This window comes from Muntiacus reevesi, chromosome 11, assembly GCF_963930625.1.
Source record: "Muntiacus reevesi chromosome 11, mMunRee1.1, whole genome shotgun sequence".
Lineage (NCBI taxonomy): Eukaryota > Metazoa > Chordata > Mammalia > Artiodactyla > Cervidae > Muntiacus > Muntiacus reevesi.
This window is the reverse complement of record NC_089259.1, coordinates 81,768,773-81,910,821: the sequence shown is the minus strand read 5'-3', so window position 1 is coordinate 81,910,821 and position 142,049 is coordinate 81,768,773. Positions and strand designations below refer to the sequence as shown.

At 55.4% G+C, this 142,049-nt stretch overlaps 2 protein-coding genes and 1 pseudogene across 4 annotated transcripts; 1 reads left to right on the top strand and 2 right to left on the bottom strand.

Annotated features, from left to right (window-relative positions):
• Positions 1–11,586: 11,586 nt before the first annotated feature.
• TEX29 (testis expressed 29) lies at positions 11,587–21,522 on the bottom strand. The gene is made up of 6 exons (XM_065902242.1): positions 21,400–21,522; positions 21,226–21,320; positions 19,887–19,997; positions 13,412–13,481; positions 12,519–12,682; positions 11,587–11,734 (listed from the first exon to the last, which is right to left on the bottom strand). The coding sequence occupies exons 2-6, from the start codon at positions 21,281–21,283 to the stop codon at positions 11,694–11,696; spliced, it is 444 nt and encodes a 147-aa protein (XP_065758314.1). The 5' UTR covers positions 21,284–21,320; positions 21,400–21,522; the 3' UTR covers positions 11,587–11,693.
• A 4,453-nt stretch (positions 21,523–25,975) lies between these two features.
• ARHGEF7 (Rho guanine nucleotide exchange factor 7) lies at positions 25,976–132,268 on the bottom strand. 3 transcript variants are annotated; one of them, XM_065902204.1, is made up of 21 exons: positions 131,887–132,268; positions 103,587–103,673; positions 88,114–88,198; positions 85,233–85,363; positions 81,120–81,321; positions 74,797–74,885; positions 62,912–63,006; positions 62,610–62,705; positions 54,411–54,533; positions 50,148–50,286; positions 49,415–49,474; positions 48,595–48,741; positions 47,803–47,889; positions 45,360–45,438; positions 45,023–45,162; positions 42,826–43,050; positions 41,020–41,113; positions 39,539–39,628; positions 29,518–29,617; positions 29,246–29,300; positions 25,976–28,205 (listed from the first exon to the last, which is right to left on the bottom strand). In XM_065902204.1, exons 1-21 carry the CDS (start codon positions 132,049–132,051, stop codon positions 28,083–28,085), a joined length of 2,412 nt encoding a protein of 803 aa, XP_065758276.1. In that variant the 5' UTR covers positions 132,052–132,268; the 3' UTR covers positions 25,976–28,082. The 3 variants fall into 3 exon arrangements, with proteins under 3 accessions (XP_065758276.1, XP_065758277.1, XP_065758278.1); XM_065902205.1 differs by lacking the exon at positions 103,587–103,673 and having other exon boundaries at positions 131,887–132,266; XM_065902206.1 differs by lacking the exons at positions 103,587–103,673; positions 131,887–132,268 and adding an exon at positions 89,920–90,063 and having other exon boundaries at positions 25,977–28,205.
• Positions 118,388–118,668, top strand: LOC136144041 (cAMP-dependent protein kinase inhibitor gamma pseudogene; annotated as a pseudogene).
• Positions 132,269–142,049: the final 9,781 nt, after the last annotated feature.

Sequence of the window (142,049 nt, the reverse complement as noted above, 5' to 3'; positions counted from 1 at the left end):
CTTGGCTTTTGAGCAGTCAAATGGACCCCACTTTCATTAACATTGTGATCATTGTTGGCTGTTTAAAAAGGCATAAATGAGTCTATCTTTCACACCATATACCAGAATAAAGACCAAACAGATCAGTGATCTGCATAGGAAAACTTCTAGAAGAAAATATGGGGAGATTCTTTTATAATGAAAGATGTGAAGGAAACTTTTAAAACTGTGACATAATTTATATGCAGTAAAAAGCAACAGCTGGACCACAAAGAAGGCTGAGCACTGAAGAACTGATCCTTTTGAATTCTGGTGCTAGTGGACAGCAAAGAGATCAAACCAGCCAATCCTAAAGGAAATCAATCCTGAATATTCATTGGAAGGACTGATGCTGAAGCTGACACTCCAATAGTTTAGCCACCTCATGCAAAGAGCCGACTCATTAGAAAAGACCCTGATGTTGGGAAAGATCGAAGGCAGGAGGAGAAGGGGATGACAGAGGATGAGATGGTTGGATGGCATCACCGACTCAATGGACATGGGTTTGGGTGGGCTCCCGGAGTTGGTGATGGACAGGGAGGTCTGGCGTGCTGTGGTTCATGGGGTCGCAAAGAGTTGGACACAACTGAACGGCTGAACTGAACTGAACTGAAAAGCTTAACATACTTCTTAAAAGTCAAATATGATAATAAATGTCATACCCTAAAATTGGAAACCCAAAGAAGCAAAGGAATTTAACGGCATATCAAACTGATAACACAACCTCACAGCAAGGAGAAGTAACACAGGCAAAGTTTTACCCCAGCTCTCTGACTATTCACACTTTGTGAGGTCTACCGTAACAACAGTTACTGCAGAGACATCTGGGATTTCTCTCCACAAACTTGTGTTCAGCACGGTGTTGACGTAGTGATTCTGAAGTGAACTTGTGCGTGGCGTGGTGGGGCAAAGAGGCAAGGTTTATTTAGCCTCGGGAGACCCAGAGTCTCAACACAAGAGACGATAAAGATGAACACGGAAAGAGGCACAACCTGTGGGTCTGGGCTTGAGCTAGAGCATCTGTGGAAATATAACTTCTAGCCCTGTCCACTCAATGGGCCAGGAGCAATGAGCCCTCCTACACCCCAAGTCTGTTTATACACTTCACTCCCCACAGAAAGTAACCAAGTCCCCTTAGAAAACTAGCTCATCCCACATCTCAGGTTGAGAAGGCACGGTGAGCAAGGAACACCTTTCATGTCAGAAGGCAGAGAACCCCTTAATGTCAAATGGGCCATGTCAAAAAGTGAGAGAACCTGATGTGAGGGGCTCAATGGTCAGCCTTCAAACAATCTGATCATGAAAAAGAATGCTAATTATAATAGGTTATAGCACATGGGATTGAAAAGAATAATTGAGTCCACAGTGAATTCGTTTTTAGAAAAGGCTAGAAAGATAAAGTCATTCTTTACAAAAGAAGTGGTTTGTAAGTGGTCAAACAGGAGACAGCAATAGTGAAGCAGTGAATCAGCGAACTAAGATAAACTGGAATTGGTGAATTTAACTCTGTTGACCATTATATCTACTACCATGGGCAAGAATCCCTTAGAAGAATGGAGTAGCCATCATAGTCAACAAGAGAGTCTGAAATGCAGTACTTGGATGCAATCTCAAAAAGAACAGAATGATCTCTGTTCATTTCCAAGGCAAACCATTCAATATCATCACAGTAATCCAAGTCTATGCCCTGACCAGTAATGCTGAAGAAGCTTAATTTGAATGGTCTATGAGGACCTACAAGACCTTCTAGAACTAACACCCAAAAAAGATGTCTTTTCCATTATAGGGGACTGGAATGCAAAGGTAGGAAGTCAGGAAACACCTGGAATAACAGGCAAATTTGGACTTGGAGTACAGAATGAAGCAGGGCAAAGGCTAATAGGGTTCTGCCAAGAGAATGCACTGGTCATAGCAAACACCCTCTTCCAACAACACAAGAGAAGACTCTACACATGGACACAACCAGATGGTCAATACCAAAATCAAATTGATTATATTCTTTGCAGCCAAAGATGGAGAAGCTCTATACAATCAGCAAGAACAAGAGCTGGAGCTGACTGTGGCTCAGATCATGAACTCCTTATTGCCAAATTCAGATTAAATTGAAGAAAGTAAGGAAAACCACTAGACCATTCAGGTATGACCTAAATCAAATCCCTTATGATTATACAGTGGAAGTGAGGAATAGATTTAAGGGACTAGATCTGATAGACAGAGTGCCTGAAGAACTATGGACAGAGGTTTGTGACTTTGTACAGGAGACAAGGATCAAGACCATCCCCAAGAAAAAGAAATGTGAAAAAGCAAAATGGCGTTACAAATAGCTGTGAAAAGAAGAGAAGCAAAAGGCAAAGGAGAAAAAGAAAGATATTTCCATTTGAATGCAGAGTTCCAAAGGAGAGATAACGCCTTCCTCAGTGATCAATGCAAAGAAACAGAGGAAAACAATAGAATGGGAAAGACTAGCGATCTCTTCAAGAAAATTAGAGAAACCAAGGTAACATTTCATGCAAAGATGGGCACAATAAAGGACAGAAATGGTATGGACCTAACAGAAGCAGAAGATATTAAGAAAAGGTGGCAAGAATACACAGAAGAACTGTACAAAAAAAGATCTTCGTGACCCAGATAATCATGATGGTGTGATCACTCCCTTAGAGTCAGACATCCTGGAATGTGAAGTCAAGCGGGCCTAGAAAGCATCACTACAAACAAAGCTAGTGGAAGTCATGGAATTCCAGTTGAGCTATTTCAAATCCTAAAAGATGATGCTTTGAAAGTTCTGCACTCAATATGTCAACAAATTTGGAAAACTCAACAGTGGCCACAAGACTGGAAAAGGTCAATTTTCATTTCAATCCCAAAGAAAGGCAATGCCAAAGAATCCTCAAACTACCGCACAGTTGTACTCATCTCACACACTAGCAAATACTCAAAATTCTCCAAGCAAGGCTTCAACAGTATGTGAACCGAGAACTTCCAGATGTTCAAGCTGCATTTAGAAAAGGCAGAGGAACCAAAGATCAAATTGCCAATATCTGCTAGATCACTGAAAAAGCAAGAGAGTTCCAGAAAAACATCCACTTCTGCTTTATTAACTATGCCAAAGCATTTGACTGTGTGGATCACAACAAACTGTGGAAAATTCTTAAAGAGATGGGAATACCAGACCACCTGACCCACCTCTTGAGAAATCTGTTTGCAGGTCAGTAAGCAATAGTTAGAACTGGACATGGAACAATAGACTGGTTCCAAATAGGAAAAGGAGTACGTCAAGGCTGTATATTGTCACCCTGCTTATTTAATTTATATGCAGAGTACTTCATGAGAAATACTTGGCTGGATGAAGCACAAGCTGGAATTAAGATTGCCAGGAGAAATATCAATAACCTCAGATATGCAGATGACACCACCCTTATGGCAGAAAGTGAAGAAGAACTAAACAGCCTCTTGATGAAAGTGAAAGAGAAGAGTGGAAAAGTTGGCTTAAAGCTCAACATTCAGATAACTAAGACCATGGCATCCGGTCCCATCACTTCATGGCAAATAGATGGCGAAACAGTGGAAACAGTGGCTGACTTTATTTTTCTGGGCTCCAAAATCACTGCAGATGGTGATAGCAGCCATGACATTAAAAGGCGCTTACTCCTTGGAAGGAAAGTTATGACTGACCTAGATAGCATATTAAAAAGCAGACATTACTTTGCCAATAAAGGTCTGTCTAGTCGAGGCTATGGTTTTTCCAGTAGTCATGTATGGATGTGAGAGTTGAACTATAAAGAAAGCTGAGTGCCAAAGAATTGATGCTTTTGAACTGTGATGTTGGAGAAGACTCTTGAGAGTCCCTTGGACTGCAAAGAGATCCAACCAGTCCATCCTAAAGGAAATCAGTCCTGGGTGTTCACTGGAAGGACTGATGTTGAAGCTGAAATTCCAATACTTTGGCCACCTGATGCAAAGAACTGACTCATTTGAAAAGACCCTGATGCTTGGAAAGATTGAAGGAGAAGGGGATGACAAAGGATGAGATGGTTGGATGGCATCACTGACTCAATGGACATGGGTTTGGGTGGACTCCAGGAGTTGGTGATGGACAGGGAGGCCTGGCGTGTTGCAGTCCATGGGGTTGCAAAGAATCGGAGATGACTGAGTGACTGAACTGAACTTACAAAAGAAAGACCATTATAAACAAAGGAGGAACAACACAATTAGAATATCTGCAACCACAGTTGAGGATGACAAAAATCATGGGGGGAAGGTTGTTGGGGGGCTGAATGTTCACACAGCTTCAGTGTCTCATCCCACAGATTTCTTATCATTTTCAGAAAGGGCCACACAGCTTACACTGGGCAAGCCTGAGAGTCATCTCAGCCAAATAATTAGAGCTAGCCAATGCAACGAGCCAGAAGGGACACAGATGACCTGTGCGGCCCTCCTGCCGAAATGGTCGACCTGAGCTGAATCCCGAGGAAAGCCACACACAGCCCAGGCCACGGACGCCGCACGAGACGCTTGGCTGGACTGTGTGCTGTCCACGCCGTGAGGGGGGGAACGCTGCTCGAGACCAAAGGAAGTGACAGAGATGCCCAAACAGACATAACGTGGTCCTCGGGGGTTCCTGGATTGAAAGCGTACGTGAAAGGCATCTTGGGGCTGACTGGGTGAATTGGAATACGGAGTGTTTCTGATGTGCGGGGGAGCCCAGAACAACATGGGCAAGTCGGGGCAGCCTCGTTCCTGGCAAGGACATGCTGAAACACCCCCCGTGAGTCAGGATGGTGCGAGAGAGAGGGGCAGAGGGCACAGGAGAACACAGGCATCAGTGATGCAGACGGTGCTAGAAGGAGGGGCGCAGAGGCTACGCGCGGGTAAGCCTGACCCTCCCGTGCGCAGGGGACATAGCTGACGCCCCAGCCACACGGCAGCCCCGGGTCGAGGGCCAGCTCTGCCGCTTTCTCGCTGTGTGTCGGCACCAACGCCTTAACCCCTCTGGGTCTGTTTCTTCAAGGGTCAACAGATAGTACCTGCCTTCCTGGGTTATTGAGAAAATCAGGAGTTAAAAGGCGAAAAGCGCGCTTCCAGGAGCTCCTGGTCCATAGTAAGTGCAGGTGCAACAGCTCCACAAGGAGACTGTTTCAAAACAGGCAGGAAACCCCCCTGGTCGGCACTGAAATGGTGAGCAGCGGCCTCCCCAGGGGAGAGGGTCTGGGGGTGGGCAGGAAGCTGATGTCCTTCCGAGGCACGTAGGACTTCGTGCGTGTTACACTCAGCTCCTGTGTGAATCTGATGGAGGGTCGTCACTGAGAAGGAAGCAGAGCAGGACTCAAGATGCAACTTTAACGCCGTGTGGCCAGAGACAAGCTCTGACACACACACCTCTGTGCTGGTCTCCTTCCTGGAAAAGGAAAAGGCCGAGGAACCCAGAAGCCAGTTCAAATGGTTCTTACTCTGAGGAAAAAAAAAAAAAAAAACAGCCTACCGCCCAAGAACACTTACATAAAACTCCTGAGGGCCAGTGGAAAGCAGCAACAAAGCAGGTTCCATTGTGTGATCTGCCCTGGGCCCTAGCTGGACACCCACTTAGCGGGACGGCCCGCCCTCCGTGGGCGCAGCACGTGGGCTTTGGAGCTCCAGGGCCCCTCTGCCCGCAGGGTCATCTTTCCCTGGGGCTCCAGGCTTCCTCCAGGCCCACCAGGAGCAGGGCACCCGTCTCCATCTCAACCTCCGCCTGGGACTGGGAATCAGCAATCAGTCACTCCCAAGAGCCACTAAGGTGTGTGCTGCAACCACCGACCCAAATAAACATATTTTCTCAAATTTGCAAGCATGCATGCACGCATATCACAGCGTGAGAACTCTTTCTCCTCCCAACATGCAGTCCTGTTTTGAGAGTTTCCTGAAATTGCGAGCCTGAAAACACACAGGCATGGGGAATGTGTTCTTCCCATCGCTGACTTCGCTAGGTTTAGTTGGAAAATGTTAATACCGAATGACCTTTCTCTGAAGGGTATTTTAAGGAGACAAAGCAATTTTCCATAATATGGTTACCATAGTGATTCGCCCTTGAAAAGGCCGGGGAAGAAATGATGTACGTCTCCAATCAACAGTCACTGCGGCAACAAATGGTTCGATAAAGCAACACGGGGGATTAATTTGGAGCAGAAGAGATAAGCAGGGTTTTTTAAGTCACCAGAAAAAAAGGAGCAGCAGTGTGGTGAGGCATAAGCAAGACCTTGGTAACGGGCAGGGACCTCTGCTCAGGTGGAGGGGAGGCCCCGGGCGGGTCCCCTGACCTCCTGGGAGCAAAGGTGGTCCACGGGGAGTGTGGGGGGCCCTGCTACAGCCTCCTGCTGGCGGTGGGGGAAGAGCCCCCTGCCCCCTCACGGCCGAGCGTGACTGCGGCTGGACCCTCAAGCTGAAGCATAAAGGAGGAACCACTACAGGAACCCAGTGTCCTGGGAGAGACGGCTGATCCCAGGTCTGGACTTGGACACCGTGTTGTGTCAGAGGGCAGGAAGCTTCTCCCGGAGCAGTGGGGACAGGCCAGGGGCATGAGCTACCTGCAGGGCTTCTCTGGCTGAACAGGGAATTCACACATCAAAGGAAGTGACGGTGGAAACAGAGCTGATGTTCAGTCGCTAAGTCATGGTCAGCTCTGACCCCATGGACCGCAGCATGCCAGGCCTCCCTGTCCATCACCAACTCCCGGGGCTTGCTCAGACTCTCCAGGAGTCCATTGAGTCAATTATGCCATCCAACCATCTCATCCTCTGTCGTCCCCTTCTCCTCCCGTCTTCAATTTTTCCCAGCATTAGGGTCTTTTCAAACGAGCTGGCTCTTTGCCTCAGGTGGCCAAAGTATTGGAGCTTCAGCCTCAGCATCAGTCGTTCCCATGAATATTCAGGACTGATTTCCCTTAGGATGGACTGGTTGGATCTCCTTGCAGTTCAAGGGACTCTCAAGAGTCTTCTCCAACACCACAGTTCAAAAGCATCAATTCTTCGATGCTCAGCCTTCTTTATGGTCCAGCTCTCACATCTGTACATGACCACTGGAAAAGCCACAGCTCTACCTATGGGGACGATACAGTGGCAGAGCATAGCCCTTTAAACAATCGCCCCGTGAGTTCATGTGGATATGAGTGAAGGAATGAATATATAAATGGGAAGTGTAACGAGGACACTTACCTAAATTCAGAGTACTTGTACACAGAATACTAAGAAGGAGAAGAGAGGAACATGCAACGGACATGCCTGGGAGGTGTCATCCTAAGCGGTTAATGATAACAGACAACAGCCACGGGGCTGCTCAAAGGAGAGGTGGGAGAGCTGGTGTGATGAGACCCGGCCCCCGCCCCACGCAGCCTGAATGTGGTCGTGAGGAATCACCAGATGAACACAGAGGAGACACACTCCTTAGTAGCTGGCTGTCACCTTCAAGACAGCCTCGCTCATGGCCCCAGGGAAGTCCGGGGAGCCTCACGGCTCGTGGGGAGACGAGCCGAGCCGGGTCCTGCTGGCTCCGCTCCTCCCTGCCCTGCTCGCCTGGCCCCGTGCAGGCAGGGCCTGCTCCGCTCTTAAACGCGCGCCCTGCTCGGCCCGGCTGGCGCCGACACAGGGGCCCGCGTCTCTAAGGGGCTCCCCAGCGGAGCACACAGGGCACCCAGGGTCCTCGACGGCGCGTTCGCAGGGGCCCCGTCTGCTCACAGGTCCTCTGGCGGTCCTGAGGCCTGAAGCCCTGCACGCGCCTCGCTGGGCCGAAGCACGGGTCTCTCGGGGCTGCCCCCGGGCGCCGGAAGGGGCGGGGCGGGGCGGGGCGGGGCGGGCCCTCCCGCTTCCGGCTTCCGGCTTCCGGCTTCCGGCTTCCGGAAGCACCGCGCCCGCTGGTTCACAGCCGCTCCACCTCGCATCGCACGGCTCGCTGCTCCTCCTCGAGGGGGCGTCGCCCTCTGACCCCGCCCGGCGAGCCCCCCACCTTCTCCGGACCCGCGTGGACACTCAGGACCATCAAGGCCCCTAACCGTCACCCCGTCCTCGACGTGGGCCCCTTGTTACCCACCTTGGGCTCGGTTGTGGGCGTCTGCGGGCCGTCTTCCTGCCCCTTCCCCGGCCTGCCTCCCCGCTGGGGACGGTGTTTCCCGCAGGGTTTAGCCGCTGCACCACCGCCTCCGTGTCCCGGGCGCCACCTCCCGCCCCGGCATCCCGGGTGGACTCTGGGTTCCCCTGCATTTCACCCAGAGCCTGGCACGTGCGGACGCTTGCTGGAAACCAAATCCTTCACTCAACAGCAAGGACTGATTTCCATGCTGCCCTCAGACAGGATGAAAAACACTCCGCCTGGGCTGTTAGATCAGACGAGGCTCCCCGCCCCAGCCCGGCATCTCCGAGGCCTCGCCTGCTGCCACTGTGATGCCCCAGACACCCCGGGCCAGCAGGCCCATGCTGGGCGTCCGAGCCTCAGCAGTTCACTCTGGTCCCTCTCCACGTCCAGATGCATCTGTGACCTGGGGACAGGACGCCTGCCCAGGGCATCAGCCAGGCTCCAGAAAGAAGAGGCCCCGCCTCCCAGGTAGCTCAGCCGGTAAAGAATCCGCCGGAATTGCAGGAGACCTGGGCTCAATCCTTGGGTCGGGAAGATTCCCCTGGAGAAAGGAATGGCTACCCACTCCAGTATTAGGGCTTCCCTGGTGGCTCAGATGGTAAAGAATCTGCCTACAATGCAAGAGACCTGGGTTCGAGCCTTGGGTCGGGAAAATCCCCTGAAGAAGGAAATGGCAGCCCACTCCAGTATTCTTGCCTGGAGAATTCCATGGACAGAGACGCCTGGTGGGCTACAGTCCATGGGGCTGCAAAGAGTCAGGCATGATCAAGCAGCTAACTTTCAGCTAACTTTCACGTTCACACTTTCAGCACGTGGAGGGGGGCACAAAGCCTTCTGCACTCAGAATGACCTTTGTCCTAAGTGTGTGCATGCGCTAAGTCGCTTCAGCCGTGTCTGACTCTGTGACCGCATGGACTGTAGTCCGCAAGGCTCCTCTGCCCATGGGATTCTCCCAGGCAAGAAGCCTGGAGTGGGCTGCTGTGCCCTCCTCCTCCACGGCATGTTTCCAACCCAGGGATCAAACCCGCGTCCCTTGTGTCTCCTGCATTGGGAGGCAGGTTCTTTACCTCTAGCAGCAGACCCCCCACTTAATTCCTAAAGCCACACTACGGAGACAAGAGATGAGGATTCATTTTTAAAACCCACTTTCTTGCAACCTAGAAACAAGCTCAAGAAAAGCCAGACTGAAAATCATCATGGGTGGGAAGAGAGAGTTTTGGCCAAAGAAAACTCTGACTTGAATCCTCTTCTTTCTGGAGAATCAACAGCAGCCTCTGTGTGGATCGGACCCGGAAAGCTGCCGCGTGCCGGCGGGTGGCACGGCCACGCCTGTGTGCTCGTGGAGAAGGGGGTGCAGGCTGACTGCGTCGGGCGCTTACAGACGCTGGAGCCAAATTAGGACTTATCAGCACGTTCATTATCTAAAAATAAACCAGCTTTTCTTTGCTTCATCAAAAAATCAGATTATAGAGTACGCCGCCTTACTTGCAGAATAAAGTGTTTTTATTCTTAGACAAGTGAGCACAATGAGAACTGTTACATAACGTGTCAGCGTGTGGATGGGCCGGTTACGGAAGCAGATTGTTCCCCGTGATGAGGGCGATCTGTTTTCCCCGCTGCAGAGGGTCAGTGGATGGCCACGGAGAACACACAGTGCCGAGATTCAGGATGCAAAACGAGGCGCATCTCTTGCCAGCCTTCTAGACCGGTGGCTCTCTGCAGGATGGCCGCTTTCCCTCAGACACCCCGAGACCAGGGCTGGTACCCCCTCCATGCAATCTGCAGTGAAGGCCCCACATTCCGTGCATTCACACTGTGGGCCTGACCCCCAACCCCAGGCGGGCGTCCTGCTGACCCCAGTGGGGAGCAGAGCTGAGCCCACTGCCCACCCAAGGAGGTCGCTGCGGTGAGGAAGGGGTGGCCACAGTGCACGGCCTGAGGGAGCACCGTCCCCTCCAACGCCGGCCATCCGCCCGGGGTCCCCGGAGCAGCTGCACTCCAGGCCGGCTGGCTGCACCCTCGGGGGGCTTCCCGAGCACCCTCGTGGCCCACAATCTGCTAGAACAAGTCACAGAGCTCAGGGCAGCGTGGTTCCCACGATCACAGGTTCGTGAAAACAAATGGATGCGTCTCTTCCTTTCCAGCCGAGGCAGGCACACGAAACGGGATGGGAGCATCCACGCATCCACAGCAGCGTGGCCCTGTCCTCAGGACACGTCACCCCCCGCCCCGTTGATGGGGTCCCTACCCGGGGCGCCAGGCTCAGCCGCAGCCTGCCAGCGTGTGCAGTGGCTTAATGGCAGGCGTGGCTGAGTTGCCGCCCAATCTCCAGCCCTCTGTCCCCCCAGGGGTCAGGCTGGCCTCTCTGCAGCCAGTCCCCCACCCGAGTCACCGTGTGGGTGTGACCTGCCCCCCGCCCCGTCACAAGACATGCCTGTACTTGGGACACTCCACAGCTCAGCAGGGACCTCCCAGGCACCCGGTCTCTCTCGGGGCTGAGGCCAAGCTCTCTGCTGCCTGGGTGGGTCCTGGTCAGGTTCCCCAGAGGAACAGAATCAGCCGGAGACCGACCGACTGACCAACTCACAGGAACTGGGGGCTGACACATCCCGAGACGGCAGGCAGCCCTGGCCCAGCAGACTCTGTGCTGACACACCCGAGGCTGCGTCAGTCAGGCCCGAGACCAGGGCGGAGCCACCTGCCTGAGGCTGCGTCCGTCAGGCCCGAGACCAGGGTCAGTGCCGCCCGCCCCAGGCTTCGTCCATCAGGCCCAAGACCAGGGGTGGAGCCGTCTCAGCTCAACTCCGAAGCAGAAGAAAGACAATTTCTCAGATCAAAGGTGGTCAGGGCAGGCACGAGGAATTCCTTTGATGGGAGGGTCAGCCTATTCCTTTTTCCTTCTGTTCAGAACGGATTGCAGAGGCCCACCCAGGGAAAGAATCTGCCCACCATGCTGGAGACCCGGGTCACATCCCTGAATCAGGAAGATCCCCTGGAGAAGGGAGTGGCACCACTCCAGTATTCTGGCCGGAGAATCCCATGGATAGAGGAGCAGTCCGCGGGATTGCAAAGGGTCGGACACGACTGAGAGACACTTTCACCCTCGCCCTCACTAGGGAGGGACTGTGGTCCCCAGTTCACCCAGCCCCCCACCCAGCAACCTCGTCCAGAAACATCCAGAATAACATATGACCGCCTCCCGACACCCAGCGGCGCCTCAAGCTGACACGTAAAGTGGGCCGGGCCTGACCTCCCCGCGGTCTGAGTGACCCCCGCCCCGAGCCTGCAGCCCACCCTGGGTGGGGAGAGTCGCACCGGGGGCTGCCTGGTCTGGGTTGGAGCAAGCTGAGCATCGAGAACGCAAGCTCCTGGGGCCCGGTCTCAGCTCAGGGGCTGCTCCCTCCTGAGCAGGAAAACAAGCTGCGGGGACCCAACACGGAGCACAAGCATTTCAAAATACCTTTACTTCCTCTCACCGGGTGGTCACTCCACAAAATATTTCGACAGCCGCTCCCCGGCCGCCCCACCACAGTCAGACTTTTCCTCCCGTCGTCACCCAGCCTCTGCCTCGCGCCTCAGTCCTCTGTTTCCTCCTCCTCTGTCACTAACAGACTCGCTGGATTTAGGGTAAAACAGAGAGAAGTGGGTTTTGAGTGGGACTCTTGGCCACCCCGGGGGAGACCCTCCAGGGCCTGTGGGTGCGGCTTCAGGGACGCGATTCACTCAGAAACGCGCCTGGCAGCTGGGTCTCTGCCCACCCCCCTGCACCGGGGTCTCCCCGCTGGGTCCTGGGGCCGGAGCCTCTGCAGCCCCCCAGGTAGCACCCCCGCGGGAGGCGGGTGCCAGGCCTGCAGGCCTCCCGGGGCCGCGTCCAGGTCCCAGAGGACAGCCGGGCAGGCCGCTCACTGCCCCTTGGGATGGTGAGAGCCTGACGCTGGCTCCCACCACCCGCGGCCGCGCCTCCTCGAACCTGCCGGGGGCTCCGGCCAAAGCCACCCGCCTGTGAGGCCAAGGGGGCTTCCTGGGAACCAGCGTGGGCGGGACAGGTCCTGGGCAGTGGGCGCTGCAGGAGGCAGCGACACTCTGAGCCTGCCTGCTTCCAGCCCGTGCCCAAGGGAGCGCAGCCCGCCGCCCCGCGCCCCCCACCTACCACCTGTCCAGCCCGGGGGCTGGGGGCACAGGCGGGGCCAGGAAAGGGAGGGACGCTGTGGACGGAAGCCGGGCCAACACGCCACGGGCAGAGCCCGCTTTGGAAGCCCACCCTCCGGGTTGGAGAAGACAGATGGCGCTTCTGGCCAGACTAGCAGGCCAGCACCGCACGCGGGGGCCGGGGTGGAGGCCGAGCGTCTCCAGCAGAGCCGCTCTCGGTGGCAGTGAAGCCGGCCGGCCTGCCGCCTTACCGTCCTCCCCGCCGCTCTCCTGGGACTGCGGGGCCTCCATGCTTGGGGCCTTTGAGCCCGCCCCCACGCTGCTGGGCGGGTGCGTCTCCACCTGGATGCTGGACTTGGCTGACAGAGGCGCCTCCGTGGGCGCTTCCTTGCCTCTCCTGCTCTCCTGGATGACTCTGATGGGCAGAGAGAGAAGGATGGGGACCCCCAGGGGCCGCCCGGCCTTCCACCGGGACGCACCCGCAGCATCACAGTGTTCGCGACCCTGCCGGCGGGTTTGAAGGAGAAACACTCTGTCATCTCAGCTTTGTTTTCACAGGAGCTCCAGACTCCCCGGGCACATGGCACCCGGGCTCCCACACACACCAGGGAGCAGGCCGCGTGTGCGTGGCCCACGGTCATGGCCAGGCCGGGCCACAGAGGTGCCACCCAGCTCCACTCGGAGGAGGAACAGGCTTTTTCCTCACCGTTGGACAGAGTGGTTCAAGCAGCCTCACTGACTTCCATTCACGGGACAGGGGCCAGGGCCCCGAGTGCAGGCTGCAACCCGGCGCTGCCTGTGGACCGCGGGCATCTGCGGGGCCTGGCGGCCGTGTCCTGACCACTAACATGCACCCGGACTCGGGCCTGAGCACACGACCGCTGAAGGCCAAGGGATGAGCCACTGGGTGGGGCCTGGCGGCCTGCAGACCGGCGCCCGCTGGCCGTGAGGCTGAGACGCCAGGAGCCAGGTTGGCATCGGCCCCAAGGGTTCGGGGCAGGAACACGCGCACCCTGGCCAGCTCGTGCCCGCAGACAGCCCTCCTCGTCGCCACACTGCAGCAAGGCGGGGGGCCACCCGCCCACAGCACCCTGCTCCTGTCCCCTCGGGCCCACAGTGAGGTTCAGGGAAGGAAAGCGCTGACCTGTAAATGATGGTGATGACAAAGGCTCCGGCAATGATCACGATCAGAGCAGAGAACACCTGCACGTAAGCTGGAAAACAGTTCCTGGGCGTCACTGCGGGCCAGCGTCTCCCCAGAGCCGCCTGCCTCCCCACGGTGGCCACAGCCCCCACCGGCCTGCCCTCCACACCACCCGCCTGGCTCAGCCCCGGGCTCCGGCCTCTGCACCTTCCTCCCCCAGAAACATGGCCATGGACCCGAGCGGGGGCCTCCGAGGACCGTCCCCTGAGGACAGTGATGGGGAGGGTCGTTCATCTGTCCAGACACTCTGTCCATCTGTCCCAGAGTCAGCAGTACCCAGCTTCCTGGGACCTGGGCCACCCCCTGCCCTGGCCTCCCTGGAAATGGTCCCTCAATACACAGGTCAGTTGTCCCAAGACATTAGGAGGCGCTTTCAGGTGACAAATTCCACAGGTCTGACTGCAACTTTCGTGAACCGAGCACTCCTTTATCCGCGAGGGGCGGCCGCTGCACCCGGCAGGTCCCACCTTCTCTGGACGAGCCCCCAAAAGAAGGCCCAGCGCCTCTCAAGGTGACTCAGGGCAGCCCCTCATGGGTATGAATTCTCAGCCCTTCCCCACTCCTGGGGAGAGAGAGGGGGCAGTTGGGTGACCCCCAGGCCTTACGGGGGGGTCCTCCACCTCGGGGGACCTCGCGGTGCCCAGGCTCACACGCGGGGTCAGGGGGCCAGCCTTCCCTACGAACTGACGCTGGGCCTCCGTCTGCCAGCCGGCTCGGGACTCGGGCCTCGGGCGACTGAAGGGCAGGACCCACATCCCCCGGGCCCAGGAGCTCTGCGTGGGCAGCGCTCCGTGGAGGCACTCAGACCACCCCCCGGTTCTGTCCCCACGGTCTCCTCGTGAGGCTCAGGCCAGGATGCAAAGCAGCGAGGCGGGCCGGCGGGCCTGCACGGTGCCCCACGCGAGGCTGGCCCATCCGCGAGCTCCGCGGGCCTCCGCGCCGACTGTCTTTCCCGCTTTCTCCAAGCGAGGGAGCGGCCGGCTGGCGAACCGACCCGGCTTGTGACGTGACCTCTTCAGTCCCCTTGCTCCTCCTCCCTCGAGCCGTCTGCCCCTGACCCAGGGGCAGCATCATCAGGCGTCCTCACTGGTGGGTCCCAGATGTGGGGCTCGAGTCAGGAAACGGAAGGGGGTGACGCCACACAGCTCAGCAAGCAGGGGCTGAGTATCCCGCCGGCTCTCACAAGTGCGTTCACAGGCAGGGGGTGGATGCAGTGCTGGGGGCAGCCACAGCCCCAGGACCATGACTGGCTGGGAGCTTCTTGCTGGAGGCGCGTCCTGGCAGCTGGCTTCTTTCTGTCCCCGGTGCCTTGGCCGTGGAAAGGCGTTCACCTGGGCTCACCTCCTCGCCTCCAGGACTGTGATAACCTGCTCCAGTGTTTCTCACCCCCTGGTATGAACGCAGTGGTGTGGACGCTCCTGTGCTGACCTCTGAACCGGGCACTGCAGGGGGATGCGACTTCCAAGGTCAGGGTCACCGCGGCTGCAGCCCCGCTCGCGCTCCAGCCGCTGGCCCCGGGGAAGAGCGTCTCACAGCTGCGAGCCAACCTGTGACATGAAGCAGACGTCTATGCACACGCAGGGCTGACCCGCAGCGAAGTGGGAGCCTCGAAGCAGCCCGTCCAGCCCTGGGCTGGCCACAGACGACCACCGCCTCCTGCAATCTTGACTGTGGTCTCATGAGCCACCTGAGCCCAAACCACCCAGCCAAGCCTCTGAGTTGCTGCTTAGAGCCAGTAAGCTTGGGAAATGTATCACCTGGTGATAGGTAACTAATACAGGGCAGTTCCTAGACCTTGGTGCAGTCAACGCGCTTCAGTGTTGAGCGAATGGAATGGAAACCAAGTCTGAGTGAATTAGGTCAGTGACAAGAGGAAGCCCCCGGTGGCTCAGATGGTAAAGAATCCGCCTGCCCTGCGTGAGACCCAGGTTCAACCCCTGGGTCAGAAAGATCCCCTGGAGAAGGGAATGGCAACACACACTCCAGTGTTCTTGCCTGGAGAATCCCGTGAACAGAGGAGCCTGGCGGGCTGCAGTCCGCAGGGTCATGAAAGAGTCGGACACGACCTAGGGACTGAGCCACCGTCACCCAGCTAGGAGCGGGCAGCCCACACATCCCTGCATTCCAAGCAGCGGCTGTTCCTTACTGTGATTTGCGTCCCATCTCATGAAAGAAATTCAGAATCTATTCGTGCCCTGGTTTATGAAAGAAATTCAGAATCTAAATGCAAGTGGATCCCTGTTAAGAGAGACACACAGATTTAGTCAGTGATTTACTTTTCCATTGTCGGTTATATCTTCTATATCTTGATGTGCGCAAGTACTTTTCTTTCTTGAGGTCGAGCTCCTGAAGGCAGAGACTGAATCTCAGTGATTCTCTCTGCACAATCTCTAGCCAGCATCTATTAGTGGCAAGCAATATGTACAATTTATCATATAACACATATTATGATTGATCACTCAGAAACAGCAGCAATTGAAAGAATATCTTGGCAAAGCCTCCCCCAGATAGTTGAACAAAAGTTTTGAAATTGTCTCAGCAAGTCCCACAAAGAAACTGAAGTCAAACACTTAGGGGAAAAAAATGACAGGTTAAATAGTGTACCCTAAACTCAAGACTGAAGACTGAAAGCAAGTCATTCTCTCTGAATTCCCATTTCTTCTCAAAGATCTAATGCTAATTCCCCAAGTTCATGTTCTTAATAATACAGATTATGCCATAACACAAAGTGCACTTCAAACCAGCCAATTTAAGAAGTTGGTGAAAGGTTTTCATAACATGGAATTATGAGCACAAAGAACTCATAATACGCTGTCACGGAACACTACAACTTACAGCACAAAGGTTTGCACGCTGTCTTGAACGAGAAAATGTCAAAGAAACGAAAAATGCCGAGGGCACAGTGAGAGCCCAGTGCAGGGCTCTCTGCCCACGGACGGGCCACGCTCGCAAACGCGAGAGGAGTCGGAAGAAAAGGCCCAGCCCACACGACTCGTGTGTTATAACTGAAAGGGTGGAAAAAGGCTCAATCCTCGCCTCCAGGCGAAAAATGACATGCCCACTTGTGGAACAATGAGCCCTCTTCAAGGACAGAAAATTCCTGGGTTTGTGTTCTTTTCTGTTCCTTAGGGACACTAATAATTTAGGTGCTAAAAAGAATAAGGCTTATTTTTTTAAATAAGTGGTAGGCATAAGGTGATGGTACTAATTTACATGATGTCTGAAACACAAACATTTACAAATGGCCAGCTCCCACCATAAAACTCTGATGAGAAGATGCTCAGGGATGGAACAGACGAAAGAAGAAAAAGCATCAGCTTGAGTTTCTGTTCTCTCACTGGCTGCATTCTCCTTTGAATGGTCCATGTCACTGCTTCATGCTCTTAGGGCTCCATTTCATTAGGATGTGAGCAAACAGGGATAATTAACGGCCAAAACTATGACCTGACTGATGCTGGGAGAGATTGGAGGCGGGAGGAGAAGGGGACAGCAAAGATTGAGATGGCTGGATGGCATCACCAACTCAACAGACATGAGTTTGAGCAAGCTCTGGGAGTTGGTGAAGGACAAGGAAGCCTGGCGTGCTGCAGTCCATGGGGTCGCAAAGAGTCAGACAGGACTGAGCAACTGAAAAACAGCAGCGACCTGTCCTGTGACTTCACCTGGGAATTTAACGTCTTTTGCATCTTTTTATGTGGAAGATTGAAGAGCACACCCACTACCCTTTGGGTGTTAAAGTTTCCTGCTTTTAGGAGCTTCCCACACTAAATGTCTCAGAAAAACCGAGCTGCATATCTGCTTAGGACACCAAAGTCTTCTGGGAAGAAAAACTCCATGATGGAGATGAAGTGAACTAGACTGGCTGCTCTCTACATAGTGAGATGTGTCCAACCATTAAAACTGCAAAATGAAAACAAAAGGATGAAAAATGCAAAAAGCAGCAAATTACAGTCGGCTGGAAACAATCAAGAGGCGACTGTTGAAATCACGGCGGCTGAAGGGGCCAAGAGCAGCTCGGGGCAAACAACAGGCTGATCAGAGAGCTTCTCGGGAAACCCTGGGGAGTGACCGTTGCCAGGGAGACGTGGAGACCTTGACACAGCCCATGGAAAGCAGAAAGCCTGGGGAGTGACCGTCGCCAGGCAGACGTGGAGACGGGGACACGGCCCGTGGAAGGCACGGAGCATCCCTAGGAGGGCAGAGGCGGTCCCAGGCTCACCCTGCTGGCTGACTTCCAGGTTCTGTGAAAGCAGGAAGTGGGGAGCACCTGGCTGACGCTGGGTCCCAGCCCACACACAGGGCCCTTGGCAGAGACCGGGAGATGATTATTTCCGGGCGCCTGTGGAGGTGTCTGTCCAGACGCTAGTTGACCGCTAGACTGACCAAGCAGAGCCTTCAGTGAGCGCACACTGCGAAGAAGAGACGCTACAGAATCCACTCAGAAAAGTCATCGTTAGACAATGACCCAGCCACAGCGAGAGGTTTAGAAGGCAGGAGAACCTGGTTTTCAGGGTTGCCACATTACATGATTTAAATGTCTGGTTTTCAACAACAACAAAAAGATATGACGCATGCAAAGAAACAAGAAAATATGGCCATGTAGATGATAAGTGAAAGGCCATCAATAGAAATGGTCCCTTAGGAAGCCCAGATGTTAGACTGACTGGGCGGAGACTTTATTGTAAACAGGCTCAGAGAACTAAAGGAAGCCATATCTGAAGAACAGAGCATGAGAACGATATCTCACCAATAAAAAGATAGAAATGATTTAATTAAAAAAAGAACCAAATAGAAATTCTGAAGTTGAAAGTATAATCCTGGAAATGAAAGCCTCACCAGAGGAGCAAACTGGTGGATTTGAGCCACAAAAGAAAAGAATCAGCAAAGCCAAAGCCAAGTCCACCGAGAGCGTGCCGTCCGAGTGTCAGAGAGAAACAGTCAGGAAGCATCAACCTCAGATCTGGGGGACGCCACCGCTGCAGCTCAGCCGCCCGGCCGTGTCCAGCGCCGTGCGGCCCCAGGGACTGCAGCACGCCAGGCCTCCCGTCCATCACCAACTCCCGGAGCTCACTCAGGCTCATTCATGTCCATCACGTCGGTGATGCCGTTCAACCATCTCAGCCTCTGTCGCCCCCTTCTCCTCCCTCCTTCAATCTTTCCCAGCATCGGGGTCTTTTCCAATGGAGTGTCCCAAATGTACAGCCTCTTTTCTGCCTCTTTTTGAGCCAAACTGACTCCTCTTTTCCCCTAAATACCAAATCTTCACCCCAAGGGAAGGCACTGCTCCCCGTTTGGATAAATCCAGATCTCGCCGATGCTTTAGCTTCTTGAACTGTTTTGCCCAGAACATCAGGCACTGGAGGGACTGGAGGGACGTTTTCAGTGGGATCGGCTGCCCCCCGGGGCAGTGTGTCTGACTTCCCAGCTCCAGGAACGAGAAGGCAGCTCTTGGGGGTGGGGGGCTGAGACCCCTGGGGCCACAGAGGAGACCTGGCGGGCCACAGCGCGCAGCATGCCCCCTGGGGGGTGAGGGTGGGGTGGGGGCAGGGACGGGGGCCCGGGACACATTTCCCAAAGCATCCGAGCTGGTGAGTGTCCGCGGCCAGCGCCAGGGGCTCTTTCCTGCGTCCGGTGAGGCCTCCTGCAGACTGCCCGTTCCCGAGACCATGCGCCCCTCCCCAACGTCCTCAAGCTCTCTCGCCGGTTTCCAAAAGGGAGGCATACGGGCCAGGAAAATGCATCTACGACCAAGTGGAGCTTGAGGGCTTGGAGACACTAATCCAGATGAGCCCAGAGGCAGGAAATCCAGGGAGCACTGTCAGAGCGGCCCCTGTGTGCCAGGCGTTGTGGCTCGCCTCCTCCTCCCCACCCCGCTTCAGGCCGCCCCCGAGTTCTGCTTCCCTGGGTGCCCCTGTGCCGCCTGACCTGGGGGTGTGGCCACTCCGCGGCTCGGCCCCTGCCCTCCCGGCGTCCCTGCCAGGCCTAGCCCAACCCCAGGTTCGTCCCCAGGCTCAGGATGGGAAGCAGAACTCAGTGCCGGGTTGACATCTTATTCCGACTCCTGAAGGCGGCCCCTGCAGGGTTGGGGCATCCTTGCGCACGGTGCAAGGGCTCCAGCCCGAGCCAGCTCTTTCTGCAGACCTGGCAGCCCCAGCTCAGCCTTCTACGCCCCCAGAATGGACGGAGCTCAAAGAAGCCTCTCCAATAGCTCGGAGGCCCGCTGGGCAGTGAACGTCCCCTGGCAGCAGAAGGCCCACAGCCAGCCCCTCCAAGGCCTCTTTTCCGGGCCAACCCGAGCAGGGCGACGTGGCAGAGGACGTGGAAGGAGGCCCATCCAACAAGGGGGACCCGGGTGAGGGGAGCTGTCCCAGGCCCACGGGGCTCTGCCGGCCCGGCCGCCCGGTCGCGTACTCACTGGGCAGGGCCTTCTCGTAGCAGATGCCTTTGTAGAAGCAGCAGCCAAGCTCCTTGCAGCGATCCCGGCTGACGTTGTAGTCACATATGTCGTACAGAGGGATGTCGCACACTGCAAGGCAGACGCACGGAGGGCGTCATCCCGCGGCCGCGGCCCCGCCGGCTCGGAGGAGTCTCACTCTGAGAGTCCCACTGGAAAGATGTGATTTCTGAACGAATTAGTGTCACGTTAATTACACAGGATAACGCAGGTCCTCCAGTGACCAAGCAACTAATGATCTCAGCAAGAGCTCGCCAGGCTCCACGCTCCACAGAGAGACCGGGAAACGGAGGTCTGACACCGTGGGCGCCCGGGAGCTGGGGCAGGAAGTGTTACCAAGGCACGTTTAAGCACGGGGTGCGTGAAAACGGTGATGCCGTGGGTCATTTCAGAACTCAGACGTCCACGGAGAAGGACAGCTCAGGGCCCGGGTCTGTGGGCTGCACGGGAGGGCGGGGCCCTCAGGGGCCGCAGCCGCCCCACTGGTCCCCTCCCCGCCCTCTGCTTGTCTGGCTCCTGCAGTTGGGAGGCCGGCCTCCTAGTTCCCAGAGGTGAAACCCAGGCTTAGAATGAGTCCAGAACAGGACGTGTGCCTCGGATGTAAGACCGCTCACGTCCTGCAGGCCTGCGCCAGGGCTCCCCAGACAGAAGGTGGGGGTCAGGCTCCCCAGACAGACCCGGGTTGGGGGGGCCGGCTCCCCAGACAGATGGGACAGCAGGCTCCCCAGACAGAAGGTGGGGGTCAGGTTGCCCAGACAGATGGGGGGCGGGGGGAGGGCGAGGGTCAGCCTCCCCAGACAGACCCGGGTTGGGGGGCCGGCTCCCCAGACAGACTTGGGGGGACCGGATCCCGGACAGCCTAGGTGCAGGAGGGTATCAGGGAACCCGGGTCCCAGGCAGAGAGCCTCCTGCGGGGAGAAGCCCCCTCGGCACATCCCTGGGAAACCACCTGTAAGCCACCTTAGGGGTCTCCTTTATGCCCAGTCGCCACGGCGGTGAAGCGAGCGCTCGGGGATGGGCCCGGCCCACCGGCGCTGCGGCCTTCCTGCCGTGGGAGCCCCTCCGGCCCCACCTAGCCCGCCCTCCGGCTCAGGAGCAGCCCGCCCTCCCGGCGCTGAGTCCGGTCCCGGGTCCCTGGGCGCGCTGCGGCGAGTCCTCCGAGGGGCGCCTGGACGGGGCACCCGACGGAGAGAGGCGCGAGGCGCGGGCAGGGCTGCAGAGGCCGGCCCGCGCGCCCCTCGCCGCCCGCGCGCCCCCCGGCGTCGGGGACGCCCGCCGCCCCTGCAGCCTGGCCGGTCACCTGCGAACTTCTTCAGGAGGTGCGAGGGGGACTTCTTGAACTCAGGCGCGTATCTCATCGCAGCAGCTGAAGGAGGACCGCGGCGTCACGGGGACCTGGGGAGAGGGCGGGTCAGCGCGGGCCCAGGCGCGGCCGGCGCGGGGACGGGGGCCGCCGGCGGGGGCCCGGCCCCACCTGGCACGCATGTCCCGGCCGAGCCGCGGCCACGCGCCTCTCGTGCACAACAGCGCTCGGACCAAGCGAGGGACCGGCCAGCGCCGCACCCGCCTCGGCTCCCGGCCAGGGCAGGCCCGCCCCGGCTGTGACGTCACACAGGCCCCGTGACGTCACACAGGCCCCGTGACGTCACACAGAGGCCTGCGGGCCGGAAGCCGCCTGCGGACCCCGCCCCCAGCCCCTGCCTGCACGCCGCCCGCCCCGCTGCCCAGCCAGTCTCTGCAGAACTGGGTCCCGCAAGGCTGAGGCCCCGAGGCCCAGGGGTGAGGCAGGCCTGGTGAAGCTGAGAGCCCTGGAGGACCCGGCTTGCCTGTGGACGGCACGCAGTTCAGTTCAGTTCAGCCGCTCAGCCGTGTCCAGCTCTTTGCAACCCCAGGAACTGCAGCACGCCAGGCCTCCCTGCCCGTCACCAACTCTCGGAGTTTACTCAAACTCGTGTCCGTTGAGTTGGTGACGCCATCCAACCATCTCATCCTCTGTCATCCTCTTCTCCTGCCTTCAATCTTTCCCAGCATCAGGGTCTTTTCCAATGAGTTGGCTCCTCATATCAGGTGGCCAAAGTATTGGAGTTTCGGCTTCGGCATCAGTCCTTCCAGTGAACACCCAGGACTGATCTCCTTCTCCTTTAGGATGGACTGGTTGGATCTCCCTGCAGTGCAAGGACGGCAGGCAAGGAGAGGCGGGAGACCAAGCGGGAGCCGGCGAGCAGGTCACTGCGGGGGCTTCAGCCTTCACACTACGCGAAGTCAGGCGACAGAACGGGGTCTGTGCGGGGCAGAGAGTGAGCGCTCTCTTCACAGCGTCGTCCTGGAGGACGGTCAGCAGGCAAGAGTCAGCCTGGGATAACACGACCACCCGAGAGAAAATTAAAGGAGGATTGTGACTGAACGCGTTTCCTGTTGTTTTAATTACAGTTGGTGACTCGCAGCCGGACTGGACTTGGCGGGAGGGGAAACCAGGCTGGAGGGGCGGGCCCTGGGCTCCGAGTGGACAGGCAGGCCAGCACAGGTGCCCTCCCGCCGGGGCTGCGGTCCCTGTGAGGCTGCAGGGCAGCCCTGGACGGAGCGGCCTCAGTGTGTGGGGACAGGGGGGTTTGTGGGGGGTGGGGTGTCAGTGTCCAGGGGAGGAGGGGACGGAGGGGACAGAGTCGCTCTGGCCCAGCGGGTGAGGACAGGAGGGAGCAGGAAGGCAGGCCGAGGGTGGACAGGGGCTCACTCTGGGAGCCACGGCCCGCGGGGAGCAGGTGCCAAGTCCAAGGAAGCTGGGGTCACTGGAGGTCAGGGCCGGTTGTGAGGCGGAGCGGGGAGCCCGGGGGAGGGGAGTGGGCAGATGGTCGGCTGGGGCCAGCTCAGGGCCTCCGGGGCGGGGCCGCCTTGACCAGCGCCTGGCGGAGCACCGGGCTCGCGAGCCGCCCCTCCCCTGAGAAGCGGCTTTGCTCCCCCCCCCCCCCCCCCACCGCCCTGACCACATGACCCAGCCTCTCTCACCCCGGTTCCCTCACCTGAAAGCAGGGTGATGATATACACACAGGCACGTGACTGGCCCGTGCTGGGTGCCCAGTAACAAGCCCACGTCCAGGGGCTCAGGGTCAGGCGGGGTGTCCGGCAGCGCCCGGGGCCGCGCTGCCGTAGCTCAGCCGTCTGGACTGTGTGATCCAGGGTCCACAGCATGCCATCAGCCCAGGGAGCCCCCAGCACCGTGAGCAGACACCCCCACCCCTCAGAGGGATCTCTAGTCCACCCGAGCCTGAATTCGCCTCTGGACACGTCCTGTCCATGGGATCTCACAACACGTGGACTTGGGTCTGGTGTCTCCCAGCTGCTGCGTTCAGGATGCATCCAGGGGGCGGGGGTGCCAGACCGCCCCCCTTCATGGCTCCAGGACAGATGTCCATGTGGCAGACGTCTGCTGATCCGTCTGTCCGCTGATGGACGTCTGGGCTGTCCCACTTCTTCGGCCGCTACGTGTAATGCCACTGTGGATGTCCATGTACAGGTTTCGTGTGCACGTGGGTTCCCACCTCCCTCGGACACAGCCTGGCCACGGCCTCCCTGGGTCAGGCAGTGGCTCCTGGCTCAGCTTCTGAGGAGCGGCCAGACTGTCCCCAGAGCAGCCACTCCAGTTCACGTTGCCACCAGGAGTGCCGGCAGCCAGGCCCACTCCGGGGAACTGACTTCACACCACCGTGCAGTGGGTTCAAGCTTCCCGGGGAGCAGTGGGAAAGGTCACGTGCTGCCGTGCAGGGGCTGGGTCAGCACAGGGAAGCCGGGGAGGTGAGGGCGCTTGGGACAGACTCCCCGGGCAGGGCCCAAGTGTCGGCTCAGGCGGGTGGGGCGGGGCGCCCGGGTCACCGCAGTGCTGGCAGGACCCAAAAGGAGCAGACAGACCATCGCCCCCTCTGCCCGGGGACCCCAGGGTCTATTGCCCCCTTTCCTGACTGGCCAGGCCCGGCCTGCAGGGGACCATGGGGAGCTCAGGGGGGCCTGGGCCAGCATCTCCTGTTATTGGCCGAGCCCTTTCCCTTGTGACATGATTTTAGCCGAGGAGAAGACCCAGTCTGTCCTGGACCGAGAGGCCTTCCCGTGGGAACCATGGGAGCCGCCCTGGCTTTTCTCAAACAGAAGATGCTCCTCCGAGACCCTCCCATGACCCCTCCCCGGTCAGTGCCGGCCAGGGAGGGGAGGGTGGTTAGCTGGGAACCTAGAGCCACACGCAGGTGGCCTCTGCGAGGGCAGGTGCCCCAGGCCAGCGGGGGGACGGGCCAGCGCTGGAGCTGAGTCCACATCCCCCCGGGGACAGGTGGAACAGTATCTCCTGGAAAGTTCGTTCCAGTCCTGAACCCAAGTACCCGTGCACGTGATCCTGACTGAAGCTGGGCCTTTGCAGACGCCATCAGTTTGAGGTCTAACCCGATGTGACAGGTGTCCCTCCAGGGAGAGGCAACAGAACCACAGGGTGGAGGGCGCAGGGCGGACAGATGGACACGCGCCAACAGAGGCTGAGCCCGAGACCCTGGATCGTGCCACCACGGGGGCTGGAAGGGGACCCCCGCCAGGGCCTCCAGAAGGACAGGCCGCCGACACGCGGGCTCCAGACTTCAGGCCTCAGGACCCTGAGATGAGGCTCTGCCATCAGAACCCACCCAGCTCACCGCCCTGCTAGAGCGGCCTCGGGAAACCAGTGCTCCGTCACCCATTTTGCTGAACAGTAACCGGGGAAGGGAGCCTCACACCCTGGCAGGCTCTAACCCAGCTCTTATGGGAGAAGACAAACCCAAGGGCAGTGGGTTAGAGGTGGGGGGCCTGGGTCCCACCGTGTACCCCACCCTCCCAGCCCAGGACAGCAGTCGGACACAGCTGACCGCAGGGACCCCCAGCGTCCCCTCCTGCAGGGCCGCCACGCTCAGGGGCGTCCCACCTTCACCCCCTTCCACTTCTGTGCCGATCACATTTGTTCACAAGTAAAATCGAGTTGAACACTGCATCTTAGAAATTAAAATGGGGTGACTGCAGCCCCGACGGAGCCCAGGGGACCGGCACCCAGCAGTGTGTGAGGAAAGGCGTCTCAGTCGTCCCTGGAGGCCCTGCGGCCAAGACCCCACGCGCCCAACATGCAGGGGGAGGGGTTCGATCCCTGGTCAGGGAGCTCAGCAGCCGCACACAGCATGGCGTGACCAGAGAGAAAAAACTTAAACCTGAGCCAGAGGCCTGTTGTTACCACCTGCACTTGAGGAAGCCTCCCGAAGGGCAGACGTCCCGCCACGTGTCTCCCTGAGGTCTGACCCAGAGCTGACGACAGGGGCACCTGGGGCGTCTGACGGAACACGTCCTCCAACGCGGAGCCCCGGGCCGTGACCCTGACCGCGCCGTCAGCTCCGTCCTCTGGGGGCGGACGTCCTGGGAACTCTGTCCCCCCACCAGCCTGGCTGCTCCCCAAACACCTGCCTCCTCCAGCAGGATGGAGGGAAGGGCGAGGCCACCTGCTCCTGCCTCGCGACGCTGAAGGGCCCACGGGATCCAGGGAGAGGCGTCTGCCCTCCACCAAGCCCCACCCAGCGTCTGCCCGGACTTCCAGGGGTGAGAGCCTTCGGCCCCCGGACGGCAGCCTTTCCTTTCCACTTCCTTCCCCCAGACTTGTTCTCATTCTTCATGTGTGCTAAATCACTTCAGTCATATCTGAGTCTGTGACCCCACAGACCACAGCCCGCCAGGCTCCTCTGTCCACGGGATTCTCCAGGCAAGAACACTGGAGTGGGTTGCCATGCCCTCCTCCAGGGGGTCTTCCCGACCCGGGGATGGACCCTGCATCTCATGTCTCCTGCATTGGCAGGTGGGTTCTTTACCCCAAGTGCCACCTGGGAAGCCCTTCTCCAAGACTTTGTTTTCTAACTTATCTTCAAATATTCCCAAACTCGATTTTAAAGATAAATGTGATATTTTCCAGCATCAAAAGTTCACACCAGAATTTTAAAATTAAAAAAAAATTCAAAAGAAACGATAAAGGTACACACATGCAGAAAAAAAAATCGCAGACAATAAAGTGACATGTTTATAACATAAGAAAAATAGTCAGTTTAATAATTACAGCAACAGAGCGTGAGTAGTCAAGACCAGGCCACCGGGGTGCGGGGGGGTTGGCGTCCGTGGAGGACCCCACGGCTGTGAACGGGGCCTGCGCATCCTACGGGAGCCCGCAGGAGTCCCTGATGGGGGGTCAACCTGCCGCAGAGCAGGCCTCCCGGCCGCGGATAGCTCCGGTACGTCCCCTCCCACCCGGGCGAGGACGTCGCTCATCTCCTCGTCCGTGGAAGGTGGGGCAGAGGCGACTCCAGCAGGCAGACAGGAGCCCGAGCCCCTCGAGAGTCCCCCGGAGACACGGGGGCAGTCCACCGACAGCAGGGCAGGTCTGCAGGAAGAACCGCTCAGGTGCATCGTCTCTGCCCCCGAGAAAGTTTAGTGAAAACCCTGGGACCCGGGAAGGACGCGTCACACAAGCATGTCGATGGCCGCCCCTGGGGCGGAGCGGCGGTGAGAAGACAGGATGTGCGCCCCCTCGACGCGCAAGTCAACAGTTAAGGCAGGCTCCGCGGGCGCCCCGTTGGGGTGTGGGCGGCAAGGCCGCCCGCCACAAAGTGCTGGAGAGTCAGGCGATGACGAGTTCCTGAGTTAGAACTTGCTCAAGACAGCAAGCTTCAGTGCACGGATTGGATTGTTTCCCACTGCGAAGCCTCACGCGTCACCAAAGGGCCTGCTGCGAAAACAGGGCTCACCAGACACTGCGAGGCCATCGTTTCCAGCCCCCCCAGCAACGAAGAAAACAAAACGCTGAGCACAGGGAGCCGGCAGCTCCTGTCACAAGGTCAGGCATCCTCACGGTCGTCAAGGCCGGGACACCCCCGGAGCGCGGGAGGCTGAGGGCGCCCAGACCGGCTGCTCCAGCTCAGGGGCGTCCGGCCGATGCAGACAAGAGCGCAGGCCACAGTCGCGTCTGAGGCCACGCGGGCATTTCCGAGATGCCCCTGATTCAGGGGCTGGGGTCTGGGCTTTCAAAGACATGACGCTTGTCCTCTACGAGCTCATCTCACTTTACAAACGCCCTCTCCAGAACAGCGGGGCGCAGGGGCAGGTCCCGTGAGCCAGGGGGACCCCAGGCGCCCTCCTCCGGGCCCTGGCCATCTGGACTTGGGGTGCGGCGGGGGGCCGGGTCTTGACCCCCACTCCTTGGGGAGTCTCAGGCGTGTTCTATTGCTTGATTCGTGCAGACACTGCCTTCTCAGCGAGCACGGAAGGCCTGCCCGCGCCCGCAGGACGGCAGGGTTTGGAGCCAGAGCAGCCTCAGGCAGAGAGCCCGCCTGCGCCCGGCAGCACGTCCTCACGGGCTGCAGTGACGTGCAATAAATAACACACTCTATTTACAGGCTTCAGGGAGCTCACGCCTTCGGGGAGGATGGGACGGTGCACCTGGCCAAGTTCCCAGGCCAGCCCCAGCCAGGCACCCTCCGCCACGCACGTGCTCACACAAGGCGGGCGTGCGCACACCCGTCATGGGGCCCGCTGGCAGCAGACGCGGCTCCCGGGTTCAGCCCGAGAGCTGCACGTGGCCTGCGACTCCGCCCGACCAGGAGACTGGGGGGTGGGGCCGGGGAGACGGGCCCCTGCAGGTCTAAGCAGGTGAGCCGCAGGCAGACACGCGGGAGGTGTTTCTGGAGCGCGGCGGTAGAGCAGGCACCCCCAGAAACAGCTGTGGGTCTGCAGCCTCCGGCCCCCACAAGCGGTGAGCACACACCCCAGGGCGCGGCAGCACGGAGGTGAGCGTGAGGGGGACTGCAGCCCAGCAGTCAGCCCAGATAGAATCTCCGCCGTGTGCGTCCAGAACGGGGCATTTACAGGGAACGTACATGTAACATTGACACGTATTCACTCGGAGCCCGCGAGTCCAGACGCCATCACCGCACTTACTGCGGAACGAGGTACTGGGTGTCGGGGGGCACGCGGTCTGGGCTCGGCCTGGAGCTCACGGCCGCCCGGCTGCAGTCTCCACGCACAGCCCCGCCGGCAGCCTGAGCGTCAGGGGCGGGGGTCGTGGGGCTCCGGCTCAGGCTCAGTCTCGGAAGCGGTCTTGACAGAGCACCAGGACGCCCCTCAGAGGTTCGTCTCATCCCAAGCAGGGTCGTTCATGTTCTTGAGCACCTTCCTCACCAGCTTCTCCAGGTCTTTGCGGGCTCTCTGCTCCTCCTCCAGAGACTTCTTCATCTTCTTGTTGTCCTGTGGGAGAAGCAGACCGCAGGGGTTAACCGCCATTGGCACCAAAAGGGCCCCCTCCCCGAGGAGACGGGGCCGCACTGAAGGGGCCCGCCCTGCACGGCGGCCAGGGGCGCGGCTGACGGGACCCCCGAGGGTCTCAGACACAGGGCGGCTCCTGGCGCCGGGACAACCCACAGACGAGCAGGCCCGGCACGCCACTTACGACTGTGAACCAGAGAATCTACAAAACACAGCGTGAGAGTGACCGAGAGGAACGGGCCAGGGCTCACGTCCCTCCTGCTCTCCCACACCTGCGACAGTCTCCACAGCGCTAAGAATGGGCACGGAGACGGGGAGTCAGGGGCCCGGGACCCCCCACCGTGGTCGATGCCAGCGCGGCCCCTGGACGGGCAGAGCGGCAGTGAGTCAGGGGCTCCGTCACCCCCCACCGCGGTCGATGCCAGCATGGCAGTGAGTCAGGGGCCCGTGACCCCCCACCGCGGTCGATGCCAGCGCGGCCCCTGGACGGGCAGAGCAGCAGGTGGCCGGCCGGGGGCAGCTGTGGGTGCGTGGCCGGTCCCCTGCCGTCCGTCCAGCGCAGGCCAGCCGCGAGCTGCGTCTCACACACGGAAGCCACTGACACAAAGGATGCAGCTCACAATTCTGCTCGGCGAGGCAGCCCAGTCTAACTGGCTTTTTGATGGGTCTTCTCAAGAACCAGGACCACACGCTACACCGGAGTGACAGAGAACAGTCCCTGTTGGCACCTAATGAGACGTCTGACCAGAAGCAACTTCAGGTGTTTTCACAATTGTTCTGGGAAAATCTGAGATGTCTGATGACACCCAGACAGGGCAGTGGAGAGAACACTTGCAAGTCGCCTTAAAGACGCACTTACTGTCTCACACTCACAGACCCACTGCTGATCTGCTGTTGATCCAGACCCCGAGCGAAGGCTCCTATTCTGGCCTCATGGTGCTCGTGGACAGCTGGCTTCAGGCCTAACACCATGGTTTCCTCATCGGCCCCATTCAAACGATTACAGACAGGTGACAACTCACCTGTCGTAACTCCTGGACTTCATCTTTTAGCGCATACACGGTGTCGACGAGACTCCTAGACAGAGAGGGGGGCACCCTGAACGAGGATCGCGAGCACCCCACTTCATCCCACGCCCGCTGCCCGCCCTGCCTGCCCCGCCCCGGCCCGTGCCCACCCGCCCCACGCACCCAGGCCCAGCTCCGGGAAGGCCCGATTCCATGCACGGGGTGTGGACCTCAGCCAGGAAGCCCTCCCCGCCACAGACACTTAAAAACACTGAAACACGGCTTACTTTTCTTCTATCACTGTCTGACCGTTACTTTTAGTCTCTTCAACTATAATTTTCTCTTCTTCTGGAAGCAAAACTTGCGGAGCAGATTCTTTGCGTGAACCTGTCATCATTAAAAGAAAAAAAAGAAACCCACAGGTAAATACCACGGCAGAACTAAAAGAAGTCGACTATACAAAACTACTTAATTATTAATATTAAATTCCAGGTGTTAATTCCAGTATGTTAAGAAATACATCCTCTAGGTAAAATGGGGATGGGTAACCTTTACCAACTTCCTCTCCCTCTGCAGACTGAAGCCAAGTCTTCTTCAAGCCCATAGCATGACAGGGGAAAGGAAATGCTAGCCTTTTTTTTTTTTTTTTTTTGGCAATTTATTGAGCTTCAGCTTATGAATCTGGATTATTGACTTTTTAAAGATTTTCAACACGCAGTAAGTTGAAGATTCTGACCATATTGACTTGGGTATTTTGGGAGGAAATAATCAAACTTCTGGGGGATATTCAAATCAACCAAATTTTGTGCCATTTTATTCCAGGAATCTTAGAACAGAACCATCAGATCACGCAGAAGATATATTCCAATATTTATCACGTCAGTGAACTGGTCCTTAAAACATTTAACTCCAGAGCAACAGCTAAAAGTGTTACAGCACATGGTTATGATAAAGTTTATTACTGACCCTCTTATGAAAATAGTTATCTACATTCCCTGGAATATAAACATTTTTCCAAAAGGAGGAACATGTTTACAATATTAGAGGAATATTTATGGCATTTAACCAAGACCCAGCACAAACGCTTACCCAGGACAGTGGCCAGAGAACCGTTACTGCAGATCAGGTCTTCAGAAATTAACAAGAACCAAATCTCATTTAAGGGTGCAAGGAAGAAAATCACCTTTTTAAAGAGTTACACAGCACTAACGCGTATCATTCCTAGTTTTGAAAAATGACATCAGATGCACATCTGAGGAGGGACGTGGCCCGCCGCAGAGCCCCTGCTAGTGGTTACTGCGATAAACGCAGCTTTTTCTCCGATACAATCCACACACTCTAACCACAGAGACGGCGCTTCGGCTCGCCCGACCTCGTCTTCTCTGCTTCACCCTTGGTTCACCTTCCCAAAGGTCCGTCACACTGGACGCGGGCCCCGGGCATCCTCACGTGGCAGGAGCATTTGGTACGACATACACTTTCAGGACGGGACTTAACGGTTCCACCAGCATCTCACTGCAAGCTCACCCTCCTCTGAACAGAACAGGGCTCGTGGTGGCTGTCGACGCTGCTGACGTGGGGCTCCCATGACGCTCCTGACGTGGGGACCGAGCGCCCCCTTCACTCCCAGGGACAGGGAGGAGGGTCTGGTTCACCGGGCCGGGTCCCCCTTCTGGCCGCCGTGCGGGCGCCTGCGAAGCCCCGCTCCAGCCCCGTCCCGCAGGCGGGAAGGCCGTGCTACACCCCAGCGTTGGGCCTGAGAGGGAGGAGGCCGCCCGGCCCGGAGAGGGACAGCGCCAGTGTCTGCACAGACGAGCTTCCTATAGCAGCCAAGGCACCGCGTCTATGTGTCCTAGGACGTAGGTGTTACGACCACGGGGACCGCTCAGAACCCTGCCACGGCCGGGAGGAGCTGCTATGCCAGAGCACGTCTATACGTGAACTTGTCAGCTGCTGTTCCACGGACGACCTTCCACTAGTGACTTGGTGCTCACACCGAGATGCGGGTCCTGGGGTGACAGCTCCAAGGCTGGAGGGTGCAGGGGGCAGGCAGCGCCCAGCTCGCACCCTGCCCCGCGTGGTGACCGACCTGCAGGCTTTTCAGACAGAAGGCGATGTCCTCCAAGCCCTGGGCCCGGGGAGGGACACGTCCTGAAAGGTTTCGCCCTGCCGATGGTGATGACCGGCTCCAGGGGCCATGTGCAGGGCCGCGGCCATGCCGTCTTCCGAGCCTTTCTCAGCACACGCTTCTGGGAGGTCTGGGCCACGTGGGGAAGCACCGCTTAGGGAGGAAACACGCGTGGGCAACACGACTGGGAGGCACAGGGGCCGCTAGGTTAAGAATCTGGAGGTCCAGGAAGCGCCCGGACTTCTGACACCAACACTAGCGTTGGCCATGTTCCTACTGGGAGGAGGGAGTGCGTGCTCTTTTCCCTGAAAACAGACAAGCATTCCTAAGGACTCTGCTGTGCGGACCACACGTCAGGGAGTGAAGGGCTCTCTTTCCCTGTAAGGAGAAGCATGCGGGTGACTCGGGACCCCGGCGCCCCCGGGGGTCCCCACTGTTACCTGCTCTGCCCTGGAAGCTAAGCTGGGTGCCACAGGCAGGCAAGGGCCACCAGGGTGGGCAGGTCATGCGCGGCTTGTAACACGACGTTTCTTCACCCCAACTAATAAGCTAATGAGACCACAGGCTGAATGTGTTTTTTCATGAAAGTGCTTTAGGAAGATTAAATTCTATGTTTATTTCTCCTCAGTTAATTTTGCATCTTCTAGATTCCTAGGCAACCTATTTACATTGCGCTTGCAGCAATGAATTCTTCAAATAATACACAGAACAGAATCGCGGTGGGAAGGGGCGGTGGTGTCCAGCCTGGGAGCAGGGGTGTGCAGGGACTGGGGCTGCAGGTCTTGGTAAACTCAGGCCTGACACCAAAGCTCAGAGCCTCAAGTCCATGTGCCGTAAAAAGAGAACAAGACCAACCGCCTCTGCAGAGCTGTTCTGGGTGTTAACTCAGAGGTCACTTTGATCAGTATCTTCTGCCAGATGAACTCGTAACTATACACCCCACGGTGAGACCCGATCCAAGAGCTGCACGTGCAAAAAGGACACCGTTCTCATCTCGGCAAATACGCTGAAAGCGGCGAGAGCAGAAGGCTACATGACGGACAGGAAGTGCCAACTGCTGGATTCCGGAACACGCCGACGTGAAAAATGCCACTGAGGATGTGCTGGTGAGCCAGGAGGCTTATCGGTGAAGACTCTTCATCGGCCTGCACAGAACTCCACAGGCTGCCTAGTTTCAGCGTACTTTTGTGAAACAACAAAAAAACCTGCAAGTCTTTTAGCAAAACAACAAAGGAATATTCTCCTGCCAGTTTTATAAGTCAGTCGACTATTTCTATAAGAACAAAGTTCTAGAAAGTAGGTAGATTTAACAAGCTCTCTCCAAGATCAGTTAAGTACTTTTAAAGGCATCACAGCAAATCTTCTCTGAATTAGTTAAGCTGGAAAAAGAATTCAATAGCAGAACCTCCAAAGACCGCTGTCACTTTGAAATCCTCTACTGAGAGGGGCCAAGACACAGTGTGTGTGTTCATGAGGCACCAGCACACAAAGGATCTGTGTCTCCCCAGCTCTGCTCAACACGAAGCTCCGTGTTTCCAGGAGACCACTGGGATTCTGCACCACGTCACTGTGGAAAACGCTGAGAGCTCCAGCCACTTCCTGGACGTTCACAGTGCTGAAGATTTCCAGCAAAAACACCCATTTAACCTGAATCCAGCACCTAAATCTGAGTGCTGAACACTTTCTCCATCATCAAGAGGAACATTTTGCAGCTTTCTTGCAAATGATCTGAGGAGTGCGAGCCAGCACACGACCCCGCACGTGTCTGTGAACACACACACAAGCGCTGCGCGGCTGTTGTCTTTCCTCAGGGCGAACCCAGCCCACGCCGGCTGACAAGCAGTGCGGCCAGCAGGGGTCGCTCTGCGCCCTCAGCTGGGGATGGAGCAGGCGCTGGGGACCCGTGGGGCTCAGTGTGGGAACACGGATAGGTGCAAGGAGACGGCCTCGACCCAGGGCGCTGTCACAGCTGGCAGGCCACCCCCTGGGGGCACCTCCGGCGGCCTGCAGCTCCCAACCCAGGGGATGCGCGGTGTGTGTGGGTCGGGGATGGGGGTTGGCCTGCCTGGAGACCCCGAAGACCATGTAGGTTCTTTCAGAAGGGAACGTCCGCTTCTCTGGCCAGCGGTGGAGCACCTTGACAGTACAATTCACATGACCTTAACTCACAGAAACTGAAGTAACTTTCAGCATGAGACAAAATGTTATCATTTTAAAAATTCTACTTAGTAAGATCTCTCCAGTAGGCCACTCTGTTATTTCTGGCTATTGTAGGATTTCAATTCATTTTTCTTAGGAAAAAACAAAACAAAAACACAGGCCCCTCTGCAGAGGAGGATGTACACCCGGTCGTCATCTGCACCCTGCCCTGGTCCCATACTTCCACAGGCACTTCTTTTCCTCCCATTCTGCTTTTTCGAGTCAGCTAGACATGCACCCTACAAATAAAAACTAAAACCTGAGACCTCAGGCTACGGAAAATAAACACTGAATGGCGGGCTTTTTTTCCATTTATGCACGCCCCGACTCCACCAAAAGAGGAAAGAGAGAGCTCTTCGTTCTGAAGACAAACCTCCCAATGAGTGAAAACTTCTTTAAAAAAAGAATTAGAGGGAAACAGATGAAATAATATGTGCAGAGTCGTCTTGCATCATCTAGAACGTATTTAACCTAAGAAAGTGCGGGCTTTGCCGTCGAGGCAGGTACAGGGTGCCCCACTGCCCCGCCGTCCTGCGGAAGACGCTAGCTCCCAACAGCCACATCACAGTCACCTGCAAATTCTGCTCCCCGACCCCAGCCCCCACCATGTAACAAATATTAAAAGCCAGAGGCTAGCAAATGCAAAATTTATTTCAACTGTATATAACAGATGTCTTTTTTGAATATAAAACAAACACTTCATTGCCATATGCAGCCACAAACAGGAATATGCATACTGTACAGTACAATGCGACATCCAGGTACACAGCCAACTGAGTCCAGAACGGCAGGTGCCACGGAAAATGGCTTTCCCGTTCACAGATTAAAAGCACAATACGCAGACTTTTTTCAAGGTCTTCACCACTATATACACATCCCTGTGTTTTGGCAGTTTTATGCAAAACACATAATATAGCTTATAGACTTGTGGCAAGTATCAATTCAATGGGAACACCATTTGAGCCATTGGCAAAGGGCCTGGAAATGGCTTAAACCTGCCCTGCAGCTCAGAATCTTCCCCGATCATTATAACACTAACTGTACACAGAGATATTACAGAATGGCAGAAACACAGGTACTATTTCAGCATGACTGAATTTCCGCAACAGTGGAAACACTGGCCACGACGCTCCTTCTCCTCGGCCCCATGAGAATGGCTTTCAAGCCAGTGGTACGAATACTTCCAACTAGGTCACAAGGGCAAGAGGTGCCAGACTTCAGAACAAACCCAGACAGACAGCCAGCCAGGTGGTCATTCTGTAGTGATCTTAGTTAGAATCAACAGAAAATCATTGTCAAAATGGCTTTAATTGGCACAAAGAGGAATCATGGGAAAACAGGAAAACTTTGGTGTTTGGAATATCAATGTCAGGACAACCCAGATGACATTTGGCGTTCAAGAGAAACCCAGGTGCACACAGCACATGGCCCAAAAACCCACATGCACCAACGCCCGGCCCAGCACACTCAGTCTCTGAGCATAGAGAAGACCCTGCACTGTGAGAACCTGAAAAGCTGTGACATCACCTGATGTGACATGACGTGAAACAGACGTTTCTGAATGCACTGCATGACATGAAGCATGTGAGCCTCACAGTGACCGTATTTCTCCCATAACCCCACGTGCTACTTGGCTGAATGTATATAAACCCCGCTCCCCAACGGGCGAACACTGGGCTCCGACTAACTCTAAAAGACTGTTCCTCAACTTTCTTATTTACACTAACTGATACAAAAATATGAACACTCCAGGTGGCATAAGTAACTCAGCCGACTCCTGGTTTCCTAACGAGCCCCTGCCTGGGGCGCTGGTCCTCCAGCACAGCACCTGCTGGGACCCCGGGAGGGCCGCGGGGACCAGCGCCGTGCACAGCGGGGCCAGCTCCCCGGGCATGGGGCGCGGCACACCGGCACACAGCCGCTCCGTGCAAACGAGGCCAGAACCCCGCACGCCTGGTGCTGGAGGAGGCGGGGCGCTGGGAGCACAGGGCCGGGCCACCCACACGGAGGGAAGACGCCGCCCCCGACTGTTAAGAATCTCGCTTTCTGAGGCCGGCTTCGTGGCATCCCTAACACACAGCTGAGTGTGAGGCGGATGGGCCCCGCCCTCCCCCCCAGAGTGGACTGTGTGGACTGGTGCCATGAGTGCGTGCCACGGGGCACAGTCAGTTCTTAGTGAAGCAGGAGCCAGTCTGAGGGAGGGCAGTGAGGAGCTCCCACAACAAGCCCCAGGGAAGTTGGGGGCACCCCCAGATCTGAGATGTTCTCATAAGCCTGTTACACGGCAACTTGGTAAACATTTGGGGACTTGCATCATCATGACGACCAAGAGTGAGGGTGATGTTCCACCGGGGCTGTGAAGGGAGTCTCCCTGCAGCTGAGAACAAGCACGTGTGCCCACGGGCAGCAGGCTCGGACCTGGGAGTCGGGGCGGCCAGGCTTCCTGGGTACGCACACAGCCTGACCTATGCCCTCGGAGGCCAGACTTCCGCCCTGCCCTGCAGGGGCACCGGCTTGCCAAGCGCCTTCTAAGGGAAACTCCTCCAGCTAACCGAAGTCTGGGGGGATGACATGCAGGTGTCTGGCCTGCGGGGAAGCGGGGCCCGGAGCCAGCCATCTGCAGGGTGTGGATGTGCCCCTCGCGCGCCGGCTCAGCCCGGAGCCCACCCCCGCCGCACTGACAGAGGCTCCTCCAGGGCAGCCAAGCACTCGGCCGTCCGGTCTGGACTCGGCTCTGGAGGCACGGTTCTTCTCATCTCTCCACCTACTGGACTGCCGCGTCCCGCACACACACAATTACGTCCCTGTGTGGAAGGCCAGAGTCTCCTCCACGTCGCTTAGGTCACTCAGATCACAGACCTGTGTGGTTTCAGTATAAAATACAAATGTGTTCATACAGCTGTATCTAAAAAGAAACAAGACAGTCGCTACGCTGAGAATAAAACACCTGACCGTGCCACGTGGAGCTGTGAGGCCACCACTGCCCGCGGGCAACGGACCCTCGGTGTGGCTGTGCGGACACCCACCGCCTTCAACAGTCAGTCGCTTGCGTGGACACTCCACGTGGCCAGTAAGCCCCACAAAGTACAATGGGAAACAGCAGGAACGCTCCCCAAGTTGTTAAAACATCACATAAGAGACAAGAAACCGAGAGAACATCTAAGAAAAGCAGGCTGCGGACAAGCATCGTTAAGGAAAGCTGAGAGGCGCGTTAGTTCTGGTGAGAGATATATGAGCAACAGCTCTTACGAGGTGTAGAACCCATCCTGTAACTATGGGCTGTCCATATACTGTCATAGTCAGAGTCTTCCGAGAAGTCTGAAGGCTCCACACGGGACAGGCTGCTGCGACGACCCAAGGAGTCTAGGCTTGACTGGTCGTCGTCAGCCAAGACGTGATTATGCATCAGGTCAGTGCCTTGCCACGCTAAGACGGGCGGGGGGCGGGGGGGAGGGGCAGGCAGGGGGGCAGGTGGAGGGGGGCAGGTGGGGGGGGCAGGCAGGGGGGGCAGGCGGAGGGGGCGAGCAGGAAGACGGCAGGAAGAGCCACAACCAAAACATGAAACAAACGCAAAAGGTGACGGGAAGAGAAGGGAAAGAGAAAAGAGTGTTAAAAAACGGCAGCAACGTTCATTTCTCCTTATCTACGGCTGCGTTTCATTTACTGACTTATTAATTAGCATGACCCTTACAACAAAACTAGATCTATGATTATTTAAATAAACCTATATATCACAATACCATTTCCAAACTGCTCCTTTTTAAGGTCACTGCTGTTAGGCCCTCACTTGCGAAATCTTTTATGAATTAAGACCACAATCACAAGAAAATTTTAAAGACATAGGACAAATAACCAATTCTGCTACACATTCAATTAACAAATAGTCTCATTTAGGACATTATTTGTAAAAGGAAACATTTATGAGGTTAATGTGGATATACTGAATGCAAAATACTTCCCAAGGATTTCTGACTTACTTCTTCAGCTACCTCTCTGCCAGACTAGAAGCCATCTTAATGATGGGGGTCTAAACTTACCTTGTCCAACTGTAACGACTGCAAGAACTTCCGACGGAGACGGGGTGACGCAGGCCCCGCCCCCGCTCCCCCACCCTGCAGAGCACGCAGGCCTCCAGCCCGGAGCACCCACCCACAGGAGCCAGGGGAGTGGGCACGCGGGGAGACACGTCTGACTACATGCATCAAGCCCCATGCTGACCCTCCCCGACGCGAGGGGAGCCGTGAACGGCGGCCCAGTGTCGGGGGAGGGCGGCAGGAGGCGGCGGGCATGGATGGGAGGGCAGCAGTCCACACTGCGGCCGTGTGGGTGATGCGGGCGTCCTGCACCCAGGTGCGCTGCGCACAGCTGAGCCTCGGGCGGGGACGCACACGCCGTAAGGACAGAGCCGGCCACCTGGCCCGTCTGCAGACTCCACAGCACACCACCCGGCCAGCGTGGGGGACACAACTCCTGCTGTTCCTGACCACCGTGCATCACGGCCAGTCCCAGGCCCCAGAGGGTGAGGCCGTAAGGTCAGTTAAAAACAAAACCACTGCGCTGGCCGATGCCCAGTGCTCTTCCCGCACAGCAGAAGTGGACACACAGGCAACGTGGCGAGACCTACACACTCCAGGCCCCAGCCCCCGGGGAAGACACGAGGCCCACACAAAAGCACAAAGCTCCCGTCACTAGGTCTGTTCACCTGAGATGGCCAAGCTCAAGTTTCACTTTATACAGCTGAAGCTGAGTAATTTTTTAAAAATCTCAAACTCAAAACCCAAAAACTACAGGCACATACGGCCTATTACCCAAAATGCAGTCTCAAATAGGAAACCGTCCTGTCCTCAGGGACGATGGTCTGCGCTCACAGCCTACAGCCCCGTCACCTGCAGGCTCTCGCCACGCGCACACCCTGCTCTTCCTCATCTGCTCTGAGTACCGGTCACGACAGACAGGCGTTCTCACCAGACGGGGTGCAGACCAGACGTCCCAGTGTCACGGGCGGGACGTGTAAAGTACGTCCGGAAAGAAGGTTCCGAATCATCTGCAGCTGTACCCGGAGGTAACTCTGTTGGCCCCAGCCTCACATCTGCAGTCACTTTGAGCAAAAGCTAAGTTAAAGCACGTGACTGTTCCTTTTCCCACCTTTTCTTTCCAGCATTTTAACAACAGACCTGACACCGACTGGAAGCACAACGTCACACTGCAGGTGGTACAGATGAGGTGACGAGCAATTCACCAAAGTCCAGATGGAGAAGGGAGCCCAAACACAACACCTAAGAAAAGCCAGTTTTCATGCCAGAATTGTCATCCAGTCTGAGGTGGGAGAGCTCAGCCCCGTTTCCTCCTGAACAGACCACATCCTGACTATACCCACCCTGCACTCCACTCTCAAATGCTCAGGAAGTTGGGGAAAAGAAAGAATCCACCTTTTTCCTGCTCACACGACAGACGAAGATTTTTTCATAGAGGACATTATAAGTAAGATGAAGGTACACCAAGAGGTACTGAAAGCTACCCAGTAAACTCACTGGTGTCTACAGCAAAAATTCTAAATGCAATCATTTAAGGGGCGGCGGGGGGGGGGGAGTTGCTATTTAAAAAACAACTCAACGCTAGGCTTGTGTTTTTGACAATAATTCTAAGAAACTCTTCCCTCAAAAAAATAAAAAAACCCCAAGCTGTAAGCAGCTTGACCAACTGAACTGAGAGCACGTTCCGGTGCCTTAACACAAGCCGTCCTCTCCAGGCCCCAGAGACTCCACACCCTGGCAGCGCCCTCCACTCCAAGGTCTCCCAGCGGGGCCGCGTCACTGACTGCTCAGACCCCTTCTCACGACTGAGGGATGAGGGCCAGGCCGCAGAAGCAGCCTCACTAGGGGTCGCGCCGAGAGCCTGCACGGGGCCCAGCGACCTCCTTCGGGGCGTGATTTTAGGCAGAAGGAACCAGCAGAGTGGCAGCGGGCTCCGGTGGCACTTACTTGAGTTGAGCGTCTGCCGCGTCTTGGCGCTGGTGCAATAAGCCTCAATGACCTTCAGGATCTGGGCATCCTCCTCCAGCGCAGCCGTGCCTGTGAGAGACACACAGCCGTCACCGCCCGAGCCACCAGCACAGCCTGGCCAGCCACTCACCAGCGGTGCTGACAACCGACGGCCCCCCCGGACTTCGTGCCAGATAAACATTTCCCGATATTCACAGAATAGTTATGTTCCAAAGGACGTTTACTTTTTCTATGTATTTTTTATCTACAACATATCTGGCAAAGAGCTAAAACCCAAATATATATACATATATATATACACACACATATGTCTGTGTGTATGTGTGCATATATATTTATACATATATATTGTCTTACTAATCCATAGGAGAAAGAGTATCCCCATCCTGAACATGAAAAAAGAAATAGAAACAATTCATAAGAGAACACAGAAAGAAAAATATTCATTGTCACCAAGAAAAGATCATAAGAGAACACAGAAAGAAAAACGTTGTCACCAAGAAGTGAAAATTAAAACTAGGGATGGTGTTTTCACATATCGCCTGAGAAAATCAGAAACCGTGATCCTCCGTGTGGATGCAGCTATCAGAAAGAACTTCCTGCACCCACACTGGGACAAAGCGAAGACAGGAACAGCCCCTGGAAAGATCATTTGACTCTATTTACCAAAGGCTTGAGAACAAGTGCTTCCCTGATCCACAGATTCCCACCAGAGAGTTAATCTGGGAAATTCACAGAGCATAGCCCAGAGCGTGCAGGCAGGGCTCCAGAGCTCGGCCTGAGCTGGGGCCCCTCCAGACAGGCCTCACCTGCACCCGGAGGCCACCTGGTGGAGCACGGAGCCTGTGGAGCAGCAGCGTCTGATGGTGCTGGTGCCAGGCAGCCCTCACACCCCACATGCTTCATACCGCTGTAGCATTAAATTCTGCTATTGTTCTAAATGTTTCTATATTTTCTAGGATATTAGATATATATTTTTAAAGCCTCAACTAATTTGTAAAAAATGGGAAGAATGGAGGACTGAGCCAGTTACAAGCTGTACCAAAAATGCTCAGACAGCATCTCATGATATTACGATAGACACAGGCAAGGCAGGCCAGGTGCTCCCTCCTAAGAGTCAGCGTCACACGGAGGGCTTAGGAGCCATCGAGAAACTTACATGTCACCAGCTGGACCAGTCGTTTAATAGGTTTCTGTGAGAACAATGTTTAACTCCCTGCAGGATCCGCTGGGAGTCAGCATCCACAGGGGGGAATGCTCACGGGGCACTGAGGGGGCTGCGCTGCCCAGCTCTGACGTCCTCCAGAGCGGACCCGAGGCTGGGCCCTTGCTCCCCTCTGCGGTTCTGGAAAGCCCCGCCTTAGCATCCCAAAGCCCCGCCTCCATTCTCGAGGCCCCGGCTCCCCACCAAGGCCTCGCCCCCACCCCGGAGAGCTACGTGTGTCCTCTCAGGCGCTCACTTTTTCTCAGTGCGAACTCCTCGTCTGAGGGCTTCCGCTCTGGCTTGCGCTTGGGGAGCAGCTTCTTCATGGTCTTGGGACTCTTGCTCAGGTCCTGGGGAAGGAGAGGCAAAGGCTGGCAGACCCTGGATCCGGTGGGCGGGCACGGCCGCGGCGGAGAGGGAAGCCAGGAACACTCCAGCACCCGGGAAGCCAGGAACACTCCAGCACCCGCCCCACACACGCTGACCGCGCTCTGCCCGCTGCGGAGCACTGACATCCTCAGGCAGAGGCTCTGACGGCCCTCCTCCACCTGGACCCCACCGGGCCGGGACCACCGGGACCCCGCCCAAGAAGGCGCAGCGGCCAGTGGTGCAGGGCGGAGGGCAGCTGGCCGACGCCTGCTCAGGGAGCCATGTGCGCAGCCACTCTGGGGCAGACCCCCTGCTGCAGCCAAGCAGAAAGACAGGAGGAAACTATTTCTAAAAGAAAGGTGAGGGAAAATAGTTCCTTTAGGAACGTATTCTAAGCCTCAAGGGGGAAGAAAATGTAAAAGAATCAGCCCATAGGCAGGACACTGGTGCCCCCTCTGCTGGCAGACAAAGCCCCAGAGTCCGTCCCTTCGTCCACAACACATCTGGATCCTCCGAAGGGGAAGGAGAGGAACAGCATGCACAAGCGATGCGGCCGGCAACGTTTTGACTGTCAAGCACATACTGAACACCAATGTCAGAAAGGGTAACTTCTGCATCACTGACATACACCACTGGTGAACCTCAAGAGGCCACTCCGAGGCTGAGAACGGGAGAGTCGGGCTATGGGAGGGATCAGGCTGAAAAGCACCCAGAGACCAGAGCTTGCGTTCCAAAGGTATCTCTCCAAAATCTGTGAAAGTGGAAACTTTCAAAGCGCTTGAAAATGCCGCAGAAATCATCAGTCCCCAAAGAAGTGAATGCAGCGCGTGTCCCGAGGCAAGGGGGCGGAGGGGAAGCCAGGGCAGAGTGCCCCCTCGGGGGTGCTCAGTGCTGGCCTTGCTCTGGGACCACTTGCTCCATGACCAGGCGGTCTGTGTGCTCAGCACGCTGGACATGTTCACGGCCACACCCTCCAAGCCTTCCTCTCTCCTCTACCCTACTCCCCCCTCTCCTGTCATGAACCTGCAGCAGGGCTTGACTGCCCCCTGAACACTGAGCTAGGCAATGAGGGCGCCAAAATGCCCCTCCGACCCGGCAGAGCGCCACCAGGAAGATACGTGTCCTAAGAACCAACGTTCACTAACGAAGCCCGTAAAGGATTAACTATAATTTATGTTGTACTCTTCTGTGTACCTTAAAATTTCTCCAGCAAGGACGGAGGCAGGGTCTGCCCCAGGTCCTTCGGCAAATGTGGCCTCGTGGAGATGCAAACCCACGCAAAGGTGCTTCACCAGGCTGACACAGGCCCCGCCCACCAAGCGCATAGTCCCACCCACCATGCTCAGAGCCACACCCACATCCCCACCCACCACGCCCACCGCACAAGCCACACCCCCACATTCATGGCCGCATCCCCACCAGACACAGTAACTGACCCCGGCTCACACTCAAGCTCACGCGTGTGATCACCACACTTGTCCCTTCGGCCACCGGCTTCCTCAAAGTGCAAACACTGCTCAGAACCGGCCCCTCTCCCTCTGTGATGGGCACAGAGGGGACCGCCGCTGGGGTCCCCCCAGGACTCCGGGGCCCTGGAGCGCAGGAAGGGGTGACATGGGAGTGAAGGCAGAGCCTTCCGCTCTGAAGCAGCTCATCGGGCCCACGTCACAGACGCACACCCACTACGGCTCACCTCCTTGTAGCAGAGGGCAGCCGAGGGCCGCAGCGGGGGTGCGGGTCGCAGGCAGCTCAGGCTCCAGGGCTTGGGGGTCTTCGGAGGCTCCAAGGGCCCCCAGTTGATGGTGGTGTGTGGAGTGCCGTGGTGCGAGGGGTGGGGCAACGTGTGGTAGGCGGGCGTCAGCGGCGCGGGCTTGCTGTCTGCGTGCTTGCTGGACGGGGTGATGGAGTGGGAGGGGAGCTGCCGGGGACAGGGAGAGAGCAGAGCTCGTTCACCGCCAGAGGATCCGGGGCCAGTCCAGCCCCCTCCCAGCATCAGCGCCCACTTGCTAGCGTGCATCCTGAACCTCCAGACGCTCGGGTTACTGGCTGCCAGGCCGAGCATCCCCCACACCCTGCGTGGGGCCGCTGAGCTCAGGGCAGGAAGCAGCAGGCTGCTGGGTCCAGATAGGAAATCCATCGACCGCCTTTAACTGCCATGCAGCCCCATTTGCAAAGAGAGCATTTCATTTAATACAGATATCAGGATTTTATAAAAGAATGGGCATTCCCTGCACTGGGAATGTCACCGGGGGAGGGTAATTATTACCTCCCCAGTGACAGTAGGAGTTGATCCACTTTTGTTTTAAAAAAAAGTTTTCCTGGGACACAGTCAGGCCCGTTCATGTCAATGGTTGCTTTTATATTATAAAAGCAAAATACAACTGTAACAGAGACCATATTGCCTAAAAACCAAAAAAAATATTTACTGTCTTTTTATAGAAAAATTTTACCAATCCTTTGGGTAAAACATTTTCTCAGAAAAATCAGCTTTAATCAAGACAAAGTTATATAAATCTAATTTCTCAGAAGGATCTTATTAATGGGGTTTATACTCCTAGAATCCCAAAAAGTATTACATCACACTGACAAATAAAAAAATGTTAAACAAAATAAGTAACAATTCAAAATTAGCCGGTGACCTCAAATTAACCCAAAACAATATGGTATGCTTAACAGGAGAAAAAGTTGAGTTGTTCTGTGAGCTGGAAACCAAGAGTACGGTCATTATTCGGAAGAAATGAGTAACATTTGAAACACAGGCTTAAAGGGGGGCCTGGGCTAGAGCTGAGGCCGGGGCTCGAGGACAGAAGCAGTGGACTCTGCGGTGAGCACACCGCAGCCCTGGGACCAGAGGCCAGGGTCCCAGCACAGGGCACGGAGCTACCTGAGGTGGGACTTCACAGAGGTGAGTTTCAGGCTGCTACCACGTGAGTGAGAAGGCACTCCCTTCTGATGCGCACACCTGTGCCCTTGGGATAAACTCAGTCCCATGAAAGCTAAGCATCTCTAGTATACGTTTACAATATGAAAAAGTTGTCATGGCAGAACCATTCAAAATGATAGCTGAAGCAGATGAATGGTTTTTACCCCCAGACTGCTGAGAAATGGAGGAAGAAGCTGCACCCGTGACCAGTACACTATGCCATGGCACCATCCCTGAGAAAACCCTTCAAGTCCAAGGACAGCAACCACAGGTGTGAACCACGCGGCAGAAGTCCCACGAGAGACCCTCACAAGCCGGCCACGCCGTGCGGTCCGAGGTCACCGTGAGGAGGGCACCTCGTTCGTCAGAGCTCGCAGGGAAAGACGACAGGTGTTCAGGTGACTTGATACCAGTACCTTAAGCAGGCAACACCAGTAAAGGCTAGCTTTAAGCACTGACACTTTGGTACTGATGTATTTTGCAATGTTTTAAGGATCTAAAAACTTGCAGAGCTGCTGAGCTTTTCTAAAAACAGAAAATTCAGGTTTCTTAAAATGATGAGTCAAAAATTACACTTTAATGCCTTCAGCATGAATCTGGTCCTTTTTGTCATCATAAGTTTGGTTTTCCTTTTTGTTTTTGATGAAACATAATAAATACAATTAAAATGCTCAGAAAAGCCTTCTATGGACCAGTGGTTCTCAGGGTTTTGATTGAAACCTCCAAGGTTAGTGTTCACAGCCCACCCTGGGCAAGACAGCTACCTAACCGGGTGGCATGAACTGTGTGCGTCCACGTGTGTGAATTCTTCAGAGGCAGCACAAGCGGGCCTGGCTTACAAGTGGGCTCCCTGTGACGCGATCACGGTCCACGGGGGATGAGGACACGTCTGCAGAGAGACCCAAGGCCCGGGCCCTGCTCTCCTAACCTGGGGTCTGCAGCTGGGGGGCGGGATGGGGGCCCTTACAGTGTGGGACGGCACGGAGTGGGGCTTCACGGTGGGGTTCCCCGCCGACGTGACCTTCGTCTGCTTCTGCAGGTGGTCCACCCACTCATGGAGGTCCTGCTGGTTGTTGCAGGACACCAAGATCCGCTCGATCATGCTCCCTGGAAGAGACAGACGCAGGCTGGGGGGGGGGAGGGGGCAGGGGCGGGAAGGCGGCAGAGCGCGCACACACGCGCGCGCACACGCACACGCGCACCCCGAGGAGGCCCACAGCACCTCCACGCAGCCCTCAGGGGGTCAGCGCGGCCGCTGCCTCGGCGCCCGGACAGACAGCACCCACACAGTCTGTGCCTATCACCTGATATTTCAAACGCGTTTCTATGATTTTCACTGTCCTCAAGCTTTGTGATTGTCATTCCTGTCGTTGGTAGCTTTCCCTAAAACAGAATCCCCCCCACAAAAAGAAACAATTAGTGCTTTTCTAGTAAAGAAGGTCCAGTTACTAAAGTAAATATTAAATGATTTTAGAATAGGCAGAGGAACTATCTTCGTAAAGCAAAAAATCTCATTTGTACCAAAAGCATGTATGATACAAAAACCTCTACCGTGAATAAGAAATCGTAATACTATAACCAAGAAATGAGCCAGCAAAAAGGTACAGGCCTGCAAACCAGAACAAAAACATTTCATCTGATGAGTTATTCTAATATAAAAAGCAAGACACAAAACATCACACACTATGATTAAAAAAACAACAACTAGGGTCCACGGTGGCTATTTTAAATGATGTTGTTTGCAGAAAGGAAGCACAGATATGCCTTAGAGGAACAGAGGAAGTTCCACGTCTGAAGGCAAAATACAGGAAGCTGGAGCCAGAGGAGCCGTGTGAGGGCGGTGCCTGCTCGTCCGTCACCACAGCCCACCACAGCCGGGCCGGGCGCTGCACAAAACGCAGAGCGCGCACCAGCCCGCCCGCTCTAGACCGAGGCGAGCAGGGAGCGGAGCCTCAGCTGAGACACCAGAGCTGCGGAGGCCGGGCAGTGCTCAGGGAACGCCTCTCGGGGTCAGGGCCAGAGGCCCCTGAGCGCAGGGCTCCGAGCAGGGGGGCAGCAGTGAGGCTGCCGGGCACGGGGCCCCTGACACCCGGGCAGAGGCCGGGGGGCCGAGGGCACCCCATGGGGCCCGGCCATCTCCGCATCCCCTACAGGCCTCATCCAGTCCACAGGTGCCAGGGCCCGTGCTCAGGAGCCTGTCCCGCAGCCGGGCGGTGGGATGGCGGGCAGGTGGGACGGCCGCCGGGCGGGCACTTGTGGTCAGGTATGGACACTGCAGACGCCCTGCCGAGGGGCCGACGGCGCCGGGGTGACCAAGAGCTTGGAGCAGCCAGACAGGAAACAGCTGCGTGGCCCCGACTAGCCTGCAGCAGCAGCCACAGAGGGCAGGACGAGCTCGCTGCGGCTGGATGTGGAGCAAAGCCAGAAGTGAACACTCACATGCGTGCACTGGGGGTCACAGCACTCGGGAGACAAGCCCCCTGGACAGCGCACCCAGGGGGAAACGGCCGTGCGGCAGCATGCTGACGCCGGCATCCTGGGGCCTGAGGCCGCCCTGGACACCACCGCAGCCCCACAGGTCACCGCAGGGCCCTGGGCCTGGGGTGGGGGGAACTTCGAAGCCAGGGGATGCAGCTAGAAGGGACCGTGGTTGCTTAAAGTGGCGGCAACTGGCTTGGGGAGCCAAGCAGGTACTCCGTCAGCCAGGCGTTGGCTCAACCACAGGCTTACAAATCAGGAGGCGGTCCTTTCCCAGGCTGGCCCGTGCCTATCTGCTTTCTCACGCCTGAAGTGCTCCTTTCAGATAAGTGTGTGATGCCAACTCCTCTCTGGGCTGCAAAGCTTTCCACCAGGTACAAGCCAGCCATGAACGCTCTGGACTCAGGACCCACCAGAGCACTTGTTGGGGACAAAAACAGCGTGCCATGTGTGCAGAAATGCAACTCAAGAGCAAACCCAGGGTGACTTCTGTGGGAATGGCTCCTGGCGACCAGTCAGGCCTCAAAAACTTGATGGAAGGGCCGCGGCTTCAATAACCACACAAGACAAGAGCAGTCAACTTTGCAGAAGCCCCACTGGACACAGAGAGAACGTGAGGCACCTAATGGGCTCCCCTGGGGGCTCAGACGGTAGGGAAGCCGCCTGCACTGCGGGAGACCGGGGCTCCATCCCTGGGTTGGGGAGGTCGCTGGAGGAGGGCGTGGCAACACCACACTTTAAACTAACATACAGAAACAGAGGAACTCTGCCCGTGCACTTTCTTCTTAAATCAGTCTCATATCCTCTCGAAGAAAATCAGAAAAACGATTAGCAATAAAAAAGCTAAATACACCCCGGCGTGTGCCGCTGACTGCTGACCCCAGTGGGGGCCCACAGACCACCTCAGCTGCACGTCCCCACCCCCAGCCGGCCTGCGGCGCGGCCACCTGCCCGGGCGGCAGGAAAGCGGCAGAGCGACCGGCAGGTGAGCAGCTGGCCCGCATCAGGCAGTCTGTGTCCTCGGGCTCAGCTGTGCAAATGCCGGTCCCTTCTCTTTTTGCTCTGGATTAACACAAAGATCCTAACTGGCACAGTCACAGCCAAACACACAGACAGGAGTGTCTGTGCCGATGTGAATGTAACACTTTAGGCACAACAGGATACACAGCACACGAACAGATACACAGTATTTAATACAAAAACTCAAGTGAGCCTTAAAACAGTTCTCATGTCCACAATAAACAAACACAAACTGAAAATGTGTTTTACCTGATATATAAAACCACTCATCCTAGGACTGGCAGACAACATTAGCAAAATATTTGGAAAGAGTAGAAGATATCTCTCATTCTTTTCCTAATGTAAAAGAACAAATTCAAATAAGTGTATTAAAAACACACATTTTACAATGGTGAGAACAAATGTTTACATTAGGCCTTATGAAATAGGATATCACACTTCATGCTTAGGTGTTTCTTTCTACCAAATTTAAATTAAATGGGAACAAAATCATGACAAATTCGTAAGACTCACAAGTAGCCCATGGAACATCTTTTTTAAAAATTTGAGTTTAGGTCTGCCATTAACTCATTAGGCAGGAGTTAGAAAAACAAATTTTTTTCTGTGGTTGAGAGATAATGAAGCAAAGAACTTGTGAACTTTTAGTGGCAGTGGAGACCACGTGCAACCTTCAGGCTGAAGGCAGGGAGGATAAAGCAGGGAGACACCTCTGGCCCACTGACAGATCCTGGCACTACCCTAGAGCCGAACACATCCACTGTTGCCATCCCCCAATGAGCTCTGCCCAATTTACATGAAAGGCCGACGAGCACTGTTTATATATTAAATCTCTTTTGCTACAATCAGTAAGAGAAGCCCCAGAAAGACCCTAAGTGAAGCACAAGGATGCCCAAGAATCTAAAAGAAGACTCAAGAGAAACACCGCCCACAGCAGGGAAGGAACTCGGGGAGGCGGTGTCCCCAGCAGGGGAAGACAGCCAGGCGCAGGGGCCTTGGAGCGAGGCTCCCCCAGTGAAACGCCGGGAACACTGAAGGCAGTACCTCGCTGCCGGCACACTGGATCAGGACCTGGGACATGTAGACGACGCTGCCCAGGGTCTTGATGTCATCGCCCTCCCAGTTGCGGATGGCCTCCGTCAGGATCTGCAGCTCCAGCTCCCTCCTCTTCCGCACCTCCTGACACTGAGCCTGGGGGAACAGGGGGCGTCAGGGAGACGGGCTCCCAGACCGACCGGGCTCTCCTGCTCCGGCCCCGGCCTCCTCTTCAGACAGACCGGCCTGTGAGCAACGCGCTTACTTCACGAGGACGGAATCAAGTCAAGAGAGACCCACAACAACCAACAGCTCTAGAATGAGAAACACTAGTTTTGAAAAATACAGCAAATCCTGTCGTTTTTAGAAGAAGTGTGGACTGGACGAGAAAAACATTCTCTGATTTTACTAGTGAGTGCCAGAAAAGACCTGGAAGAGGGAAAAAAGGCTGAGTTCCACTTGTGCTATAAATAAAACACGTATTCCAGAAACAGTCATTAAGACAGCTTGACAGCAGATAAGAAGGCAGCCCAGCCCTCCATTTCATACGTCACTAGAGACACTGGGATGAGGCTAAAAACATGTTCTAAACCATTTACATGTACGACAGCATTATGCGGTACCGTGTAAACGTGAAAACACTGATCCTTCCATTGCTCTGGTGTCCACAGTGCCATAAAGCGTGAAAGTTTACCAGCCGTGGAATAACTGTTATTTATTTTTTATTTCTCGAGAATAAATCCAAATTATAGTTCACAGCTTAGTTCCTGCATTCACTTGCTATAATAATGCCTGATGGAAAAACACCATAACACACTCTATCACTTACTGAAAGGTTTTTGAAGGCGGTCATGGATTTCTGAATATCTTGTCTGTCTGGGTGATAATCCTTTGAATAAAAGAAACACACTGTGAGCTTTCATAATGAAAAGTTTGTTCTTCGAAAGGCTCTCTCTGGAGACTGGCGTGCGCCTCCCCTGCAGTCTCAGCCTGCAGTCTGTCCCTCGGTCTCCGCACTGAAGGGCCCCTGCTCAGTCTCTGCGGGGGTCACGGAGCGGTGCACAGTCTTCTGGACTCTGCGCTGGAGGAGGAGGCCGGCCCACAGCCTCGCCACCCCCACCCGCCCCGATGCTCGGGCACCAGAGGGCAGAGGGGAGCAGCAGACTGCCTATCCTCTGGGGAAGGGCTCACCACACCCTACCCAAGCCAGCGGCCTGAACCCCAGCTCCCGCCAGGCCCAAGCCTGTGTTCTGAAAGTGAGGTAAGCACACGTCGTTCGCCAATTCTCCTCCTATCACCTCTCCATAACTTACACACTTAACACTGTATGCACACGCTCCCCATGTGACCCCTCAACACCATGGCGTTTCCCAGGTACTGGAGATATCCCCGCCAGCAGTGGTTGGAACGGACGCTGCTCTACACAGCTGGGATATGGGAAAACAACTTCAGAACCAACGAAGTCCCCATGACACTCTCCTGAGTCACAGGCCGGTGGGGAAGCCCTCTCCGGGTGTGGCTCCTCACTGCTGCTCCTGGCGTGGCCAGCGGGGCAGACGTACCTCCATGTGCCTCTCCAGCTCCTTGAGCAGCGCGGGGTACTTGTCCAGGCGCATGAACGGCTTGCTGAGGCCGGTGGTCAGCACGAGAATCCCTGGGCTGCTGGCGCCCTTCAGCTCCATGAACTCTCCCAGCTCCTCACTGAGCATGCGCGGAGAGAGCAGAGGCCACCGTCAGAGCCCAGGAGGGCCGCGCGCCTGCCCCCAGCCCCCAGATGACGACGCGGCGCCCGTGGCCATGCAGAGGCCACAGGTTTACAGCCTCGTGTGCTGCTTACTTCTGAACACCAAAGGGAAGGCCCCCCCACAGCTCACGTCAGGGCCCTCAGGCTGAGCAAAGCCATGTGTGCGTGGCACAAAGCGCCATGGCTTCCCAGCCAACCACTCAGGAAAGCCCCGCTCAGCGAGCCGCCTGCATACAGAGAGGCCTGAATGTGCCTTGTAGGGCAAGGACAGAGCCCCGTGAGCAGGTCCTTCGAGACGGTAAACCTGCAAGGAGATGCGTCACGACGACAACCACCTGACTCACGGTGCTGAGCCGCCAGGCCCCGCGGTCCCCCAACAGCAGCGCCACTGTCCCTGACACGCACGCGGGTGCTCAGCCTCCAAAAGCATTTTCACATCATCGTTTCACTTCACCCTCAGACCCGTGGAGGAAAGTTGTCTGCATTTGCAGACGAGGAACCCGAGCACGCATTCAGAAACAAACAGGCTGCAGAGCAAGCCTGTCCTGTGCAGTCCTCCTCCCCCACCTTCCCGGACCACAGTCCCCCACCCCCACCCTGCATCACCAGCCCATCCAGCACCTTCCTGGACCACAGTCTCCCCACCATCCCCCCCCCATCCCCGCATCACCAGCCCATCCAGCGCCTTCCCGGACCGCAGCCTCGTGCCCAGGACCACTCTGGCTCCGCTTCACAGGAGCACCCAGGAAGGCCAGCGGGGGGCCCAGCTCCGTCACACACACATCTGTGGCTCACGTCTGTGATGGACACTCTGCATTCCTGTCTCTGCACCACAGGGCAGATGACACCTGGGGCCCCCGGGAGGACCCCCGTCTGTGGCCCGCACTGCTGCCAAGAGGAGGCCCTCCAGACATGGAGCGGAGGACGCCTGGGCCGCGGGCGAGCGGAAGAGGCCGCAACCCCTCAGGGTCCCCACGTCTCCCACCGGGAGGAGCATGATAAACGAGGTCATAAAGTCAATACAAAAATCCTCAAGCCCCGGCCCATCGGTGCAGGTCACCTGGATCTGCCTCACGTCACCCCTCCCGCTTAATGGCACTAAGAGTAAAGTTTGACTCCTTTAAATATAATCCAATTGGGGCCTTTTCTACCACAAGAAAAATAACAAAAAAAAGTCTCTGTGGGCCATTCTTGATATTTTAGTATTATATGAAACTTCATAACTATAGTTATGGCAGGCAATAATTAATAAAACTTAAGCAGATTATTCTTATCACCCATCCACCTGCTCCCAAAATTCCCTACAACTAAAAATTTATGTGGAATTTTTGCAAGCAAAACTAACTTCTTTTAATATCCATATGACAGTCATAAAACGCCAGACATGTACACAATTAAGAAATGAAACAAAACCTTTTATAAATCTTTACAGATCACTGTATGGGCTTCCCAGGAGATGCTAATGGTAAAGAACCCCCCTGCCAATGCGGAAGACATAAGAGACTTAGGCTGGACCCTGAGTCGGGACGATCCCCTCAAAGAGGGCGTGGCAGCCCACTCCAGAATTCTTGCCTGGAGAATCCCATGGACAGAGGAGCCTGATGGGCGACAGTCCACAGGGTCCGCAAAGAGACACAACTGAAGCAACTTAGCATATATTTGTTTCAATGTTTAGTTTTTAAAAAATTTAGTACCATAATAAAACAAAACAGCAGGCTATAGCTTTTCTGACAAAGACACTTTCTGCTTAATTTCTACTGATGCTAGCAACGCTTACACAGTGTTTTATCCTCTGTAATTACTCAAACGACACTGTGGGCTGCAAGACAGTGACCAGAGGAACACAGAGGAAAGGAGACATTCTACATACTAAATCATGAAACGCCTAATTCACTCGCAATAGGCAGCCATGAGCCTATGATGTCGACTATCAAACGGTAATGCAAAAGACAGATATCCATTATAATTCAACAGGACCGGAGGCCCCATACATACATTTTGCAGATTCACACTCAAAATTCAAACTAACACAACGTAAGGATCATAAGACTAAAAATAAGACTTAAAAACTGCAAAACACTATGTTTAAATCAATCCCTAAGAAAGTATATTCAAGCAGAAAAACAGACTAATCTAGCCCTAAATGATGGTTTCACGACCTCAACAAGAGCAGGACAGAGGCCACAAGTAGGACCCAGGACAGAGGGAAAGGGAGGGAGGGCTGGCGGAGGCCAGGTCTGAGCAGCGGGCAGGGGCTGCCACCGCCCAGGGGCCTCAGGAGGGCACACGGGCAGCGCATCCTGCCAGCCGCCTCGCTCGCCCAAGCTCTGCACACTTCCAGGGCCTGGCCGTCCGGCCTCCCACCCGGGACACGCCACATGAAAGCGGGCAGGGGGTCCGTGAACAGAGCCCCGTCTGGACTCCCTCCTGCTCTTCTGGGAAAAGCTGCCCTGAGGTTCCAGCCACGACACAAGCAGTCATTAAAGTAATAACATAGAGGGGAACACGGCACATGCTCACGAGCATTGCCCCGGAACATCTGAATGGTTTTAAATGTCACCTTCAGGACACAGCTTCACCCCCAGGGGGCTGACCCCTGACCAAAACGGCGGAAGGAGAGCACACATTTAAAATGCCCAGTATTCACCCCAGCGTTCTACCTGCTGTTCATCTCTCCCAGGGCTGCGACAACAATTCCTGCAGAATTTTCAGAAACTTCCCATTTCAACCCGTGCATTTCACTCAGGAGGAAACTCATCTAAGTAATCGTTCCTGGGAGGAGACGCCGGGCCAGGTCACCGCATCCATGCTTCCCGGCTTTCCTGGGAAGGTGTGTGCACGGCAGCCCGCCCGCCCCGGAGCGTGCAGACGACCAGCCCGCCTCTCATTCCTGCGGTCCCCGGGCATCCTCACCACCCTTCTTTCCCATTCCTGTGTCAGAGATGACTGGCTTCACTCAGGAATGGAGATGCATCAACACAAGTGGAGGTTCAGAATCGAAGCACACTGAACAACAGTCAACACCTGCAGTCTGGGGCAGCGACCGACATGAGGATGAGACAACAGAGCAATCAGCATTTACTGAGAGTTCATCACGTCCACGCAGTGCTGGCCAGCTCAGGGGTTCCTCTTCCCGCCAACAGGACTCTATAACCAGGCACTTCCGGAGAAGGGGGTGACCTCCGAGGCCCACCAGCTGCAGAGCGGGGGCTAGGGCTCAGAGCAGGCCACAGGCCCTGCCCAAGGTCCACACGACCCGGCCACACTCGGACGGACACAGGCCGCCTCGCTGGAGCCTCAGTTTAGAAACAGCCCAACCATGCCTGCATCCCAGCACAGCCTCTAAGCTTCAAACTGAAATATCAAGTTAGGAGTAACTTGAGGTTAAATATTTAAACCAGGAGCACAGTGGCATTTACCTTGCTCCGACTCACACAATTTCTTCATTTCTGGCTGAAGTGCTGTTTTCAGAAGAAACCGTTCAGTTTTTGAATCCCTAACACAGACGCGTGCCCCTCTGGGAGCAGAAGCAGAGCTCGGCGGCCACCCTGCGTGCAGGCCAAGCCCCGCAGTCCTCCCTGCTGCCCAGGAACGCCGGCCATGCCTGACCAGACGAGCAGAGCAGCCTGCTGCTGCTTCCGGCTGCAGAGCGGACGCGCACGGCCTCTGGCTCGGCGTGCCCCACAGAGACGGACGCCACCTCCAACAGCAAGGCCAGTGCTGTCCCACGTGCTCCAGTCCCACGCGCTGGGCGGATGCGGCTCCGGCAGCCCAGATCAGCCCCCGGCCACACCCTCCTGAGCCCCCACCAGCCCCCGACCTGCGGCCAAAGGGTTCAGGCTGAAGGGGAGGCTTCAAAACACGCCCGTTTCTATTATAAGCACGAATTAGGATTTTAAAGCCTGACATCAGTCCTCCCCAGGCACTCACTTGGAGGATAATAAAACTTACCAGTCTTGAATAAACACATGGGTGCCTGCACTGCGTTTCAAGTAATAACTGACAGAAACGAGCTGCCCAGAGGGAACCCCGGACACGGCTGCCTGCACCCCCACCCCGGGAAGAAGCCCACGAGACGCACCTGTGTTCCGTGAGGACGCTGACCGCAGACGGGTGGTTGGCACAATACGCCAGGTACAGGGTCTTCATCTGTGGCATCAGGCTGAGGAAGCAGCCCCCGACCCTCTGCTGGGCCTCCGGCATCCTGCAGACAGCGACACGGAGCCCCACTTAGGGAGCGTCTCCCAGAGCGGGCCCCAGCCCACGGGGCAGCCCCGGACGGCACGCCCAGCCCCTGGCCCCCGGGGGGGAGCTGCTCAGCGGAAGGCAGGCTGTCCCTTCCTCCAGTGTCCAGACGCCGGGACCTGCAGGTCAGCCCCGTCCTTGGACAGTGACAAAACAGATGTCCAGGAGCGTTATTTCGCGTGTAAATAAGGAGGAATGGGACGTGTGGCTACTTGGTCGGTAAGGTTTCCTGCTGAAGTAGCTGCGAGAGGTGCACGAGAAGCCCCACAGCGGCTCCCGGGTGGAGGCTGCCCCGTCAGTGGGGGGCAGAGACAAGTGGCCCGCAGAGCAGAGCGGCCACCCCGCCAGGCGAGGGAGACAGTCCCGGGCGTTGGGGTCACAGGACCCGACGGCCTGCCCCTGAGCGGGCCCTGTGTGTGCGCGAGGGCCAGCGCCCAGCTCCTTCAATGGGGTCTGAGGCCAAAGCCAGTGGGGCCGACTCCTTCCCAAGTGTGAGCCCCCACGTGGGTCTTCACAGCCTTCAGGGGTTAGTCACAGCTTCCTGTATCTGCAGGATAAATAGTCACTGACTCGATAAATTAACTCAACCATCCAGTTAGGCACTGGGAACACATCAAAAACAGAGAAAGAGTGAGTCTTTACTTTAAGGGTGACTGCAATCTGTGGGGGGGGACACAAAACCAGTTCAAAACTAAGCTGAGTATAACAGACAGAGCCGATGCCGCAATCATAGAGCCACTCACTGCAGGCGCCCCCAGGAGAGGACAACATGCAGTCCGGGAGGGGGAGAGGGCGCCCCAGAGAGGGAGCAGCACCCCAGTCACCAGGGAGCAGGCATCACACGCTGCCAAGGGCACCCTCCCCAAAGGCACCAGACCACCTGCTTCCTACCAGGACCCGACACCCAGACACACCTGCTCTGAGACCACGACACACACACACCTCAGCAGGCGACGCTCACGCTCGGACACGAGAGAGCAGGCGGAGGCTGCCTTCTCCAGCGAGAGGCCTGCAGGGAGCCCCGACTGCCTGGCTGAGGGAACTGAAGGCGACAGCAGTGAAGGGCCGTCACACTCTGGCCGAGAAGAGCAAACCACTGCCGGAGACGGGGCAGGGGCAGCCTGCAGACGCGCCGTCTAAGGGACGAGATGACGGGGCTGCACGCCCTGCTCAGCGCCGGGCCAGGGGCTGCTGGGACGGCCTCGCCTGCCTGGGCCAGACCACAGCCCAACGCACTCAGAGAACACACTGAAGCCCAGGCCAAGGGGCTTTAATCTGCTGACAGGTCCGTGGGTTACACACGGACAGTGACTCCGGCGAGTGAGACCTTCCTTCTTCCTGCCCACCATCGGCTCTGGAGGTTTACTCCCTCTCTCAACCCGACGCTGCGAGAAGGCACTGCTCTCGCCACCATCAGCTCATGAATCTTCTCACAGTCCATCCACTCGCCAACCTGTAGGAGCAGCCAGAGCTCATAAAGGTGGCATGCTGGTCTTAACTGGAGCCCAGGTATTATGCCGACACACCTCACACGCAACAGCATGTAGATCACCGAAATAATGGAACATGCAACACTCACAAAGACCATCCAGGCAGAACACGACTTAAGAATTGAGAGAGAGGATTTTCATCGTGGTTCTCTCTCGTGCTTCCAGAGGCGGGTTTGAGACCATGAAGACGTGTAGCAGAGCATGGGGATGTCACCGCATCCCCCTGCAGCCTCCTGGTGGCCCCACACCAAGCTGTGACAATTAGTGCGGGGTCAGCAAGGCCTGTTACTGTGGTTCCATCATTGATCTGATGATAGGAGGGGGTGGTCTGACAAGAGGTGTCATCAATCAAGGACCTGCTAACAGGCGAAGAGTTATCAGAATGGTCAGATACCAAGTGAGGAGTTATCAAAGGTCTGGTAACAAGTGAAAGAAACAGGTAAAACCACTAGACCATTCAGGTACGACCTAAATCAAATCCCTTACGAATATACAGTGGAAGTAACAAGCAGATTCAAGGGATTAGATCCGATAGACAAAGTGCCTGATGAACTATGGACAGAGGTTCGTGACACTGTACAGGAGGCAGGTATCAAAACCATGCCCAAGAAAAAGAAATGCAAAAAAGCAAAATGGCTGTCTGAGGAGGCCTTACAAATAGCTGAGAAAAGCAGGGAAGCGAAAGGCAAAGGAGAAAAGGAAAGATATACCCATTTGAATGCAGAGTTCCAAAGAATAGCAAGGAGAGATAAGAAAGCCTTCATCAATGATCAATGCAAAGAAATAGAGGAAAACAACAGAATAGGAAAGACTAGAGATCTCTTCAAGAAAATTAGAGATACCAAGGGAACATTTCATGCAAAGATGGGCACAATAAAGGACAGAAATGGTATGGACCTAACAGAAGCAGAAAATGTTAAGAAGAGGTGGCAAGATTACACAGAAGAACTATACAAAAAAGATCTTCATGACCCAGATAATCATGATGGTGTGATCACTCACCTAGAGCCAGACATCCTGGAGCGCGAAGTCAAGTGGGCTTTAGAAAGCATCACTACAAACAAAGCTAGTGGAGGTGAAGGAATTCCAGTTGAGCTATTTCAAATCCTGAAAGATGATGCTTTGAAAGTTCTGCACTCAATATGCCAGCAAATTTGGAAAACTCAACAGTGGCCACAAGACTGGAAAAGGTCAATTTTCATTTCAATCCCAAAGAAAGGCAATGCCAAAGAATGCTCAAACTACGGCACAATTGTACTCATCTCACACACTAGCAAAATAATACTCAAAATTCTCCAAGCAAGGCTTCAACAGTATGTGAACCAAGAACTTCCCGATGTTCAAGCTGCATTTAGAAAAGGCAGAGAACCAGAGATCAAATTGCCAATATCTGCTAGATCACTGAAAAAGCAAGAGAGTTCCAGAAAAACATCCACTTCTGCTTTATTGACTATGCCAAAGCATTTGACTGTGTGGATCACAACAAACTGTGGAAAATTCTTAAAGAGATGGGACTATCAGACCACCTGATCTGCCTCCTAAGAAATCTTCTGCAGGTCAAGAAGCAACAATCAGAATGGGACATGGAACAACAGACTGGTTCCAAATCAGGAAAGGAGTATGTCAAGGCTGTATATTGTCACCCTGCTTATTTAACTTATATGCAGAGTACATCATGAGAAACACTGGGCTAGAAGAAGCACAAGCTAGAATCAAGATTGCTGGGAGAAATATCAATAATCTCAGACATGCAGATCTGGCAGAAAGTAAAGAACTAAAGAGCCTCTTGATGAAAGTGAAAGAGGAGAGTGAAAAGTTGGCTTAAAACTCAACATTCAGAAAACTAAGATCATGGCATCTGGTCCCATCATTTCATGGCAAATAGATGGGGAAACAGTGGAAACAGTGAGAGACTTTATTTTCCTGGGCTCCAAAATCACTGCAGATGGTGACTGCAGCCATGAAATTAAAAGACACTTGCTCCTTGGAAGAAAAGCCATGACCAACCTAGACAGCATATTAAAAAGCAGAGACATCACTTGGCCAACAAAGGTCCATCTAGACAAAGTTATGACTTTTCCAGTAGTCATGTATGGATGTGAGAGTTAGACCATAGAGAAAGCTGAGCACTGAAGAATTGATACTTTTGAACTGTGGTGTTGAGAAGACTCTTGAGAGTCCCTTGGACTGAAGGAGATCCAACCAGTCCATCCTAAAAGAAATCAGTCCTAAATATTCATTGGAAGGACTGATGCTGAAGCTGAAAACTCCAATACTTTGGCCACCTGATGCAAAGAACTGACTCTTTGGAAAAGACCCTGATGCTGGGAAAAATTGAAGGCAGGAGGAGAAGGGAATGACAGAGGATGACATGGTTGGATGGCATCACTGACTTGATGGACATGAGTTTGAACAAGCTCTGGGAGTTGGTGATGGACAGGGAGGCCTGGTGTGCTGCAGTCCATGGGGCTGCAAAGAGTCGGACATGACTGAGTAACTGACCTGCACAGGTCAAGAGTTATCAATGGTTTGATGCAGGAGAGTTATGAAAGGTCAGGTAACAGGTGAGGTGTTATCCATGGTCTGATACACGTAAGTTATCTGTGACCAGATACAGGTAAGTTATCGGTGGCCTGATACAGGCACATTATCAGTGGTCTGCACAGGCACGTAGTCAGTGGCCTGACACAGGTGAGTTGGTGGTGGTCTGACACAGGTGAGTTACCGGTGGTCTGACACAGGTGAGTTGGTGGTGGTCTGACACAGGTGAGTTACCGGTGGCCTGACACAGGTGAGTTACTGGTGGTCTGATACAGACGAGCAGTCGGTGGTCTGACACAGGTGAGTTACCAGTGGCCTGACACAGGTGAGCTGGTGGTGATCTGACACAGGCGAGTTGGTGGTGGTCTGACACAGGTGAGTTACCGGTGGTCTGATACAGACGAGCAGTCGGTGGTCTGACACAGGTGAGTTGGTGGTGGTCTGACACAGGTGAGTTACCGGTGGTCTGATACAGACGAGCAGTCGGTGGTCTGACACAGGTGAGTTACCAGTGGCCTGACACAGGTGAGCTGGTGGTGATCTGACACAGGCGAGTTGGTGGTGGTCTGACACAGGTGAGTTACCGGTGGTCTGATACAGACGAGCAGTCGGTGGTCTGACACAGGTGAGTTGGTGGTGGTCTGACACAGGTGAGTTACCAGTGGCCTGACACAGGTGAGCTGGTGGTGATCTGACACAGGCGAGTTGGTGGTGGTCTGACACAGGTGAGTTACCGGTGGTCTGATACAGACGAGCAGTCGGTGGTCTGACACAGGTGAGTTGGTGGTGGTCTGACACAGGTGAGTTACTGGTGGTCTGATACAGACGAGCAGTCGGTGGTCTGACACAGGTGAGTTACCGGTGGCCTGACACAGGTGAGTTGGTGGTGGTCTGACACAGGTGAGTTACCGGTGGCCTGACACAGGTGAGTTGGTGGTGGTCTCACACAGGTGAGTTACCGGTGGTCTGACACAAGTGAGTTGGTGGTGGTCTGAGACAGGTGAGTTACCGGTGGTCTGACACAGGTGAGTTGGTGGTGGTCTGACACAGGTGAGTTACCAGTGGTCTGACACAGGTGAGTTACCAGTGGTCTGATACAGGCAAGTTGTCGGTGGCCTGACACAGGTGAGTTACCGGTGGCCTGACACAGGTGAGTTACCAGTCGTCTGACACAGGTGAGTTGGTGGTGGCCTGACACAGGTGAGTTACCAGTGGTCTGACACAGGTGAGTTGGTGGTGGTCTGACACAGGTGAGTTGGTGGTGGTCTGACACAGGTGAGTTACCGGTGGCCTGACACAGGTGAGTTACTGGTGGTCTGATACAGACGAGCAGTCGGTGGTCTGACACAGGTGAGCTGGTGGTGGTCTGGTAGCAGGCAGCGACACAGGCCGGGCACTGCAATCTCTCCAGGAAGAACACTGCAGGCGGGGACCCCCAGGGGCCCTTCTCCTTCCCCGGAGCAGAGCGGGATGAGCTCCAGGAGAGGCCTGAGAACGCAGAGCTGCCGCACGACGTCCCTGCATGACACGTTTGCTCCTGATGGCACTGCTAACTGCACAAAGAAAGGGCTCAGGGTCCAGCAGCCACCGACTTCCCAGGAAGACCAAGAGCAGCACGAGGGTGTGGCCGTGACCCGAGCGAGCCCCTGCGCCCCCCGCCCCCCGAGTCTGCCCACTGCCTGCTAAGTAACCAGCTTCAGCAGCAGCCCCCCGGAGGCTCCCGAGGGTGTGGCCGTGACCCGAGTGAGCCCGTGCGCCCCCCGAGTCTGCCCACTGCCGACCGAGAGGCGTCCCCATGCAGGGACATGAGTGACTCCACACTGGAGCCTCAAGGGCACTGTCAGCCCCTGGCAAGCCCCCTCCTGCTGGACCCCAAACCCTGAATGCGGACAACTTCCTCAAGGATGCCAGAGGCCCGGGAAGGCAGCAGCACCTGAGGCTCCCCCAGAGGAGCCCCCATCACCAGCCCGCAGCTCCAGCCCCCGCCTCAAGCCATCCGCTCACAGCCCCATGTGCCACTGGAGTGCCTTCCCTTCCCAACTTCCTAGACGCACGAGGTTCTAGAGCTGGAAATGTTTCCACGGGATCATGCGGTCTCATTCAGCAAGTCTGGAGGTTACAGCAAGAGCTACTCAGGACCTCCCAGGTGCCACGCGGTGGGCCAATTCTGACACGAAGTCCACTGTACTGAGACCCCACTGGGGTCAGAGGTGACGGCCGTGACGCCTGGCTCGGTGCGCCCCCGATCCCAATCACCGCCTCGTCAGCCCAAGTCCTCTGCTCTGCTCTGTAGGAGGGACGGCCCAGCAGGACCAGAGGGTGCTGCGCGTCCCAGCTGGTCCATTCCACAAGGTTAATATCATCTCTGGATCCCCATGTTTCTATTATTTGGATCATTCAAAACACAACTTTCAGACAAAATAAACTCTATTCTCTAGTTCAAATTTGTATTTTGATAATAATCTAAAACAAATACTATTTTACTGTGAAAATGTTACAGTAACGGTCCAGTGTCTACAAAGATGAATTTATTTATATCTTAAGACACACCTCATTATTAACTTTAAACTAAATACACAATGTTTATTTAACCAGTAGCAATTATGTCAAATGTTTATTTCAGTAGTTTCTTCAATAAGCTGAAGCACTACAAAATGTAAGACGACTAACGGGAACTCAGCCCACAACACACGGAGGAGTCTGCAACCTAAGAAGGTAGAAGCGAGCAGGAAGAGGCAACGACACAGGCGACAGCAGCGCAGGAGGAGGGGGCCGTGACAGGACTGCCCACGCCCCGGGCACAGCGCGCGCAGCAGCAGAGGGGAGGGCGGGCACACCGCGCCTCCCGGGCCCGCCCCGACGGAGCCTGTGCAGCAGAGCGGGCGGGAGCCGGGTGTGGGCAGGGCTCCCACAGACGGCCGCCATGCGGGGACCGACCTCCTACCTCAGCTCCCCAGCGCCCTCGGGCCGCTCCTGTGGCCCTCGAGGCCAGTCTGTGAGACACAGCTGGGGACAAGCCCGGGAATAACCAGGCACCCCCAGCTTCTGAGCAGAGCTCAGGCCGGACGCTGCTGGGGAGACGGATGGGCAGAGGGCCGCCCGGAGGTCAGGTTCTCGTCAGGAGGCCCGTGCAGGACACGGGAGGAGAGGCCGGCCTGAGCCAGGGCGGCGTCAGCGCAAGGGCAGGGCGGCGGCTGCCACAGGAGAGCACTCTTCCAGGAAGTGCGCCAGGTTAAGGGTGCTGGGCACAGGGTGAGCCGCAAGGGCGGGAGACAGGAGGACGAGTGCAGAGTGGATGACTGACCACACAGTAAGTGGTGGAGAGGCTGGGCCCCCCACGAGCGGCCTCTGCCTGCCTGCTCCTGTCACTGCAGTGCTTGGCCGACCTCCCCTGAAACCCAACTTCAGCTTTCCCCACAGCGTTTCCACACTACTGTCTGTAATTACTTCTACCGTCTTTAAAAAGCTGTCTCCCTCCACAGACTACCAGTTCCTCTAGGACAGGGGTCACTTCTGTCTCGTTAACACGCGTCTGGCACACGCTGGGTGCTGCGTAAGCAAGCAGAGGATGAATGAGAAGGGACCCGGAGCAAGCTGGCCGTGCGTCCAGCCCTGAATGTACCTGAAACCCACGTGAGAAAAACCAACTCGGACGAAGCAGAGACACCCGTGCCTGTGAGCAGCACGCTGTGCTCCCCTGACCTCGGCAGGGGTCCAGCACCAAGCCGCAGTGCTCCCTTCCACGCTCCCTCCCTTCTGCAGCCGCCACCCCAAAGAACCACTGCTCACAGGAAACCTCTCTCCCTGCTCTGAGCAGGCAGTAGGTCCCACCGAGGAGAAGAGTCTAAAACACACTTTCACTGTAGAAGTTGACATACCCCAAACATTCGAAATAACCCAATATCCACCATTAGAAATGTGAAATCTAAAAGTTAAGTTAATCCTGACCCTTCAAATACCAGTTGTATCCATCTGAATTTTACAATTATTAGCCTCTTACTTACTTGGTGCATTCTTCTAAAGACTGTACAAGCATTTGCTGGAAAGAACATATTTCTTCCAGATTTCCCATTAAATGTGACGTGTTTGCTGAACTTAACCTAGAGCCGAGAAAAACAGGAGACATGTGTGAGCGGTCTTAATCGTGCTCCCCTCCCCTCCCCGCCCTGCAGCCCGACACACAAGGAGCTCTCTTGTGTCTTCAGCTGCTTTCTGTCCCCGCCTTTCAGCTGCTGTTCTCTGAAAGCACGAGGCAACGGCCCAGGGGACCCTGTGCCAACACTCGACACAATACCATCTAACTCACTTCTCGCTGGTCTGCAGGGGCCGCAGGTAGGTTGAAAGCACAGTCTGAAGTTCTTTAGAATATTCATTTTCTGTTTCCAAAATATTCTGTAGCACCTACAATAAATGGTAAGTATTATTTGACATTAAGATGTATAAGCTTTGGAAAGTTCATCACTATTATTCAATTCGCACGGCTGCTTCTATGTAACACTGACGTGTTTAATGTTATCACTCCCTGTGATTACTAACTAGTAAATTCAGGTAATGAGCTATTATCGAGGCTATCCAACTGACTTCATATTCCTGCCAAGCACACCTAACACGGGAACACCTAGAAAGGGGCCTGAATGAATTCCATCATCAGATGAGTGACGCTACGTCTGTTTAGATGGAAAGAAGGAACCGCTGACAGTCACAACAGCATGGAGGCACGGATGCCTCTCCAAAGCACGCGCTGTGCAAGAGAAGCCTTTCACACGAGGGCATCCTATACACCCGTCTAAGGAAAACCTAAGGACAGGCCAAACTCACCTGCGAGGGCAGGGATGGGGGGTAGGGGGACAGTGGGGAGAGGGACGTGAGATCAATCTCTGGAGTAATGGACAAGTTCCGCATCATGATTTGGGTAGTTGTTACACAGACATATACAGCGGTTAAAGCTCGCTGGCCCGTACCCTTAAAATCTATGCACTGTGACATATGGAAAGTGCATCCACTAAAAAAAACATGCAGTTCACCCTTCAGATGGCATCTAGTCATTCTAAGTCAATTTCTGGGCACTGCAGACCTTCACCAGAGAAGGTGACCGTCTCAGATCATCCGGTACACGTTACAAATAAAAGGTCCACCAGCATAAAACAAGCATTGTATGCACTGTATGTATTCTCCCATCTCTGGGAGAATAATTATAAATCAACCTTGAAATTAACATGTTTCCTGAAAGCCTGCAATATATATAGACAAAAGCAGCTAACAACCCCTAAAAACCGAGAAAGAAATCCAAGTGTAAAAGAGCTGGCTGAAACACGAGCCCCTTTCAGACGCAATCGCAGGAGCACTGGCCCCTGGGGCAGGGCGAGGCGGGGCAGCGCAGGTCTGCAGGCGGAGCCTGACCGACGGGAGCCTGGACGGCTGAGTGAGTGCCCGCCCCACAGCACCTCCGATCCTCAGGCAAGCCCTCCTCTACAGGGGAAGGGTGAAGCGGGGAGAGGTGCACCTGCGCCCAACCCGCACCCCTCTCCAGCCTTGGGCTAAGGGCTGCGTGGGAGCAGGGAGCCCCGCACAGCCGTGGGCCCCACCCCACTGTCCGGGCCAGCGCCTTCTCCGGTCACCGAGTCCCACCACCTGCATCTTCTGAGGAGCTACCACTCCCTGCGCTAGGTGCTATCTCCCAAAGTTAGTTTAGCTCCTAAACTAACCCTGCAGAAGAAATCAGACAGAACAAAGACTCCAAACATGCTCGTCTTTCTCCCCCGGTTTTCGATAATCAAAAGGTATGTTTAAACATTTAAGAAAAAAGCAATCATTAGCTAAATTTCGATTTCAGCATTGACACGAGCCACCCGAACCGCTGTGTGCTCACTAGGGTCTTCCACGTTCCGGAGGGGAGCAGAGCCATTCGTGAGCGCAGGGGACCTGACGCGGCACGGCACGAGTCACGCGGGGGACCAGGCTCGGCCACGCTGCCGCAGCTCTGGGCTCCGCTCCGTCCCGCCCCTGAATGGACCTATTCACAGATGCCAGCGGACGGGGAGGGGCCGCTCTGGGAGACCCTGCCTCGTGGGGAAATGTGGCTGCCACTCTCACAGTTAGACACCTCCCCTCCAAGAGACACTCAGTGGGCCTGAGTGTCAGAGGACTGGAGGACGGGGGCACCAAGTGACCCTGCCTCTGCGTCACCAGGGGATGCGCTGCATCCACATTATCCCCATCTTCTCCTCACAAAATGACCCGAGGCAAACCAAGTACCATGGGTGGGTCCCTGAAGTAAAAAAAATTTAAATGTCACGGATGAGTAAGACAAAAAGCCCCTATGTTAACGTGAAAACAAAGGCTCAACTCAGACTCCATGTCTAAGAACAAACACCAGGAACTATTAGCAACTCTGCTAAGGACACGCTTGGAATCCGACACACACGCTACAAACACAAACAGCTCCCACGGATAGCAGCGTCGGGAGCGCAAGCGCAAGGCAGTCAATGGCCCTCCTCAGCCTCGGCGCTGCGCGGGGCGAGCAGACACGGAGCGCCCCGAGACCCACGCAGAGTGCGCTGGCGACCGCCTCTGCTTCGTCTACTGGCTGCAAACACGACCTTCAATTAAGTGCTCAAGACAGGCTCTAGAGCAACCCCGCCCAAACCACCCAGGCCACGCTCCCTGACTTCCGCAGACTCCCTGAGGGAGCCACGCGGCGCGGGCGTCCACCACGCAGAGGCTGCCGGGCCCTCCCCGAGCTCACAGCAAGCCAGGGGCTCCGGCCATCACCTGTCTCCCCTTCCTGGACTGCTGCACGCTCTGGCTGCTGCAGGACCCCATGGGATGTCACGGCTCCATCGCACGCAGGCAGGTCCAGAGAGGGCCGGGAAGAGCAGCCGTCACCGGGCACCACGAGGAGGGCGGGCCAAGAGCCCGGCCGCGCGAGCTCCCCCCAGGGCGGGAGGCGTGGGGCGGCCTGGCCAACAATGGTGCCCACAGGGGGACCGCATTGGGCAGCTCACAGACAATCCCCGGCTGTCAGCCGCAGCGGCAGAGCCAAACAAAGAACCGACTCATGCCCCGCAGCCCGCAGAAACCACTTCATCGCTGCCAGGAAAGGAGCGCCGAGCGCCACTCTCCTTGCAAGGGAGCCACTGCAAATTCCGAGGGCGTCCTATGTTCCAGGTGTCCTCGACAGTCCTCTGAAGATAAATAACTGATGTACATGTAACAGAACATGTAACAAAAGAAACTTTTCAAGATCTGACCCGAACACAGTAAACTAATACTGTCACAAACTACACCCAGGGGCTTCCCTAGTGGCCCAGTGGCTAGGAGCCTGTGCTCCCAATGCAGGGGGCCTGAATTCAACCCCCGGTTGAACTCAAGACTGGCAGAGCTGTTCTCACCCTTCTCTGCCCACCTAACTATAACCCCCACACCACAAGGAGAAATCACCATTGCACGTATTCTTCCAGCCCACTCTATTTAAACTGCTGGTACTTCAAGTTTCAAAAAGTAACTAGACAGGACCCCAGCTGTTAATGAATAGAGTCTGGAGAGAGAGGAGAGAAGGAAGGGCAGCAGGGCTGCTGTAGGAAGCCATTCCTGCAGCCCTCCCGCTCCCAGAGCAGAGGCCGCGGGCGCACCCCGGCCACCACTGACCAAGTGTGGCGTCCTGATTTCTGTATCCTCAATACTTCATGACGTTAAGTCTCAAGAAGAGTCGGGGGTGGATGTTAAATGCTTGTGTCATTGTGCCATTTAAAAGGAGCTACGTGCTCACAGTATTCCTAAATCTGGGGACTCACAAGGCTGAGGGATGCTGAAGATTCACTGCACAAGAGCTCCAGCAGGAGCCGGGGGCCCACGGTGCTCGGCGTAACCCCAGAGCCAGCCTCAGGGCCAGCAGAGCCTGGCCTGATCCCAGCCCTGCGTGTCCTCCCTGGACGGCACACCTCTGTGGGCCTCGAGGCAGGAAGGACCCTCACAGACACCCCGTCCGGCCATTCCCACGTGGCCCAGCTTGCTCTCCCTCCACTCACAGGCCCGGCACTAGCCACCACCGGAAAAGCTTCACCTCGGTCTTCATCCGCAGGGAGCGAGGACCCTGCCAGGAGCCGCGGGAACAGAGCCTGCCCAGGCCACAGGCGGTCAGTGTGAGCGAGGGCCAGGAGCGGAGGGGCCGCAGGTGGTCAGTGTGAGCGAGGGTCAGGAGAGGAGGGCAAGGGCCGCGGGCGGTCAGTGTGAGCAAGGACCCAGGAGAAGAGGGGCCGCGGGCGGTCAGTGTGAGCAAGGACCCAGGAGAAGAGGGGCCGCGGGCGGTCAGTGTGAGCAAGGACCCAGGAGAAGAGGGGCCGCGGGCGGTCAGTGTGAGTGAGGGCCCAGGAGAGGAGCGGCCGTGGGCGGTCAGTGTGAGCGAGGGCCCAGGAGAAGAGGGGCCGCGGGCGGTCAGTGTGAGCAAGGACCCAGGAGAAGAGGGGCCGCGGGCGGTCAGTGTGAGTGAGGGCCCAGGAGAGGAGCGGCCGTGGGCGGTCAGTGTGAGCGAGGGCCCAGGAGAAGAGGGGCCGCGGGCGGTCAGTGTGAGCAAGGACCCAGGAGAAGAGGGGCCGCGGGCGGTCAGTGTGAGTGAGGGCCCAGGAGAGGAGCGGCCGTGGGCGGTCAGTGTGAGCGAGGGCCCAGGAGAGGAGGGGCCGCGGGCGGTCAGTGTGAGCGAGGGCCAGGAGAGGAGCGGCCGCGGGCGGTCAGTGTGAGTGAGGGCCCAGGAGAGGAGCGGCCGTGGGCGGTCAGTGTGAGCGAGGGCCCAGGAGAGGAGGGGCCGCGGGCGGTCAGTGTGAGCGAGGGCCAGGAGAGGAGCGGCCGTGGGCGGTCAGTGTGAGCGAGGGCCCAGGAGAGGACAGGAATAGGGAGCAGGCAGTCAGTGTGAGCGAGGGCCCAGGAGCGGAGGGCAGGGACAGCAGGCGGTCAGTGTGGACGAGGGCCCAGGAGAGGAGAGCCGGGGCCGCGGGTGGTCAGTGTGGACGAGGGCCCAGGAGAGGGGGGGCAGGGACAGCAAGCAGTCAGTGTGGACGAGGGCCCAGGAGAGGAGGGCCGGGGCCGCGGGTGGTCAGTGTGGACGAGCACCCAGGAGAGGAGGGGCAGCCCCAAGCGCACACAGAGCAGGCAGCCCCGTCCCGGGCGGTGCGCCAACAGCCTGACCCGGTACAGGCCGCGGGGAGGCACTGACCAGGCCTGGCCAAGGTGGAAGACGCAGAGGCCGTGAGGGATGAAGGCAGCCAAGGTGGGGCTGGCTCAGCGTGGCTCCAGGCGAACCTCTGGCCACCAGGCCTGGGTTCTCCCGGACGAGCAGGCAGAGGCTCTGGGCAACCCCAGGAGCCAAGGGGATACACGAGGGTAGGTCCGTCTGGAGCACAGGCAGGGCCTGTGGAGGTCTGCTACAGCGTGACGGACGTCCACTCTAACATGTAACATACAGTGACTGCTGCCTACTGGGTCACGTCTGCAGTCTCTCAAAGACAGAGCTGCCGCGCCTGTCGTGACACCAGGCGAGCGCGGACACAGACAGTGTGCATCTTCTGTCCGCTGCGTAAGGAACGCTGACAGGTCCCTGGAGACAAAGCCACCATGCCGCAGGACACGGAGGCTCCTGACAGCCTGCTCTCCTCCCAGAGGACAGAGTCAGGAAAGCTCGTTCTCTGATGGTGACGGGGAGCCTGCTGTCCCCTAGGAGAGGCGCCGGAAGACTGTCCACCCACTAAGGAGTGGGAATCCGGCTTCTCTAAGAGAAGGGCTTCGCTGACCTCCCCTGGCCGGGGGTCTGTCACCAGGCCAGAAGCGCAGCCAATTCCTTTCACTGTCACACCCACCAAGCTCAGAGAGGTCACACACTTGCTCCCTCTAATTACACAATCCGGTCACCCTTGACTACCGCCCTGGGTAATTAATCCTCAAATGGGATGCCCATCTGCAAACAGAATGGAATGGTGGCCTCAAACGCTTCTGAACACACTTCCTAATAACCATGAGTCCCTGGGACCAGTCAATCCTAAAGGAAATCAACCCTGAATATTCACTGGAAGGACTGACGCTGAAGCTGAAGCTCCAATACTTTGGCAACCTGATGTGATGAGCTGACTCCTTGGGAAAGACCCTGATGCTGGGAAAGACTGAAGGCAGGAGGAGAAGGGAATGACAGATGATGAGATGGTTGGATGGCATCACCGACTCAATGGACAGGACTTTGAGCGAACTGTGGGAGTTGGTGATGGACAGCGAGGCCTGGAGTGCTGCAGTCCATGGGGTCACAAAGAGATGGACACGACTGAGCGACTAAACAACAAAATAACCATGAAAACCTCTTAAGGGCCAACACTTACAAGGCACCTTAAGGCCAACTGCTAACCCCCTTAATGCTACAAGGCCGAGGCCAGTATTACCAGCATTCGGGTTACAGAGACATGACTGTGCAGGCAGTGGGGGGGCTTCCCCAGGCCAGCCCACAGCAGGGCATCGAACACTGCACACAAGGCCCGACGCCCCACCAGGCACCTAAGGAAGGGCGCTCCTGATCATTCACTGACCGGAGACTGAAGCACATCTCACACTCGAAAATAAGCTGTCCCGCTGGGCTCTGTCGCCAAACACGGGTCAGCTCTTGGTGTAAAGCACAGTCACGGGGCTTCTTCTTCCACCGTGACCCTCCGTGTCTGAGCCCGGCCTCCGCCACCCGAGCTCTCTACTCCCGGGGACGTTCCAACCCAGCCTGAGCTCCAGGGCCAGAGCAGCCCTCCAAGCCTCCTTTACCAGCGCTACCGAGGAGTACAGTTCCGCCATGTTCCCTGGCACACTGCCTTCTACTTTCAGTGGTAACACTTTAATACAACAAAATCACATTACCTGCCTAATTTTATATTCTGTTCATTGTACTTAAAATGAAAACATGAGCTGACATTTTTTAAAGCCCCGTTTGCACCTATAAGAATTAGAAACGGATCCACCACTGGTGTCTGAGGCATCGGTACATGGCTACACACTTAGGTTGCTTGCAGCTTATTGCTAAACAAAGCATCCTATGAAAACATCCTTGCACAAAAATCTCTGAAATCATCTCAGATAATCTTTCTGGGGTGGATTTCAAGAATCAGAAATACTACATTAAAGGCTTGAGTGTTTTCAGAATTCTACAAACGGTTTCTCTTTTGAGAAACACCTTCTGGTTCTGCAGGTGAGGAGCATGAGAGTGGTCACCCACCCAACAACAGGTAAAAACTAAAGAGACCGAAAATCAACAGCTCCTCTCAGATCCACAAGGGGAGGGACGCGAGGTCACTGCCTCCAGGGTGAGTCTCACTGCCCACAGCGGACGCTGTAACTGGACCTGCCTGAGCATTAAAATCCCTGGGGGCACAGAGTCAGGAGGGAATCCCCCGCACCCTGTCTGGGGCGATTTACCTCTAGGAGCTCAACCAGGTACCCAACCTAAGTATCAGAGAAAAGTTGACAATCCGGATGATTCCAACTCGGACACTATAAAGATCGGGGTCCCCAGGGGTCGGGGTGAGGGTGGCAAGGAATGAACAGGCAAGACACAGAGGACTTTCAGGCCCTGAAACGGCTGGCGCTGTGAGGACGGGGAGCCACAGCGTCTGCAGGGAGCGCTGCAGGGACCCCTGGACCCCGGACGGCTGTGTCAGCTGGCTCACCTGGAGAGCTACGGCCCGCCTGCTGAGTGGCGCTGAGGCGGCGGGGGCTGCGCCTTCCGGGGCGGGGGCCACAGGGGGCTAGCTCTCTCTCAAGGGCACGGTCAACCTAAAACTGCACTGTTTGACAAAGCGTCCAAGGAACTAAAGAAAACTATGCTTAAAGAATTCTTTTAAAGTATGAGAACAGTGACTCAAATACAGAATGTACTGACCCATAAAATGAATCAAATGGAAACTATGAACTGAAAATTACAATAAATAAAATGAAAACTTCATTAGAGGGGCTCAAGGTCAGAAAACTGAGCAAACACAAAAAGACCCACAGAGATTTTACACTCCCTAGAACAGAAAAAAAAAGAAGAAAAATGGACAGCACCTCGGAGGCCTGCGTGACACCCAGTGCTTGCCAACACATGCTCAGTGGGCGTCCCAGAAACGGGAGGCAGAGGCGTGACCGGCCCGAGGACAGCCGTGAACCACTGAGACCCTCGTCCTCTCCCCGGTGTTGTTGTGGTTGGTCTGGACCCTCACATACCAGCAGCAGACACACACCCTCCCCACTCACGCCTTAACTTCCAAATGTTTGCAATACCTCCACCTCCGGCACTCCCCCACCTCTGACACCCTCCCACCTCGGGCACTCCCCTGCCTCTGACACCTTCCCACCTCGGGCACTCCCCCGCCTCTGACACCTTCCCACCTCGGGCACTCCCCCGCCTCTGACACCCTCCCACCTCGGGCACTCCCCTGCCTCTGACACCCTCCCACCTCGGGCACTCCCCCCCCGCCCCGCCCCCCGCCTCTGACACCCTCCCGCTTCCCACACTCTCCCACCTCGGGCGCTCCCCCGCCTCTGACACCCTCCCACCTCGGGCACTCCCCCCCCCCCCCCCGCCCCCCGCCTCTGACACCCTCCCGCTTCCCACACTCTCCCACCTCGGGCGCTCCCCCGCCTCTGACACCCTCCCACCTCGGGCACTCCCCTGCCTCTGACGCCCTCCCACCTCGGGCACTCCCCCAGCCATGGCACCCCCCCACCTACAGCACTCTGCAGTCACTGGCCCCAAACCCTCCCGCGACCTCGGCCCGCGCTGGCCTCACCCCCGGAGCGGGTGCTCGCCCCTCAGTGGGGTGAAGTGCGGTCCCGTGTGCGGCTCTCCATGCAGGCGCAGCGACAGGCGGAGTGTGGAAAGCGTCACACTCGGTCTCCTCCACTCGCCCAGGTGTGCCGCGTGCCCCCCGGTTTACTTCCCTGTGAGGTTTACAAGCATGGAGCTCAGGCAAGCTGAAACTGAGTCCTGCCTTACTCACTCACCGGGTTTGTTCACTTCTGCAAAACGAGCGCGACGCTGAAAGATGGTCTCCACACTCTCCACGCTGATGTCCCAACAACCACACGGGCTGTTCAGCATGCTGTTTATGCTCTCAGCTACGTGAACAACAGTTTGGACGCGAGACTGAAGTCAAGGTGTCCCCTCCCCGGGTTCAGTCAGCAGGCCCTGTGCACGGGGCTCCTCCCCGTGTGAGCGCGGCTACAGACGGACGGACCTCTGGAAAGGCGCTGGTCACGCTTCAAGCCGAAGAGGGCCACATGCTGCTGCCCGGCCTCCGGGAAGCACGGCCACCTGGGTCCACACAGCAGCCGGCGGGAGCGGGCAAGGGCAGCACTGCGGGCCCCTGCGGGAGTCCTCTGATACAACCGCCGATGGACACAGACGGGAGTCCTCTGATGCGGCCCCCAGTGGACACAGACGGGAGTCCTGATACAACCCCCGATGGACCCAGACGGCAGTCCTCTGATACAAACCCTGGGCGGACCCAGACGGGAGTCCTCTGATACAACCCCCCGATGGACCCAGACGGGAGTCCTCTGATACAACCCCCCGATGGACCCAGACGGGAGTCCTCTGATACAACCCCCCGATGGACCCAGACGGGAGTCCTCTGATACAACTCCTATGATGGACACAGACGGGAGTCCTCTGATACAAAACCTGGGCGGACCCAGACGGGAGTCCTCTGATACAACCCCCCGATGGACTCAGACGGCAGTCCTCTGATACAGCCCCCGATGGACACAGACGGGAGTCCTGATACAACTCCCCGATGGACACAGACGGGAGTCCTCTGATACAACCCCCCGATGGACACAGACGGGAGTCCTGATACAACCCCCCGATGGACACAGACGGGAGTCCTCTGATACAACCCCCCGATGGACCCAGACGGGACTCCTCTGATACGGCCCCCCGATGGACCCAGACGGCAGTCCTCTGATACAAACCCTGGGCGGACCCAGACGGGAATCCTCTGATACAACCCCCCGATTGACCCAGACGGGAGTCCTCTGAATCAACCCCCCGATGGACACAGACGGGAGTCCTCTGATACAACTCCCATGATGGACACAGACGGGAGTCCTCTGATGCGGCCCCCAGTGGACACAGACGGGAGTCCTGATACAACTCCCCGATGGACACAGACGGGAGTCCTCTGATACAACCCCCGAAGGACCCAGACGGGAGTCCTGATACAACCCCCCGATGGACACAGACGGGAGTACTGATACAACCCCCGATGGACACAGACGGGAGTCCTCTGATACAGCCCCCGAAGGACACAGACGGGAGTCCTCTGATACGGCCCCCGAAGGACACAGACGGGAGTCCTCTGATACAACCCCCCGATGGACACAGACGGGAGTACTGATACAACCCCCGATGGACCCAGATGGGAGTCCTCTGATACAGCCCCCGAAGGACACAGACGGGAGTCCTCTGATACAACCCCCCGATGGACACAGACGGGAGTACTGATACAACCCCCGAAGGACACAGACGGGAGTCCTGATACAACCCCCGATGGACACAGACGGGAGTCCTGATACAACCCCCGATGGACACAGACGGGAGTCCTCTGATACAACCCCCCGAAGGACCCAGACGGGAGTCCTGATACAACCTCCCGATGGACACAGACGGGAGTCCTCTGATACAACCCCCGAAGGACCCAGACGGGAGTCCTGATACCACCCCCCGATGGACACAGACGGGAGTACTGATACAACCCCCGATGGACACAGACAGGAGTCCTCTGATACGGCCCCCGAAGGACACAGACGGGAGTCCTCTGATACAACCCCCCGATGGACACAGACGGGAGTACTGATACAACCCCCGATGAACCCAGATGGGAGTCCTCTGATACGGCCCCCGAAGGACACAGACGGGAGTCCTGATACAACCCCCGAAGGACACAGACGGGAGTCCTGATACAACCCCCGATGGACACAGACGGGAGTCCTGATACAACCCCCGAAGGACACAGACGGGAGTCCTCTGATACAACCCCCCGATGGACACAGACGGGAGTCCTGATACAACCCCCGATGGACCCAGACGGGAGTCCTGATACAACCCCCGATGGACCCAGACGGGAGTCCTGATACAACCCCCGATGGACACAGACGGGAGTCCTGATACAACCCCCCGATGGACATAGACGGGAGTCCTGATACAACCCCCGAAGGACACAGACGGGAGTCCTGATACAACCCCCGATGGACACAGACGGGAGTCCTGATACAACCCCCGATGGACACAGACGGGAGTCCTGATACAACCCCCGATGGACACAGACGGGAGTCCTGATACAACCCCCGATGGACACAGACGGGAGTCCTCTGATACGGCCCCCGATGGACCCAGACGGGAGTCCTCTGATACAACCCCCCGATGGACACAGACGGGAGTCCTGATACCACCCCCCGATGGACACAGACGGGAGTCCTCTGATACGGCCCCCGATGGACACAGAAGCAAGGGGCTCCCGCCCCGGGATGTCACTGGGAATCAGGATGGCACTCCTTGCCCCCTGCAGCCTCCCCGGGAAAGAAAGCAGTGTCTTACCCCCGAAAGGGAAGAGAAGGCAGCCCCACGAGCCCACAGTAGAGGCAGCAGCTAGGCGCACAGGGCGTGGGCCAGGTGTGAGACTCACCATCACGGGCATTGGTCAAGCTCACAAACTGCTCAGGTTTCAGAAGGCAGCAAGTTTCAGGATTCTGAAACACTTGTCTTCACTATGTACTATGTCCAGATGCTCACCTGTAACTTCATACTATTTACATATACACACACATCAATCCCAGGAAAGACTATGGTAACACACAAAATAAACTAAACACTGTACCGGTCTAAAGAACTGACTACCTGCTCTGAATATGAGCCTAAGGGCACCTAAATCTGCAAATCACATTATGACCTTTTAAAGTCCCATGCTGAAGACTGGAAACCATATGGGGAAATAATCCCAACACCAGGTTATGCAACAAAAACAGGGACAACTGCAGACACAAACACAAACACGTAAGAATGTCCCAGAACGACCTCGGGAGCAGGAGTCAGCATGGCCGGTAACCCCCTTCTCCAGGCAACCCCCATTCTACACGTCGAGTTTCAGATATTGAAAAAAACAAGTTATTCTTTAAAAGCGCCCCTCAGTCACTCACCACACTGTAGTAGCCTTTGTTAACGGCAGTTGTATCAAATCCTTTGGGAGGGCTCTTCAAGGCTCCGGATTTCGGTGACACAGGCTTCTCTGAAATAAAGACGGGAGGGCAGGTTCACTCATGGCTCCGGGCAAGACCTCCAAGCGCAGCAGCCCCCACGGCCCGGCCTCTGGCTCCAGCTGAGCCCCAGACCACAGGGAGGTGGAGCAGAAGTGCATGCGGCCAAGAGGCCCCAGCCTGCACCCCCTCCTCACGGTCAACTCCCGGGGGTCAGAGCCCCCCACAGCTGGGCCTCCCCACCCAGCCCAGCCTGCCCGTTCAGCTGAGCACCTCACGGATTACATACCGCTGCTGTCAACAAACAAAAGAACCCATGAGCCATGCGTCAGCTCAGGGTGCGGTATGGGTGAAGTCTGGCCCCCCAGAACCAGAAGGTACGCAGGCAGTTAAGGGGATGCAGTGTTAAGACATCTAGACTCGCAGGCTGGAGTGCATCTTGGAGGGGCCCAGGTCACTGAGAGCGCAGAGGGCCTGCTAACACAGCGATAGACAGAGGAGAGAGCCACCCCAGGCAGGGCGCTGAGAAAAGCCACACTGTCTTCAGAACCTCCAAGCCAAAACCAAAGGAAAGTGGTCACGGTTACTGCAAGGATTCAAGTGCATCGCAGGCCTTCATCCAACTCCACTCAAGACAGACTTCCTCAGCACAGGCACTGGAGGAGCGCCTGGCGGCTCTGTGGCTCGAGGTGTGTGCACGAGTGCCCATCAGTCCCCGCTTCTGCGAGGGGCTGTGTCTGTCACCGAGGCTCTGTGGGGGTGGGGGTCTAGCCCTGGACCTCCAGCTACAGAGGCTGGTAGCGGCCCACGGCTGGCGGGGAGAGGGGAAATTCTAACGGGCGCACCCCGCGCCTCCTCCGCAGGGCCCTGCCGAAGACGGCTGGCGGTGCCCCTGACCACACCTGTCCAGGACCTCTCTCTGGCAGGGCTGCCCTCCAAACCCCCTCGCGCACCGCGTCCCAGATCCCATGTGCTGTGTTTCCATGCGCTTCTCAGCTCCGGAAACCCATGAAAAGCCCAAAGCAAAACGCCTGTCTTTAGCTATGGGTCCCCTTCTCCTGTGGAGCGGCTGGCCTCAATCTTCCTTCAATGCCTCTCTGTAAGGGTTTCCAAAAGGGTGAAAATACAGAACAAAACAGAAGGTGCTATTCCCAGCTGAAACAATTCTCTCTGTCCACGGAATGGAAAAGAGAACTCCACGGAAATAAGTAACTTTTAAGCCACGAGAGATACAAGAAGGAAAACTTCCCTCCCTATTCTTATATCTGCATCTTACCATTTAACTGTGGGAAAAAAAGTGATGTTTCCATCTGAAGGAAAAAAAATGCCTTTTCCTCCTTAAAATACGCCATCTGGAGGAGGCATATGCAACGACAGTAAAGTGGAGATGGCTGAGCCTGAACCACAGCCCTGGGATCAAAAAGAAGTCACACGGCAACACGGGTCAAGCGAGCTTAATTCATGAGTGACTTAAATCTGCTTTCAATTTTTTAAAAGCAAATCATTTGCCAACTGCCTAATTTTATCAATTCTTAAGTTTAAGACATACCTCTTAACACCAGTTAACAACATTTAATCACTTTACCATGAGAACCAAAAGAAAAAGGATTTCTAAAGCAAGCTACATGCGAACATTCTACAAAAACAAGAGACAGGCAGAAGAGACCCAGCCAAATCAAGGTTTAGGTCCTAAGAGGTTGTCTTTTCTCACTCAAAAAAAAAAAAAAAAGGAGAGCATACAACATGCTGGGCTCCAGACAGAATCTTCTGGGGTGGGAGGTGTCAGGAGCACACTGCGCCCAGACGCGCCCTGAGCTGTCACACGGAGGGGCCGCCACGCGCCCTCTGCAGAAGGCCGGCGCCCCGAAGGAGAGCCGGGAGGGCAGGGGCTGGCGCCTGCTGGCCGGGGAGGTGCAGGCGGCAGAACCGCAGACCTGCGGGTCCAGGGGCCTCCAGCACCTCGAGAGAGAACCTGGACGTGTTAATGCAACACCACAGAGGTCAGTCACGGCCACTCGTGACAGGGGAAAATGCACAGGAAACAGATCTTAAAACACGGAGCCTTCCTAGTGTCCTAAGCAAAACAAAACATTCTGCGGCCCACCCAAGAGCTAAAAACAGGCCCCACCCCCTGTGAGGAGGGCAGGGGAGCCCCTGAGACGGAACAGCGCACCTTCCAGGGCAGCTCAGGCAGCCTGCCCCCCTTTCACGCAGCACACGTCACACAGTGCTGGTAACAGAACGTAGACACAGGTGTGCTGAGAAGAGGGGGCTGGGACCCCCCACAGGCGCGGAGTGTAACGAAGGCTGCGCACGGCGGCCCTGACCCAGGGCGGCCCCGGCCCAGCACACGGGGTCCCAGAGCCCCGCGCGCCTCCTGAGAGGAAGCCGGCCAGAGAAGCTGCTCTGGGGTGGGGGGCACCGCCCGGGAGAGACCAAACGGAGCCTGACCCGCCCAGCGTGCGACCCAAAGCCACACCTCCTCCTGAGGACCCTCGGGGTTTCCCAAGGGCGAGAAAGCTCTCTGGGGCCCAGAAGCCAAGGTCAGCCGTCGGGAGAGGAGGTACCCACTGAACAGCTAGCCACCAGAGAGCAGCAAATAGAAAACAAGCTCAGGAACTAGGGCACCAAGGAAGTGAAAACAGGAAACATACAAGGGGACCAGTCCCGAGATGCAGAAATAACACAACCATCCAGGCGGCTTACAGCACGCATGCCGAAAACGCCTCGAAAGAAACCGGGGCCCGGAAGAGTGGAAAGGCACCACGACAATGAAGGGCGTCTGGAAAAGAAGGAACAGTCTCTAGAAACGAGCACTGTGGTCTAAGACGAAATCTCGGTGGACAGGCGGGGCGGAGGGAAGCGGGAAGGGAGAAACCTGAGGAGCGGGCAGCAGGTGAGTGTGGTCCGCAGACCATGAGGCAGGACACCGGCTCAACGTGTCAGAGGCGAAGCTCTGGACGTGGGGCTCCCGAGCCCCGCGGCGCCCACGTTCCCACCACTGGACCCAGCGCCCCGCGCCCGAGAGCAGCGCCAGCGCTCCAGGACAAGCCTCCTGGCAGCCTGCCTTCCACCCGCACATTCAAGACACCACCACACGTGTCTCTGTGTGTGTAAGATACACATGAACCGTGTGCATAAAATGAGCTCTACACACCAAAAGAGCGTCCACAGAAAACGTTCAGGGACACGGACACACCCCTGCCATCAGACAGCACACACTCAGGAAGGACAACCAACACGTCCGCAGCGAACCCTGAAACATCCTCACGCAGACCCTGGAAGAGGTCTGAGGAAGTGGATCTCTGAGGGAGTACTCCTGTCTTCAAAAGGACTGTTTCAAACCAGAAACCACACTCAGGCCCCAGGCGCAAACAGAGCGCTGCCGTCTGCAGCCAGGAGGGGGCAGGCGAGCACGGCCACGCGTTTGCCAGGAGAAGCCAGACAGAGCCCAGCTAGAGACACACAACCCCAGGGGGCATCGCGGAGAAGGAGCCTCAGCTCTGGGTGCTCAGTAAAAGTATCTGTAAACCAAACCAAAACCTAACACAGAGAAAAGCTCCTGCCACGATGGCCACTTAAGAGGAAGGAGTCTGTATGCTGGGACCTGGCATGTTTTGTTTACAGAAAATGAAAGATAAATTACACTGCAAATCACAATGTTTACGTTAAACCTGCGCTTTAAAAAAAGGAAATCTATTCCAAAATCATAAAGTCACACAAATTACTAAAAAAGAAAAAATGCTATTACACAAGTGTTACCATGATCCTGGATTTTCACTCTCAACTGTTACAAAGCAATATGATAAAAACGTGGTTTCACGTCTTTCCTTCTCAAATGCCCACGTTTAAAATCAGACAGGCACAGCTTTCCATGAAAGAAATTCAAGTAACCGAGGACACTAGGAATGGAAACTTACTCCTCAAAGTAATTATTCCTTTAGCTCAACAATCAAAGAAACACCCCCCAGCCTAACAGATCACTCATTTGAGCAAACACGCCATTCTCTGTATTTTAAAACCAAGCAGGAAAACGAGGAAAGTTTTCAGTTACTTGAGTCTCAGTGTGGCATGAAAGCTCGGGATTCGATGTGAGCCCTGCAGGGAGCTGTGTGACAGCATCGCAGTTACTCACACACAACCAAAGGGGCCTCAGATACACACACACACACACACACACACAGACACACAGACACACACACACACACACAAACACAGGACCGAGTCAGAGAAACGGGAATCACAGGCAGAACAAAGTGATATGGTTACTCCAGACACAGGTAAGTCATGAAACGTGATGGCTGATTCTTAGAGCTGTGTCTGCCCCCCTCCCCACAGTGTTCATGGCCCCCAGAAGTAGGACTAAGAGTAGAATACACCTGCCAGGCTGCTGGACACCCAGAGGCCACCACAGACGACGCTGACCACGCGCACGTCCACCTGAAAACAACCCTATCTTTGCAGTGTCATTTCCAAGGTTAACTCTGGAAACTTCAGGAGGAGAAATACCTGGAAAGGAAAGTTTATTTGTACTCATTCACACTTTTACTATGATGCCTCAATATCAGACCAGAATTTACATTTAAGAGCTGTTCACAGTAGAATTCAAGATGCCCAGATTTAACAGATATCTACACAATCAGCAGAACCCACTCTTTATGGCTTGTTCCTTCGCCAGCTCCGAGAGCCTCTTGGGACACGCCCCTCTGCCAGCCCTGTGACCTCTTGAGGGCGTGCCCATCACCAGCTCTGTGACCTCCTGGATCTCCTTGGTAAAGGGAAAGACCACCTCACCCTCAACCTCCCCTCCCAAGGGCCGAGTGCGCTCTCAGCCCCAGAAGGACTGCTCGGCCTCCCCAGCACTCAGGCCCAGGGGCCAGAGCCAGGGTTGCCCCTGGACGGGCTGGCGGCTGCTGGTGAGTCCAGCCAAGTTGCAGCCTAAGGCACATTTCCCAGCAGCCGTGTCTGTAACGCAGGCGGCTGGACGCTAGCGCTGTGCTTCTTGGCTGGTTCTGCCTGGGAACAGATTAACAGGGGAGTGTTCAGAGGAGGGTATTATTTGCACCCTATGCCCTGAATATCCCGACAACACTGTCTTCTGGGGCTGTGGTGAGGACTGAAAGTCACAGATAAAAAGCACTTTATATAGGAAGCAGAACACAAAAAACCTGGCTATTACTGTTAACTGTATTCTAATGATAATGAACAAATACCCTTTTTACGATCAACTATAGAAAAAAGAGCAGCAATGAGATACCACTTCACACCCACTAGGATGGCTATTATCAAAAAAAAAAAAGAAAAAAACAAGAAACAAAAAGTGTTGGCAAAGACATGGAGAAACAGGAGCTCGTGTGCCCCGCCATGGAGATGTGACCCGCACTGTGGATGAAGCACAGCAGGTCCTCAAAACCGGAACTGAGGCCCCGCATGAGCCGGCAGCTCCGCGCCGAGCCACGTACCACGAGGCCCACAGGACTCAGACGGACAGCTGCAGCCCCACGGGCACAGTGACGTCGGCTCCCAGAGCCCAGGCCGGAAACCACACGAGTCCAGCAGCAGCCGGACAAGGAACAGACACGACCTGGCTGCGAAACGATACACACACGTACACTGGTTTCTGCTCCAAGTTCCTGGCAGAAGGCTCCTGACCCTTTGGAGTGTCCCGACGAGAGCACTGGGAGCACCCAGGCCTTGGAGCTCCTGCAGTGCCACGACGTGATCACACCTGAGCAGAAATGCAAGCGATGCCAGGACCACCATTCCTTTCCAAAATTAGATAGGCCTTGGAATAATTACTTAAATGCAAGAAACAGCGTTAAACAACTGCAGAAAATGTACGGAAGGGGATGCATTTTAAAATACCATATTAGCGCAGAGAAAGGGACAGAAATCGCTCAACACCACACGACTGGCAAAAGACCCACGATAAGAAACTAACACAGCCAACGCGATACAGAAGCTTCAAGCCCTGAAGAGCGCAATGAACTGTACCTTATATAAATGTGCAACCACAAACTAAAGACGGACAGACGTGACAGGTTTCTCCTCACAAATGGTAAAGAACAGAGTGAGTCTGTTTTCAAGCGCTCGTGTCACGATGGCAGGAGACGCCGGTCTGAGTGTGGAGCCCCTCCTCCAGCCTCCAGTTTGGGGGACACCAGGCCCTCTGGGCAGGAAGGACAGCACTCTGACCCTCCGCCAGGGCGAGACCCACGCCCAGCCGGGTGTCCCGAGCCCATCCCCGCCCACCCCCACCGACTCACCGCTGGGCTTGACCTCGCGTACGTAGTTGCTGGGGAACCAGCCGGTCCTGCCGCTGTGCGTGCCCTCCCACCAGCCGCCCTCCTCCACCCGCGTCACGTGGATGACGTCGCCTTTCGTGAAGGACAGCTCGTCCTCATTCGTCTGCTGGAAGTTAAACTTGGCTCTGACCACCAGCTGATTGTTGCTGTTGTCGGTCATGTCCTAAAGGGGGACAAGGGAGGGAGAAGTCATGAAGACAACGGCGTCCATCGCTACGATCAGACCAGGTGCGACTCAGCACCACAGCCTAGCCGCCCGGGCACACACGGGGGCCGGCTGGAGACACGGGAGTCCCTGCCCCGCATCGCGCCCCGACTGCCGCCCAGGCCCTGGCCCGAGGAAACCCCGTTAACCGCCGGCAAGGCCTTACTCGGGCCACGTTAGCCCACACGAGCACTCCACACACGTGCACGGCCCCTGCGCTCCACAGCCTCGGGGCAGGAGCCGGGCTGTGAGGCTCATCGGCCCCCATCAACAGTCAGGGTCCAGCAGGAACCCTGTGGACACCCAGTCAACGAGCCTGGCCCCAGAGCTACAGCGTACGACCCTCAGCCAGCACCGCAGCCTAAGACACAGATGTGAGCAGGATCCCATGTCTTCCAACACTCTCAAAGTGTCTAAGAAAGAATCAAAGATGTTGCTTGTTCCACAAATAAAGAAATTCAAGCTTGACTGAGAAGACATAGTTACCAGCACTGAGGCGAAGCTCTCTCAAAACACGAATAAAAGAGAAAATCTCAGAAATGGAAGAGAACTTACAAAATTTACTCAAACTAACATAGTAAAGGACAAGGAAAACGATGAGATCCCCGGGGACCTGTGAAAAATGACAAAGATCTGACAATGGAAGCAAAGTCTTGGAGGAGAAAGGACAGTGCTGAAAAGGAAGCCGTGTCTAAGAAGCACGGCTCAAAGTATCCCAAATGTGACAAAAGACACACGCACACACGTCCAGACGCTGAGTGAACCCCAAGCAGGATACACCTCAAGATATCTGGACCGATTCATGTCATAGCTAAACTTCAGAAAACTAAAGACAAAAAGACTGTAGTATCTGGATAAAGACATCTGCAGAGGTGAATAACAGCACCCTTAGTCAAGACGTTAATGTAAGACACACTCTGCCAAAACAGGACCAACCAAGAGAAAATGAGGATGGAGGCAGCGGAGGGGTGGGCTCGGGTCACAGCGAGTCCAGAGGCGGTGGTGACGGAGGCTGAGGGGGGGCCGGAGGCCTCACACGCTCCCTGGGAAGAGGAAACGGAGACACCCAGACCCGTCTGAATGCCCAAGAGGAGAGTCTTTCGAAAAAGGCAGAAGAGCAGACTGCCATCTGCCAAAGGTGCGCAGAACACCGTCAGGGAAGGGACAGGCCCCACTGGGCCCGAGCCTTGAAGACGGTGCGGGGGAAGCGCCGCCAGCACAGAGGCCACGGGCGGGGCCGGGCGGTGGGGGAGCGCGCCGCCCCTCTCTCACTGCGGGGTGTCCACAGCCACGACACTGTGCTGTTCAACAACAACAACAGGCTTTACACGAGGCTCATCAGAGACACGGACGGACGCCTGAGAGCCTGCAGGAAATGGGAGAGCCGAGTCTCTGCCGGCTTTCTCCCAGCGGCAAGTCTCGGAGAAGCGCCCGGCTCTACAGGTGCGTGTGCCACTAAACAGGATGAAAAACAGACAGAAAGCACAGACAGTGCTCAGAGCCCCAGGAGGAGAAGCTGACGGGATGCCTGAGAGAGTTCATGTGTATTTACCTGTTGAGACATACGTTGGCTACTATAAATCGTGTTTCCTTAATAATTCAAAACAATGCATCAATCTTTATCTACTGAATTAAACACTTAATGCAAACTCAATTTTAACACCTAAAGTACTCAATAAAGCAACCTCTTGTAAGCTTTTGGAGGAACCGCGGACTGAGACCATCCCCTCAAGCTCGGGGTGAGGGGCACCTGAGAGGTGCGGGCTGGGCAGGTCAGGGTCCCACAAGGACACCGCCCGCCGGCGCCTCAGGCTGCGAGCCATCACCGTCTCTCACCCGCCGTCCACTCTGAGCCACGACACTCTCCTTTCTGCGCCACATCCTGGCTTTGCAGAGCCCGTCGGGATACTGAGTCCCAACAACGGACTGTGACACGTGACAGACCAACACGCAGCAGGGCAGGCCCCAAAGGACGCCACACTGCCCCGGAAACCGCCTGCCAGCCCGTCCCCAACGGCGGGCGCACACAGGCGGCACCGGGGGGGGGGACGGGGCACGGCCGTCAGGAGGCAGCAGGAGACGCGGCCCACAACCTCTTGATGGGCCAGGCCAGGCCGGCACCAGGGCGCCTCCCCTTCAGGCAGGGGTACTCCACGAAGGCCCAGACAGGGCAGCGTCAGCAGAGGGCAGGGCAGCCTGAACCGTTCACTCCTGAGGCAGACTCTCAGCCGCTGAGCACCCCCCACCCTGAAGAAGGGGCGTGGGCCCAAGGCAAGGACAGGACCGGGGGCCACGCCGCACCGGCCCAGCCCTCTCCTCCCCAGGGGCGCCACTGCCGTCCCGGACGCAGCAAAGGGAGGCTTCAGTCGCGAGCGTCTCATCTCGGCTTCCATCCTCCCCTCAGGTCAGGAGAAGCCTCACCACACTCCCTCCAAGCGGCTCACCATGCCCACCACGCAGCTGAGGTGGCCGCGGGCTTTCCATTTCTGGTGTGACAAAACTTCTGTGGCAAAACATCAGTCCTGTACTTACTATGATCTCAGCAACATCCATCATGAAAGGACATTTAACTTAGTAAAATTCTTCAATTGCAACCCAGTCCTCATTTACACAAAAACAAAACAAAACAAACAGAAAAACAGATGAAAACTGTCACAAGTTGATGGGGCAGGCAGCAAAGATTTCTCTGCCCAAAGCTTGCTGACTGTTCTTGCATCTTCTGCGTGTATTTCATGAGGCAGCTATTTTCAAGGGGTCTGGACTCTTTCCTTCCTTTGGACCATGACGCTCCCAACAGGGCCCCCAAGTCCCTCCAGCCCCAGGGTCGGGGGTGACACGCGTCCATCCCCGTGAAGTGCTGACCAGTCGGCACCAAGAAACCCCACCCGGGGGCTGTGCTGTTCATAAGGTCAGACACAGGGCCGGGGCTTCTCTGAGGGGAAGACAGTCACGCACACACAGCAGGAGAGTCAGCCTGAGTGCGGGCAATTCAAGAAGAGGTAAAAATTACACCCCTTCTACAGTTCTCCGTTTTTAACAGTGCTTCATGACCTAACTCAAATGCATCTCTCTACAAGGCACAGCTCCAACCAGGCCGGCTTTATTTCTCCAGGATCCCCACGTGCTTACGGAACAACATTCCCCTGCGGTAAGCAGAAAGCAGTGGCCTCTGAAGACTGGAAGAGTCGGTTCTCTTCAGACTCACGTGACAAGATCGCTGCGTTTCCAACACAAGATGATTACCAGGATGCCGCACGGAGCAGAGGCACAGCAGCTGCTGGTGAAGCCAAGGGCCAGGCCGGTGTCCACCCCGGGGGCTTGCTGGTGCCCATGCAGCCTGGCCAGCGGACGTGGCGGCCGGCCCCACAGGCTCCACTCGGCCCCGCACGTCACAGCCCCCGAGGCCTCATTCCCAGGGTCTGTGCTCACAGCCCGTCTCCCAGGGTCTGTCCACCTCGGGGGCCCCCACCTCACCAGCACTCAAGAGGGAGCCCCTCACATGCTGCAGCCGCGCTCTCATAAGGACAAAAACCACCTCGAGGCTCCTCCATGTTCAGCCTCTTCTTCATCATCTAAGTACAAGACATGGATTCTTGCGTTTCAACTTCTGTACACACTGATTGTGTGTAGAGCAGGAAATACCATACAAGTGACGAGGAAAACATCTCAAAGCCCACATCCCTCCAGATAAGCGGATGCACATCTTGAAATACGCCGACGTGAAGTGAGACCTGTGATAATCTGGCAGTGGCAAACGCCAGCCCCGAGAGCAGCGGCAAGGCAGCACAGGCAGCCGCCCCATGCCAAGCGCCTCCCAAACCCCGGCCCCCCGCCACACCACCGCCGCCGGGGCCCACGCCCACACTTACCAAACTGCGGTACTGGCCCTGGAACAACTGTGAAGTCCGGCCGTGCGCAGGCTGCGAGCCCAGGGAGTCGAAGGACTTGATCCGGTGGGAGGAGGGCCGGGCGCACACGGAGTCGCTCCCCAGGCCGATGTCTGCAAGGTGGTCAGGGGGGCGGGCTGAGTGCCCTGCTGCCCGCCCGCCCCAGGGGCTCGCCCACCCCTCACAGAGAGCAGAGTCCCGGCCACGAGACCCACCCGCACATGCCCCCGTTGCCCTCCCCAGAAACGAGCCCCACGGGAACATCTACCAGTTCCGTCATCAGGTAGTCTATTCTGACCCTTTCCTCTCACCTGGGAAAAAACAGGCCTCCAGGTGAATTCCTTAGCAGACCACCGCCCAGGCCTCGCCCCCCTGCACCCCTGCTGCACGCCTCCCCTCGGGGCCAGCAAGCCCCAGTGTGACCGTGCAGAAAAGGAAAGACTCTGACTTGCAACAGAAGCCCCTGGCCCCTTCTGGCCAGAGCGCCCCTCAGAGGGCGAGTGCCTCTGCACAAGGGCAGCCACACCTCCTCACCTCCCAGGGCTGTGAAGGACCAGGGTCAAGGGCACCAAAGGCTCGGTCCCGTCAGGACCACACGCCCCCCCACCACCCAGCATGTCTGGGTCAGCAGCCCCCTTCACAGATGCAGCGTGATCGATAAAGCAAGGCCACAAAAAGGTTTTCCAGGGAATCACTGCCCTGAGACGCAGGCCCTGGCAGCATCCTGAAGCTGCGTGGGGGCCTTCCATGAAAACATCCTGAAACTGGGGGCCTCCAGGCCCTCTCTTTCTGGCAGGTCTGTCTGAACTGGCTGGCACAGTGTCTGAGGAAATGCTGAGTTAGTCATCAACAGCTGAGAGACAGAGGACTTCCCAGGAAAACAGAGTGTTCCAGCTGCTCTCCCGGCACCCAGGCAGGCACCACGGGGCGTGCACTCCCCGACTGCCCGAGCCAGCAGGGCCCAGGCGTCCAGGACTCCTGCCCTAAAACCACCTGGACACTCAGTCTAGAAGCCCCTCCAATGCGCAGGCCCAGATGAGCACTGCCAACAACGGCCAGCGCTCCCTACCACCGCGGGGCGGGGCCCTGGGCAACTGCAAGTGCAGAGCAGCGCCCAGAGGACACGTGTGAGGAAGCGGCCCAGCAGCTGTCCCTGTACCCCGCGCGCTCAGGACCCCTCCTGCCCCACCGCCAACCTTTCCTCTGTCCAAGAGACAGGCAAGGATTCGTCCACACGCCTGAGAACACTTCCTTCAAGCGCCAGGAGCAGAGGGAAGGCAGTGGCGGACCTCTCTCCGCGAGGCCGACAGCCCCGAAGGGCAGTGCACCTGTCTCAGCCCTGCTGCCATTCGCTCGGTCCCGTCCGGCTCTCTGTGACCCCACGGGCAGCAGCCCCCCAGGCTCCTCTGTCCGTGGGATTTTCACGGCAAGAACACCAGAGTGGGTTGCCATTTCCTCCTCCTGGGGATCTTCCCGACCCAGAGATCACACCCATGTCTGCTGCTTGGCAGGTGGATTCCTTACCAGCGAGCCGCCAGGGAAGCCCATCTTACACCTGAGTTGGCCCCTCACAGCCGACATCTGCAAAGGCACGGCCACCTGTCACACTGACTCCAAAACCAAGCATGAAGAGCAGCAGCCAACAAAGCAAAGGCAGAGCGTTCTCCCACTTGACAAGGCTCTGGCCTTGTTTCAGAGCTGAAGAGAGAAGCACCGAGTTCACTCCACAACATCCAAGCAGGTCTTTGTAAAGAACAGCACTCTGCGTTCTGCACCTGGGGACGTCAAGGACATACGAGAAACACATCTTCTCCAGGCAGGGTGAGAGCGATGGCATGGGTGCCCTGGAGACACGGCCCCGGGCTGTGTCTACATGGGACGTGTGGAGCCCAGCACGCCCGCCTCGATAACTGAGTGTCGCCACCTGGCGGACGGAGCAGAAGCAGCCTCCGGCCCCTCTTCTCACCTTCCGACCCTGGAAACGGACGCCTCCAGGGCAAGAGCCGACCCGCCATCTCTCCCCCAGGCTCGCATGGGGTCTGTATCTACCAAAGCTGCTGCTGCCTGCGGCCCGAGCCCACGTCCAGCCCCAGGACAGCCCGTCGGCCGTGGCCCTGGCGGCTGGGGGCGACCAAGGCGGGCCAGGGCGTGGAGTCACGGGGGAAGCACTGCTATCACGAGCCGGGCTGGCTGCACACGGCCGGCTGCCACCTCACTATGTGCTCACATCGAGTCCACCCCTTCGCTGTGGGGGCCTTGGAGGCAGCACGCTGCCTGATGGGCGACCTTCACGAAACGCCGCACATCTCCTCCTGCGAGGCCTCCTCCGGGTGGAGCGCTGATGTCCATCTAGGAGCCATTTCTCCACCCTTCTCCTCCAGGATCCAGACCCTCACCCTCGTCTACACTCGCTCACCTGGGTCCTAATTCAGCGTGACCTGAGGTGCTGCCACTGCAACAGCTAAGAGCCTCCACTGCCAGCCACGGTCAAGCTTGGACAGCGGAAGCCGGGCCTGGACCTCTGGGCGGCCGGGCAGCCCCCTCAGCAAACAAGCGATGTGAGGTACCTGGGGCCCAGTCCTCCCCCATCTGAAGGGCCAGGACAGCCCCGAGTGCACCCTGGACGAGGGCCCCCCTGCTGCTCCCTCATCAGAGGAGGGAAAGCACTGGGACACACAAAGACCTGAAGAGGAAGAGCTGCTCTAACAAGGAAAAATAATAACGTCGCAGCAAAGTCACAGCCAAGAATTGAGTGCAATCCTTTCTAAGCTCAGTAATGTTCACCCTGTCTGGCTGATAGAAGGGTGAGGTTTCTGCCCCTGGCTCCCCCCGCCAACCTCAAGTTCAGCAGAAAGACACTTACCTGCTGTTACCTTATTCAGCGTCACTAAGGAACTGAGGACCTTGTTGAAATTCTGCCCCTGATACAAATCGTTTGCCTCAAACGTCTGCAAGGGAAAAAGAACAGCAGCATTAGCTGAGGCTGGCACCAGGGCAGGACGAGGCGGTTCTGTGGAACGCAAGGAAGACAACAGGCTTTGCAGGTGAGACCCGGGCAGGGGCACCCCAGGAGCTCAGCTTCCGCGAGACCGGGCCAGACCCCCTCCCGGGCCCACTCCACTCCTGGGGCCGAGCCCATTTCTGAACCACCCTGCCCCACCCGCCCAGTGACCTGGGGCATTCCTGGCACTCAGAGAGGGCTCTTTCCTTAGACTGAGGCCAAGGCTGCCGGGCACGCCTACGACAGACTTCCTCTCCTAGTCACAGCCGAGGCCAAAGTCAAGAGCAGCCGAAGGGAAGCCCAGACGTCAGAGTGGACACGACTTGAGGGAGAGGAAGCAGGGAGGCAATTCCAGAAGGAGGGACACGACTGCGTCAGCCCCAGCCCCGTCCACCCAGGAGCCGACAGAGCGCGCACGTAGGGCCGCCCAGACACAGCGCTCGGTCTAGGACGCGGGCACAGACAGCACGGGCTGAGACACGCGCCTCAGTCCCAAACGCTGTCTGAAGAACCCCACCTCCCCACCAAAGAACTTAACCGTCAGATTACCCACAACTCTGTGCCAGGAAAAGTAGAGGAAAAAATTCTTTCAGAGATGCAATTAACAGAGTCATATGCCAAAGTGAAAACTATGTGAACATACTTCAAAGGTTCTCTCACTGGGGCCAAAATGAACTCCGGGGGCCAGTCATCCCAGGAATGACTTCCTCTGCAGGTCGCCCGCCATCTCTGCCCCAGTTCACGGTTCCTGCGTCTCACATCCTGCAGGAAGCCCGGCTCCCCTTCCTGCCCCCCACTCCCTGCGCAGCTAACTCTTACTCCCAGCTCCCGCAGCCCCTGGCGGGCTCAGCAGAGCCAGCGAGGCCCTGGCACACGGCACAGTCCCTGTGTGGGCCGCCCCAGAAACTGAAACCCGCAGCAGCAGACCTCACGCCCCACATGCAGAGAACGGCCGCACGCAGTGAGAAGGCGCCGACCCGCCCGGCTCCCACGCCTACCCCCCACCCCCCACGGCTCGGCATGTCGCTGTGAGGACAGACCCAGGACACCAGGCTGCTCCACATCTCAGTAACCATGCCGTCTCCTGTCCAGTCTCCTGTCTTAATTTCCGAGATGAGCAAACATCCCCATGAGGTGTGCTTATTTAGACATGAACCAAAGAAGGAAAACCCAAGAGCTGAACAACCAGCTCCAGAAAGAAGGCCATTAAACCCAACTTGAGGGAGGGAGGCACGCAAACAGAGCTGGGAGAGGGGAAGGGAGTCCTGAGCTCAGACACCCAAGCTCGCGGCGACACTGCTCACGCCTTTCTCGCGGACAGAGCAAGAGATAAAACATTCATGATGCCAGATCCTGCCCGCCTGTGAAAACGAGTGCCCCTTAGGACAGTCTCAGGAATCCCCGTGTGACACAGACTATAGTTCAAGTCAGAGGAGACCGTGATCCAGGCGGACGTGTGTAGCTGCATCTGCAATGGGCTGGCTGAATTCCTTATTAAAAGGAGGGCCCTGAACAGGCCTCCGCTCCCTTCTGTTAGAACACAAAAGCTCCTTCTCCTGGAAAAGGTGGGAGGAGGTGGTCTCAGCTCTCAAGTCCTAATTCCAGAGCTTGGAAAATTCAAATTGTAGTATTCTGCAAGAAAAAATATACATAAAAGTATCTACTAACCTTCATTGTGGTGAGGCAGAGAGTCACAAAACCCAGAAAAACAGGATGTTGAAAGCTGAAGTTTCCTGTTATTCCAGAACTATATATCTTACTTGGACACCAGGAAGCGTCTGGTTGGCTGAAGCAGCCCACCAATGGGCTCCAAAGTGATGTCAGAACTTAAGTGAATTCACACACACACACATCACACTTCTCAACAGGAAGCTACACAATGAGACCAGACAAGCGCCTGCCACCGAGAGGGGAAGACGCACATTCTGAGTCAACAGATGTTTTGACTAAAGGGCTTCTCTAGAGAAAGATAACCGACTACTTCCTGAAACAGGAATCTATTCAACAAAAGAAAAACTCAGGGTTCAGAGAAAGTGGGAATAAGGGGTGCCCAGTTACCCCGGGGCACTCACGCTTCGGAGACAAGCCTGCCCGCCTGTGGACCCTCTGCCGGTGGTCACCTTAGTCCATCAGGGCACCGAGGCGCGCAGACAGAAGTTCACCCGCCCAGCATGCCACCTCTACTGGTGCAGCAGAGAAGGCAGGTTCTCGAGCACCCAGCACCCGGAGCCCCCAAGCACACTGGCCGTGACACGGCACGGGAGGGCTAAGCCCGACTATCACTCCCCCGAGCCGACCTCGACCTCCCAGCCCTCACGCTCACTCCCGTTCTGCCCCACCCTCTGCCACGCTCTCCTTACACTCAGCATCACACGTGGTATCAGGCTTGGGCACAGGAGGGCTCACCCGTCCCCGAGAAAGAGATGAGGTGGCCACACGCCGGCCGTCACCAGCACCCACCAGCGGGGCGACGCGGTCAGGGGCCCTCCCACAAGAGCAGGAGCTCTGAGACCCTCGGCCAGAAGATGACTACGCTTTGCAGGAGCAGCCCCGTGACTCTCTCGAAGGCGTCACCAATAACATGGTAAAACCGGCTTCCGAGGTCCAAGGCAAGAGTCAGCGCCAACCAGCGCCGAACCCACGTGCCTCACGCTGCCCTCCAGCTCTCGGCCCCTCCCCAGATGCGGGATGGGCGTCCCGCACCCACCGCCGGCCAACGAGACGAGACGTGAGCACAGGCACCCGCCCTGAGCAGGACGGTGTCTTCACGTCCCAACAGAAGCTTCAGGAACCTTCTGGTATAAGGGCACAGAGCTCGGGAGCTGCTCCCACAGCCTGGACCCCAGGATAACGAGGCCACTCGGCACAGCCACGCCGTCTCCGCAGCCAGCACAACAGGCAGGACACACCTCCCGAGTGGTCAGCCATGGGGTCGTGGGGGCTGCTGCTGAGCAAGCCTCCTCCAGTAAGAGCGGGACATAAACCACATCTTCCCCAACAGAGCTGGCTCCTGAGCAGAGTACAGCTCCAGAACACACAGCGGAAGGAAGGTATTAAGTGCCGCGGTCAGGTCATGGAGAGCTGGGCCATCAGCACACTAGATGGTAAAAGTTAAACCCCTCAGGCTGAGTCACAGAATTCGCTGCTATTCAGTCAGTCCCCTCCCAAAACAGCACTGACCGCTCTAGAGCAAAGATCTTCCTTCCTTCCAAACCCCAAAGACGAGCCTCACAGGCCTGCTCAAGGAATCTCCCAGAAAGACCCCGGGTCTCCAGCTCGCCCTCAGAGGGCTCTCTCAGGAGACGTCCCCTCTCCCCGCGCGTCAGCACCTCCGCAGGGGCCACGCGAGCCGGGAAGGAAGGTGGGGTCCAGGGATGAAGGGAGACAGAGCGCAGGGCACCTGCCACCTCCAGGCACCTGTCGATGTAACAAGTCACCCCAACACCCAGACGCCCAACCACAAGCCGTGGCTCAGGAGCCCGCAGCCTGGTGAGCACGTGGCTCTGTCTGCCATCTCCCACAGGCAGGCCCCAGTCGCCAGACCCTCCCCGCCCAGGGAAGGGCTACGGCCCCTGCAGAAACCCGCCCCAGGCCCTCCAGGGGTCCGACCGCCTCTCTTCTCAAACCCAGCCGCCACTCCTGCTGACCGGGCCTGCGGAGCGCCTGCATGCCTGACAGAGGGCTGGGGCACCCCCACCCGCAGGTGACGGCGGGGTGCCCAGCTCATCCACCCAAAAGGCTCTCCCCACCCCAACACCGGTGAGCGGCTTTGCCTTAGCTTCCAGGTTCACAGATGGCATGAAAGTCAGGAGAATCTTCCATATAATAAACAGAAACGCAAACTTCACATGGTGGTGTATTTCATGTAACAAAGATCTCGTCAGTCAGGAACCTCCCAACTGTAAGCAAGTGAAACCCAACTCAAACTGGCGTAAACAAAACAAAAAACTACTGGCTTGCATAACTAACGAGTCGAGAACAGCAAGAACCACAGGCACGAAATCAGAAGCTTCGAGCCGTCTCCTGAGTCGGCTTGTCTCTGCACGGGCTGCAAGGTCCTTCCTCACGAGGCCACAAGGAACCCCCGGCCACAGCCAGCAAGTCCGCCACACGGCCACACCTGTGAGTCCTGCCGGAGTCACAGCCGAGAGGCCGGGGAGGCGGGGCAGCGCAGAGAGCCGCGCAAGGCCAGGCGATGACACTCAAGCACCTCCTGGAGACCTGCCCCCGCTGTGACCCAGAGCAGGCAGGGAAGGCCGCCCTGGGACTGACCGCCAGGCCAGGGATGACACGACAGCAGTGAGCTGCCACCACCAGTGCTCCACACACCCTCCCAGCCTCATCAGACTCAGAGTCACAACCACAACAGGCTCCGACCCACCCGGTCACAGCGCCGCGAAAGCAGACGACTCACGCCGCGACGCCGCCACCACCGGCTGGTGTACCAGAGAGAGAGCACCAGGCAATGCGGAGCAGCTCTCCCTCCACCAGTCGTTAGAGAAAGGCCCCCCCCCGCCCCCTGTGGAAGGCCGACGCAGCGGAGCAGCTCTCCCTCCACCCTCCTAAGGGAGAGGACGCCCGCCGCAGAAGGCCGACAGAGCTCCGTCTCGACTCGGGCAGCTTCAACATTCTAAATGCAACCAGCCAGGTCAGTTCCACTGATGCATTTAGGAGAAAGCTATTTTTGACACAAGAAATTGTTACTTTTGGCACAGCTCTGGAGTATGGCTCTCAAAGTTTAAAAATATAATCTTGCCCTATCACATTGTCAAGTGGAATTTGCGATTTTAGAACAAGATGAGTAAAAAATGAATCTTAAATGAGTTGTGCTATTTAAGTTTAATGCAAATGGTCCATACTGCTGGGGATATGTGAAAAACAGAAATCCAGCAGGGAACGTTCTCTTTCTTGGCTTCTGCAGATTCTGCACTTAATTCCACCTACTGCTACACCCTAGGGATAAAACTAAAGTTCAATGATGGATTCTATCGATACACAGCACTTTCACCCTATGTGCCCTCATTTCTTTTCCCTTAAAATGACAATTAGATCATATTCGATCTTGTGGATTCCACTGTATCGACACCTAAAACACAAGGACAGGGACCACTTACTCAAGAAAAGAGACACCGAATATTTTACGCATTTCCAGGAAAGGCTGGGGCAGAAGGGAGCACAGAGTCCTGAAAAGTGAGGCAGCAGGACTGACGCGTGAAAGGGCTGCACCGTCTCTGCCCTCCTAGGAGCCGCCGTCCCAGACAGACGCCGCCAGGTGTGAAGACGAGCACGGGCAGCCTCTGAGGCCCCAGGCACTACGCTGCGGACTTTCACCCCAGCCACCGCAACGTGACCTCGTAAAGGGAAACCGAGGTTCCAGAAGGGAGCAGAGCGCTGAGCCACATCAGTCGCTGGGCCCCACACACACACACAAAGGTCAGCGGGGCAGCGCCCGCAGGAGGCTGGCTCGGCACTGGCCCGTCTGCCCGCCGAGGGCTCCATGTTGGGAGGACAGTGGCACGGTCGCCAGACAGAGGGTCTGAGCAGGTGCACGGCAACTACTCAGGCTGACGGCTGGCTTAGGCGCGAACGCTTAGAGCCAAAAGGGCAAGGAGCACATTATGTTAATACTCAAAGCTGCTGCTGCTAAGTCACTCAGTCGTGTCCGACTCTGGGACCCCATGGCCTGCAGCCCACCAGGCTCCTCCATCTGTGGGATTTTCCAGGCAAGAACACTGGAGTGGGGTGCCATTGCCTTCTCTGAATACTCAAAGCAAGTAGTGACAAAACTCAAACTGAGAAACACAAGTCAAGACAGAAAACTGCAAGTACACATTAACTTCCATCCCTGCCAAGGCTTTCACTGAGATGACAGAAAAAGCAGACTACTAATAAAAAACAGCAATAAAGAATCCACTGCAGGTCTAAAGGCAGGAGCAGAGGGCCACGAGCCGTCAAGATGAGGCTCAGGGAATTCTTGTGAGGGCTCCACGGCTAACCACCCCAGAGTCTTCAAAACCAAAGGAGTCATAGAGGACAATAGTGGAGAAACTAGACCAACGGTACACGTCATAGTGAACACAGCGCACGACCCCTGGGTGGCGCCTACACTGAAAGAAATGCCACAGCAGTCCCCTGGAGACCCCGGGACCGCATCTGGGATGGCGTCGCCAGAACAGCGTCAAACATCTGGGCGGTACCAGCAGGACGTGGTTTACACAACAGGAGGGCCTGGGTTTGAAGACATGCGTGCTGAGCGCGTCCCGCAGTATACATGGGGGTGTGGTACTGTGCTCAGCCGCTCAGGCATGTCCGACTCTGCGACCCCGGGACTGCAGCCCGCCAGGCTCCTCTGTCCATGGGAGTCTCCAGGCTGGAACACTGGAGTGGGGTGCCACGCCCAGCTCCAGGGGATCCTCCCCACCCAGGGATCAAACCCAGCCCCCTGCACTGCAGGCAGATGCTCTACCAGCTGAGCCAGCAGGAATATGGGTAAACAGCTAGCAAAGGAACCACGGGTTCACACACAACTTGGCAACAGAACAAGGCAGCGTCTACACGACCGTGTGAAGGCGCAGGGCGTTCACCCTGGTCTCCCGGCTGCTCTGCTGACTGTGAACTTTTCAAAATGAAAAGGGGGCTGACCACGAGGCTCTCTCTTACATCCCCTCAGCGGCCCCCCAGCTTCACCCTTCAGCAGACAGGGAAGCATTCGTCACACACAGAGCTTCCCTCTGCAGGCCTCAGGGAACAGGACTCAAACCAGCCATCCCAACAGGGCCCCTGTCCGTTCAGTCGCTACTGCGCCAATGCGTCTCAAGTCCCAGCGCGGCAGGCTGGCCCAGTCCTGCACCGAGAAGAGTGGAAAAGAGCAGCAGCTTCCCTCTGTGCCTCCTCCGCCAGGCGGGCTTCCTGGCTCTCCTGCAGGCTTGGGGGAAACATGTGGCCCCCTCTCCCAGCCAGACCGCCCCCGTCACCAACCCCTCATGCCAAGCACACACCAGGACTTCCCTGGTGTCCAGGGGATAAGAATCCGCCTGCCAATGCAGGAGACACGGGTTCAACCCTTGGTCTGGGAAGATCCCAAATAACACAGAGCAACTCATCTCGCACACCTAGAGCCCATGCTCCACAAGAGAAGACACCCCAATGGGAAGCCTGTGCACCGAACCTAGAGAGGGGCCCCCTGCTCGCCATAACTAGAGGAAGCCTGGACACAGCAACAAGACCCAGCACAGCCAAGAGCAAACAGACAAAACTGAAAAATAAAAATAAAGGACCCACGGGGGAACAAGTTAAAGCAGACTCTCTCCACAGGGGACACCAGAACCACAGTCCTATAGAGCAGCCCACGGCTGCCACCCGGCCTGCCCGCTGCTCTCCCCTAGAGCGCGAGCACGCGTCAGTCACCCCAGACCGCGGGGCAGACACCAGCGGCCGTGGACAGCAGACCCCGGCACCGCCCAGCTCAAGGACCAGGCAGTCTCTCTCAACAACCAGGGAAAACACCCAACACACACCAACCTAAATCGGGTCCAAAATTTGGGTCAAATTAGGTCAGAAATGCATATTCTGGCTAGAAAGTTATTTTTTTTTAACATACTGAATGCAGATTTCACATCTAAAAATATGGTCTGAGAGGCCTCGGGATTTGTTTTGCTTTGCAATTATTCACTGGGAACCTGTCCTCTCGCTAGTTCCCAGGACTCAGAGGAACTCCGCAGGGACACAAACTGCCTCAGGGCAAGAAAGGGGGGCACTCCGCCTTCCTCAAGACCAACAGGGAGAAGCCAGTCAGGAGGCGGGGGTCCCTTCCTCAAGATGAGCAGGCATTTTCTTGATTTGTTTTTAAATGAAAACAGAAAAGTGACAACTAGAAGATATTCAAAGAAGTCTGTTTTACTGGACTTGGTAAAGGGGGGAAACGGAGTAAAAGAGGTGAATGAGATCAAAAGACAGGCCCCTGAGTGGCTAGAACTACCATGGTCAGAGAAGCAGGCAGCCAAGTGTGTCAGGACTCTCCTCGTGAGCATGCAAAATGCGGCACCTGACAGCAGTCGTCCCCCCTGCCCCACGGTCCCCCCAGCCCGTCCCCCCTGCCCCACGGTCCCCCCAGCCCGTCCCCCCTGCCCCGCAGTCCCCCCAGACCATCCCCCCTGCCCCGCAGTCCCCGAGGCCGTCCCCCCTGCCCCACAGTCCCCCCAGACCATCCCCCCGCGACCATCCCCCTGCCCCACGGTCCCCCCAGACCATCCCCCTGCCCCGCGGTCCCCCCCAGACCGTCTCCCCTGCCCCGCGGTCCCCCCCAGACCGTCTCCCCTGCCCCGCAGTCCCCCCAGACCATCCCCCTGCCCCGCGGTCCCTGAGGCTGTCCCCCCTGCCCCGCGGTCCCCCCAGACCATCCCCCTGCCCCGCGGTCCCCCCCAGACCGTCCCCCCTGCCCCGCGGTCCCCCCAGCCCGTCCCCCCTGCCCCGCGGTCCCCCCAGACCATCCCCCTGCCCCGCGGTCCCCCCCAGACCGTCCCCCCTGCCCCACAGTCCCCCCAGACCATCCCCCCTGCCCCGCAGTCCCCCAGCCCGTCCCCCCTGCCCCGCGGTCCCCCCGAGACCATCCCCTGCCCCGCGGTCCCTGAGGCCGTCCCCCCTGCCCCGTGGTCCCCGAGGCCGTCCCCCCTGCCCCGCGGTCCCCCCAGACCATCCCCCCTGCCCCACAGTCCCTGAGGCCGTCCCCCCTGCCCCGCGGTCCCCGAGGCCGTCCCCCCTGCCCCGCGGTCCCCGAGGCCGTCCCCCCTGCCCCGCGGTCCCCGAGGCCATCCCCCCTGCTCCACGGTCCCCCTAGGCCGTCTCCCCAGACCATTCCCCACTGCTCCACGGTCCCCTACAAGACCTGGATTCCACCCACCACCTCGGCAGTCATTGAAAGCCATGCCCCCCGGAGCTCCCACCTAAAGCCCAACCAGCCGCCACGCTGTCAGGATCTGTGACGGACCGGTGGCCGCCCTGCAGGGCTGAGAGGCAGGTAGCGGCACTGCCTCCACCGTGTTTGTGGTGGTCTGTCAGGCAGCTACAGAAACCAGTGAAAGCTGCGACTCTGGCTTGGCTGGTTCAGTCCAGGCGCAGCGTGCCCAGGAGGACGCAGCCAGTGGAGCCACACGACCCAAGTTCAAACCCCGGCGCGCCAGTGCGTGGCTGTGACCTGAGACCTCGTCATCCGCTCCTCTGCAAAGTGGGGAAAACGCCACCTTCTCTGCGGGGCACCTGGGAAGACTCAACAAAACCGCACAGGCGGCACCGCTCGGCACACACTCTACCCGACACGTCAGTCCCGCTCCACTCCAAGCTGCCGTGCGTCTCCAGCCTCCTCAATGATGGAGCTTCAAGGGTCCGACGTGGGTGCCACCTGCCTCATGAGGGGCTGAGCACTTCCAGTGCAGCCGATTCAGAGCGAGAGACGCTTTCAGTGAGAGAAGTACACTTCAGATTCTAAAGACTGAATGTGAAAAAACAAAGTAACATCAACAATATTCGCACATCAACCACACCCTGAAATGAGAACATCATGGGTACACTAGGTTAAAGACAACGTACCATTAAAAATGAATTCCATGTTTCTTTCGCCTCTTTTAAATGTAGCTACTAGGAGATCTAAAGCAACAGGTGTGGCTCGGTTATATTTCTACAGAATGGCGCTGATCCTGACGGGAGACCCCAGAGACCTGGCGGGAAGGGAAGCCCAGGCCTCCGCGTGGGACGCAGCCCACCGGCAGGACAGCTGGCCAGGATCTGCAGCGTGACACAGGGCGTGCGGGGAAAACTAAACAGAATCGTACTGTCAGAGGAGGATTTAACATCTCTGCTTATAAGCACCTACAAGATGGTCAGAAACAGTTATTCATCTCACCTACCAAATGACTTTTTTCTTTTTTTCCAAATGACTTTTTAATTACTCACTGTCTCTCAACTTCTTTAAAAGGCAAGTTCTGGCAAAAACATGAATGACTTGACTTCAAGAGTTTATTCGGTAAGTCAGTCAATAAACACTATATCATTACCTACCACTTCCAGCTCACCATGGAGTCAGGGGAAGAGATGACTAGCTAAGACGACAGGCTATGTGACCCCAAACACACCTGTGTGCAAAGCGACAGCACACACCTTAACCATCCATCCATGGGAATCTAGGTCAAAGGTGGTGGTGACACCTGGGTGGGGCATCTCATTCCCAGGGAAAGGACTATACACTTCTGTCTTTGTTTCAATTAATTCTGAAGCCTACATCAACAAGTTTCAAGTTTTCACACAAGCGTGTTTTAGTTCTTTCAACAGTATTTTTAAATAGTTTTGGACAAATTCTCAATCACAACCTTGCTAAATATCTAGACGAGAACTGGGCATGAGGACAAAGAAGTTTAATAAAAGAATCTGCCTTCCAGAAATACACAAGGAAGATGAGGACTTCAGAAAGACGTAAGGCGCTTTCTTTCCCCACCTCATCAGCTCATCAGCCCAGCCGATGACAACCCTGGAGGGCCCTACTGACGCCCTTCCCTTCTCTCTGCAGGGAGAAAGTCAAAGCTCCGCCACTCACACAGCGGGAAACGGGCACCCTGGCACACAGTCTCCAAACTCACTTTCAGCCAAAGCGCCCCCTTTACAGAGCGGCCCCAGAACACCCCTGGCCAGCACCAGGCCAGAGGCTACTTGTGAGAGAGATGGAAGACCACACCGCAAACGTCTGAAGCTCTCAACTTCTACTTCCTACTCCAGCAGCTTTTCTTTCACATCCTCCTTCCCAAGTCCACTGCAGGAAATCTCAAGTGCATCACATTGGCTTCAGTTTACCATTTACCCAGAAAGGCAGGCATGGCAGATGATGTAAGAAAGCTGGAATGTCCACCCCAGGAGGGTTCCATTAGCCTGAAGGCAAGAGAAATGACAGGTAGCAGGAAGGAGCCACTGGACTGCAGAGGCACGCGCTCTCACACACACTGCTCATGGCAAGGCAAAGGGACTAAGACATCTCTGGAGACACCCCGGCAGAGATGCTCAAAGCCTGCAAAAGACCCACCTCCGACCTAATGCACTGCCACATCAGGCACCATCTCCTTCGGAGACAATCAAGGACGAGGGACCCTGTACAGCGACAGGCATCAAAGGTCACTGCTGACAACAAGAAAGACTCGAAACAACCCCTACACCCAAAACCAAGGAGGAGCACCACAAACTGTGAGGACACCGTTAAAACAACACGACAGACGTTTCACACAACAGTCCCTATGGCAAGTCAGAGCACATTTTAAAACATTGTGTATACCATGATGTCATGGATATTTTAAAAGCATATTTATATGCAAAGGGGGAAAAGGCTGAAAAATATACACTAAATTTCACACTGGTTATCTCTGCTGCTGCTGCTAAGTTGCTTCAGCCCTGTCCAACTCTGTGCGACCCCATAGACGGCAGATCACCAGGCTCCGCCGTTCCTGGGATTCTCCAGGCAAGAATACTGGAGTGGGGTGCCATTGCCTTCTCTGCTGGTTATCTCTAGAAGACATCATTATATAATTATTTTCCTCTTACATTTCTCCATTTCTTGAATTTTATGTAAATGAATATGGATTATGGGATAAAGTATTTTTTTAAATGTCTACCAGCGTTGTTCAAACTACAAGAAAATGATAATAGTAACAGCTACTCTCTGCTTAGCACTCTGATATACATGAGGTGCTGTTCTAAGTGCAAAACACTAATTCATTCAATCCCATGACAAGGACAAAGGACCTGGACCCTGGTGACATGAGACACTCGATTTTCTGTAAAATATCACTCCTTGAAGCGGCCAGCTGCCACTGAGGGTGACACAGGTGGAGAGGGCTAAGAAAGTAACGACTCGGTTAACAAATACAAACCTGTTAACAGGTAAGAAGACAGACAACAAAGTCAGCACGGACCCACAGCTGTGATGTGAACAAGTCTACCCTTCACCCTGTGAAACCAACACCAGAGTCAGCATGCCACCCAAACAGTCATACAGGGTGAGGTCAGAACACGTCCCCGAGTGGTCCCACCGCCGGGGACCGGTTTCCTTTTGGCTTCAGGCACTCGTGAGCATCCAGGGCGTTACTCCCCGACATCCTCCTGCCCCCTCCGGCTCGGCCGTGGTCACTCCAGATAGGCAACGGTCTGCAGCTGCGGACGGTTCACTCACCACGCAGAAGAGTGCACAGCGAGGGGTGCTGCGTCCCTAACCTTCACCACCTGCTCCTCCAGGAGGCTCAGGAAGCGAGGCCGCCTGCAGCGGCGCGATGCACCTCCTGTAGGGCCAACGCCAGCCCGCGCCCCAGCTCCCCGCCGCCGGTCCCCCCAGGGGCCCACGCAGCCCTGCCAGCCTTTCTGTTTACTTCCAGCACCCAGACCCTCATACCCACCCCTGCTGCCCAGGACCTGCCGAGCCACCACCTCTGCAGTACTCCTTAACAGGGCCAACAGCAGCCCTGCAGTGAACACTCACGGGGTTAGCAGTGAGAGCCATTATGTCAGACTGTGCCTCCTTCCTATAAAAGGAGGACTGGGCTAACTCAACAGACTGAGGAGTAAACTAAGGCAACACGTGCAAGTCCTTAAGGAATACAAACTACAGAAAGCAGCACGCTGCTGAGAGCTGAAATCAGGGGCCAGGCGGAGACGGGAACACTACACACAGGACTTGGTCAGCATGAGCAACATTCTCACAACAACCAGGACAAGTTCTGTCCTTCCACATGTACCAGGTGAATGAGAGCTTCCAGACACAACATTCTCGAGCTGGAGACACTCACAGTGCCTGGCTCCTTTCATCAGCAAACTCGACTTTTCCAGGAAAGTTCCAACTTTCATTACCAAGGCATACATAATTCTAAATAGCGTTACTTTACATGCTTATTACACTATTAGAAACATGAGGGAAAAAATCTAAATTCTTATCAAATTCCACACTATTGAAGGAAACAAAAAAAGTCAAATAAGATGCTTACTGGGTAGCAAAAAAAATCGTAAGCAAAATGAAAAGATCAAAGTCACATAGGCTGTTTTGTTAAATATGATTTTCCAATAAATTTTTACATTTTCCAAATTTCAAAATGTTTTCTAACCTAAAACCTAAATTGTTTTTCAAAGCTTAACAATAAATGCAAACTGTACAACAGTCCTTTAAAATTAAAACTCCATTCATGATCAGAACCACTCACTGAGGGATAATACTTGATTTTCATACTGTATTAAGATGTGTATGTGTGAAAATAACTGATAAAGTGATTACGATGTTCCATTCCTCTTTTCCTTTAAGAAATCTGTGAATAATTTATAATGGTGGTAAACAAGAAAATACATATACCAAAAATAAGCAGTCTCTTACAAACACAGTTCAGTATAAACCTCTGGAAAAACGCACCTTGACACTTTACATAAAGAAAAAACTAATCTAGAATTCAAGCTATCAATTTTGGGTTTCACATTTGTAATTTCAAAAGCTTTTTGTCAATCTCTCTTCCAGGATTTTGCGAAAACAAAGCACACAGAGCTACAAGGTATTTCAAAAGAACAAAGCCTTTCTCTGCTCACTCCCTTTCACATGTTTTTCTTTAAAATCCCTATGAAACGGCCACACTTGTGTTGCATGTGTGAGGCTGTCTTTCAGAAGGCAAGCCTGTCCCTTCACATCACGGATAAGAACAAGGCTGGAAGTCCACCTTGAGTCCATACCACACAGAATTCCTTTATCAGATGCTTATAAACAGTGTATGGGCTTTCTGATCTGCTTTATTATTACTGTACCTCTCATTTAATTGAAAGTTTTAAGTATGACTTGTAATTGAGCTTGAAAGAATGTTAACTAAACTTGTCTCTATATTAAATTTACTAGAAGAGATATTCTTAAAAATTTGCACAAAAAAAAATTTACACAAAATAAGTCAAAATTGATTTTTGTACATAAAGTGAAACATCTGATACCAACTACAACTTCAAGGTCAACCAATCACAAGCATTTATGGAAACCCTATGAAATGCCAAGCACTGTTCTAGATGCTTAGGATGTGTTAGTGAACAAAGTCTCTTCTAGAACATTTTTAAATAAGCTCTTAATTTTAAAAAAACAGTAGCTATATAAATTTCAACAGTAACCTTTGGAAAACTAAGAATGGGTTTTTTGGGGTTTTTTTTTTTAAATTCAACTTTCTTTAAAACAATTCTTTCCTTAAAACCTGACACTGAAATGTCACATTATAATCAAAGTACAAACTGAGTTCTTAATGATTAAAGAAAAAAACAAAAACACCTGAATAGTTTGGAAAGGATAATAAAATTCCACAACAACCAAGAAAAAGCAAAAACAGCCACAAACATTCATTATCACAGCCTGACAGGGGACTTCGATGAAAAATGACCAAGCTCACCCAGCAGAGGAAAGGATCCTTCTGAAACAATGTCTCTCCCATTCCTGAACTGCCACATCTCTGCTCTGGAATCGCCTCTGAGTCTGATTTCCTCACAGATACCAAACCCTATCAACTTAGTGTTGATAAAAAACAGTACCAACAGATAAGCTTTCCGTAGACTCTTCCTCAGATTTGACGGCTTCCAGATTTACTTCCCAAGAAACCGAAGAGGCTGCCCTTTCAGGATGAGAACCCACCGCGGTTCCTTTGAAGATGCTTTCATACGCTGCTGCCTAGGAGCTTGGCAGAATTCACCTCAGCACTCAGATCAGGAAACAGAGGCAGAGTGTGCTAAAGCCACACGTAGAAGACGCAAGATTCAAACCCCCCAACAAACACAAAGCAGCCGCATTTCTGATCTAAAGCACTACCCCAGAATTTGGGGGAGGGGGTACCCACATACGGGAAAAAGGAGTTTCCAGGGAGACGCCGCTGAAAGACTGTACTTAGCTTAGAGACAAAATCCTAAGCAACGTGGAAACGACATCCCCGCCCAGAAGGCTCCCCGCGACGCAGCTTAACGTCTCTAACCTAAACGTCCAGTCAGAATGAGAGCCAGCTGACCTACAGCCCAAGGGAGACTAGGAGCGCGTCGAGGAGGATGAGGCGCCCGTTTTCTTTCTCCGGGCCCGGCCTGACACCTGCCTGGGCTTCGCGAGCCCACATGCGGGGCCTCCGAGCATCCCCAGGGCAGAGAGGAGGCTAAGGCAGGGACCAAGGAACCCGAGAGCACCCCTGAGGAACGAGCGCTTGTCACCGGCACCGCGAACCAGCAGAGCCCCTCTGCCCGTCGCGGAGGGCGAGACGCGGGGCTCGTCCCCGCCCCGACACCGCGCGCGTCCGCGCCCCGCGCTCCGGCCTCACCTCCAGCCGCAGGGACGCCCCGCAGCCTCGCAGGAACTCGCGGATGTTGCTCAGGCACTCGCCCTCGCTCCGGGGCTCCGGGAAGACCTGCAACAGAAAGCACAGGCGCTGAGCGCCGCGCGCAGGCCGCGGGCGCGCCCCGAGGCGAGCCCGCCGCGGTGCCCGCGGGCGCGCCCGCCCCTCACGCAACCAGGCCGGGCGGCCCTGGCGGCCCGGCGCGACCCTGGCCGCCCCCGCCGGCGCCCGCGCGCCCGGCCGCCGCCTCTCCTCACCCTTTTTCCTTCCTCCCGGCTGCACCAATCTCCTCAGGCCCCTTCCCTCACCAGGAAGTGGAGCGGCGGCGGAAGTGACGTCTTCAGACCGCGCCCCGGCCAGCCCCCCGCACGCGACCTCTTCCGGTCTCCGCCTCGCTGGCGCGGCCTCCTCGCCTGACTCCTGGCCCTCAGCCTCCGATTCAGCCCACCCGACGCGGGCCACGCGCGGACTCCTCCGTCCCCGAAAGCTGGCGCTTTTCCCCGACGCGGTCCCGCGGACGCAGCCCGCCCACCCAGCGGGGACCCGGGAAAGCTTGGCCTCCGCCGCTTCAAGCAACAACGAAGGGGCTGGCGAGAGCCTGTTTTTTCTTCAGTTCTTCCCCGCCCCCGGCTCGAGGGGGCAGGGGGGCTAGAATTCTAATAGATGATTTAAACTAATTAACAACGTAAATTATGCATATTGGGATTAAAGCTCAATGTTTTCTTCTCCTAAATATGGACCATGTGTTTCATCAATGATTAACCAAAATAGCCTGTTACTCGTCAGTGCGAAGGCTGCTGGAGACAAATGGAAACTGCAGCCTCCATCCCAGGAGAGGAGCGACGAGGGCTCACGCAGACAGACCTTCTGTGCTTGGTCCAAGGCAGAGCTGTAAAGGCCACCGCCACACGTGTAAGGAGTTACTAACAACCTCCCACGGCAGGAAACGGAGGAAGCCAAGAACAGCACCAGTTACACAGAACAATCAAGGGAGAAGCCTGAGACCTCAGAAGAGCTTTTTGTTGTTCTGAACTACACATGAAGGCTTTTTACACTGAAGTGTCATCGGGAATTCGAGCATTCAGGACGTTCAAGACACTTTTGTCCTTTTGTCCTCTAGTGTGAAATCTCGACATTCCGTCAGGCCTCTCAGGAATACCGTGGTTTCATGTCAAAGTGCTTAGGGCTTCTAAAATTACAAAAGAAAACCAGGGTGTTAAGCAGTGCAAAGATGGAGGAAATGAGACTTCCCCGCCCCCCCCCCCAAAGTTTAAAAATTCCTAGAGAAGTGCCAACATGTTTCCCTCCAAATACTGAACAGATTTGTTTTTTCCAGTGGAACAGCAAAACCAAAGCTGCCTTCTAGTCCCATCTACTCCTTCCTCACACTCCCTCACACACTCAGTCTTCATTCATGGATTCTGTATTTGCAAATTGGCCTACTCGATAAAATTTATGTGTAACCACAAAACCCGTATTTGCAGCACTTTCTCAGCCATTTATAAATGTGCAAAGCAGCAAGAAATTTGAATTTTCTTATGCACACGTTGCCAGCTGAATGTGAATAAGGTCATGCTGTGCCATCTTACATTAGCTCTTAATGGAAGCAAATGTCCTTTCCACTATCTACTGGTTCCACTTTTTCACTTTTTTTTTTCCTTGGTGATTTCACTATTTTAAATGGCCCCCAAGCGTAGTGCTAAAGCACTGTCCAGTGTTCCTAAGCACAAGAAGGTTGTGATGTGCCTTACAGAGAAAATACGTGTGATAGATAAACTTCATTCAGGCCTGAGTTACAGAGCTAGGGGCACCAGATTCAACATTAATGAGTCAACAATACAGTACATATAGAAAAAGGAAGAAGATACTCGGAGATGACATGAAGCCGTTTTGGAAAGTGCTTAAGTAACCTTTATAGTGTGTGATGCAGCTGTGGGAAAGATGGAAAAGCAATTAAATTTGTGGGTTCATGAGATGACAAGCAATAAAAAGAACATAGTAGACAGCATTGTTGTGAGGCTGAAAGCCAAAGAAATGTACAGTCATCTTACCCAGGGCCAAGACAATATTAAACCCTTCTCAGCTAGTGCAGGTTGGCTTGCACAATTCAAAAGGTGATACCACATGAAAAATGTTAGACTTGCAGGCAAGCCAGGTTCTACAGATCGGGGGGCAGCAGAAGGGTTTAGAAAATACCTGCTAAGTGTTATATATTAAAAGGGTCATATAGAAGAGCAGGTTTTCAGTGCTGATGAAACTGGCTTATTTTACAAGAATGCTGGCAAGTGAACCTGTGCAATGCAAATGGCCCCCAAAGCTCCTGGCTTTAAATCATTCAAAGACTGGGTAACCTTGCTATTAGGTGCAGTCGCCAAGGGTGACTTTAAGAGAAAACCCCTCATGGTACACAGAGCACAAAACCCACGAGCATTCAGAGGGAAAACCTTGAACCATATGCCGGTCCGTTGGAGACAGAACACAAAAGCATGGATGGCATCTGAAATATTTCTGGGAAGTTTCCACAACTGCTTCCCAGAAGCTGAATGCTATCTCCATGGCAAAAACCTTGCCTTCACGGTTTTATTAATCTTGGATAACGCCCCAGTTCATTGCTATTAGGAGGTCAAAAACGCCCACCCTGACATAGAAGTTGTCCTCATGCCCCCAAACATGGCATCTCTCATCCAAGCCCTCAGTCAGGGCATGATAAAAGCTTTCAAGGCACTTTACACCAGGGAGCTTTAAGCCAGGCTTTCGAGGCTCTCAGAACCAACAAGGAGACCACCATACTGGAGTACTGGAAGTCAGTCACCATACGCAACATTATTGATCATATCAGCACAGCCTGGGACAGCATCAAACTGGCTACCATCAGCAGTTGTTGGGGAAACATTTGGCCAAACTGAAAAATTTTGAAGGTTTTGAAGATGTCACAGAAAATACAAAGAATAGTGTCAAAAACATAATGCATATTGCACAACTAATGAGTGGAGAGGGTTTCCATAACATGAAGGCAGGCAACAGGGAGGAAATTTGGGGAGAAACAACAGCAGAACCTACCAATCAAGACTCAGATGAGATGGCAGAATGAGGTGTCGAAGTCAGCAATGAGGATGGCAGTGCAAGTCAGCCTGAGACTGCAAGAATCGTCCCTCTTACAGCAGCCAAGATGGTGGAATGGCCTTCAGCCTTGGAAGAAATTTTCAATGACATGGAAAATGGGGACCCTGTGCCCAAATGCAACCTCACATTTAAGCACCTTGCCTCAACTGCATTCATCTCTTATGCCAAAACACATAAAGATATGAGGCAAAAAGCCAAGTGGACAAAGTTAAAGCAATTATTTCAAGTCAGATTGGGAGGGAAAGTTGCTGACACCATCGCCAACCTATAAAGGCCAAACTCCTGTGGCAGGACTGCCAGGCCATCCTCCTTGATGTCTTCCTCTTCTGCCCAGGGAGCTTCACCACTTTCCTTCAGTTTCCAGTGAAGTAAAAAGAAGTCATGTCCGACTCTTTGTGACCCATAGTCCATGGAATTCTCCAGGCCAGAATACTAGAGTGGGTAGCCGTTCCCTTCTCCAGGGGATCTTCCCAACCCAGGGATAGAACCTAGGTCTCCCGCAGTGCAGGCGGATTCTTTATCAGCTGAACCACCAGGGACAAGTTTCCAAGGGGCACGCCAACATTGAGGGGCTTCACCACACCGTGCACTGCCCTGCCACATGTCCCACAGCGACACCAACAGTGAGGCAGTTTCTGTACGTTTGTAAACATTTAATCTTCAGTTAACACTTTTGGAGGTTTTCTTTCTTGTATTACACTGTACTGTCCAGTATACGGTGTGCATGTGTGTGTGAGCAGTGGACGTGTGTACTTTCTAGAACAGTCACCCGATGGTGACTACATTACATAATGCTGTCATTGAAACAGTGTTTTCTTATGAAGATACACAGCATGTTAATTATTTGTAAATATACAAATATATGTTAAATAAGCCATCTTTAAACAGAAACATACCCAAAACAAGATTATGTATTGCTTAGTTGACCAAATGTCATGACCATAGTCTCAAAGGAAACTAACCCTGTATTTCTCCAGGAACGGTGGTTCAGTTACTGCTAATTCAGTGGTCATGGTGCCCTTGTAGAATGCAGTTACCACAAACAACAACAGTTGCCTCAACATTTAAAACTATTAATCTATCAGGATCTGTTACGAATTCTCTACCAGTTCACAAATGATGGCAACATACTACAGTTTTTCATAAAAATTAATTACAAAATGCTAATTATTATTTGACAATGTATAACTTAAGGCAGTGTTTTTTAAATGTTTAATCTTCAGTTAATGCTGTTTTTCTAGGTTTTCTTTCTTGTGTTACACTATACGGTCCAGTATACTGTATGCGCGCATGTGTGTATGTGTGAGCACTGGACGTGTGTACTTTTTAAAACAGTCACCCGATGGTGACTACATTACATAATGCTGTCATTGAAATAGTGTTTTCTTATGAAGAAGGTTTTTTTAAATGAGTTTATGTGCCCATGGATGATCACTTATTGCTGGAAAGAGATATGGACCAGCACCAGTTCTGTTCCCATCTTGGGGTTTTTTATGCAAACACTGAGAAACCTTGTTCATAAATTAAGTGCATGGAAATGGATGGAGTTTTATTAGGATGTAACTTGATTCTGTGAAACCTTCTGAGTTACATAGCCAAAGTCCTGATACAATCTGTCATAAATAAAAACTTGACATCATCAGCTAACAACTTGATTGGGGTCTCCTTCAATTTCTGTGAAAGCTAAGAAGTACAACCCTGAGCTGTAGCCTGCAGTCATCAGAGTCACACCCCTCCCAGCACCAGGGCCCTCTGTGACCCAGCCAGGAAGCCCTCCCCCCAGCAGCGTGCACCCTGGGGACACACAAGGGTGAAGTGTGAGAGGGCCATAGTTGTGAAAGCGGAGGGGACAGCTGGGCCAGCGCCAGGCTCTCCTTGCGCACAGGCAGCTTCCCGGCTCATCGGAGTTAAGCACAGGTGCAAGCTGAGGACCTAGAACTGGAGATGTGATGGTGGTGGTTTAGTTGTCGTGTCTGACTCGTTGTAACCCCATGGACTGTAGCCCACAGGTTCCGCTGTCCATGGAATTCTCCAGGCAAGAATATGGAGTGGGTTGCCATTTCCTTCTCCATGATGATAAAAAAGGCAATACTTAAAAGCGCCCCCCCGCCCAATATTTTGCTGAGGAAGCTGTGAATGGTAAGTGAGCACATGAAAAAGTGTGGCGCGTCCTTAGTCAGGGGGGAAATGCAATTAAAACCACAGATGACACTCTCCACCCAGCAGACTAGGAGGAGTTGGAAAAGGCTGGCGGTCTCACGAACTGAAGACGGGGAGCAGTAGGAGCCCCACGCCTGTCGGTGGGGTGCTCGGGGAACCGTGGTGTCTCTCAGAGTCAGACACGCCTGAGCCCCAGCAGTTCCTCCCCGAGGCATTTACCCAAGCGGGATGGAAACACGTCCTCCAAAAGCCACGTTCGAGAATGTTCACAGCAGCTTTATTTGCAGCCACCCGAAGGCAGGCTCCCCTGAGTGCATCCCCCGAGGTGTCCAGAGAGGCGCTCCAACAACTGCCCTGAGCATTTTCCAACAATCCTCTCCTGAACCTCCCACCACGACAAACTCCAGGCTTTTCTGCCAAAAGCTGTAATCCGGCAGAGGCATAGACAGTCCCCAAAGTATTGTGATTTCCCTTTGAAATACTGCTTTTGTAGTCCGTATATGATAAGGGGCGTGTCTGATGTTCTGAGAATCTGCTACAAACTAGATCCCAAGGCAGCATTGAGGTCAGAGGTCAGACCTCAGCAACAGCTGCTGGGCTCCCGCCTCCCCAGCTTCTTCCCACCGCCCACCCCACGCCCAGCACAGCCAGCTCCTCCTGCAGCGCCTTCCCTCCAACTCTGACGGTGTCCAGAGTCTTAGTTTCCAAAAGTGCCACCAGGAGAACAGGCCATCCTACCAGCAAAGAATTGCACGGGCTTCTAAGACGGAAAAAGCACAGGAAACTAACAGCTGGGAGACACCAGCTGCCTGGGACCCTGGTCCCCAGGAGGGGTGGCGTCCTGGGGCACCTCCACGGCCTCCTCCTTGCCCCCACTTTGTAAGTAGTCTCTTCGTTAAATACTCTTCAACCATCTGTTTAGCATCATCTGTTTCTCGCTGGGACCCTAACCCCAGTGAGCCTCCCGGTGGTACAAACGGAACGCGGTGTCACAGCGAGAGGCGAGGAACCATTTAGGGAAAGGGGTGAGTCAGCCCCGGCCCCCCGCACCGCTTTCAGAAAAAGGCGGCTTTACACTCTGACCTGTCACAGCCTCCTGCTTACAGGACAGTCCTCCTGGGCGGACACGCGGCCTCTGTGTTCAGAGGAGAAGGCAGGCTGTGCAGAAACGCATGGCCTGTCTGGAGGCACACGGCAGGTAACAGAGGCTGCCGCCCGCGAGGGCAGCGGGGCAGAGGACTGAGTGGGGCCTGCTTGTCACGCTGTACGTTTTCGTACGCTTTCAATTCTGTCCCACCTGCAAGTGGTATTAAATAAACACATTTTTTAAAAGAAGAACACTCCAGTCTTCATTCCTCGACAGGCAAAGTGGCCCTCCAATTAAAAAGCAGCCCTCAGAGAGCCCAGCTGTCAGTGCACTGGGGTCCTTATAAAGCAGATCTCGACCCGCCCTGCCAAGATGCAAGGCGATGCTCACAACCCTAAATTCCCCACCCAGAAGTCAAACGGGCACGGAAGGGCTCGTCTAACTGGTAACGGCCCGGCAGCCGTTGCTTCATTCTGACTAGAGTGTGGCTGTCTCCTGCTCAGGGGCCATGCGCATTCTGCACCCAGAGAGGCTGAGGGGAGGGAAAACAGGTCGGCAGAGCCCAGCAGAAGGCCACAGGGCCCTTCCTGCAGTCCCGCAGAGGACAGTGAGGCCGCTGCAGCGCCGGGGACCTGGCCGCGAGTTCCAGAGAGTAATCAGCTCCCAGGGCACACAGCCTGGGGTCACAGGTCGTCTACGGGGAGCCATCGAAGCCTTTGATAAAGCACGTTTTGCTCTGCTTCCCTTCTTCAACACAAGCCCTACTCCCGGGTGGATGCTACGGTCATCTGAGAAGCTGGCTGAGCCCGAAGGGCAGTCAGAAATGGAAATGCACCAAGCACAGCCTTCCCAGACGTGAGGGGTGCCGGGTGGGGGCCGGCAAGACTGTACAGCCTAAATTAGCTCGGGTGTCCCCTGAGGCTCGCTTCCCACAGACTCCAAAAGCACATTTCAAGTCTCTGAGAGATGGTGGCGACCATCCCAAATGCATACCAATGCCAAAAATGGATTTTTAAAAATGTGAGCACAGACATTCCCCAGATAACCCAGGCTAAGCTTCTCCACCACGGTTGTATTTTACCCTCGCGGGAGCGTCAGATCAACAGGCAGATGTACAGTTACTGTCGAATGAGAGCAATCTGAAAACCAGCACGCCACCCGCCGTGTGAGACTGTGACCCACACACAGTGTCACAGAGGTGCGCAGCTGGGCCACTCTACCGCCTCATTCCTTCCTGACACAGGAAGACAGGAGCCCAGCCTCACAAGGGCTTCCCAGGTGGCGCAGAAGTAAAGAAGCCGCCTGCAACGCAAGAGACGTGAATTCAATCCCTGGGCCAGGAAGATCCCCTGGAGAAGGAAATGGCAAGCCGCTCCAGCAGTCTTGCCTGGGAACGCCCGTGGACAGAGGAGCCTGGTGGCTTACGCAGTCCATGGGGTCACAAGGAGTCGGACACGATTGAGCATAAAGCTCACAAGACAACTTATCGAGGCCTTGTACTCAGACTTGTCTTAACTCTAAAGTCTCACCTGTTCACATGGAACAAGCATCCTTGTTCTTCCCCTGTCACTCTTCTGCTTTCAACCCAATAGAAACATGCATTTTGGACCATAAAGAAAGCTGAGCATTGAATAATTGATGCTTCTGAACTATGGTGTTGGAGAAGACTCCTGAGAGTCCCTTGGACTGCAAGGAGATCCAATCAGTCCATCCTAAAGGGAAATCAGTCCTGAATATTCATTGGAAGGACTAATGCTGAGGCTGAAACTCCAATACTTTTGGCCACCTGATACAAAGAACTGACTTATCGGAAAAGACCCTAATGCTGGGAAAGATTGAAGGTGGGAGGAGAAGGGGGCGACAGAGGATGAGATGGTTGGATGGCATCACCAACTCGATGGACAGGAGTCCGAGTAAACTCCGGGAGTTGGTGATGGACAGGGAGGCCTGGTGTGTTGCAGTCCATGGGGTCGCAGAGAGTCGGACACGACTGAGCGACTGGACTGAACTGAAACCAGAGCCGCTGCTGACTTTCTGCAGCTCCATCTCTGCACTGTTTCTGGCCCTTCCTATCGGTTTCCTCTCCCACTGCACACACCCAGAACGGCTGGCCACGCGTGCGCCCACGGGTGCAGGAGCCCCTGCAGACGCTGAGGTCCCCGAGGGGAAGGTGCAGTGTACCTGTGCAGCGTCCACGCAGCAGCTGGGGCTGAGAGTCCGTCTCGCTGTTCACCCTGCTCGCTGAACCCAGGGCAGGCGAGGTGCGGGCGGGGAAGCTGGAAGAAAACTCGAGGAGCCCCGGAAAGTGCAGACAGGCTCGTTCTCCCCTGACTGGCACCCAGCCAGAGCAGCAGAGACGCCGTGTTCTCCTGTAGTTGACCCTGCAGTCAGCCGCAACACGGCCACGACACGGGGCAGGACCTGGGCCATAACACAGCCCCCGGGGCACTTCAGGTGGAGCTCACAAGTGTTTACAGGACACACGTGGCCCGCGGCCAAGCGGGTACATCGTGACGCGCACGCGCAGTGCTGCAAGGACGCCCAGCTGCTACATAACCAGGTATTTACAACACGCCGGGCGAGAGAGCCTGACCCCCGCCGTCTTGGCTAATCTGCTCTCTCCCTACAGAGTCCCCGGAGAAGGCCACGGCACCCCACCCCAGTGCTCTTGCCTGGAAAACCCCATGGACGGAGGAGCCTGGTGGGCTGCAGTCCATGGGGTCGCGAAGAGTCGGACACGACTGAGCCACTTCCCTTTCACTTTTCACTTTCACGCATTGGAGAAGGAAATGGCAACCCGCTCCAGTGTCCGTGCCTGGAGACTCCCAGGGACGGGGGAGCCTGGTGGGCTGCCGTCTATGGGGTCGCACAGAGTCGGACACGACTGAAGCCACTTAGCAGCAGCTGCAGCTAGAGTCCCAGGACAGAAGCCGGCCCCCAGGAGCAGAGCCGTCTGCTGTCTGAACGGGGGGCTGGGGGCGGCAGTGCTCACAGGCCTGCTCTTTGCCTCACGGACAACCCAGCCTCCTTCCTTCGACCGAGACGCCTCAGGTTAAGATGTCCCTGTCTGCAGCCACTGCGCTGTCTACCCCGCTGTCCTCAGGTGTCCGGGAGGGGTCTGGGCCGCCTGCCATGGCCCTGGTTTACCGCTGTGCCCCTCCAGCCTCTCCCCACCATGAACCGGGGCAGCAGTGGGGCTGCGGAGCAGCACCAGCCTCCTGCTCAACCAGCCCTCCCGGCTCGAGACCCCATCTGTCAGTTTTGAACAGTCTGAGAAGCTGCACTGAAGCCTCGGGGCCGGAAGACGGGACACTCTGGAGACCACCTTGGAGAAGCTTTGTTTTCACGCCAGGTTAGCACGGGGGAGGCCTGAAGGCACGCAGGGGGTGCTGGCTGACTCTGCAGAGAGGCTGAGCAGCCGACTGGAGCCTTCAGGCGGGGAAGAAACCTGAACACGGGGACAGGAAACAGCTGAAGGCGCCCGCTGGCCGTGCGCCTCGCCACAAGCAGCAGCTGAGGCGCTCCCTGGAGGGCAGGCCGGGGGCGGGGCGGCACAGCCGGGACACGCTGCCGCAACGGCCTCTCGCGTGAAGGCGGCCGGCTGAGACGCCTGCTAACGGGAAGGCGGCCGGCTGGGACGCCATTATTAACGCGAAGGCGGCCGGCTGAGACGCCTGCTAACGGGAAGGCGGCCGGCTGAGACGCCTGCTAACGCGAAGGCGGCCGGCTGAGACGCCTGCTAACGGAAAGGCGGCCGGCTGGGACGCCATTATTAACGCGAAGGCGGCCGGCTGAGACGCCATATTAACGCGAAGGCGGCCGGCTGAGACGCCATATTAACGCGAAGGCGGCCGGCTGAGACGCCATATTAACGCGAAGGCGGCCGGCTGAGACGCCATATTAACGCGAAGGCGGCCGGCTGAGACGCCACACTAACGAAGGCGGCCGGCTGAGACGCCACGCTAACGAAGGCGGCCGGCTGAGACGCCATATTAACGCGAAGGCGGCCGGCTGAGACGCCATATTAACGCGGAGGCGGCCGGCTGACACGCCATATTAACGCGAAGGCGGCCGGCTGGGACGCCATTATTAACGCGAAGGCGGCCGGCTGAGACGCCATACTAACGGCGCGTAGTGAGAAGGTGATAAAAGATGGTTATCCAAGAGGCCGGAGTAGCTGCAGAGCGCCGGCTTTGTCATGTAGGGCCGCGGCTGTCAGACGTGTAGCTGGGAGACACGTTTTCAAACGGTCGCTTAGAAAAACGGACCTTCCTAGGTTAGAGACGAGGCTGCCAGCGCAGACTCCGGAGCTCTAGGCCCTCTTTACCACTGTGGCTGGAATACGTCCCTCTACAGGGATAATTTGCCGGTCGCCTCACCCCTCGGCTCAAAACTCTCAGCAGCTCTCCATTTGACTCAAGGACAAGAGCCAGAGTACTTTCAGAGAAAGAGAAGCTAAGACACGGACCGGAAAGAAGAGCTCATTTGCAAAACACATGTCTAGTCAAGGGCTTGTACCCAAAACATACAGAGAAGTACTAAAACTCAACAAGAAGACAGACGGCCCAGTGAAAAGATGGGCAAAAGACGTGAACAGTCTCCTTGCCAGAGAGGGCACAAGACGGTGTCTCACTGTGTCTCGCTGTCCGCTGAGCCCAGGACAGGCAAGGCACGGCTGGACGGAGACGCCCGGAGCTGCAGGAACCGCAGACACACTTGACTGGCAGCAGCCAGGCAGACATCCTCTCCTCTCCAGTGGCTGACGCTGCAGCAGCGACAATCACACAAGTCAGCTCAACGCGATTCTGTCCTCAGCTGGCCTCAACTGCCGAGCTTTTCAGGCGGTGCTTATATTATAGGTCACTGTGCACGCGCCGTGCTATAAAGGATCGCGGCTGTTACGTAACCACATTTTTACGAAACGTGGGGCGAGAGAGCCTGACCACTGCCATCTTGGCTAATTCCCTCTTTTCCTACAGATGGCAACGCAACTGACAAGTGAAAAGATGCCCCACGTCAGCTGATCAGGGAAGTGCAGATCAACACAGCAGTGAGACGTCCCTGCACACCCGGGAGACTGCGCCCCAGGCTGGTGAGGACCTGGGGCGACAGCAGCCCCATCGCCGGCCGGCAGGAACATGAGCCACAGAGAGAGCGCGGAAGACGGCTCCTTCCAAAACTGCACATCCTCCCACCCAAGGTCCGGCAGCCTTGCTCCTTGGGTAAATTCGCTTTACCCAAATGAGTTGAAAACATGTCCATGCAAAGACCTGAATATGAATGTTTACAGCAGTTTTATCCATAACTGCCAAAAGCTGGACGTCATCAAGATGCCCTTCTGTAGGTGAGTGAGTAAACAGACTGTGGTTTACTCACTCAGAATGCAGACAACGGGAGATCACTCAGTCATAAAAAGAAACGAGCGATCAGGACACAGGAAGGCACAGCAGAGACTTAAATGCACACGGCCGAGTGACGGAAGCCAATCTGAAAAGGCGGCACACCGTGTGACCCCACGTGATGACATCCCAGAAGAGGCAGAACAGCCAGGGACGAGGGGACAGGGTGGGAGGATAAACAGGCAGAGTGCAGAGACGTCTCAGGGCCGTGAACCGTCCCGCGTGACGCTGTGATGATGGACATGGGTGGTGTCCAAGCCCACGACTGCACAGCGCAGGGCGAAGCCTCACGTCCACTACGGACTTTACGCAGTGTATCAGCCCCGCGTCATCCACTGCAGCAGCTGACACACACTGATGCAAGACGTTAACAGCAGGGGAAAGCGGGGAGGGCTGGATGGAAATCTCTCTGCTTTCTGCTCAGGTTTTCTGGAAACCTGAGACTGCAAATAAAGTCTACTGAGTTTTTTTTTTTTAAGTCAAAGTCCTTATGATGGCTGAGCAGGCCTGCACAGGCAGCTCTCCCGCGCCCTCCCTGACCTCACCGGCCAGCCACTACTCTCCCCCAACCCACAGTGGCCTCTGCTGTTCCCAGAATTTGCCAGCCAGGCTCCCACCTCAGGGCCTTCGCGCCGGCTCTTCCCCTCGCCTGAAACTCCCTTCTTCCTGATATTCAGGTCCCTCCTTTGCTCATACGCATTGTCTTTGTTTAAATGTCACTTCCTGGTACACCTCCCTACCGGCCAGATGCAAAACCCTACCTGTCCGCACCCCTGCCCCGGTTTTCTCCATAGCTCCGACACAAACATGCTACGCAATCTACGTGTGTGCCATGAGCACGTCCAGAGAGCCTCCTTGCACATGGGACACACATTTCTCATGCAGAGTCTGTGAGGAGTGCTAGGTCTCAACACCTGGCATACAGTGATACAAGCACTGAGCATATTATCCGTTAGGTGGTTGAATGGCTTACTTAAGGACCAGTGCCTATGACTCCAATTGGTACCAGAACCACTTGGGTACAGCTTGCAGAAGTGAAGGTGAGTGAGGCTGACGGCACCTAGAACCAAAACATAAGGCAGCTGATCTAACATGAGAACTGAATATTTGACAGGGGCACCATGCTTTAAAAAAAAACCACACGGAGATATAATCACCATAGACAAAATGACACAGACGGGAAAGACGCTCTCGGGTCTTAGCATAAACCCGTAAGCCCTTTCTGTCAAGGCTGACGGGTGCGTCCTGTTGCCGCCGGCCCCACCTGAGGCCGGCTGCCAGCCGCCACCCAGAGCTCCAAGGACAGCCAGCCCAGGGTCCGGGCCCCGCTCCCCTCCGCGTGCACGTCAGCCAGGCGCCGCCGAGCGCCAGGCTCTGATTTCAGGGATGGTTCCCCACCACTCAGGACGATCGCTGTCTCCAGGCACGGCCCGTAACCAGCTGGCAGGCTCCCCCAGGCCTCGCCTCCTGCCCGAGGCCGGCACCGGGACTGCCGCTCAGGAGACCCGCGTGGGGACAGGCTGCCCTGTACTGTCCTAAGCCTCACTGGGAGGCTGGAACATGCTGACGCAGCCCTCCCGGAATCCCAGCCTCGGTCGGCTTTCTTGGCTCACTGCGGCTGCTGCAGGCGGCCCTCACCACGTCCCCTTCCTTCGATCCCTTCCTCCCTGTCCCTCAGTCCGAGCAGACCAAGTCCCCGGGCCCACAGATTCGGTCTCCTCCCCTCAAGTTTTGAGCCCATGCAGTGAGCTGGACTTCAGTTATTCTACATTTCAGCTCTGTAATTTCCACGTTTCTTTTGTTACAACTCCTCTTTCTTTGCTAAGATTTCCTAGTTTTCCATTTGTTTCAAGAGAATCTGTAATTGTTTTCTGAAGCCTTTGTATGACAGCGGCTTGAAAACCCGTCAGGTGATTCCAGCCCCTTCACCTGAAGGAGATGGCCCCTGAAGGTCCCTCGGCAGTACAGTATCATCTAGGAAAGCAGCGTGCTGTGACCGGACTTGGGTGGCGGGGTTGCCAGAAATTGTCTGTTTTCTCCGGTATTCAGTGACAAAGTGCACTTCTAAATTGGCTTTTGTTGTTCAGTGGCTAAGCTGTGCTGGGACTCTTGCAACCCCATGGACTGAGCCTAACAGGCTCCTCTGTCCGTGGGATTTTCCAGGCAAGAACGCTGGAGTGGGTTGCCATTTCCTGGCCCAGGGGATCTGCCTGACCCAGGGGTCGGACTCGCATCTCCTGCCTTGGCGAGCAGGTTCTTTATCAGGGAGCCCCCATAACTGGCTACTGAACTGAAAAGCGCCGAATGGACTGAAATCGAGACGCACGCCCCCAGTAGCGGTGGAAAGCCAGCACAAGCCACAGACCCCCACAGACCTTCAGAGAGAAGGGGTCCCCGGCCTAAGGACCCAGGCCCACCCCCGTGGGAGGCAGCAGGGGGAGGAGTCGGCCCTGCTGACCCCCACGCTGAAGAGTGTTTTCGCCTGGATCTCGGACGCCAGCCAGCCCCAAGCCCACGGCACGGCTGACCTACCTCTCCCCTTAACAGCCTCAGCTTTAGGCAGCACCCTTACCTGCAAGTGTCTCCATATCTTTTGGTAGCTTTTAGTGACTCGTCCTCTTAGTGAGCTACAGTCCCTCCCACCCCTAATATGAACATTCCAAGGATCCTGCCTTAGTGCCCTGACTTACATAAAGTGAAGTCACTCAGTCGTGTTCAACTCTTTGCGACCCCATGAACTGCAGCCTCCCAGGCTCCTCCATCCATGGGATTTTCCAGGCAAGAGTACTGGAGTGGGTTGCCATTTCCTTCTCCTGACTTAAATAAAAAAGTCATCAGGGCTCCGCTGAGCTCGGCAGGCGCCTGGTAGCCCTCGGGAGGCGCTGCGGGCCAGCGGCCCGGGCTCGGCTGGCGGCGGGACGGCAGAATTTCCACACTGATTAGTCAACAGTGGAAACTCTGAAGAGATGTGAGCAGGAAAAAGAACTAAACCTGGCCTGAAGAGCGATGCGACAGGCATGATGGAGGTCGAGTCCTCTTACTCGGACTTCACCTCCTGTGACCGACCGGACGGGCCGCCGCAACGCAGTCCCCGACATCCAGGGAGACTCCGAGGCCGTGAGCATGCGGAAGCTGGCTGGCGACACAGGCGGGCTGGCCCTCGAGGGCGCAGAAGGACAGGCGGAGGTGCGCACCTCAGACAAGGAAGCCAGCAGCCAGCCCGAGAGCAGCGATGGCACCACCTCATCCTGAACGTGACCGTGCCCGAGGAGGCAGGAAGGGAGATGCGCCATGGACCCGGAGCTGAGCAGTGTGTGCCAGGCAAGCAGGGCCAGACCGACAGGCGGGCCCAGGGGCTCCCGCAGCCCCCTCCCTCAAAGGCCCTCTGCCCGCACCCCCAGGCTCCACGCCCCTACCACGTCCCCTGGCGCCCGGGTACCTTTCAAGACACTGTAACCGCAAGGATGTAATTTATCCAGGGGGTGCCGGGACGCAGGGGCTGGGTCCTGGCCCCAGGGGTGAGCGGCCCGGGCGGGATCACGTCCCAGCTCAGCCCCCGTGTCTCCAGCCTTTCCAGCCTTCTGAGTCAGGACACCTTCTTACCCTGTTTTTTAAAAATCACTTTTAAACTTTTTAGAAACTTTCAACCTTTTCTCAGCAGAAAAGGGAGGGAGCTGACAATTTACTTTTTTTTTTTTTTTTTGGAAGCCATTGTGAGTTAAACACATCTATGCAGCTCTTAGCTTCCCTCCTGGAGCTTCACAGATCCATTTTTAGGGAAGGGATTTTTGTGCTCAAAATCATCTTGATTAACTCTCTGCCCTTTCTACCAAGATAAGTGACACCTAGGACCCAGGAAATAAATGCTGATGATTTGTGGGAAAAAAAAAAAGTCACCAAATCGCAAGCAAGCCTCCTGAGCTTGGTCTCCTAATGGAGACTGTGTTTCTCTTCTGTTTTATACAAGAATTTCTAGAAGTAGATGGGTGAGGAATCCCATTTTGCAGATAAATTCCAAGTGCCCCTTCCAATCCAAGGCAGGATTTCTTTCAAAACGCTCTACCTCCACGTTTCAAGGCTCCAAAAGCCCGCCGTGAAGGAGCCAGGGGTCTGCTCTGTCCTGATCTAAAAAGCACTGGGTTAGGACACTTCCCCAGCACGGGGGTGGGGAGCTCACCAGGTCAGCAAGCAGCCCGCGCTCACCTGCAGGGAAGCCCCCCCGGGGGCTCACACCTCGGTCCCCTGTCCTTACAGCGCCGCGTGGGTCATGGGGCTGGCCCCAGGTTATAGCACCGCCGAGCTGATGAGCTCGGGGGCTGAGTGGTCCTGAAACATGCCCCCTGGACCAGCAGCGTCAGCATGTCCCGTGCACTTGTGAGAAATGCCCACCCTCCCCAACCTGGACTGTGAAATCAGAAACTCTGGGTGGAGCCCAGCAGTCTGCATCTTCACAAGCCATCTAGGAGGTTCTGGGCACACTCATGTGTAAGAACTGCATAACCACCTGGGCCAAAGGTGCAAAGCGAGGAACCACCACTGAAACACAGGCACTGCCAGCTGCGATGTCAGTAGCTTCACTCATAACTTTGATGTAAAATTGTAAACATTTTTATACAAAAATTCATTGTTGGGCAGCTATGCTTCCAGCTACAAGAAAAAGGAAAAGGAAACCATCCCAAGCCTGAAATCTCAAGTCATAGGCTCTTCGTGGAAGTGAGAGGTGGGGGAGAGAGGGAAGAGACGTCTTCCTCCAATGTCCTTATCAACGATACTGTCCCCGCCACAGGCACACATACTCAGTCGTATCCGACTCTGTGCGGCCCCACGGGACTGCAGCCCGCCAGGCTCCTCCGTCCATGGGATTCTCCAGGCGAGAATAGTGGAGTGAGTTACCATTTCCTCCTCCAGGGGATCTTCCCAACCCAGGGATCAAACCCACATCTCCTGAGTCTTCGGCACTGGCAGGTGGATTCTTTACTCTAAGCCACTTCATCCTCTCAAAGGAAAACGACTAAGGAGGAAAGATAACCAGTGAGCCTCCATTCCCCACACAAGGAGACAGATTGACGAGTATGAGTTTTATTGCTTTGAATGGGAAAGTGAAGTGAACTGAAAGTCGCTCAGTCGTGTCCAGCTCTTTGTGACCCCACCCATGGACCATGGGATTCTCCAGGCCAGAACACTGGAGCGGGCAGCCGTTCCCTTCTCCAGGGGGTCTTCCCAACGCAGGGATGGAACCCAGGTCTCCTGCACTGCAGGCGGATTCTTTACCAACTGAGCTCCCAGGGAAGCCCTTGAATGGGAAAAATAGCACCCAGAAGCTAAACGTGGCTTTTACACTCACTGAGGTTGTGTAGCGACAGTATTCCCAGTAAACATAACTTGCTTTACTTTTATCTCCCTTCATTTATTATAAAATGTAACTGATTGGCAGTGTTTCCTACCTGAGAGAGAGAGCAGGCCCAGGAGAGGTGTGCGATTATCCATAAAATTATAAAGCAAATAGTCTTTGACTTGAACCCAAACTTCCTAAAAGCTGTACATTGACCTCCCTAAAAAGGCCTTCCCTCCAATGGATCTGGACTCTCAGGTGTCGGCAGCACGTAGAGACGGCCTAGAGTAGCAGGTTCTCAACCATCCCTATCTTTACCTAAAAAGCCCTTCACTGCAAAATGAATCAAAGCGGGGAAACTCAACACCTGACTTGAATTCATTTATGATAAGACAGGGGTTTTCCCTGGCAGTTCAGCGGTAAAGAAGCCACCTACCAATGCAAGAGACAAGATTTCAGTCCCTGGTGGAGAAAGATCTCACATGCGAGGAGCAAGGAGCAACTCAGCCCGGGGGGCCACACCTCCTGAGCCCGCTGCCTGGAACCCAGGAGCCGCCCCTCCCGAGCCCGAGGCCTGGAGCCCGGGACTTGCCCCTGAGCCCGCGGCCTGGAGCCCAGGAGCCGCCCCTCCCGAGCCCGAGGCCTGGAGCCCAGGAGCCGCCCCTCCCGAGCCCGAGGCCTGGAGCCCAGGACTTGCCCCTGAGCCTGCGCCTGAAACCACGCCCGAAACCCGAGGACCGCAACAAGAGAAGCCGCCACAGGGAGAAGCCTGGGCACCAAAAAACTGCAGAGTAGCCCCCACTCGCCGCAACTAGAGAAAGCCTGCAAAGCAGCGAAGACCCAGCCCAGTCAAAAATAAGTAAATATTAAATTTTTTTTAAAAGATTTTCAAAAAAGGTAAAACAAATTTATTTCAAAAAAAATAATAAGTTGGAAATGGGCTCAGAGTGACCACTGCTTGGCCGCAACACACTCGCCAGACTTGAACACGTGTTAAAACATGTAGGAAGTGAAGGAAAACCACACAGATGTATTTCCCTGAAGCTACTGAAAGGAACAGAGTTTTCTAAAGTCTCCTTTATCAAGAAAAAAAAAATTGCTGAAGGTCAACTTGCTGTTAACAAAATTTCCAAGCGTTGATGAGCATGAGGCTGTGAAAACCCGCCCTGAGTTCACGTATCCTGGGATCCCGCGGGCCCCTCTCGCGGCCCCACACTCTGCCCCCAGCCTCGGGGCCCCCGAGCCTCGGGGCCCCCCAGCCTCGGCCCACCGCTGCCCCGGTTCCCACAACAGCCCGCAGCCCTGCGCTCGGCCCCTCCCTGACACAGGGGCCCCTAGGCTGACTACTCTGTCTTCCCCCATTTCTCCTCGCCAGCCTAAGAGGGTCATCAGTTCTGTGGATTCTTCTCAGAGAATAAGCTTTGGGTTTTGCTGTCTCCCTCTGGGAATTCTCTGCTTTCCGCATCACCGGTTGGTCATCGAGGTCTTCATTTTTCTGTTGTCTGGTGCTTACTTTGGGCTTAACTTGCCTTTATTGTTCTAGCTTCTTAAGACGGCAGCTCTGTTCCACCCCACAGAAGCCTCAAATCCTGTGCAGGGTGAGTTCCCTCTGACTCCCAGAACATCGTTCTAACTATTTATAAACAGGATGCCTAAGACTCACACCCAGTTAAATCGTTACTGTCAGTTATGTGAGGACCCAGCCTGGGCTCGCGACAGGCAGTTACCCGGGTTCAGTCTACGTAAACGTGCTTGGTCAGAGGTCAGAGGAAGGAGAAACAAAACTTTCCTCCCCATTCCTCTTGCAAAGATGAAGCCTGGGAGACGCTCAGTCCCAGGCTCTGGCCACTCAGAGGCGTGGCTTCAACGTCTGCTGCTCTCTGGACGCTTAACCTTTGCCAAGAGGCTGCTGAGAACCTAACCCCGTTCTATTTATGGGGCTTGTTTTCAAAGGAAACGAAGATGCCTTAACAAATAAGAGAACCGCAACCAGAAAACTTCACGTTTCCATGAGAAGAAATCTGCTACGCACGTCGCTGGACAAGGCAGTTTCTCCAGCACCACAGAGAGACGGCCCTGCGGTCACCCGAGAAGCGGAGGCTGACGGGCGTGCGTTCCCACGCCTCTGGCTCCTCCCGAGAGCCAGCAACCCGGCCTCAGGGCCAGGACGAGGCCTCCGAAGCGCCCAACTTTCTACAGAATTTCTACAACATTCTTCACAGAGTGACGGACAAAGTCATAACCTTTCGGAACGCATTCCCGGGTCAGGAAGATCCCTGGAATAGGGCTGGCTACCCGCTCCAGGATTCTTGCCTGGGAAATCCCATGGACAGAGGAGCCTGGTGGGTTACATCCATGGGGTCACAAAGAGTCGGACACGACTGAGCAACTGACCACACAGGCACACACAGAAAGCAACAAGCTTTCTTCAGAAAGCCTATATTCCTGACAAGACTCCTGAACAAATTTACTAACTTCAGCTGGAGTTAAAAGTCTCTTGTGAACTTACAAATAATTATGTGTCAAACGTTTTAATAAGATCTTTTCAACAACTAAGATGTTTGTTACCCAAAGTGTATTTTCCTCTAAGACATCATTGAGAATAAACACATAATATTTCAAAAGTTAGAACATTAATTTGCTAGATTAAATTTTAGGAATAAAAAAATTTTAAGTACAAAAAAAAAGTCTCTTATGAACTTAAGCCATCTCAAGCTCAGGGAGTCAGAGCAAAGTGTGTTCCCGGCAGAAACTCAGCAGTGAGACGCTCAGGATGGGGGGAAAAGGGCCACCACAGGCCAGAGGGCTTGCAGGTAATCCAAACCAGGCTGTCCTCAGGGTTTCTGCTTGACTGCTAAAAAAGTCATGCTGCCAGAACACGACTTCTGCCAGGAACTGCGACTTCAGAGCAAACCTGGACACCAGGGCTCCCGTTTTAAATAAAACCATTAGGTGTCAGCTGGGAGAGGCTTCGCGAGCTACACTTTTTTTGGTTCTGAATCACATGCACCTTCTTTAGAGAAAAGATAGGAACCTTATCAGTTCCTTTTTAAAGGCTGCTGTCAGTGTAACAGCAATTACGGTCACGCACAAAACACCACCAGCGCTCTCAAGCCTTGTACCGCGTCCACCGCCACGGGGAGGCTGCAGAACCAGCAGCCAGGAAGCCTCAGAGGCCGCTGAAGCGAGCTTGTGCTTCCGTCCGTGGGGCCGCAGGCCTGCCGGGCGGTGCTCAGCTCGCCTGGGCTCACGCAGCAGTGGGGACCTCTGATCGAGGTGGCAGCTCTGCTGACCTCGGCGGGACTGGCCCATGAATGGGGTCGGAGGGCTGCGGATGGGCCCAGGGGCTCTCAGCAGGGACAGCTGGGCTCTTGGCCCTGTGGTCTTGGGGTCCGGGCTGGTCCCGGGTGCAGACAGGCTCTGAGAGAGCATGGAAACACACCAGGCCTCCTGGGAACTGGTGCCTGCCCCCTTCTGCCACATCCGTTGCCAGAACAAGTCAAGGTCAGCTCAGATGCAAGAAGTGAGCAAACAGGCCCCAACCCACCCCTCGATGGGAAGAGCTGCAGCGTGACTCAGACAAGCCGTGAGGGGCGTGGCTGCAGGGGGCAGTGAGGAGGGGCGTGGCTGCAGGGGGCAGTGAGGAGGGGCGTGGCTGCAGGGGGCAGTGAGGAGGGGGCGTGGGGCCCTTCTCCAATCTGTTGTGTGCCCTACGAAGCTGACCTCCGTGGAGGCTGACCTCTATGCCCCATTGCCCCGGCACAGTCCTGGAGACCCTGTTCATTTAGACTACAGTGTGAACGACTCCCCCCCAGGCTGCACAGTGCGCAACTCACACAACCGTATGGTGCTGCCCTCAGCAAACCCATCTGTAAAATGGCGAGTCTGGGCCACATGACATCGTGAGAACGCCTTCCACCGAGAATTCACAAATGCCTCACACTTCAGACCCTACGGTTTCTCTTACGACTTGCCGGAAAAGGCAGTACAGAACACATGTGTGTGTGTGTGTTTCCATGTGTATGATGGGTACACTAGCATGCACACAGTAGGAACATAAATACATCGGTTAAACATGTTGACATTTGAATGAAGATTAAAATAATTTTGAACAAATGTGTTGCAAATGTACAAACATCCCACCCTTCTTCCTGGATTACAGGACTACCCCACAAAAGCAAGGCTGAGAACTACCAGTCTGGTTCATAAAACGAGAAATACAGAGCTAAAGTTAAGACAAAAAAACATAAGGAAACAAATGATCCAACCCTAACTTGGTAGAACTGAGGAGGAGAGGAAACGTCAGAAACGGTTCCCAGCACGCAGGCCCAGGACGCCCTCCCGGTGCAGACACGGGGCCCTGGCGGGCCTCACTGCCCATCTGTGACTCTGGGCCCTTCCATGCACGAAACCCTAGACACACGAAACCCGAGCCCCCGGCCGGCCCTCTGGCCCCTCGAGCTGGCAGCTGCGTGCGCTCAGCAGCTGCGTGGGGACCTGGGGCTAAGCGGAGGACCCGGGAACAAATCCCGTGGTCACACCACCCCGGGCCATGGGATCCATGAGGGTGAGAAGGGAGGGCCGCCAGCACCCTAAGATGGCAAGAATCTGTCCAGTTGTGAGAATAAGGACATATTCCCGGATGTGGGTGGCCTTAAGGTTCAAATCCTGGCTTAGATTTCCTGGCCAGAGCACAAGGTGTTGATCTGTAAAGTATCATCCACAAGGGCCTGGTCTGTGCCGAGCACCGCACACCACCCCTCACGTCCAGTCACCTACCCTCGTGACAAGCCTACTGGCCCACGAGGCCGTTTCCTCCAGGCAGGAATGGTTAATCTTGATCTTCTCTCTCTCTCGCTCAGTCGTGTCTGACTCTCTGTGACCCCCTGGACTGCAGCCCGCCAGGCTGCTCGGTCCATGGGATTCTCCAGGCAAGAACACTGGAGTGGGCTGCCGTTTCCTTCTCCAGGGGGTCTGACCGACGCAGGGATCGAACCCACGTCTCCTGTGTCTCCTGCACTGCAGGCGGATTCTTTACCAATTGAGCCACTGGGGAAGCCCTAATCTTGTTTTTAAGAGGAAGAAAGTGAGGCTCAGAGAAGCAGGGCAGGTTGTCCAAAGTCACACAGCAAATGGACGATTCTGGAGCACATCCTGGGACTTACCCCACGGTACAGGCCCAGGGGAATAGTGGGTCTTGGGAACCGCTGGGCCTCCCAGCACCGGTGCTGCCCTGGGCAGAGGTGAGCTCCCAGAGGGAGGGCTGGGCCTTGGCCTCCTCCTGACCCCCGTGCAATGCCAGCCCAAAAGTCCAGAAGCAGTCCCACCAAGTAAGTGTAACTAACGCACGCACGCACGCACACACAGACGGCATTGTTTTAAATCTCAGCTTAGATGGACTCTGAGTGAACTCAGGGTCCGAAGGCCCAGGAGCCCAGCGGAGGTTATCAGGTGCCAGAACGAGAGCTGAACACTCGTCCGTGGGGGCGTCCTTCCCGAGGCCGCCTCTCACGGGAGACGAGTTCCGAGGGCCGGCTCCAGCGCCCCCCTTCCCTGCCGTTGCCCCCCGACTCCCATCCAGCCAGGCCGCCCGCCTGCACATGCGCACGGCATCACGCCGCCCTTCCCTCCTCGGATGCCCAGACGGCAGCGAACCTAACGCTGCGCTCTCGTGTCCGCTGCGGCCGCTCACGTCCGCGGCCTTCCCGCCCTGGCTGGTGACCCCGAAGCAGACGGGGGCCCAGCCGGGGCTCACCAAAGCCGCCCGGGAGGTCCCGCCTGGGGCCGCGGGCACCCGGGGGGATCTGGGCTCGGCAGACTGCAGGGCCTCGGGGTCCTCCCCCGTGAAGCGGGGGCCACGTGAGGCCACAGCAGTTTAGCCGCTCACGGCGCTCAGTGCTTTCTGGAAAAGAGCCTCATCTGAAGGTGGCTGGGCTCAGAGAAAGCGGGAAGAAGGCCACGCGGTGCCACTTCCATCCATAGCATGAGTTCCCAGGAGAACACAGGCCGCGTCCTCCCGCCCCAGGGCCCCCGGGGACAGCTTCCCCCACGAAAGGGCAGCCTGCGGCCCTTCCCCAGCGCCCGCAAACCCAAGGCACTCTGCACGCGTGTGCCTGTGCGCGCGTGTGTGCGCGCTGGGAATGCCGGCATGGACACCCCAGCACTTCCAGCGTGGCTCTCCGGAGATGACGGGAGGCAGTCCCACTTGAATGGAATTTAGTTGTGTCTGCTCTGTTCCGAATGAAGCAGCAAGCGCAGTTACGGCTCCTCTCTTCACTGGTGCTGGGTAGTATCTGAAAGTCACTGCTTCAAAGGCAGATGTTTCTTAGGACAAAATCAACTATCCTGTAACCTCAAGCAGTTTCATTAGAAGTAACTCAATACAGTCAGTAATTCCGTCTGCAGACTTGAAAGGTGTCTTCTCCTTACAAACACAGAAGTCCATGCATTCTGGAACCTTTCTCTCGGAGAGCTTCACCCGCGATGAGCAGGTGTTTGTGGCAGCTACAGGGCGCCGGCTTCCAAACCAGCTGATCCGGAGTAAGGCCCTGACACCACTCCACACTGCCGACCACATCCTTCTCAGGGGGCCAGAAAAAAGACACGCCTTTCCAGGTGGGCCCTCAGAACCGCTGTCCAATGGCCACTAGGACTACATTTTTCTTCTACCCCAGCCCGACCCAGAATCTCAAGAATGAGCAGAAAGCAAGTCAGGAATCAGTCAGGAAAATGCAGTTTCTTCCTGCCTTGCCGCATCAGAGTGCACGGACTCTCTGCAAGCCTGCAGAAGAGCAGGCAGCAATGCCCCATCACTTTGCTGTTGCTGTGTGGTCGCCAAATTGTGTCCGACTCTTTCTCGACCCCGTGGACTGAAGGCCGCCAGATTCCTCTGTCCATGGAATTCTCCAGGCAAGAATACTGGAGTGGGTTGTCATTTCCTTCTCCAGGGGATCTTCCCCACCCAGGGATCGAACCCAGGTCTCCTGCTTTGGCAGGCAGATTCTGCTGAGCCACCAGGAAAGCCCCGATCATAGGTTGAGAAAACAAACACCATACTCTAACCCATGCCTCAGAAATCAGCAGAGGCTGGACAGCCCAAGGCAAGTCCCTTCCAGCTCCTCATTCCTCAGCCCCTCTCTGTCTACACCGGACATTTTTTCTGACTTTTCCTTCAGCCCCACACTGCTCTTGTTTTCAGAATTATGTCTTCCCCTGGACTAAAAGCCTTAAGAGCTTGTGATGCCGTCTTTCTTGTCTCCCATAGCACCTTGCACCTGCAGGCAGGTCAACACATAATAAGCTGATTCGGTCAAACTTACTGTGCAATCTCTTATGGGTCGGGTCATGACCCCGGAAACTCGTCTGTTCCAGCCCTCAGCCCCAGGGCAGAATGGGACCTTATTTGGAAACAAGGTCATTGCTGAGGTAAACAGTCAGTGTCATTCCCGGAGGCATCCTTATGAAAGGGGCGTCCGACACAGAGGACACCCCAGGGGACGCCGTGGGCAGGCTGGACCTGTGCTGCCACAGCCAGGAAGCAGCAGAGACCTCGGGGCGGGGGGACAGACCCCCAAGTGCTGCAGAGGGCGCGGGCCTGCCCGCCACACCGTCCCCAGGGTGTGAGAGCGTGCAATCCTGGCATGTGAGGCCAGTCTGCGGGTCTCTGCTGCGAAGTCCCAGGAAGGTAACAGACAGCCCAGCGGCTCCCCCGAGTCTGGACGCACACCACACCTCGGGCACGGGCGGGACCACAGGGCAGTGAGCGTGACTCCACAGACGCGGTGGGAGAGGGTCTCCCGGCCAGACTTTGTGGCTTACGGCATGCGCTGTGTTCCTGGGCAGAGAGAGGGGGAACCGGGTCCCTGAGTGTTTGAATCGAGCAACGTCATCTGCCGCAGTAACACGCGACATTAAAGCGGCCCGGGGACTTCCCTGGCGGTGCAGTGGTTAGGACTCCACAGTCTCACCGCCGAGGGCCGGGGTTCGCTTCCTGGTGAAACCAAGACCCCACTAGCCGCGAGGGGCATCCAACAACCAAGTAAGTAAGCAAGTAAAGCAGCCTTTGACCACTCCCATTATCCGAACGTGTCTTCCTGGTCCTACAGGAGTTTCAGAGGCTGGGGTGTGACTGCCTCTCAATCTCACCCCCTCTGACTACATGGTTCAGAGTCGGTTAAAGGGTTACCTAAGGAGCTGGGTGCCCAGAGGGCTCCCTGGACCCTGCAGCCTCCGTGTGTTCCTCATCACGGGAGGAATGAATGACGGAAGCAAACAGTACAGGCAGGTCAGAAAAACACCCTGGCTGTCACCAGGCAGAATCGAAGCAGCAGGGGCTCGCCCAGGGAGATGGAGGAAACCTCAGAACACCCGCTGTTCTCTCCCCTTCGGCAGAGAGGACCCCCTCGGCGGTAACAAACTGCACCTCTCGCCTGAACCGCTCCTGGGAAGTTTCTGAGCCCCTCCTGTCCCTGTCTGACCTTCCGCCTAAAGAAAAGCAGGCCACGTGAAGGGAACCTCAACAGAAAGCTTTGTAAAGCAAGCAGAACAATCTGAACCGTGATGAACTTCTTTCGTTCCTCACCCTCTTGCCGGCCCTGAAACAGAACAAACCTACAAAGGCACAAAACATACGGGGACATGCTTTCTTAATGAAAGGCACATGGGAAACCCGAGCCGCCCCAACGCTCCCGACTCTGTGCTACGCTCTCCTCCATCTGATGGTTCGTTTTACATTTTGTGAATTTGCAAAAAGTTAAGTTGCAGGCTGCTGACACCCAGTTAACCAGTCTTCCATGTGTTCAAGTGGCAAGCTGGGGCCGAGTCAAGAGCCTTTCGATTCCATGTGAATACTCGGTGATGTTTCCAAACGTTCCTTTTTAAGGAAAAGCAACATCCTCAGCCTGGCGTTCCCACATTGGGGTGAAGGGTGCTCAGCGTGTGTGCTTTCTGGCAAACAGGAAAGTTATCTGGTGTGCATGCAAACAGGGGAAAGTTCAAGTAAATAACGCGTCTCAGGAAATGGAAAATGCTCATGAAACTTCCGAAACCCAGGGTTTCCAGGGGCGGAGAATGGCTAATATTTTACTCCTCAAACCTACCTTTGTACCACAGAGAAGTGGTCACTACGTCTATAATTTGCGACTTTGACACTGAACTTGCACCGTGGCTGGGTCCCTCTCAACAAACCAGTTGGGGCCTCGGGGCGGGGGTGGGGGGGCGGTGATGAAAGGGTGGCTGCACTGTAAGAAGTTCCCAAACGACCATGGGTTTAGAGCATGCTGGGTTGTTTCAGTTTGGCTTCTGCAAATTAAACATGTTAGTCATTCCTCTCTTTGTTGCTTCCGAGATGAAAGGAGTGCTACAGTTTTCTAAGAAAATCTTTCTACAATTTAAAAGAATGATTCCTGAAGTCCACCAGTCAATATGAAGGCAGTTAATATGCAAACAGCGTATGCATTGATAATGACATGTTTCTAATCAAACAGCCTCTGAAGTCTCTAAAGCTTTACTCTTAGAAATGTGACCGTCTTTTATATAAGCCTGTTTTGGTTAAGTAGCATGCATTTTCAATGCTTCTCAACATCTGTCTCTTATTACCAGAGGTCCTGATATCCAGATGACAACAAAGTATTCTGAGTGCCTTGGAAGTTAGTCTGCCCTTTATTCCTGTCTTCAGGAATAATTTTATTGTGACACCAGGTTCACTGAAGAGCAACATTTTTATTACCTGGACAGACAGGGGAACAGTCTTTCTAAAATGCAGATTCTGTTTGCATAAATGTGTTCCATGTGGCAGCCTGGATGTTAGGAGAGTTTGGGGGAGAAAGGATACATGTGTCTGTGTGACTGAGTCCCTTTGTTGTCCACCTGAAACCATCACCGCATCGTTAATCAGCTATATTCCAATAAAAAATAGTTTTAAAAAAATATATTCCAAATAAGAAAATACCTGAACCTAGTATGTATACACCATTCAGATGAATACAATCTTTTCTGACCTTTAAAATGTAGTGCCAGAACATGCATGAACTTAAAAGATTAAACATTTTACTTTCTAAAAAAAAAAAAAAAAAAAACATTTTACTTTCTAAAGTCACCTAATTAACATGTTATTGTTAGCAAATTGATACTGTACCGTTGGGGCCAATACACCCTATTTAAAAAATTAAATAATTTTTCCAAGTTATGGTGTACTTTAATTTCTACATTTAACACCATTTAAGTAACTGTTGATCTTAAGATTATGTATGGGGGAGAAAAAAAACCTGGGGTAAGATTGTAGTGTTTCTGAAACACGGGGATGCACCGTGTTTAAAAGCGCCCTATCGGCTGGGTCCTGCTTTGTCAGCTGAGCCAGGGGAAAGCAAAGTTAAATCACTCAGAGCTGCGGTCAAGGTTCACACTCCAGCCGCGAGGAAACCGCAAGTCACCGACAAGGGCAGTCGGGTCTGCGAGACTCGGGATTCTGTTCCGAACCAGCGATGAACCTGAAAATGCAACCTAGGACTTGCGGCCGGCCCTGAACACGCCAGGGCTTCCCGACCCCGCGTGCGGTCCTCCGGGTTTGGAGACAGAATTCTTCCCTGGGGAGGTCAGCACACCACCTCCCAGCCCAGCTCTCCGCGACTGATAAACGCATCTTTTAAAAAATGCAACTGGCCAGCGAACCAGAGGCCGAAAGTCTCACACGAAACCAGCAACAAAAGCTGTTCAAACAAAGCCGGGGAGGACGCCCCGCGGGCGCCGCAGCCCGGTTTCGGCTCAGGTCGCCGGAGCGGCGCCTCCTCCTGCGGGCGGGGCTCCCGCGACCCCCGGCCTCCCCGGGCGCTCCCCTCGAACGCCGCCCCCCACCCCCGCCGGCTCCGCACACAATGGCGCCCCGAGCCCGGGCGGGATCCCGCCGCCGCCGCCGCCGGCCCCCCGCGCAGCCTGCGCGCCCCCCGCGCGCCCGGGCCCGCGCACAAAAGAGGCGCGTGGGCTTCTCCGCGCGCGCGCGCGGCCACCAGGTGCGGGCGCCGGCGACCCCGCGCCCGCGCGTCTCGGCGTACCCCGGGCCGCGGCGGGGGCCAGGTGGGGCGCGGGGCCTCCGTCCGCGCGGGGCCTCCCGCCGCCCGGGCCTCCCTCCGCCCCAGGCCTGTCCGCCGGGGGTGCGTGCGCGGGCCGGGGCGGGCGGGGGGCACTCACTTTCTCGATGGTGCCGGGCAGCAGGCGCTCCAGCAGCCTGCAGAGGACCACCCCATCCTTCAGAGACGCCTGCAGGAAGCCCTCCGGGTCCGAGATGGTTTTCTTGGGCGACTCCAGCACGCCCAAGGTAATGAGCCACGTAACGGTCTGCTCGGCGGAATTCATCGCGGCGGCGCGCCCGGCCTCCTCGCGCCGCGAGCGCGTCTCGGCGCCGTTCACCTCGGAGCGGCCGCGGCCCGGCCGGCTGCGCCCACCGCCCCCTCCTCCCGCTCGCCCATGGAGAGCCCGGCGACGGCGATTGGCTCGGGCGGCGCCGCGGTCCGGCCGGCTCGCGCTCCCTCGCGTGCGTCCTGGCCGACTGTCAAGCGCCTTTTCATTAGATGCACATGAACCTGCGGCGGCCGCCCGGCACCGCCCCCGCCGCCGCCTCCCGGCCCCCAGCCGCTGCCGCCGATGACATCACCGCGAGCAGAAGAAAGACGCCGCGCCGGAGCGGCCCCGCGCCCCGACCCAGGGCCGCCCGGACCCGAGTCGAAGCCGGGCAGCGCCGGCCCCCGCGTTCGGGCCCGCCGCCGTGCGCCCCCGCCGTGCGCCCTCCGCACCCCGCCGGAGGTGCGCGCGCGTCCCCACCTGCGCCGCCGGCTGGAGGGCCCCCGCCCCAAGGGCCCGATGACCTCCAGGAGGCGACAGCCCGCCGGCCGCGAGAGCTCGCCGCGCCTCCCCGCCCGCGGGCCGCGCGCGCCCTTCACGGGTGCGCCCGGCGGGGCCCGGGGCAGCCCCCTCGGAGGTGGAGACCCTGGCCGGGCTCCTCTCGCTGTCCTGGCCCTTCTGCCGCCTCCTTCGCTCCTCGAGAGACTCGGACCTTTGTTTGTATTCCTGATTCATGAATGTTTAAATGATTAAGTGCTTCCCAGAAAGCTCTTTTTGTTTTTGCCAGGAGGTAAAATTTTATTTCAAGAGGTCGCGGGTGGAGGGAGCTGAAAACAAGACGGTTCCTTCTCTGCGCTACCTTGCGAGCCAATAACTACGGAACACAATGATAATTAAATCTGGAACCAGATGGGTCTCTTTCGGGGAGGAATTGATTTCCCTGTGCTGCTGCTGCGCTCCTTGGGGACGTGACCGGCCGGAGCGCCGTGTGATCGGTGGTAAGCCTGCCCCCAGCCTGGAGGCCCGTCTGCCCGGCTCGGGTTGACCTCCCTGGCCGGGTGCGGCCGGCCCACCCTCCAGGACCAGAAACGTTGAAGCCACCGCAGGTTAAATTGATGGTGGTGTTCAGACACTGTGGGAGGAAGGTCAAGAAAACAGCAGGACCTGAGCTGGGTCTGCACAGATGACTGGGAAGGAAGGACTCAAGTCCAAACAGGCCACTTGGCCAGGTCACAGTGTGGTTCAGAGATGCTCAAATGTCCGGCTGTGAACCGAGTGGGCCAGGCCTAAGGAACTCAGCCATCTGACTGTTCTGACGAAGAAGCTTCTTCCAGCAAGGAATGACAGTGGCACTGCATGCCGAGGGAGGAGGCGAGCCTCTGCTTAGAAGAAGGACCCTGAAGGTGTCCGTGTATCCGTTGCTCCGTCCCGTCCCTGAGTGCTTTGCCTGTTTGCTTGCCATTGACTGCCCCTGGCAATTTCAAAGGGTCACCTACAGAGAGCTTGCCCTTCCCCGGTGGCTCAGTGGTAAAAAAAAAAAAAAAATCTGCCTGCCAGTGCTGGAGCCGCAGGAGATGTGGGTTCAATCCCTTGGTCTGGAAGATCCCCTGGAGGAGGAAATGCAGCCCACCCCACTACTCTTGCCTGGAAGATTCCACCGACCGAGGAGCCTGGCGGGCTGCAGTCCATGGCATCACAGTTAGACACGACTGAAGTGACTGAGCTAGAACGCGCACACAAAGAGCTTAGTCTGTGCCAGGCACATATTGAATATATTAATCCCATTAGTGACTAGTATTAGAAAACATGAAGATTTAAAAAAAAAAAAAACCAGAGGCTTGACTCTCCTCTTCCTTCTTCTTCCAGAGCACTTCTTTTGCAACTGTGAACTGCATTTATTTCCAGCTTCGAGTTAAGTGGCTAAGTTTTCTTTCCAGGTGTGAACACCGGGTGGTTCAGAGGGCAGCATGAATTTTAAGAGAGCAGCAGGATTTAAAGGGCCATGTGTTTGGTGGTCACTTCCTGAGCTCCCAGGGTCTGCTCCATGTGACAGTCACTGCGGCAGCCTTGGGAAGGTTACGTCCCACGAGTGGTGGGACGGACTCAAGCCTGGGTTCTGCAGCTCCAGGGCCCATGCTCGGCACCCGCTATCCAGACCACATCCGTCTACAGCTTCTAAGAAACAGGACAGCTCCCAGCTCCATCAACTTCTGTGCCCAAGGCTTTATCAACAAAAGGGTATTCACCCAAGAGTAGCTGTTCAAAAGATTCCTGTTTACTCTCATTACTTCTGAATTGGACACATGATTTAGAGTCTAGTCGTTACAATTCCAGATGCATTAAATTACGTCCGATGCTTATAATCTGGAAAGCAGGTTTAAGGGTCAGCTTGACTCAATCAAATGGTCCTGCAGAAAGGTGACTCCAGGGAGTGGCCTTAGGTAGCCACTGAATCCGGCAGGCAAGCATTATCAGAAGGGAGACCACGGAAAGTTTAAATGCTCTATAGCAACCAGAAGCATTCTGTTACTTTGGATGTACATTCATTTCAAAAAAGATTATTTGGAAGTCATTCTAGAAAGTAACACTGCTCATACCTAGGTGTTTTTAAGGGTATAATTGCGCTGACTATCCAAGGTAGGCATCTGGTTAAGCTTAACATTTTTCCCAGCTCCTGTGCAGGAGAACTCTTTGTTCTTCTGGGTTGGTGCCAGTTAAGAATATTGCTGCCTGAGGACTTTGGCCTTGTCTGTGATGCCCTTTGATGTACCCCGAAAGATCGTGGAAGGGCTCTCCACATGGGCCTGGGCCCCTCAGTTTCCTCATTTCTCATGAGGACTTGAGCTTCATTCCCAGCTTGGCTGCCTGTTTATCCAATGGCCACATGCAGCCCACTGTCAGGGTTCCACCCACAAACAGTCCCAAACCTGGAGCTACCACAGCTCATCTGAACAGCGCTAACTCCATTTGTTAGCTTGATCCTCGGAGGATGGTGTTACAGAAATGTTAAAACCTACCCCAGCCGGAAGCCAGACAGACAGATGGCTGTTTATCTAGCCATCACTCCCTGTAGAGACGCTTTTATTGAATTGGATGGTCATCTAGATTGAAACATGCAGTGGGAAGCAGTTCTGTGAAGCTCACTGTAACTAAAACAGTATTCTACTTATTTGGCTTAAATGTGGTCAAATGCTAAAAATCAAAGATGCAAAGCAGGAAAATATAGTTTCTGGACAGATAGAGCTGAGCAGCTACTCAGGGCAGGAAAATTGTAGTCATCGTGATACCTAATGTCGACAAGACACTCAGCCTGGGTTGGGTCCCCACAGCAGATGCGCCAACTTGGATTCGAATAGTTCACTTGGGGAGTGAGCCCGGGGAGGACGAGTGAGGAAGGGAGGAGATGACCCCCTACTGCTTTCCACAGCAGCTGCACCACTTCGCATTCCCACCGGCAGTGTAAGAGGGTCCCCATCTCCCCCCCTGCAGTTTGTAGACTTTCTGACGATGGCCATTCTGACTGGTGTGAGGGCTCGCTCACTGTCGTTTTGATTTGCACTTCTTCAACAGTATTTTGGACCAAGGAGCCTTTTAAAGGTAGATGTGTGGTTGGTTCCCTCCAGGGCAGAGGACAAATTTTCTCGCTGACCAGCAGATTATAAATAACGTTTCCTCCAGGATGAGGTTTGGGCAGGTTCATTTTGCAGTCCCTTTGAAGATCAGGGTTTGCCAGCCTGGGGTTCTCAGCAGTGACACAGCCCCCCGTGAGTGGTGCCCAGCTGAGCCCGCCCGTCTTTGCCCTGGACTTGGGATCGGGGGTCCTGGTGAGAAGCCGAGGCCATGCTGAGTCACGCGGTCCTTCCTCTTTCTCTGGCCTGGGAGTCTTGTGTCTTCTTCTAGCAGCCACGAAGCCTTGGCTTAACTGCATTAGCTTTCAAATGGCTAAAATCCCAGATCCATTATAATTCTTCATGGTTCTTTACTCATTTTCCAAGATTAGTGATCAATTACCCTTTTTTTTCCCCTCTGAATTCGGTTTTCACTGTGTCCCATGAGTTTTATTAGATGGTACTTTCTTTTTCATTGCTCCCAAGGGGACTCGCAATTTCCCTTCTGATTTCCTCTTTGAGCAAATATTTCCTAGGAATATGTTTCTTAATTATCAAGAAATTGAAGGTTTGTTGGCCACTGACTCTTAGTCAACTGAACTTATAGATCTCTGCTTTTCAAGATTTGCTAAGATTTTAAATCTGCCGTGAACATAAAAAGATGCATATTCTCTGTTCAGGAGACTATAAGCTTCTATTTAGCAGGTACGGTTTTTGTGCTTTTTTAAAAAGAACTTTTTATGCCAAAATAATTTTAGACCTACAATAGGTTGCAAAAATAGGACAGAGGGCTCCCAGGTAGCCTTCCCCTGGCTTCCTCCAGAGATAATGTCACACAACCCGAGAAAGGTTCAAAGCCAGGGCGTCGATGTTGGTTCAAGACTCTGCCAAGCTGTAGGTTTATGTGTACTTGGCGTGTGTGCTTCACCAGCCCCACCTCGTGGCCAGGTGGTGTCGTCACCACCCAGACAGGCGCAGGACGGCCATCTGCAGGGCGTGGAAAGCGCAGAGGGCAAAGCTCTCCAGCGGGCTTTCTGCAAGTGGGGGGCCGAAGCTGACAACAGTCCCCGCAGCCAGAGTCCCCGCTGACGTTCCTGAGGCGTCACCCCTGCCCCGCTGAGATTTTGAATCTTGCCCCCACCCTTTCTGTGAGATATGTCCAATCCCGACAGATGTAGATGTTAAAATCACATTTTTCCTAAATCTCAAATCATTGAAACATCTTATGTGACATGTTCAAAGCACAGGTGAATTGAAACCATATCTCCTTTTCACAAATTCTGCCTTCAGTCAATTCATAATGTTCAACTTTGTCTTATTTCTTTTATGCTTATTTTCCATGGATCTGATCATAGTTTTCCATTCCTGTTTCCTTCTTACTTATACTTACCTGATGACTCTTTCCCTTCATTTTCAACCTCTCTTCCTCACTTTAAGTTAGATTGTGCCAAGAGCATAAATGGGTTTATTTTTTATGCCTCGTTGACAGGATCTGTTTTCTTTTTCATAATAAGTCCATTCACGTTTAGTGTACTGACCAATAGACTTCATTTTTGTCCCTGTCATTATAAATAAATTACTTCTACCTTACATTGCTGAGGTTTACTTTCCTCTTCTGAGTGTTTGATGGTGTGTTCAGATATCTTTGTTCCATTTTTTTTGTCCATTTTTTTAAATTCAAAAGTTGCATCATAGTTTTCCATTTAATAAATGGTTATCTTTCCTCGCTTGGCTTATAGTCAGACTGGTATAGCTCTGCTTTTTAAAGTGAGCCGCCGTGACCCACTGTTCCCCTCCAACGTGACGTTTTCTTCCTGCTCACCACCTGCCCGAGAGGCAAGACTTGCAGAAGGCTTGTACCTCCCGCTGCTTATCAGCTTCAACCCCACAGTTCCAGAGACCCCACTGGAGAACGTTGCCTTCTCCGCTTTCTATACCCTCAATGCCCATAGTCTGCCATCAGATTGTCTGTCATTAGGCTTCCCAGAGGGCCCTAATGATAAAAGACCCTCCTGCCAATGCAGGAGACTCAACAGACGCAGGTTCCATCCTGGGTCAGGAAGAGCCCCTGGAGGAGGAAATGGCAACCCACTCCAGTATTCGTGCCTGGAGAATCCCATGGACAGAGGAGCCTGGCGGGCAATGGTCCAAAAGACACTGGGTCGCGGAAGAGTCAGACATGACATTAGGATTTAATTTGTAATATACTTTGTTTTCCGAGAGTCTTCCTCGAGCCCTTATATTACACACACTTGGGTGCGTGTGTCTCTGTGTCACTGCTCACCACCGCTTTGCCCCTGTCTCAATGCCTCCTGAAGTTTGGCTGTTGTTGGTCTCGTGTCTCAGATGTTCACCTCTAGTGGGGCACGTGAGTGATAGACTATGTTATTGATCCATGTTTGTGTAAGTGTCCGTGTCCCCTGACAGAGCGAGGTATCTTGGCTGGGCGGAGAGTTACGCAGACCAGCCCTCTGCTCACCCCGCCCCTGGCAGGAAGCTCTTCCATCCTCTTACAGCTTCTGCTGTTGCAGACGGGGGTTCTATGCGAGATTGATCCTCTTACTCTGTGTAGGTGACTTGGTCTTTTGGTCTAGAGACTGGTCGGATTTTCCTCTTTATTGTTAAAGATCAGGATTTTTATCAGGGCCTGATCTGTGTGTGTGCATGTGTGTGTGCACACATGCGCATGTGTTTACCCTCATTGCTGTCTGGAACTTGATGGCCTTTTCAAACTGGTGACTCCCATCTCTCTGCAGTTTAGGGAAATGTGCTTCAATCACTTAATACCGCTCCTTCTCCTCTTCTTTTTTTTTTTTTAACACCCTGCAACCCCTCTTATTTTCCTGTTAGCTCTTCTTTATGATTCTCAATGTTGCTGTTTTTCCCTCGTGATTTCTATCTCTGTATTTTTACTCTGTGCTCTGAGGTACGGCCTGCATTTTATATGCCAGCCCAATATCACGGGTGTTCTCCTCCCATTCAGCACTTACATTTTTCTTTTAGCTTCAGGAAGTCGTTTTTGTGTTGTACTTGAAACTCCTTTAAGCCTGTTTTTGTCTCACATTTATAATTTTAGGAAAGAACGTATATTTTGGTAGGAAACATAACCCCACAATTGAGGGGATTTACGGTGGTTAAATGGAGAAGGAAATGGCAATCCACTCCAGTATTCTTGCCTGGGAAATCCCATGGACGGGGAGCCTGGCGGGCTGCAGTCTGTGGAGTCAAAAAGACTCAGACAGGACTGAGCGCCTGAGCACTTGGTGGAGTAAAGTGATGACTCCATCACTTTGTGGCCCAAGCAGAGAGGTCAAGGGGGCTTCAGGAGGTGTGGGGGGCTGGGCGGCCCTCTTGTCTCATGTGTCACCACCCTCAGTGTTTCTGCCCTGTGCAGATGCTTCACTCCGCGTCCCCGCTCCCTTCTGCCTAGAACATCTGGAACCCACGGTGGTGCCTGCTCAGACGTGCGGTCTGTTCTTCATAGTGCGCTCGTGCCTGTCCCCTGGAGGGGGCTCTGCTGGCCTCCCCACCCATTTGTCCCTTCCACCGGCCCCGGCCCCCTCCTGTCCTCCGCCAACTCGTCCTGGGTCCTGCCGCGTTTCCCGGCCCACCCCAGCCCGCAGTGACCGCTCCGCCACGCCGACCCCCTCACCCCGCCGGCTGGTGGGCTCGCTCCCGCCCGGCCCTCCCCCAGGCCCCCGCCCTGAGTCCCCATCCCCCCTTGTCACGAAGCAGAGTTAACCCCCTGGCTGGTACCGGATCCTCCCCGGGGCTGAACGCCTCCCACGCTTCTCTTACCTCCGTAGGGAGCACGAATCCGAGGTTCTCGGGCTCTTCACAATGCTCTTCAAGGTCTGGGGGTTAAGCAGCCCTTTGAGCGCTGATGGAAACAGAAAACCCTACTGGGAGGCAGAGTGTCCCCACGGGCCTCAGGTCACGGCCGAGCGGGATAGAGAGCAGATGCGAGCAGAACACACGCGCCTCACGCCTGTGGTGGCTGAGCGGACCGCCTTAAACAAGAGCAGCAGGCGCTAGGATGAAAATGTCCGATCATTTGTGTTTGTGTGATCCGTGATGAGGCTGCAGTAGACAAGTATTTTAGGAAGCGGAGCGTTTCACACGTGTGTCCCCTCCGCACACGGTTTACTCTGGGGACAGTGCTGAGTGGCATTCTCAATGCCTCTGCCTGGAAGCTACATAAAAATAAAATATATGTACAAAACCCCAGACAGGAGTGAACGACTGTGTGCCAGGGTTCTGTGGCTCTGCCCTTGCTGTTCAGTCGCCCAGTTGTGTCCGACTCTTCGCGACCCGTGGACTGCACCACACTAGGCTTCCCTGTCCTTCTCTATCTCCTGGAGCTTACTCAGATTCATGTCCATCGAGTCAGTGATGCCATCCAACCATCTCATCCTCTGTCGTCCCCTTCTCCTCCTGCCCCCAATCCCTCCCAGCATCAGGATCTTTTCCAACGAGTCAACTCTTCACATAAGGTGGCCAAAGTACTGGAGTTTCAGCTTCAGCATCAGTCCTTCCAATGAACACCCAGGACTGATCTCCTTTAGGATGGACTGGTTGGATCTCCTTGCAGTCCAAGGGACTCTCAATAGTCTTTTCCAACACCACAGTTCAAAAGCATCAATTCTTTGGCGCTCAGCCTTCTTTATGGTCCAACTCTCACATCTCTACATGACCACTGGAAAAACCAGAGCTTTGACTATGTGGACTTTGTTGGCAAACTGATGTCTCTGCTTTTTATTACGCTGTCTAGGTTTATAATAGCTTTTCTTCCAAGGAGCAAGTGTCTTTTAATTCCACAGATCTGTCGTAAAGCCTGACATAAACATTGGCCCTAAACATAGGCAGTGCTTTGATTTTTATTTTAAAATACCCATTGATATTTTACCTGTATTTCCTGCAAAACCTAAAAATATCTCTCTGTTGGGGTACTTTTTGCAAAAGAACAGCAGCAGACGCTGACAAATAAATATTTGTTGACATAAGTTCAGCTCAGTAGTGTTCCAACTCTTTGCGACCTCATGGACTGCAGCACGCCAAGCTTCCCTGTCCATCGCCAACTCCCAGAGCTCGCTCAAACTTAATAAGTAGCCACTGTCATATTTTATACAGGGGCAACAAAATGCATCTCATGTGAACTCCTTTTGCTTTATAAATGACTTCATCCATTTAGATGTAGAATCTGTTTCCCAAAGGAAGCATTTCTAATTGCCCCCATTTTCTATCCTTTTGACTTAACTCCAGAAAAAAATATATTAAACGGATAATGGGTTTGATTAATTGGAACCCAATTTTTAGAAGCCACAAATTATTGAAAATTGGAAATAGAGAAGTCCCTTGGGAAATAAGGCCTTCGTGCTTGTCCAGATACTAAAAATCATTTTGATGCTGCCTGGACCATGAGCAGATGAGCCTGGCATGAAACGTCTCAGTCCCCATAGAACCATTTCTGGTGGAGGAGGCCCTCTGAGCTCAAGGACCCTGAGCAGAGACGAAGGGGTGGAGCAGCATGTGGGCTCATAGAAGAGCTGAGAAAGCGCGGCTGGAACTGTCGGGCAGAAGAGGGATCAGTCACAGAACCAGGAAGGACAGCAGGGCAGAGGGACCGGCCAAGGCCACAGGCTGGGCAGGGACGCTGCAGTCACACGTGGGTGTGGGGACCGGGTGACTCCCCCGGATGGTGGAGCTGGCCTCGGAGTAAAGGGCGACGCGTCCAGCGAGGGGGAGTCACGCACGAGCACTCTCATAGCAGCAGCATCTACCGACATGAGATCAGGAAGACGTGCACGTCGCTGGGAAAGAGCTTGGCCAGTGAGCTGGCTGTGAGATCAGCGAGGCGGGCACGTGACGCAGGGGGAGGAAGTGGGTGAGGAGTAAGGCCAGAGCGTGGCCACCGTGACTGCTGCCTGGCAGGAACCAGAGGGGGTCCTCGACCCAAGAGATGCTGCAGGGGTGCACACCATCATCCCTGAGGTCCCGAGACGGTGGGGGGTTGCAGACCCCGGCCTAAGGGCTGAGCGGCTGGCTGCCCGCAGTCCAGCGTCCTGCCCTCGGAGGTTGGACCCACATCCACTTCCCTCAGCCTCTCCCTCTCTCCCCTCAGCATCCCTGATCCCCCGTCCTCCAGTACCTCCCACTCGCCAGCCCGCTCCTTAGATGCATTCTGGGTTTGGACAACCGTGCAGCCTCCGCCCTCCTGGTGGGACCCTGGCTGACACAGGATCCCAAGCAGTGGGGCGTCCAGTCCAGTTGGAAGTAGGTCAGGGGAGATGCGAGAGGCTGAGGACGATGCCAGGTGAAACCAGGAGGCAGGGGTGTGTGGGGCGGGATAAACAGCCTGCCGGAGCGGTCACCAAGCCAAAGGAAGCGACGGGGGAATAGCTGGGC

Coding starts and splice junctions, on each gene's coding strand:
- TEX29 (XM_065902242.1), bottom strand. CDS start 21,283: ATGAGATACGCGCCTGAGTTCAAGAAGTCCCCCTCGCACCTCCTGAAG. Junction 19,998..21,225: donor CCTCCTGAAGAAGTTCGCAG/GTGACCGGCCAG, acceptor TCTGCCTTGCAG/TGTGCGACATCCCTCTGTAC. Junction 13,482..19,886: donor CTACGAGAAGGCCCTGCCCA/GTGAGTACGCGA, acceptor ACTGTTTTCCAG/CTTACGTGCAGGTGTTCTCT.
- ARHGEF7 (XM_065902204.1), bottom strand. CDS start 132,051: ATGAATTCCGCCGAGCAGACCGTTACGTGGCTCATTACCTTGGGCGTG. Junction 49,475..50,147: donor AGCTGGAGAGGCACATGGAG/GTACGTCTGCCC, acceptor TTTTATTCAAAG/GATTATCACCCAGACAGACA. Junction 47,890..48,594: donor TCCAGTGTGCCGGCAGCGAG/GTACTGCCTTCA, acceptor CTTTTACATTAG/GAAAAGAATGAGAGATATCT.